The sequence below is a fragment of the Schistocerca gregaria genome, chromosome 3, assembly GCF_023897955.1.
Source record: "Schistocerca gregaria isolate iqSchGreg1 chromosome 3, iqSchGreg1.2, whole genome shotgun sequence".
In the NCBI taxonomy this organism is placed as follows: Eukaryota; Metazoa; Arthropoda; class Insecta; order Orthoptera; family Acrididae; genus Schistocerca; species Schistocerca gregaria.
In genome coordinates this window covers 192431339-192575517 of record NC_064922.1, presented here as the reverse complement: position 1 = coordinate 192575517, position 144179 = coordinate 192431339, and the positions used below count along the sequence as shown (strand labels likewise).

At 38.2% G+C, this 144179-nt stretch overlaps 2 protein-coding genes across 12 annotated transcripts in view; one reads left to right on the top strand and one right to left on the bottom strand.

Moving 5' to 3' along the window:
- LOC126356289 (actin-binding LIM protein 1) overlaps positions 1-43041 on the top strand; it is a 326791-nt gene extending 283750 nt beyond the window's left edge. For 4 of the 10 annotated variants that reach the window (XM_050007180.1, XM_050007178.1, XM_050007173.1 and 1 more), the window contains 6 exons: positions 4647-4763; positions 14643-14740; positions 20543-20612; positions 23606-23646; positions 30243-30437; positions 41301-43041. In XM_050007180.1, the coding sequence (XP_049863137.1) occupies positions 4647-4763; positions 14643-14740; positions 20543-20612; positions 23606-23646; positions 30243-30437; positions 41301-41414 (635 nt within the window). In that variant the 3' untranslated portion in view covers positions 41415-43041. Of the gene's footprint in view, positions 1-4646; positions 4764-10915; positions 11014-14642; positions 14741-20542; positions 20613-23605; positions 23647-30242; positions 30438-41300 lie in introns of those variants that run through there. The other 6 variants (XM_050007179.1, XM_050007177.1, XM_050007174.1 and 3 more) reach the window with 3 other exon arrangements.
- A 41633-nt stretch (positions 43042-84674) lies between these two features.
- On the bottom strand, positions 84675-141550 carry LOC126356288 (charged multivesicular body protein 3). Of its 2 annotated transcripts, XM_050007171.1 has the most exons (7): positions 141506-141550; positions 141193-141315; positions 141041-141101; positions 140784-140963; positions 126169-126290; positions 121189-121281; positions 84675-86212 (listed from the first exon to the last, which is right to left on the bottom strand). In XM_050007171.1, exons 2-7 carry the CDS (start codon positions 141235-141237, stop codon positions 86039-86041), a joined length of 675 nt encoding a protein of 224 aa, XP_049863128.1. In that variant the 5' UTR covers positions 141238-141315; positions 141506-141550; the 3' UTR covers positions 84675-86038. The 2 variants fall into 2 exon arrangements, with proteins under 2 accessions (XP_049863128.1, XP_049863127.1); XM_050007170.1 differs by having other exon boundaries at positions 141193-141537.
- Between the last annotated feature and the right edge of the window lie 2629 nt (positions 141551-144179).

Here is a 144179-nt window from a genome sequence, read left to right as displayed (position 1 = left end):
CATGTGGAACGTGACTGTCACCTTTCACACTTGACATCCTGAAAGCAATAAAGACATCTTTTAAAGCTCAAAATAATGAGTTTAAAATTTTTGTAGATCACCAGTAATAAAACCCCGAGTTTACTTGTGCTCTGGAATTCGAATAAGTATCCTGAAACTTGAGGTCTTTTTTAGTTTGTGTCACTGTGAAGTCTAATCATGTACTTTACAATGCTTTCCTGTGAATATAAATCTTGGAGGAGCTGGCTGGAGCTCAGTGAATGTATTTATCTCATACCATTGGCAAGCACTTGTCACTCAACTGACGAAATGCCATCACTTTCTGTCTCTAATGAAGTAACATCACTTTCTTCTTTTTCACTTTCTGAGTCACTAAATTCAATGTAAAACTCAGGATCACTTTAGTCATCCGGTTTTTTATTATTTATTTATTTATTTGTTTATTTTAGAAGATTCAGAATACAGAGTGGGCAGTTATCTTCATTCAGGTCATGAGATGGTTCAGATACGTGTAGCCTACATATGCGATAGAACAGACATTAACACTGCCTCGATCATCCTCAAAACTGGCTGTGTGAGATAAGTTAAAATGTACTTCTGCATAGGGCTTAACTTACCCACAACAGCAGCAACAGTAACTTCTTGTTAATGTGTATCTTGCTGTGCTATGGATGCCAACAGCAGTACATGTAGATGTACTTTTTGTAGGTACACTTGTTGTAGGTCAAAACTCTGCCCAATACACATCTTAAGAGGTAAAATTTATTGGACATGCATGTACAGATAATGCTGTCCACAGAAAACAGCTTCCGTATTTTTCCTTTGTATTCTACATCTTAACCGTCTCAACATGTTTATAGCATGAGCAGTAAATAGCAAAAATTAACTTAAAAAAAGTGACACTTAGAAAACATGCAGATAACTAAGGCTGTTTGCATGCAGTATCTTTCCAGTTGTTCCTCTTACTAAGAAACAAAACATTCTGCCTAATGCAGTGTACCAGATAAGTGTTCTACCTATAAAATTAGGATTCTTAACAAGGAAGAATGAACCTCTATTTAATGACAGTGTTGCATATAATGAATGTAGCCAGTAACCCCTGAACATTGTCCATTTAAAACCATAATTTACTGGTTGGAGAGTCCATATTTGCTCTCAGCAATCAAAAGTTCAAGGGTACTTATCAAGTCACTGTGTGGTCTGGCACAATTGATGTCCATAGGTGAAGTGGGTCATTGGCTTGCGGCATCTGCGTGGATACAGTGTTGACCCAGCTGTGGCTGCTGACTGCATGGCAGCAAAGAATAGATGTCCCCAGCATTGAAGCGAGCCAGAGCCCCTGTGCTGACCAAGTGGGCTCTGCAGACATATGAGTGGTAAATGGGCTGCACGGCCACAGGTGGCAGAAGATTGTGATGCCCAGGTTAGAAAGGCACGATGCTGTCATATGCAACTAGGTGGTAGCAGCTCGGCCTGTGGGCATGCAGCTTGAGTGTGAGGCTAGCCATATGGTCATTGATGAGACAATATCTGCAGGTGACTGTGTAATTTGCATGCCATTTGCGTGTGAACTGTGTTGACTACAATGCCCAGCATTGCAATGCGACAGATGGGCAGCAAGCCCAGCCATGTTAGTAGTAGATGGGTAACACTGGAATTCCACAGTGGCCATAGACAGCACGTTCAGATGCTTGGTGGGTCTGCAGGAGTGTCGCAAGCCAGTGGCCAGTTCCTGCAAGCAGGGCTAGTATTGTATGGCGTTAGCAGTTCACTGTGGCTGAAGTCTGGATCACAAGAGCACATCAGCCCTGACTGGAAACGAGGGAGATGCATCTACACTCTCCCATCAGACTCTCTCCAAAATGACACATGTGACTCACCAACCACATTACCTAATCGGTGGTGTGTCTATTCTAGTTAATTTAGCAGGGTGCTGGGTAAGATGGGGGGGGGGTAGGGGGTGGTTGCTAATTGCTAATTTTAGCAACAAACAGAAAATGTGGTGTGATGCTACTAGCTCTGTGATTCTCAGGCAAGTACACTCTGTATAAACTGACACTGCAGCAGTGTTTGAAACACGTAGAAAACAGACTTTGAAATAAATTTTTCTGAATAAAAATCCTAAATATTCCCAGACTAGCTAGCAGTCCTGTACAATATATTGAAAAGCGGCAGAGAGATAATTGATCCTTGGGGTAGCCCTGTGCTTGTCATTCTAGGCCTCATATAGCCATTTACATTTATTACCAGTTACCAGTGAGAAAGGAAGGGGATGAGTTCACTCACAAAGCTACCAGGAATATTCTGCCTCCACATCCAGTATTTGATAAGTTGACATTATTACACACATTGTTTATGTCAGTAAAAGGTATCTATTGCAGGTGAGACATGTTTAGATGTCACTTACTAATTTTATCAGTGTTTCATTCATGACCATTTCTTATCTGAAAACCAAAATTTGATTAGGGGAATAGGTTGTGGTCTCATACTACCATTCACGCCTATGTTCCAACTTCCTTTCCTGCACTACTTGTAAACAGTGTAGGAGCATTATTGCCCTACATGATGTTGCTTCATTAGGTTCTTTACCGTATTTTCCTAATGACACTGTTCGCGATGTCTCCCATTTGTGGATATCAGTTCTTTTGTGCCAAGTGTTATAAAAAATATTACAAAAGTAATTCCTCCCTTTCTGCATTTAGGCAGAGAGCTTGTGTTGTTGTGTATTGTTAGTCCCAGAAGCATTGTTTCTCCCAAATAACAGGGCTCTGTTGAGTTCCACAACATTAAAGTATTTTTTTTAGGAAATTGTCTCCTTGTTCATCAGTATATAGTTCAACAGAGTCTGATGGCAAATGTTTCATAAAGTAATCCACTTATTTGGTCAGAAGCACTATTGCACTTGTGTTGTCCCATGTTCTATGTACACACTTCATTTTTTGCTCCAGATGGTTGAAGTGCGTATGTCTTAGTAAGGTTGTTACGGAAGCTGATCCATGCAGTTTCTTATTATTTTTGAATAGTCACTTTACTTTTGAATGCAGTCTATTGCCGTTTATGTAATTTTGTGCTGAAATGTGCTTTCTGTACAGTTTTCGTGCTTTCCTTTGTTCCAGCAATGCATTATTGCATTCCTCATCTCCCCATACTGTGTCGTAGTTTTTGGAACAAAGTTTTATTATGTGGGATAGGTACCATTCATGATGCTTCAAAAGAGGCAGTGAAATTGTGTCTCTCTACATTCTGAAAATGTTTGCTCTTTCTAAAAGCATAGTAGTGTACTTGTTCCAGTCTGCTTTCTGAATGTTCCACTTGTAGCCTGCCCATATGACACCATGTATTGCCCATGTGTCACATCTGAGAAATCTGAGTAGTAGATCAGATCCAAGGGCTTCTGCAACTACCTCCTGTATGGAGTTTAACATAAAACTTGTTGACACTAAACGTACGTCTGCAGCACTCAGTCATTGGTTTGTTGCAGTTTTCCTTGTTGGGGAGCTGTCATTTAAAATGATTGAGTTATCTTCATCAACAATATCCACTATCATTTCGTAAACACTGTTTTCTTTGTCTGAGCCCCTAGCTATGTTGAGCACTAAAACTACCTAATATTAGCTAAGGATGCACTACCAAATTTTAAAAAAGACGGACTCGGTTTCATTTAACAATACATCTGCTAATTTGTAATTTGCGGAATAGCACCAGACTGACAACAAAAGATGGTCTTCAGTGTGAGAGAGCAATAGAAACTGACTGAGAAGAGTAGTATCTTGTCACAAAAGTACAAGCCTGGGAGGAACAGTAGAAATGTTAGCACATTGTGAGAATAATATTAAAACATTGTGAGGAAGAAAGTTTTTATCAAGGGAGATCTAACCTCTAATAATAGAACTTTCATCAAAGTAAAGCATGTAGAGAGGTTTAAGATAATTGATTAATATATTTTTGCATCCTCTGCCCATTTAGAGGCTTGGGAGCTGAGCCTGAACTGAAAACAATCCCAAAAAAGTGACAGTTTGAGGTAAAATGAAAAGAAATAATGTATAGAAGCTGATTCAGCTGTAAATACAAATCTCAGCTTTTACTTTAATGTGACATACAGTGTGTTACTACTTTTAATCAAAGCTTTATGAAGAAAAGTGGTGTTCCACCTGTGTGCTACTTAGCAAAGTAATGCACTGAATCTTCACTTGGAAAGGATTGGTTTCAAATCCTCATCTGGCCATCCAATTGAGATTTTCTGTGTTCTGTGTAAACTGATCAAATAGAATGCCGAGACAGTTTGTTTGTAAAGGCTATAAACAATCTCTCTCTCCCCATCTTGGCACTATCAGATCATGTGCTCCATCTCTAGTGACAGCATCATCAAAATGATGTTAGTCACTCAGTCTCCTTTCTTATTAATGGGGAGCTCGTTGTGTTTTTGAGGGGTGTGAAAGTTAAAAGATTTAGTTAAAAAACTAATGAAGATCGAAGGACATAACAAGTTCAGTAGGATTAATTTTGAAAGAACAGTGAAGGAAGTGATTATGTAAAAGATGTGTGTGTGTTCCTTATTTAAATAAAGGAAATAAGTCCTTTTGTCACATTAAGGTGCCACATGATCCAGTTAATTGAGCCATCTTTTCCCTTGTCATTCTTTGAAGCTCCATCAAGAAATGTGGACCATCCTAGACCATGGGAAGAAGACGAATATATGGACCGCAGTTCCAGCTATCGGTCATCTGTGGGGAGATCAGTAGGCACTATTCCCAGTTACAATGGTAAGTGCATGCATTGAACTTTGGTTGCTCATATGAAAATGTTTCATGTTTTATTAATTCTAACAGATTTTTTATACAAAAATTTGGCAAATGTTGTCCACTTCACAGAAATCAACATGTTTCTTGAATTATTACTTTTGGGATGCAGTGCAATTTGATGGTGCAGTAGTTTCCATTTATTCAGCAAAGGGGTGGGGGATGACTTGTTGAATGGATACAGTTTTAAAGACTTTCTCAGCCTTCAAAATCTAATCCTCTATTGATGTATTCCAACTAAGTTGCACTGTAGATATTTGAATTCTTTTATGATGTAGAAAATTGTAAGCAAGAAAGAAAGGGCATGGAGTTTGTCAAAGAATAACAAGTGACATTGATGAGAATGGGGAAGGAGGAGATAGATGAAGTAACAGCAGAAATGTATGGAGAGAGAAAAATGGATGTGTTTGAGAAAAGCACAGAAATAAGTTTAAGTGGAAAGTAAGAAAATTTCTCTTATAAGGTTTAAGAGGAAACATGGTGTAAAGCTGCATTAATTTAATTTAATTATCTAAATAAGAGAAGTAATATGTTGGTAATCTGTGGATAAGTCCCAGCTATATAAAAGGACAGCAGCAACAATTCAAATAAAATTACATGTGCATTTATAGGAACCTTTCAATGTGAATTATTTATTACATTTAAAGTTCATTGTTGTACACAGTACTGTATCAGTTTCATGAAAATTGTCAAGTTAGCTCTTGTTTTTCAAATATGCATAGCTGTCAATAACATAAGGGATTGTACTCATGCTTGTGATGTTTATTTAATATTTTGAAATGAATTGCATGGCTGTTTTAAAATAATTGATATCAAGAATCCAGAGCAATAGTTTTTGTATGGTTTTATTAAATTGAACTAATCTTGCATTCAGTTCGCCAGATGGCATGCATATCCATAGATTTCTTTAGAAAAGCACATCCTGGAGAAACGCGTCTTGGAGGTAAAGCCATTCTTTTTCTGCCATATGTGCAGTGAATTTAAACAGTGTACAGTTTCTCTTGCATGGCTGACTTTTAGGTTTACAGTTTATTTCTTTAGCTTGCTGTTTATTACTCTTGAAGCTTATTAGTAGATGTTATGTTGTTGTTCTTATTGTGAAATCTGTCTTCTAATTGAGCTGAGGTGGCTACTGGCCGTACTTGTCTACCCATGGTTCAGCACTGTTTCCATTTGAAGCTTAATCAGATGTATTTGACGAAAGTGCATAGCAGCCTGAACAACCATGGAAAAACGTAATACTCAAATATTATATGGCCAACTTTACAAATTCAGAATGAAAGATAACTAGCCTCAAAATATTAATTCAAGGATAATGATGTATACACAGGCATTAACTATGGTATTACCTGGTGGTGTCTTCAGACTAATGAAAATGGAGAAAAGGTTAAACCACTACTAGATGAGAGAAAAACATTTCTTAGAGGAATGGGACAGAGGTGTAGCACAACAGGCAAAGCAGTTAATACAGTTCAGAGAAAATACAGAAAAGGAAATTTTGGCACAGACACATGTATTGAGTTAAATGGCTTGTTTTACTGGAGAATGTGCATACCAGCTGTTATGTTGTAATCGTCTTTATTTCATGTTGTTCTTAAATGGCATGAACTTGTCTTCAGTGAAGCTTTCAATATATTGCAAATGAAAACTTACCTGTACATGATTTAAAACCAGTCTGAAAGACATTAGTGGCTAATAACTGGTATGTACATCATGTGGTAGTAATATTGCTATTGGAATAACAATGAAATGTAAAAGTGGGAGAAAGCTATTCTCATAGAAAAGCTGAAAAAATGGAATAAATTGGAAAAATAGTAAAGAAACTTAAAAGGAATGCAACAGAGAAAACAAACTAGAAAATAGATCGCGTAAAGAGGGAGTTTTTTTCACCAGGGAAATAGGGTGAACTATGAATGCATTTATGGAAGCTAGTAGACTCTTCTTGCTGCCTTACAGAAAGGCAGCAATTGTGGCTTTATACGTGATAATTCTAGCTAATATGTGATTACTAAAAGTATTTTTACATTTGAGTTTTGCAATGCTTTGTGTGAGTGTGGACATATATAAGTGTATCATTTCCTTTCCATACTTGTGGCAAATTTAAATTAATTTCAGATGTACTGGAACTTCAAAGCAATGCATGATGATTCTTGTTTGAGAAACAGAATACTGTTAAATCTTACTGGGTGTCTCTTCTAAGACTCGTTAGGCACATTTTCTCTAATGTTTTGTCAGATATTTGCAATTTCATTTTTACAATGTGTAGCTGGAGTCAGCCCAAATGGATACTGCTCATCACATCTTTCATGCAATGCCCAGTGTACATGGAAAGCACTGATTTGTTTCCTGTTGTGAAAAAAATGATTTTTAAAGTGGAATTTTATGCGCTCATTCGATAGAGCGGTCTCGGTTTAGTCTATTGTGATGTTCGTTTTACCGATATGTATTAACAGGGACAGTAAAAGAGGAAGAATAACTGGTACTCCAGCAACAACTTGCATGCCCGCCTGCCTCGCCCTGTTAATACATGCTGATAAAATGAATATTGCACTAGAGTAATTTGAGACCAGTCTAGTGCATGTGCACGTAAATTCCACTTTAAATATAATTTAGTTTGTGATGGGAAACAAACTGGTGCTTAAAACGTGATGAACAGTATTGGTTTCGGCAGACTCCATTTACACATTTCAAAAACGAAATTGCAAAAATCTGCCAAAACATTAAAGAAAATGCACCTGATTACTCTTAGGAGGGACACCTGCATGTTGTGGGTGCATAAGCAATGGTTTTAATCTCTCATGGCAACAGAACAATTCCCACTGATTGCTGTCATGAGTAGACACAAAATGCCTTACAATAACTCAACAATATCATTTAATCCATGCCACAAAGGCATAAAGCTTTGTCGGTCACTTGTTCTGTTCATATACTATTATGGTAAAATAGTTACATTTCTCTGTTCATATACTATTATGGTAAAATAGCTACATTTCTCCACTACTTCCTCAGCTAAGCACTCCAGGCATAAAATTAGTCACCCCCAGGAGACACCTTACTAGTACTGTGCAACACTACCTCCAACTTCAGTAATGGCCTCAGTTCAATGAGAATCCTAGTTTTCTCACGTGTGCCATATCCAACTAACATCATTCATCGATGATTAGATCCTGCAGAGATTCCAAATTGTGGGGATGTTGACTACTATATTTCACCTATTGTTCTAAACAGTTCCAGACATTTTCTGTGGGATTAAAATTGGGTGATTTATGAGCCAGTCAAGTTGTCAAGAGTTTTGGTCAAACGTAATTTATACATGAAGCTCTGTGAACATAGCTTTGTCATTTTGGAAGATGGTAGTGTCCACCATGTAGTCATCATGAAGATGTAGAAGAAAGGGTGACACTTGGTAACTGACAATAATGAAATAAACATCCTAGTTCTTGTTCACAGTAATGCAAATGAGTGGACCTAAATCAAGATACGAAAAGCATCCCCTAAATATCACAGAACCATCTCCAGCATGAACTACACCCTCCTTGCATTGTGCATTATACACCATTGGGCCATCTGAGCACTCGAAACTATGCATCATTTGAAAAGAGCCAAATTGGGACTTTTTATACCACACTACAATCTCTAGTCAACTACTTTCCAGTTTTTACATTGTTTGGCTCATTGAAGACATTTAGGTTGAGAGCAACACCCTGTTGCAAGATACCAGTCATCAAATGTCCATAGCATGTGGTTCTCTTCTCATTGTTTGTTCAGAAAGTGGTTGAGATGCGCCTGCATTCGCTTACACCAGCAATTCCTATTTTGTTTGAAATCGGTTGTGATTGAAAAGGCATGGTACTCATCTCTGGACCCAGTCTGCTTGGTCCTTTCATGACTATTGTTATTAAGCCAAGTAAATATTTTGAACAGTCTGTGAATGAAGTTGCCCAATTTGTTTGTGTATCCGATGCAATGAGGTCATAAGTAATTCCAACGAATACAGCTCCTTTCTGCCATTCTGTCATGTCTCTGAAAATTTTGTCTCCTTGCATGGAATAATTTGGATGAAAGGAAACTGTCTGGAACTTTATAAGTGTATAGACACTATCTGACACTACCATTAAGAGAACTAAAATTTTACTATCACATCATCAGAAATAATGATGATAGAGTAGCGAAAAGAGTTCTCAGTCATATTGGCTCAAAAAATGTTACGAATAATTGGTTGCTTGAAACTGAAAGAGATTTTCATAAAATAGATATGACAGGTGATCTGTGCAAGATAGATGTGCATTCAGAAGGTCTGTCCGAAAATAATGAATTGGCAAACAAAGGGAGCTGGAGCCAGTAGAACCTGGACAGAACAATAGAGAAACTTCAGCGAGAAGGAAAGACATACTGGGAAAAGAAGAAAGCAGATTCATCAGCTATGTAATTTGAGTCATTCTCCTCATTTGATCATGAGGATGAAAAAATCAAATGATGCAGATGATGATGAAGTATTGATTGTAGAGATATTTGTGAATCTTGTTGCATTTGGCAGTGTTACTTGTTGTTGTGTCCCTAAAAAATAAGTTTGGCTGCTCTCCCATTGTTTGTAGCATGAAAACACTTTATCTTCAGTTGCTTTGCTGTTCTTCTTGGTTTACTTTCAAGTTGGGGAACCATAATCATAATCATAAATTTCATTTCACTCTGAACAGTATATGGCATTTCCTCTGTAAATATTGCCAGATGGAATTCTTACATATCTTGTTTTGTTGTTTTACTGCTTGTGTAACGTAGTTAGCTGCTGTTATGTTTACTTATTAATAAAATTTTTACTATCACTTTGAACAGAAAGTACATGCAGTGCTATCAAAAGTGTGCAAAACTTGATATTAATAATACCTAACATACCAGTAGCTGTGCATTAGAGGCAAAAAAACAGTAACTGAGTGTACAGTAGTAACTTCATTGTGTGTGGTGCATCTCCTTCTTTGTGTCTAAAAAAGATTAAATGTAGTTCATGAAAATGCAGTTGTATTGTCTCTTAATTAATTTGGATAATCATAAGAGTTCCTACATATTACACTGTCACCGGTGGTGCATGTTTTTTGATGACAGCCATTCTTTTGTGTGTCTCACTTTGATGGTTTATCCTACACAGTTTATGAAGCTGAAATTCTGAAAACCTTGAAAAAATGTATTTACTTCTTTCATGTATTTTTTTTTCCATTGCTCTCTTCCTCTGTCTTTTCCTTCCCATCTTCAATACACCACCTACCCCACTAAAGTTCTTGCAAATATAGGATGGGAAAGAGTTTTGTGAAGAGGACAAAGTACACATATAGTAGTCTCCCTTTCTACCTTATGCAAAGGCATTCACTACAGCATAAAACAAATGCCAGGTTCCTGTAATTTTCATGATAGCCTTCGGAAACATTTCTAAAAGTGTGTAGAGTTAGTTAAAGTCAATATATCTCTCCAGATCCATCACAATATAACAATATTTGTTTAACAATTTAAATCTATGTTAGTTCATATGTCTTTTACTTTTATTACTGTACAATGCTGGTACCATAAATTCATCTGCAAATATTAGATTAGTTCTCAAGTGAAGTTTATACATTCCTTCTGCCATATACAGAGTTTACATTAGTCTCTGAATGTTACATTGCCTCTTCAGGTGATTCGTATGCAATTGAGGAACAAAATAGCAGATTGTATTCAGTTTATCATCACTTTATTCCCTCCTACAATTGTTCTATCTCTAATTTTCCTGTGGGTAGCAGCATTGGCAGAGATGATGTTATCTGTGATATTGAGTAGCAACTTCGAAGAGTCTGAGATCACATGTTTCTTTAGGTTTTCATTTATCATGCTATTAGCAAAAGATGTGACTTAGCTTCTCTGTGTGGGGTATGTTCTTATTAGCACTCGTGTAAAAATCTTAGTTCTGCATGTCTTTCATTACTCTGTTGAACAAATAGCACTTTTTCAACTTTTTGTGTGTAATGTGTATTAATAAAGACACAGGAACAGACTTAAAATTGTTTTCTCTTGAGCACGTGTGCTGTCATTTTGCATGGTTTAGTTGTGCTTGCTGTTGATGTTCGGCCATTCTCTTTCTTGCTGTATAGTGGTGTCAGCTCTGCGTCCTGTGCCCAAGCCTGGCTATGGACTGAAGTCATCAACTCTCCCAGCTGCTGGACGGAATGGGGGCCCCGCTGGCTATGCTGTGAGTACTCTCTCCTTTCCATCTTCTCCATTTGTGATTCTCTTCACAGCTTTAGGTGCACAGGTGAAGGTATTCTGGTGTGTACTCTTGTTGGAAGGAATGATGGTTGTTTTTTCCCTTGCCTAGAAGGGTGGACAAATTGTTTCTATAAAACCTGAAACTGACAGCGCTCCAGTCACCCATAATGCCGGTCGAGGGGAACAGGGATAAGATCACATGATATTTCAGTGGCTTCGAAACTACCTGAGATGGAAAATGACAACAAGTTAGAAGATACTTTGTACTACCAAGATTCGCAGGCCTTAAATTAGATGTATGCTGGTTTAAGTGGCAAGTTCCCCAATGACTATTTGTGATTAGCTACTCTGACGCAGTGGATTCCAAAACATTTTGCTTCTGTTACTGCTAGCTGGAAAATGCAGTAGAGTAATATAAAGCCCCCATGTTCACAAAACCAAGTTGCAGCTTTGCAGATGCTGCAATTCATTTTATTCCAGCAGACAACCTTCTAGATACGACAACCACAGCTATGAGTAGTAATCCTGGATATTAATAAACCACTTCAGCTGTATCTAGTCCTTTATTACTGGATCACTACTGGTTTCATGCCATTATATTTTTAGATTTTAAAAAAAATGTAAAAGCTGTTACAAGCTGAAGTGAATTATTAATCAATAAAATGGTTTTACTTCTGGTAGAAGATTCCATTCGTTGTTGACATAAATTGCCTCACCATAGGTGACTGCTAGATTGCTCATAGGGTAGACTAGTTCCACAGCAAGATTAACCCTATGGCAAGATTTTGGGATTGGGAATGGCACAGAAATGGACTAGGATGCTGTGGAGGTTGCGTGGGCAACAAAACATCACTTTAGGATGGTTGGGGAGGCTCTTGCGTACGATGTCTCTCATTTCAGATCATGACAAGAGATAATCAAAGCCCTGACAAAAGATGTGGTTCGGTTATATGAATGTGTGGTATCTGTTCTTTCAGACATGTCCTAAGGAACAGACATTCATACAATTGATCCACCTTGATGGGCAATAATACTACAGCCCTACATTTGACCTCCAGCAGGTATCTAAAATTAGGAAGCATGGAGGTTGTAGACAGGGACTTCAGATAGGTGATGCTAGGTGTGAATGTGAGTCAGCCAGGGAGCATACTGATGTAGTTCACACATTTGTGATAAACAATGTGTCCAGGTCATGCAGTGGTTAACACAACTACCTAGTAAGCATGAGACCCTGGGTTCGAGTCCCGGTCTGGCATGCATTTTCATTCATTGCTGCTGACTCCTTACTGAGTTTTCTTCCTAAGAACATCAGCATTTCATCAGAAGAAAGCACACCCATACCCAGATCAAAACAGAACCTCACCTAATGACTGTACCTGTGCAGACAAAGGTTCCACCATTGTTCTTATGAATTGCAGTGACTGCCTTTCAGAAAGCCTCTGCCAATTGTCTGACTGCTTCACCTATAAACTCTGCCAGAATGAACCCATCCTAGAAGTCCATCATAACGTCCAGTCCCTTCCCAGAAACTCCCCCCTGAATCCAATTCCCTCCCCGCCCTAATGACACCCTGCATAGCCATCTCCTGCATGCTCCCCAAAATCCACAAACCCAACAATCCTGGATGTCCCATTGTAGCTGGTTATTGTGTCCCCACTGAATTTTGGCCCTCATTGACCAACACTTCCAACCAATTAACCAAAGTCTAGCCTCCCATATCAAAAATACAAAGCACTACCTGCGTAGATTCTCCACAATCCCCATCCCTTCACCTGCTGGGTCACTAATGGTTACTGTTGATGCCACTTTCCTATACACTGACATCCTTGGTCTGATTCAGGTTCATTGAAGATATCTTCATGAATCTAGAGTCAGGGCCAAGACACCCTATCATTCTGTCACAAATTCAACACCTTCTCTCCCATTTGCTTCATCGTATTCTCATCAACCCAGCATGCCATCTTCCTGGACATTGACCACTTCCTCTTTGATGGTTCCATTTGTGTGCTCTGTCCACACTAAACCCACCAACTACCAACAGTATGTACAACTTGACAGCTGCCATCCCTTCCACAACCGAAAGTCCCTCCCTATAGCCTGGCTACCCAGTAACATGGTGTATCTGCAGTGACAAGAATTCCCTTGCTCAGTATGCAGCAGGTCTCACAAACACCTTCAGAGACTGGCAGTATCCCCCAGATGTAGTCCACAAACAGATTTCCCATGACATACCCCCACACACCCTCAGTCCTATAACAATCTCCACGAACCAGCTACAAAGGTGTGCTCCTTTTCACCCAATATGACACTGGACTGGAACAACTGAACCAGATTGCTCATCAGGGCTTTGATTATATGTCATTGTGCCCTGAAATAAGGGACATCACTACCCAAGGCCCTTTCCAATGCTTCTAAAGTGGTGTCCTGCCATCCACCCACTTCCACAACATCCTAGTCCAGTCTTACACCTCTCCCAATTCCAACCTCTTGCCACGTGGATCATACACTTGAGGAAGACCCAGTTGCAAGATCTACCCAATTCACCCACCCAGCACTTCATATCCTGGTCCTGTCACAGTCTTATTCAACCCCATCAGAGAGCATGCCACCTCTGAAAGCACTCATGTCATATACTACCCCTGTTGCAATAATTGCACAGCTTTTCATAGTAGTATGATCACCAACCAGAAGTCCACCAGGATGAATGGCTACTGCCAAATTGTGGCCAAGAGTGAAGTGAATTACCCTGTGGCACAACATGTGACTGAACATAATGTGCTTGATTTCAGTGGCTACAATCACAAACTGGGCAACCTGTCCTCCCCCCCCCCCCTCCCCTTTCCCCCACCTCTCACTCTCCACCACAAGATTATCTGAACTGCACAGATGGGAGTTATCCTTACAATCCATTCTTCACTCCCAAAATTAGCCTTGCCTTAATCTGCAATAATCTATTGTCCCCATGCATTCCACACAATAGTTTGCACACCATCAGTTGTATCACCTCCTTTCAATTCATATCCCCTCACCCACATTGGACTGCTCTCTGCCAATGCACCCACCACTCTCTTCCACATCATTGCTGCATTACCACCAGCATGAGTCATGGCAGTTCACAACAATTGAGATAAAAATTCACTAAATAACTGGTGCCCAGGACAAGCCTGAACTTGACCACCATTATTCGTGACTGCAACTATACTTTCAGCAGCCTAATACAGAGCAGTAGGAGGCCTAAAGAGGCAGCAGAACAAACATTTTGTGTTAGAAGATGTAGTTTTCTGAGCCAAAATCACTGAGAATTTAGTCATTGAAATATATGCATGTAGCATATGACAATTCTGTGGGCATGGATCCCATAAAGTTTAAATTTTTGAAGTTTTAGGTGTAGTCTCTCCACTCTTTCCATGTTGATGAAAATATGCTCACAGTTTTGTAAAATGAGAATTGATATTTCTAATTATATTATTTCCAACAAAAATACACATTCTGATACCAAAGCCTGCTCACTGAACTGGTGACAGCGGCAGCAGTAGCAGCTTTGTCGGCATCAAAAGTAATGAATATTTGTTGGTGCATTTGTGAAAGTGTCCAGTGTTTGTGTGGTTGTAGTTGTAAGTGCCCTGCGCCACGTGCCGAAGCCTGGCTACGGTCTTGCACCTCGGTCTCACACCTTCAGCAGCACAGGTGGCAGTGCGTCCAACATTGGAGTAAGTTAAACAGCTGTTATCTTAAGAGATCTGCTTCTTTTTAGCCTTGTACAGTATCTCTAGTTAAAACATTTTTCCTCTGGAGCAGTGTATAATCATTAATTCATTCTCATTCTGTGTACATTATGTGGAAAATTTCAGTATTATCGTAGTTTGATTTCACTAAAGGTTCTCCAGACTTTCTCATGTAAATCTAGAGATTTCAGAAGTGAGTTTAACAGGTGAAAAGAGCTACAATATGAATTTGCATGTGTAGTTTACCTATGTTAATGTAAATTCATTCTCTTGCTTTTTGCTGTGTAAGTTTGTTCAGAGACGTTGTAATAGTTGGCCTATTTAAGACATCGGAATAATTTGCAACTTTTGATCATAACATCTGTGGCTTCTTTGATGTACGTGCCATAGATAGTATGTTTTATGGTGTCCAGCTAGTTTGATAATTCCATCCATCATAATACAAATTGAACACACAAAAACATAGTGTGGATCAAACATTCTGAGGAACACTGTCAAAAGTCACATAATATATCATAATCATGGTTGACTGTAAACCAGTACATTCGTGCCAAATGAATGTCTTCTTACACTAAATCACATATTCTCAGTTATAATGACAGTATATTAGGATGCTTGGCTAAAATGACACAGGTTTCTATTCCAGATTATTTGTGCTGTTACTAAATCAGCTTTCCTGTGTGTGTAGGTGTTTCTTTTTTTATTGCCATTAATATGATGTTCTGTCATTGTTAATATCCATACACAGAATATTACTTGTGGGAATGTTGCCCAGTCCCATCATAACTAAGACTTCTAGAAGAACATTTGTTTGTGTCGACGTGTTCATCTCGCCATTAGGTTTCACATGCAAAGAATACTGTGTTTTGTGAACATGCTTTACCTGATGACAGTCCTTGTGACAGCTTTATGTTCTTCCTGACAAATATAGGTATGATTCCTGTAGAGAATATTTGTAATGAGTGAAATAATGTTGGCAGATTCTGTTAGTCAGAAAGCTTATGTTGCATGAATTCATAATGAAACTAAAAAAAAAAAGTGGTACATCCAAGTATCAGGTTGCAAAAAAAGCACAAGTAGGAAGCTTTTAAAGAGAAAAGAAAATACAGTTTCAAAGACAACATTCAAATTTTCTAAAAGTTCTTCATCACAGATGGGGAAAAGGATAATGATAAAACATGTTTGCAGGTATTGAAAACCAATTTCTCCAAATGGGGAGCAGGAGTTATAGAATACACATGAAATGATTAGTTCCTTCAATAAATGTAACACATCAACAGAAGTCAGTAGCCAGGGTAGAGCATACCTAGTTTTTTGGTGTACATATAGATGAGAATCTTAATTGGAAAATTCTTATTTTGGATCTTCTACAGTGACTAGGTTCAGCAACTTTTGCAAACTGAATAACTGCCAATTTTGAGGATATGGAGATTAGTAAGCTAACATACTTTGCATACTTTCACTCTCTGATGTCATACGGAATAATATTTTGGGATAACTCAAGACTTAGACAAAAAATATTCACTGCTCAAAAGAAATTGGTTAGAATAACGTGTGGGGTTCATAGACGCACATCTTGTAGGCATCTTTTTAAAAGATTGGGAATTCTTACAACCGCTTCACAGTACATTTACTCACTAATGAAATTTGTTCTCAACAACATGGGCCAGTTTAAAAACTACAGTAACATTCATGATTATTATACCAGAAAAAAGAATGACTTAAACTATCCTTACTCTACCTATCCTTGGCACAGAAAGGGGGTAAAATATGCTGCTATAAAATTTTTTGACAAATTACCAGATGAAATAAAATGTCTGACAGACAGCAGTAATAGCATCAAAAATAAATTGAAATTGTATTTCCTTGACAACTCCTTCTATACTATAGATGAATTCTTGAATAGAAATAAATAAATATATGCATTTCTTGTGCACTTTACACATTCCACATCATAACGGCTACCGTACTGTGCGATTAATCAATGGAACACGCAACCAACTAACTTACTAAGGAGACGTAAGTAGTGGAGTAGGTTAGGAAGAGAGGTAAACTTGGAGAGAGAAAATATATGCCCACAAACGAGTTCTTGAGTTGTAAGGAGAACTTCAAATAGGAACAGAGTTGTGGGGGCAAGGGTCTTAGGAAGTCTACAAATTTTCTTTGTTTTCAGTAACTCTGTATTTACTATTTCATTTTTGTTCCTCATCTGTATCCCAGTGAAGTAGTACTAGAAATTTTTTTGCATTCAACAGTATTTTTGAATTTGTTTACGTATCATCCCTGTTCCATTTTCCTCTTTTTAGCAGATATGAAATATTTCCAATTCAAAATTGATGCTATATCTCAGGAAGTGTTATGTCAGTTGTAATAAATGAAGGAACACCACCTGGATCACAATTTTGTTTATCTGCTCTGCAGATAATCTTATGATCTAAATTGGAAAAGGAAAAAGAGGTGACAATATACGAATTACAAAAGTTTAATACAAATAGTACCATCAAAGGTAACACAACTAACATCAAAACCTCATTAACATTCTGCCTAACCCATACCTGGTGCCACAAGGTTCAGTGTGTCAACAATAGTACAAATGACATAAAACGAACATAAGAATATAAAGGATGCATTGGGGAAAATTTTTTATGGTCAGTCACATGACATGTGCATAAGTAATTGGCCAGTACATTGATACAGCGTAAAGAAGATTCTTACATTATAAAATAAAAGAATTAAAAAAGCATGTTGAAAGTATATTTTGGTATTTGTGGTGTGTTACGAACTAAAAGATAAAATATAAATGTAAATGGAAATTGTACATAATACGTTTTTTGTTCTTCTTCATATATTTTGTAAGACAGTGCAAAACTCTCTCTCACACACACACACACACACACACACACACACACACACACAATTTTCATTATTTGAGTCCTCAATCTGTTGAAATACAAATAAACAAAACTACTGAGGTCTCTTACTGTAAGATAAAAATGGGAAAAAGGGATTTGGTTACAAAAACAATAATAGCTTGCAGCAAACAGTATTACTGCATGTTGACATTATATTAACATTTGATAATAGTGTGAGGAAATTTTGGCAGGGCCAGCTACCATACCCTGGGTGACGAATGATCGATTAGCATGTTTATGCATCTCACCGGCTTCAATCTGCACCAGACACCTTTGCTCTATGGCCAGCTAACATGATAATTAGCAGAATGAGAGATACCATCAAATATTGTACATTTATTACAATATGTTTAAACAAGAATGAAAAATGTGCAGTGTACAGTTTACTGTGATTGTTTCCTGCATTTGTATTTAATCTTTTATTTTGTAACTTATCATACACATTGAAATGTATTAAGTTTACATTTTTTTTAATTTTGTAAGTTATTGTTATTACACTGTATCATTGTACTATCTATTGATCTGCCCACAAGTCATGTGATTACATCCTTTTTTCAATACATCCTTTGTCAGTTTTGTCATTCGTAACATGACAAATGCATCTTGTGATGCCAGTAGATGGGTTTGTGATGGTTTGATGTTCCCTCTGGTGGAACTGTTTGTAATGTTAGAATTTTGTGATTTTCATTTCGTAGGTTCACCCCCCCCCCCCCCCCTCCCATTCCATTTTAGACTGATGAGGCAGATAAAAACTGATACGTGGTAATAACAGAAATTGTGATCCAGAGTGTGTTTTTAATTTATCTGTCTGTGTCATATTTTGAGTGGTATATTCACTAGTGTTGAGTTTGACTTTCATCTCATACCTCCTTGGACACTCTCTGTTTACTCAATTTATTCCAGTTTTCCAGGCATTCAAGAAATGTTTCTGTTTACACAAGAGCTAATCTTGACGTAAGCAAATACTGCTGCATCTACTACTCATTGTCCACTCTGTTGAATCGATTAAACATACGTAAATATCTTCAGCCACAGACTCACTTAATGCCATTTTTCAGAACTGATGCATTTCACTAATTTTATGGAAATACAGCTAATTGTAAAATAATCAGTAAACATCTGTTATATGATCTTGCGACAAAGTTGGTCACTGTCAGCTAATATTAATGAAATAACAGAAGTTTTGTCATTTGGATTTGGAAGCCAACCACAACTTTAATTCAAAGAACTGTCACTCAGAACTTAAAATTCTTGTACTATTTAGTGGAGTTAAATTGTGTATACATTAAGTTATTCATTCTTGATATTCCCAATGCATCAGTTCTTCAAGAATGAATAATTATAGCTTACACTGTTATTGCTCATGGGTTAAAGTCTTTTTGTTGCTTGTGGGTTGAATAACTCGTTCTTTGCCTCATCAGTCAGTCATTTCCTCATCTTGCTTATGAAGCAAAATTTGTGATCCCAAATTGCCAATGTGTCAGACACCTTACATAATACTCATTTTATGTCATGGCAATGTAACAACTTTGTAGACCAATACCTTTGTAAACAGTTGTTAAATGCTATTGTTTGTCTGAAAGAACTTTGCACTTCAGATTTAGCAGGTTATGCTGAAAACTCCCTTATTGACTGCCTCTTTCTCCTGTATTTTCATCAGTGATCACTGTTATCAGTATTAATCCCATGAAGTACTATCGATAGTTTAAAATCACTAACTGACATATCTCACAATATTTTCCTTTAATAATTGATACTATTGTCAACATTCAGTCTTTTTTTCTGTTCTGCTTCTACAGAAATAATAGAGTTTGGCCCAAGACAATTCAAGGAGTAGAGAAAGAATAACATAGCCTATGCCACTTGGAGGGTTGTGAGAGGGGGATGTTTACTTATTTCTTGCTTAGTACAGACACCCAACAGATGCTCTCACCTTGTACTATTTAGCAGCTACAGTATGAGTAGGGCGGAGAAGTAACAAGGACCTGCGAAAGCAGATTATGTTGACATTCAGGTTTAAACACACTTGTTACATTATTTACTTCTCAGCTTACTTGCACAAGCTTTCTGTGGACTATGTAAGTGTGACTTACATCGCTTATACGGATAATGTCGACTGCAACCAACTTTCAAAGCAACAAAACTTGTATGTGATGTGTTGGATGTAGGTACTGAAATGTCCATCTTGAAATATATGGACTTTTCTGTATCACCTATTTCAAGTAAATTTGAAGGAGTTATGCAGTTGAGATTTATTTCAATTAAATCTCCCTTAAACCTCCTTCCACATCATGGTTAGATGTCAGTAAAATCCCTTAAAATTGTGATCAAATTTTGGTCACCCAATAATATATGGACAGGGGCCACACAATTTTTTCCGTATATGTGACCTTTTGAGTACCATGTGTTATAATTATTTTTGTTTATTTGTGTTGTAGATTAATTCTGTGTCTAATAAGTAACTTTCATCATAAAATGGTGGACACCCCCACCCTTCTTTCTTTCCCAGTTCGGTAAACCCTGCAGATTTTCCTTCATTGAGTGTGTGTGTGTCTTCTAGTCCCACATTCGTCATTTCATTATCTGGATTAACCTCACTAGCCTTAGCATATGTCTTTATCTCCCCAGGCCTTCCCCCTTCACCTAGCCCACACATTTTTATTGTTTATTTTTCATTAATTTGTGTGCTTTTGTTAGTGAATTCAGTAGAGGTAGAACATCTGTTAACTTTTGGCAAGACTGTAGAAAAAAAGTTCACCATTTTATGGGTGATCAGTTGCATTTTTTTATGTAATTTGTTAATTTTATGTGAAAGGAGAGCAGCACCTATATTGCAACAATAATGTTAATTGATAGAATGCATCTTTCTTTGCAGGGTGATTTTTCTTTTAGTGGGCTTGGTGAAAAAACACACAGCACAGAATTTAGTAGTGGAAAATCTGATAGTAAGTACCTCCAGCTAAAATAATTGGCCATTATTATGTGTTTTTTTTCCTTGTGGTATTTGTCACAGTGATATTAGAGATTTTTCATTATCAATCACACAGATAATGATGGAGGAGATATGGTGTAATTTTACCTATTAGATAATGAATTTGAAGCTCATCTTTGTTGGAGACAGATATAAAATAAGATGGTGTGCAAATGCATGAATTTGAAAACATTTTAATTTTAACTAATATAATACAAGGCCCCAGCCATTTATTTATTTATTTATTTATTTCTATTCAGTCCAGTTTGTGCCTCATGAGAACAACTGCAGTATTTCTGTGATGGTGTTTTGTGATACTCAAGAATATTTTTTTTTTGGGGGGGGGGGGGTAGAGATAATGGAGTTTCTTCATGTCTGTCAGTGGCTGTTGTGGTTAAATAATAATAATAATAATAATAATAATAATCTGCAAAATATATGTGAGTAGTTGTCTATGAAAATCTTGTCCATTATCAGTATCAGAGCTGTCTACAAGGAAGGAAGTGGAGAAAAATAAAGTTAACACCAATTGCAATAATAATTAATTTTTAAGCATAACTGGCTTTGACACTAGAGTTATTTTGATGATACTGTTGTTTCATATTTTGTTGGGACATAATCGTAAGGCATAACTGCTTTCTGGTAGTATTAGCCCATTATTTCATCTGCTCATACAATACCCTTTTAAATCCTTTACTATGCTTGAAGTAGTGTAGGTAAACTAATCTGCTGTAATAATAATTTTAAATATCTATTGTACACACTTCTAATTAACTGTAAATACCCACCTGTTTTCTATTACTTTCAGCACTGTTTTCTGAGAGTTTATTTTAATGATCAAAGTAAAAAATTGCTGCTAGTGACATTTGCTATACTATTTCCTCTCCCATATCTTTAAATAATAAGCCTTTCAAGGATTACTTACCTCCATACTGGCAAGGTCTACAGTAAATTTTTTCTGTGATACACTGGTTGGCAATGAAATTATTTTTAAAGTTAAAAGATTTTCTGCTGTATTTTTTGTTTCTGATTTAAAGTAAAGTTCTTAAAATGTTCAACTACATTAAATCTTTATACAAATTGAAGGGATGCAACATTTAGCCATTCACTCAATTATAATAATGCCAATATTGTTTTGTGATATTTTGCAATGTAACCTACTAGAAAAATTCATTTTAGTTTATAGTCTACAATACAGCTACCTCTGTGAGACAACTGTGCAAAAGTAGACAGTCACTGAACTCAGAAAGTCAGGCCAAGTATAACACCCAAACCTATAGGGGGAAAACATACTGTTTGATTCTTTGGTAGACATTAAAAAAAAAATGCTTTCCTCCACTTCAAATAAATTGTGAAATCATCAAACAGTTTATTACAGAACTACCAAAAGATGGTGAAACATTAAAGTTGTTGCAAGATGACTTCAGAGGAGATCAGAAGTAAGACAAAAAGAAGGGGTTTTCATCAGCTCTGACATTCAGAAAATAACAAAAAACAAAATATTTGGTAGTAAAATGAAAGGCATTGAAAGATCAGCTTTGATTTTCTTGAAAGAAGTTTTCAACAAGTTCCTCAGCATCTACAAAGACCCCGATTATGAGAATACAGTAAGAAAAATAATGGATAACTTCAAAGTATTTGGTGCCTTGGTGAGCTTGAAGCTGCACTGCCTGGACTCGAATGCAGAAAATGTAAGTGCTGTGAGAGATGAACCGAGAGAAAGGTTTCACCAAGTGAATAAAGAAATGGAGTTGTGGTATCTGGGTCAATGGGATGTCAGCATGGTAGCTGATTATCCTGTATGCTGCACAGGAAGTGTCCTCAGGTAGTGCACCAAAGAAATAGTTCTAAACATCATTTTGAGGAGGAAAAGAAGAGACATTAATATTTATGCATTTGGATTAGTAGTGAGGGATACAGTACTTCAATATAATGTTAAGCATTACTTAGTTTAGCATGCATTTTTCTTTTCATGTGTGTGTTGAAGGGGGGGGGGGGTGGCTGTGTGTGTGTGGGGGGGGGGGGGGGGGCGGCGGGCACATGCGCACATATTTAAAATGAATGTTCTGTATCTTCACCATTTCTTTGTGAAAAAGCCTTATGTTAAGGGACAATACTCTTGGTATTCCTGAAGTTAGGTTATAAAGCAAAATTTGGATTACCTAAAATAGTTTTTAAAAAAAGGCAAACTATAAATTTGTTACTTGTGCTACTGACATTGTAAGTGGTTCATAGGATTTGCTGAAAGTGAGTCAGAAAGGTTGCCCACATCTGTGTGTTAAGCTGTGTGTCAGTTACAACAAGTTATATTATTGATGAGGAGACTTAATAATCATATAAAATACAGATTAGAATAAATTCACTTGATGTAGAGAATTTTATTTTGATTTATATACTTTAATCTTACAACAAATTGGTCATGATTTTAGTAATTTGCAAATGCTGTGCACTGTTGCTTGAAAGGACTATAATAAGATTGCATGTGGGTTACTTGCATAAGGTTTCAGAGTAGTCCCTTTCATTCAAAGCACACCATGGAGAATATATATTTCAAATTGTTCGAGTATTTATCTTCAATAGTGTAAAGACCTTGACATACAAGAACATCAGTTATGGAGTGTTCTGTGTCGTAACTTTCTGAGATTGCTTAAATCAAATTTATATGGAATGGTGATAAATGGAGAATTTAGGAAAGTTATTGTAGAGTAAGCCCTCTCTTTGTTCTCCTTAGGAGTGGCATTCCTTTTTTTAGTCTGAGTTGCAAATGGGTACACACCAGTAGCTATTTGTGATCATAATTTTGGAGCCTGAGGAAAGTAAATATTTACAGTACAAAGATTTTTGTAATTTTGACTTAGTAGTAGACTTGCATCTGTAGCTTCTTGTAATAGATTTGAGGTAACATAAGTAAAGTGCATTGCAATAGTAATGGCTGTTGGTTTGACAATTTGCATTTTCTCCTCCCAGTTTCAGCAGGCTCCATTTCTGAGGTGGACAGGCGGGCATTGGTATGTATCATCAGATATGTTGTTGTGGGTCTGTGTATCATTGGTGGCATGGCAAAAGAACCTGTAGTGTAGTGGCTGAGCTCTTGTGTTCTTACCTATGTCACAAACTTCTGTTTATTTCTGTTTGCCTTTAATGTAAATTTTCTGTGGATTTCTGGTTGGACTTGACCTCTCGCTTCTTCCAGAAGACACCAAACGCATTTTCTTCTAATGTGTGTTACCTGTAATGGGCAAGCCTGTGCATGTAGTGTAGCATTCCTGCAGATTTGATTAAAATTTCTGTATTTTAAGCTGTGTTTTATCAGTTCCTACTATTTAGCACATAAAATGATATCTTCCAGTGATTAAAAATAGATTAACCAAAGAGGATGATTTTAAATATAAATTGTTGGTATTCAGGAGGTAGTTTGACACAGCTAATTGGTCTCCAAAAGATCAGTCCACTTGAATCAAACAGTGCACTGATTTTTGTGGAATTTAAAAGAAAAAGAATATGGATTATGATTTGAAAGAGAGAACTTTATAAAAAGTTTTTGGTGGTGGAATGGTGAGGTATATTTGTACACTACTCAAATAGCAGTTCAAATTTTTTATATCAAGAGACTGTGCACTGCTGTTTCTATGTATCTCACAAGATCTTTGAACCAATGAAACCCAGCCCGTGGGGTGTAAGCAATGGGAAAAACTGTAAATTCAGATAATCAGATTTGAACAAAGGAGGGGGTAAAAAAAGGAAGATTGCAGTGTGAACGAAGACGAATGAGAAGTAACTAATGTGCTTGCATTTTTAGTGTCACAATTTCATATGTTGTTCACAGCATGTGTTGTGTTTGGTCATAATTTGGGTTTTAGATACCTAGTTCTTTCCCATGGTGCTTTTTTTCTGTGTCTAGTCTGAATACAACTGCAACTGTTGGGTCTTAAAGCTCAAAGCTCATTTTTTATTTCTAATTGCATGACTCAGTTTAAACCTGGTAGGCTTAGTTTGATCTTTCTATGTGAACAATATAAAAGCAGTATATTAAAATAATAAATTATTAAATTGCCTGACTTTTTTTCCAAAATTAATCTCCCCAGGGAAAATTGCATAATTTGTGATTAGTACAGTTGGTCATCTTCTCACCCCCCCCCCCCCCCCCAATTCATTGTAATTTTCGTTTTTGGCATGTTCAAAATTCTCTGAAATTATAGATAAATTTTCCAAATTTATCTGTAGATCGTATGATGATAGTGTGAACTAGGATGTACAAAAACCATCTTTATTTTTATTTTGTGTTCTTGTGCACGAGTTAATGTTTATTTGTATCTTCCTTCAAAATTGTGCATACTTTTCTATACTGCCTGTTTTGGTCATGGAGTGAATAGATCTGTGAGAGTGCTTGTTTTAACTTCTTATTTGTAACTATGATTATTGTAACGTATTTACCTTCTTCAATGACAAGCTGTTGAAATACCCGCTGTTTCCCTATATACAGCAGGAAAATGACCAGAAATTGAACACTTCCTTTGTGTAAAAATATTTGTAGAATTAGCTACTATCCTGTGAAATTTCACCTGGTGTATAGTGAATAAATGTATTGTAAGACAACACAGAGTGTAGCATGCATTTCTCTATGTATATTAAGGCTGTTGACAGTTGCCTGAAAAATGTTTGTGACAATGAAAAAGACTGTTAAAGTATTAAAGCTTTTGGACAAAGTCCTTTTTTTGATGTAAAAACCACACACATTCACGCTATCACAACTAGCACACACATGATCTCCGTCTCGGGGTGCTAAGAGCCTGACAGTCGGCACTAGTGCCCTGAGACATTGGCCATGTGTGTAAAAGTTATGCTAGTATGAATGTGTGTGTTTTCTCCTGCAGGAGGAGGACTTTGTCCGAAAGCTTTAGTAGTTTTATCAATTTTTGTGCCTGTCTGCAACTTAAAAAAATATATATATAATGTTTTGGTCTTTCACAGAATTAGTTACCAGTGTTTCTATTGGAACACTGTAGCGATTATTTCCAAATCCCATACTAGGCGTTTCTATCTGTTGCTAGCATTATTAGTCAGAGACGTTAAAGAATTAATGTAAATAAATTATGTTGAATTATTGTGTGTATTCAAACTTGATATTTATTGATTGTGTATGGTAGAGTTTTACAAGTAGATATGTAAAGATTTCAGATGTTTTCTAAAAATTAGAATGTTTCCAGCTCTTGAGATATAAAACAATATTTGTAATAAGCTCTGTATTATTCTATGATGTTGTTCTAAGTTATCTGTGCACCGTTCAATCTTTCGACCAAGTTTGTTGTATGGGAGCGAAAGCTGGGTGGATTCAGGTTACATTATCAACAAGGTTGAGGTTACGGATATGAAAGTAGCTAGTATGATTGCAGGTACTAGTAGATGGGAACAATGGAAGGAGGGTATCCACAATGAGGAAATTAAAGAAAAACTGGGAATGAATTCTATAGACGTAGCAGTCAGGGCAAACAGGCTTAGATGGTGGGGTCATGTTACACACATGGGAGAAGCATGGTTACCCAAGAGACTCGTGGGTTCAGCAGTAGAGGGTAGGAGGAGTCGGGGCAGACCGAGGAGAAGGTACCTGGATTCGGTTAAGAATGATTTTGAAGTAATAGGTTTAACATCAGAAGAGGCACCAATGTTAGCACTGAATAGGGTATCATGGAGGAATTTTATAAGTGGGGCTATGCTCCAGACTGAATGCTGAAAGGCATAATCAGTCTTAGATTTAGATGGTGATGGTGGTGATGGTGGTGGTGATGGTGATGATGATGATGATGATGACGATGATGATGATGTTGTTCATGAAAAAATACAATTTTGAACTTTGTATCAAGAGAATATTGGAACTTCATTATCAGCAATGTTCTAGTTCAAATAATGTAAATATGAGGTGGTAATTTAGCACTGTTTCAGTTATAGATTGAGGCTGATTGCACTGATGTTGAGCAACAGTTGGTACTTCCATTAGTAAGCAAATTGTATCAGTGTAATTGACTTCATAGCTGCTGGTCCAATTTCATCATTCAGTCTGTACATTTTAAAAGTGAAGCACCCTAGATGTGAATTTACTAGTTCTTGCTGGATGGTATCCCTTAGTTATTTAGATCTAAATTAAAATGTGCATAATTGCAGAATATCCGCGCAGTTACCTGCCCATCTCTGTAGGTTAGCATAACGTAAATTATGATTCCACCCATGTGCTTAGGGACTTCATCTTGAAAAGATTACCATCAATTCTCAAATAAATATTGATGAGATATTAAATTTCAATTTTCCTTCCTTCCTCAAACAATAGACTGTGCAGGAATTTTAAATGTAGTTGCATGTCTTAGGTTCTGAGTAGCAGCATAACAGAGAGATGTCTCGGAAAAAAGGCATTCACCAAAATGAAATAAAATTTTTGTTTTTGTAGTACCTTTCTCATTTCATTTTCTTAATCCTGCAGTGACACACATATTGCACAGTTCTTTTTCTTTCCACATAGAACTGTTTTATATTTGTGTCCTGTATCATGCTCTTCATTAATTTCCAAAATAACATTTCATTTGAAAATAAAGTGGCAATAAATTGTCTATTACACATTGATAATAAGTCACAACTCTTCTCCTTCATGTTCCAGAGGCATTGCATGAGGCAGGTGAAAATTCTGTATTTATTTAAAAAGAAATTAAAAAAAAGAAAAAGGTAATAAATAGATAATGTCAAAAGTCTTTCCATTTTCGATCAGCTAATTTTTTTTTTTTTTTTTTTTTTTTTTTTTTTTTTTTTTTTTTTTTTATATAGATCTTGTGTTTCTTGGGTAAAATGGTGGACCCGTATCTCTTTGAAAGTTGTGAAACGATAAACAAAATCAGCAGTAGAGGGATCATTGAGTAACAGACAGGCGTAATGAAAAGACTGTTCAGTGAGTATATGTGCCACAGGAAGGTAAAGAAAATAAAATGCGAGAGTGAAGAAGGAAGTGTGACCAATTTGAAGGTCTGGGGATAATTATATTGTCAGGAAGAAAGTGGGACAGAATATGCTGTATCAACAATCCATGTGGTCATGTAGCTATCCATGTGGCCATGTAACTATATGTTGAGCACGTATGGTTTGGAAGATGACAGTAAAACGTATCAAAGAAGAGAAAGGTAAGAAAGGGCACTAAGTAAATACATGAGTTAGAGATTAGCAACAGAGGAAAACAGCACTGGGCTGTGGGACAGAAGAAAAGCCGCTGGGAAAAATGAACACTGGAAAGGCCAGGATGGTATAACAACAGTTGTTGTTCCAAATACACAAAATCAGTTGTATATTTAAAACAGTCCAAACATTGTTGAGAAATTTGTTTCAGTTTTTTGTTTTCATCAGCATTTAACATATGTATCACCGAAAGCTCTCTCAAAGGAAAGTCTTCATGTAAAATATACTGTACAGTTTGTGTTAAAAAGCTTAGTGTGACAGCTCATTCTGACCTCAGTAATCACCAATTGGTCTATATCATATTGTACACATTCTCCATTATTTTTATTTGTGGTTGCAATTTTGAGAGTCCTTTTCACATGTACGATCTGCAAGAGAAGTAAGCCAGGCCCATTCCTAGTTTGCTAAAAATGAAGGAAGAAGATAACCAGGCTCTCAGACTTTCACAAACTCTAGATAAATTTGTGGTGCTAATAAAATCAGTAGCCAATTGAATGAAACATGTTCAGCGCTATTACTTGAAAAAGCATATAAAGAAATCTATTCCATAGATGTTTACTTTTATAAATTATTTCACCACATTTAGCAAAAGTACAAAAACAAAATGTCATTGATGTCAAAGCTAATTCTGCACCATTCAGCAAACTTTCCACCTTATGTAGGTTTGCACATGAATGGTTCTGAGGAATGTAGATCATAAGGACATGGATGCCATTGTACTTACATGGTGGAATTTTCCATCATCTCTTAATATGATTAGAGCATTTCAGAATTTCACTAGTCTGCAAATATCTGTTTTCTGTCTCAAAGAACATTGTTCAAGCACTGAAAGAGACCATACATGTTTGTAATGCCAGCACTAACACTTCAGTTCATTGTCAGACAAATGAACAAGAAATGGAACACTTACTTTTTGGTGTCTACGGAAGCACAAAAAACATAAAAACTTTCTGGAACAATGTGAAACCAATATGCACTGAGGAGCCAAAACATTATGAACCCATGTTTAATAGTGTGTTGGTCCATCTTTGGAACATAATACAGCAGTGATTCTTTGTGGCGTGGATTTGAAACGTCCTGGGTAGTTTTTAAGAAGGATGAGGCACCAGATGTCTATACACAGGTCACATAGTTCCTGTAAATGACAAACCAATTATATGTGAGTTCAGAGCTGGAGCTCAGTGGTGTACCAGGTTTTTTCCATTGGGTTCAGATCAGGTGAATTTGGTGGCTAAGATGACATTGAGTTCATTATCAAGCTCCTCAAACCATTGTATATTCTAACATCAGGTAGGCACGAAAGGATGCAGGCAGTCCACAATAATGTACCCGTAGTCCATGGCTATCATTGTACCATAGATTAGTACCACTGGTCCCATGGAATCCCAAGTGAATGCCCCGCCTCCTCCCCACTCTGCCACTGCTGCCGCTTAAATAATGTAATATTGCTCCCACCAGCTTGCATCCGTGGGTGCATGTCTCAAACTGCTGTTTGCCTATCATGCCATATCGGGTCACAACCATTGACCTGGTGTAACAAGAAGTGTAATTCACGTGACCAGGTGACATGTTTCCATAGATTGATGGCACAGTGTTTATGGTCTTATGCCCACTGCAATTGTAATTTATATAGCACGCCAACCTCCAACCTGAACATGCTGTGATGAGCTGTAGACTTTTAATTCAGATGCTCATTTCCAGGTGCCCTGCCATAACAATCTGCCCATTGTCAGAGTCCCTTATCTTGGTGGATTTTCCTGTTATCGGCATGTGTCATCACTAAAATGTTTCTCATTTTATCTCTGCTCCACTTATTTACTTTCTAAATGTGTCATGTGTCTGCAGTGCCATGAGACTGCATTCTGTCTTATGGCATATAAAGTCTTGGCTCATCAGTTTATAGTCTTATCTTTGATATTGTAGGGCATTAATGAGGGAACACAGAAACAGTAGAATACGATTGGCACGATGATAGCTAATGGGTGGAATGGAGGATGAGGTGATTGTGATGGCATTATTGACGGTATGCTGTGTTGCACAAAATACCCAGTTTTTCCAATAAAACTTGAGTGGAGACACTGCTTTTGGAATTCATTCAACTGAAATTCTAAATGCAGACACAAATTGTGTATGTCCTGTAGTGTGACCCAGTGCTTCAGTTTCCTGTAGTACGCTCCTTATCTTTTAGTTAATATTTATTATTAAGCAGTAAATGTTTAACTGTAGGAGGATGTGATAGAGTAAAAAGAAAGTTCAAAATTCAACACTAATAGGTTGCATTGTTACTGTAAATAATGTAAACTATAGTCTTGTTCAATAGAAATTATAATTTAATGAGAAATAATTGTTCTGGTGTGTCAGAGACTGAAGAAAACTGTGCAACTTTTTTCAGAATGCTGACCTTCCTGTTTCTACAACCTTCGCTGGGGGTCTTCGATATGCAGCTTCGTACAGTCCACACCTTCGTCGCTCATTACCAAATATGGCTCATCCAATGAGTACAGAGCCAGCCAAAATTTACCCATATCACTTGCTTCAAATTACAAATTACCGGCTTCCAGCAGATGTAGATAGACTCAACCTAGAGGTATGTGTGGTTTTTCACTCTTGTTCAAATACATTATATCTATAATAAAATAGCCTATTACATATTTCTTTATTGTCATTGGAGAGGTTATTTTTGTACAGTGTTTAACAAACGAAAGGAAAGGAACTCTGCAATTCAAAATAGTGAGAAAATATTTCTACTCAGAAAGTGGCACTAAACATATGTTTCTCATATGTTCCAACCATAACAGATTAGCATTTTCCCATATTTGTTGTCCTTGTCACAAAAATTTTTCACACATTTTAATTTTTCGTAGAATTATCATGTGAGCAAAACAGTCTGAACTGCAGTAATGTTGCCACATAGTAGAGACAGTGAAGTGACAGTAATCAGCAGCTAGCCACCAGATTTTTCCAATGCTGTCCAATAGGGCAGGGAAATCCCTGGGTGCCCATCAGGGCATCTTTCGGCAGGTGTAGTTAGTATAGGCTACACAACACACAGACCAATTGTATGCATTCTATTAAAGCATGAGCCTCTTGCCTATACCTGCCTGTGTGCACTTAGTCAGGGCTGAATGACTGCACAGCTATCGCCCAACTGCCTGACTTCTGTGCACCAGCAGTTTGGCCACCGCTGCCTGTGGGTGGGCATTTTAAGTGGAGAAATTTGTTATAGACATCAAAAAACTTTTGATTGCTGTTTCCAGCACAAGCACAGTTCAGTTTATTACAGTTAAAGTTTCACTGTTCTGATTATGTTGTTTGCATGGAAATCTCTCTTCATTCATGTATCTCCAGCACAAGTTTCCTGATGAAGAAGTATTACCCATTTTAGAGAATTCAGACACAAAATCATAAATTAATTAGTTTGATAATGGCAGTGATTAAGTGCCAGAAATAGTAATTTTGTGAATGAAGAGGACGTGATACAGAAGGGTGTGTTGCTGTAACTGAAGCAACCCATGTACTTAATGCCGTTCAGTGGATTGGCAGTTGTGTTATTGCTTTTTGATTTCCTAAACAATTTTACTGTAACTACAGATGCTGGAAAAAATAATTACATTTTTTATTTGCCCACAGTCAAAGTTTAGACACGTTAATCTAGTGAATGATGTGTGATTGCACATTTTGTGGATCACATTGTGAAATAAAAGAATGCTGCTGAGAACTTATCAGATCTCTTGTGTTAACAACTGGCTGACACCAGTTGAACTGTTAACCAGATGTCTGTCATTTAGTATATGGTGGTGTAACTTAGTAGCTCCTCCATTAAAAATGTTGCCTATGTTCATTTCATTGCTGTATCAGGCAATTTGTGACATGCTAATTACAAAAAGATCTACACGCTTCACAGAATTTAACTTCAAAATGTTCATTAAAAATTTCTATAGCATCATGTAACAGTACTGACACCACAAAATCTGCGACATCACTGACTCTCCCATGGCTACTGCCACTGGCACTTAGGTAAAGTTACAATCACAGAATTCATGTTATGTACTAGATCATTACAAATTACATTAAAATTTTACAATTCTGGATTGGTAAATAGTAAATTCACATGCATTTTTGTATGAACTATTGCGTGTGATAATAATTTAACAGAATTTCATAGGCTAACTTGCATAAACATAACACTGTACTTGCCTGAACAAGGCTGTACATAAAAATATTAATTACTTAAACATTATGTAAAAGTAGATACTCCTAGCATGTTTTTGTGGTAATTTTGGTACTTATTTGATACATTTGTTACTTATAGTACCAGTATATGAAATATCAGTAAGTGTGCTATTTACATTACATGGCAACTATGAAGATCTCTACAGTACAGTGTTCAGGCAAATATATCAGGGGGGGGGGGGAGGGGGGTGAGAGGAGAGGAGAGACTAGACAATGAGTGGCTTGGTTGATAAAATGCCGAACTGTCTTGTTTCATATGAAGAGCATTGGTACAAAACAGCAAAGTTATGTGGGTACTGCAGTTTGTGACAGAACTGCATCGATCTGTTTTTAATGTATCGTCCCATTCTGCTACATTACACAATATTGCACGATGGCCACTTCTTATTGCAAGCAGCTGTGGGGACAGATTCATCAGTATTGCAAGAAGTATGGAGTTGAGATTGCTTTATTATTATTATTATTATTATTATTATTATTATTATTATTTACCTGTCATACAGCACTTCTGTGGTTGTGATCCTGGTGCTGGTCGAGGGGGGTGGTGGTGGTGGTGGTGGTGGTGGTAGTAGTAGTAGGTGGTCACATCTGCTGAAATAGTGGAATGCTGGGGCAGCCCCATAGTGGCTATGGTATCAGTGCCGTACCTGACACAAGTCAGAAGTCAGCTGCGTAGCGAAGCGAGGGTTATGGCTCCATGGCACAAAGTAGCTAGTGAGAAGCGCACAGGCTGTCAGAGTCAAACTCGAGAGCATCGGAGACTGGCTGGGATGTCAGCCAACGGCAGGCACCGTGTTGTTTCACCTCAGACGATCCAGTTTGAAGCCTGGAACCAGTGTGACTGGCCGACAGCTCAGAGATAGGCAGTTTCGCCTATTGGTGTCACTGCTCATTGAGTCAGTAGCAGCTTACCTGCACATTTGGCTGATGACTGGGACAGATACTGTGCCAAAGGAATGTTGCTATAGGCTGTGCAGGGAGGATTTGTACTTGCTCACACTGTGTGTGTTACAGCAGTAGCCAGACACTCATAACATTGGAAATAGACATAGGCTATATGAGCTCAACCGAGATTAAGAAGGTCCTTAGGTCAAAATTCTCATTACTGCCACTCGGTGCTAGCATCCATTATGTTGGAACAACTGTTTGCGCTATGTTCCCATCCTTTTCTACTAACAGCTTGGCAAAGGAACCAAGTATGGTGGAATCGAAGTTAGCATTCAGATGGGTTTGGGTCTTCAATGGCAGGATTTCAAAAGGATTATCAGGTAGGTGCAGCAGAGGCTATGTAAAGTTCAGAAACACAGTCCCTGTTATTGTTGCTGGCAGCTGAAAAGTTGGTCTCAAGATGTCACTTTGAGTCCCATTCACTGTATGTCTGAAATAATCTGCATAAATATTGTCAGATCTAGATAAGATTTCAAAGTGGTGCAGAAATTGGAAACTTGCTTTAAATGTTCGTAATGTAATTGTGCAACTCACAAAATGAAAAAATGTAGTATCCTATGATTATAATATCAATGAGTCACTGTTGGAATACGCCAACTCATACAAATAATTGGGTGTAACACTTTGTAGGGGTATGAACTGGAGTGATGACGTAGGCTCAGTCACGGGTAAAACAGGTGATAGAATCTGGTTTATTGATAGAATGCTGGGGAAGTGCAATCAGTCTACAAAGGAGATTGCTTACAAATCACTTGTGTGACTGGCCTTAGTATGTTTAAGTGTGTGGGACCTGTACCAAATAGGACTCACTGAGGATATTGAATGTGTACAGAGAAGGGCAGCATGAGTGGTCGGGCACAGGTTTGTTTTATCCATGGGAGAGTGCCACGGAGATACTGAAGAGACTGAACTGGCAGATTATTGAAGACAGATGTAAACTATCCTGAGAAAAAGTCTACTAAGAAAGTTCCAAGAACCTACATTAAAAGATGACTGTAAAAATATACTACAACCTCTTATGTATCACTCACATAGGGATCGCGAGAATAAGATCAGAATAATTACAACATGCAGAGAGGCATTCCCTCTCATTCTTCCCTTGCTCTACACATGAATGGAACGGCTAGAAACCCCATGTTACAATGGAACCTACCTTCTGCCATGCACTTCAAGTGGCTTGCTTAATATAGATGTAAATGTAGGTATCCTGCTGTTCTGTAAATCCAATCTTGTTCCCCTTAAGTGTTTTTGCTCGTAGTGTGGTTATAGCTATGACTGAGTCACACACTGGTGTCACCCCGTGACAATATTTGTGTATTATAAGAATTGCAGAAAGCTCTGTGGGCACCCACCAGTGTTCCTGTGAGGAATGGTTCCATTTCAATTGTCCCCCAGGGTAGTTTGTAACACCGTGGAGGGGCATACTGTAATCCATTCTCTTTGGTATTGGTGTAGCTCTTCTGCTGTCATTAATGCATGAGTCTTGTTACCCAGTGTGACTAACAGAATTTATTTTATTTTGATGTGTACAAATTAACCTAAAGTCCCCCATTTTACTGAATATGGGTGTATTGCATAGAATTATTATTTGCCTTTAGTGCCAAATACTCTGGTTGCCCTGTAGTGTTAGTTTTGTTGGGCTATCTCATGATCTCACTGCATATGCAAGGTATGACAGAGTGCATGGATGTAGAGTGCTTCCTTTGTCATGCCATCTTCATTTCTTTTATTGTCGCCTTTTTCATGGCCAGTAATGTGAAGCCTCAAGTGTACCCTGATAGGTTCAAATACACTCCATGTGCATGACTTTTGTGTGAGTAGGGAGTTGTTACTTCATATTTACAAGTGAAGTCATCTTAACCATTTTGAACAGACCTCAATAATAAGCATTAATTTGATTTTTAACTTTCCCCTTTTGGGTGTAAAGGATTGTCAACATCACCCATTGTCCTACACATTATATAAGCAATTTGGTATTTCATTGTCCTATTTGTTCCTACTGTTATAGGGCCTTCGTGTTAACTCTCTGCACTTGGTGCACTGTTTGTAAAGTTTTTGTAAAATTCTGTACTGATGCACGTTTATTCTGCACCCTGGGTTTAACTCTCTCGATTGGTGATGGCATTTTCAGTCCATACGTTACCTAGTACGAGAATAGCCCCCCTACTCTCATGAATTTTTGAACTGTGTGTAGCATCTACATGAGGTAATAGTGCATCACAGTTACAATGGTGACCATTGACATAGTGACTCAACACCTTCTCCATTATCTTGTTAATCTGTTCTGTTTTGCCATTTGTTTGGAGTTATACCACACTTAGTCTTAATTTATAAATTTGTAACAAATGACAAAGGTGTGTTGTCAGTTCTGACACAAAGTTAGTACCATGGTCTATACAAAAAGACTCAGGAGGTCTGAAGATTAATAACCAATTGCTAAACTTTTCTTGCAAACGGCCTTGCCACAGTGGTAACACCAATTCCCATCAGTTCAGCGTAGTTAAGCGCTTTTGGGATGGGCTAGCACTTGGATGGGTGACCATCTGGTCTGCCAAGCACTGTTGGCAAGCGGGGTGCACTCAGCCCTTATGAGGCAAACTGAGGAGCTATTTGATTGAGAAGTAGCAGCTCCGGTCTTGTAAACTGACATATGGCTGTGAGAGCAGTGTGCTGACGTGCCCCTCCATATCCACATCTAGTGATGCGTGTGAGCTGAGGATGGCACGGCAGCCAGTTGGTACCGTTGGGCCTTCCAAGGCATATTCGGACAGGTTTTAGTTTTTTAACTTTGCCTTGCCCCACTGTGTTGGCTTACTGATTTAGGAAAGTAACATTTCTACAAAACTGATCTATTATTGTTCTCACACAATAATTTCTTGCCAGCATCTACCTGAAAGGTTTTAAGATGGCCAAACCAATCATCTCAGATGGTTTGGTGACCTCCAGTAACCTCTGCAGTGGAATAAGGTGATCACTTAATTCGGCATGCTGTGTACATGGTACACAGTTCTTTACATACTGAACTACACCTTGCTTATGTGTTCGTCACCAATATTTTTCAGCTAGATGTTGCTCTGTTGTTCTACAGTGGCAGTGTGCTGCTAATACATGATCATGAGCATGTTTCCACGTTTCGCTTCGCAACATAGGAGGTACCAGAATACGAGATCCGAGTTTTCTTTGTCTGCATAAAACTCTGTTATGTGAGATGAATTGTGCTTGCATTGCAAATAGCTTCCACTCTTCATCATCTGCTTGCACTTTCTATTAATCTGAAGAGGTAGAGCCAAACTGTTCTGTCACACAAACTTTCCCACTTAGGTCATGTGCATTTCTGTATGACTCACCAGGTTGATGGAGCACTTCCAAATCTAATTCACTGAATTTTAGTACCCAGTGCATTAAACAGCTCATTCGATCTTCAGAACCTAATAGCTATCTCAGCACTGTATGATCCATTTTGACCTTGAATTTTCTCCCCTACAAATAACATATAAAATATTTTATGCCATATATAAGATTTAACTTCTCTTTCTCCATTGTAGAATAGTTCTTTCCTGCCCTGTTCAACTATCTTGAGGTGCAGGCAACTGGATGTTCTGCCCTGTCCAGTTCCTGACGTAATGTATAGCTGAGCACGGTTTTCTGCATTGCATGACAGCACGAATTACTTCTCATAATATGGGAAACAAATATCGATCCAGATGTTGACAGTTCTTTCAACCAAATGAATGGATCCTTGTACACCACTGACCAATTAAACTTGCCGACCATGCTATTTCTGCAAATTGCTGTCCAGACTTCCAGTAATGATTCGCTAGGCCGAAGAAAGGCTGAAATTCCTTCCCTGTCCACAATGACAGAAAGTCCTGTATGGCTTTTATTATCCTTGTGTCTGTCAGGATTACTTTGCAGCTAATTACATGCCCCAAATACTGTATTTCTTCCAGTGTGTCTGTAACTTTCTTAATAATAATACCCTCTTGCAGCCTTAAGTTAAAAGAAATCTTCCAACACTAGTTGCAGTTGATGGAGCATATGGTGTGGCTTACACAACACAGGCTGTTTATTCTCAGTTGAGATTCTATGCTATGTCTCTGTGGTCACTAGCAGAGACTCAAGAGAATCCTTATTTTCTAAAAATAATTGCTCCATTGATATCCTCTCAGCTCCTTCCAAGTGCACTACCATCTCTCATAATGCAGCTAAAGTGGCAACCTCCAAGTTATGGTCCAAATTTGCTCTGTATATATTCTCCTTCTATGAGGTCTCCAAATAGGTGGCAATCATCCATTGGACAGTTCCACATCTGCCATCCCAGAACTACCTATCCCCGACAGGTGCAGCCTGCTCATCCCCAGACTCGTGTATGCAAACAACACTCCTGCATATAAAACACAGGTTTGTATCTAATTTCTCTGCTATGTACGGTATGTTTACCAGCAATTAGTTCGTACACTCAGCCACAGTAGTTTTCTCATACCTTGCGGTACTTTATCGCACAAATTGATCCTCAATGGCTGTGCATACAGTCTGTGTAGTTTGTCTTACACTAGGGATGAACCTTGTGGCAATATGGCACTATTGGCAGTTTCCCTCAGATGCAATGATGTCCCATTGAGTTCTTCTATACACTGATCAAGGTCAGTTCTAGTGTGATGTTCAAGTAAGAAATCTAACCCTAAGTCTATGCAGTAACCATCCATCACCGATATGAAATCCCCAGATTTTTTTTTTTTTCCAGGCCAAAACTCACCACCACTGAACCCAGCAAAAGCAGATCATTTCCACCAACTCCACTTAGCCTACATTGTGGTGGGCCCAATCTCCTATTCTCCATGATGCCCAAACTTTTCATGAACACCTGTGAAACCATGTTCAACAAAAAAATTATACTGTCTTCCATCCACGAAGCCTGTGAGCAAAATCCTGCCATTGCACACATTTTGCTTGTCCTTGTATTTACTGGGAGTGACACAGGGTAGCTCCAGAGCCCCAGTGTTGTTCAACAGCAACACATCATCACGGCTAGGCTTGAACCAGCAATCCATGAACTACACCAGATTCACAGTCTATGCTGCCAATTCCACTACATGTCTGTTGTGTATTTGTACATCAACTGTACAAAATACAGTCCCTTGGAATATTTTAAAGCTGATTTTTTTTCTGTAAGTCTATGAAAAACATAAGAAATACCTATTGCCTGACACTTCTTAACTGTGTTCCACACATGTATTTCACTGTGGAGCAGGAAGCAGCCTCAGCCATTTCCATACTGTGTATTAACAGTGCAACAATCAGAGCACAACAGTGCAGACTTACTGTACATGATTTTTTAAATAGAAAATACATAGCCAACGCATGATTAAATAAAATGTTGTTGGCTGTTAATACATTACAATACCTTAAAGTTTCATTTAACATAACATAATAACAACATATCTAATACATAAGTAGGATCTGCTTCCAAGAAAGTGACAAACATAAGTATACCTGTGTTATTTCTTCTGACAAATCATCATGTTTGTGTTTGTTTGCATCAGGTTTATTCTTATGATGAACAACACTGCTCAGTGAGGCTGCAGTAGGTTAGTTGCACATCTGACTTGTGACAGTGACGGAGATTGCGCCAGTCGAATTTGTGGCACAGAAGGAATGTTGCTACTGGCTGAGCTGGGAGCATTTATACTTGCTCCAGCTAGGTGCATCATAACAGAGTAGCTAGGTGCTCCTGTCACCTATCTGGCTGTGGAAATACCATGTTGTGCCACTACATGTAGCAATCAATCCTGCTGCCCCTCCCCCCCAAAACACACACACACACACACACACACACACACACACACACACACACACACCCACCCTTCCCCCCTGCCCAAGCAGCTGGCTGCAGATTTAAATCAGTGGTCCTCACATGCTTGATGGGTTACACAGGTCTACCTGAAATTGACACTGAAACATTCTGTATGTAGATAAAATTAATTATATAAATAAAGTAGAAAGAAACATTCCACATGGGAAAAATATATTAAAAACAAAGATTCCATGACTTACCAAACGGGAAAGTGCTGGTAGATAGGCATAATAAAAACACACACACACAAAATTTCGAGCTTTCGCAACCCATGGCTGCTTTGTCAGGAAAGAGGGAAGGAGAGGGAAAGATGAAAGGATGTGGATTTTAAGGGAGAGGGTAAGGAGTCATTCCAATTCCGGGAGCGGAAAGACTTACCTTAGAGGGAAAAAAAGGACAGGTATACACACACACACACACACAAGCAGACATATTTACAGGCAAAGAGTTTGGGTAGAGATGTCAGTCGATGTGGAAGTGCAGAGGCAAAGATGTTGTTGAATGACAGGTGAGGTATGAGTGGCAGCAACTTGAAATTAGCGGAGATTGAGGCCTGGTGGATAAAGGGAAGAGAGGATATATTGAAGGGCAAGTTCCCATCTCCGAAGTTCGGATAGGTTGGTGTTAGTGGGAAGTATCCAGATAACCCGGACAGTGTAACACTGTGCCAAGATGTGCTGGCCATGCATCAAGGCATGTTTAGCCACAGGGTAATCCTCATTACCAACAAACACTGTCTGCCTGTGTCCATTCATGCGAATGGACAGTTTGTTGCTGGTCATTCCCACATAGAAAGCGTCACAGTGTAGGCAGGTTAGTTGGTAAATCACATGGGTGCTTTCACACGTGGCTCTGCCTTTGATCGTGTACACCTTCCGGGTTACAGGACTGGAGTAGGTGGTGGTGGTGGGAGGGTGCATGGGACAGGTTTTACACCGGGGGCGGTTACAAGAGTAGGAGCCAGAGGGTAGGGAAGGTGGTTTGGGGATTTCATATGGATGAACCAAGAGGTTACGAACATTAGGTGGATGGCGGAAAGACACTCTTGGTGGAGTGGGGAGGATTTCATGAAGGATGGATCTCATTTCGGGGCAAGATTTGAGGAAGTCGTATCCCTCCTGGAGAGCCACATTCAGAGTCTGATCCAGTCCTGGGAAGTATCCTGTCACAAGTGGGGCACTTTTGGGGTTCTTCTGTGAGAGGTTCTGGGTTTGAGGGGATGAGGAAGTGGCTCTGGATATTTGCTTCTGTACCAGGTCGGGAGGGTAGTTGCGGGATGCGAAAGCACTTGATCCACATGTGTGCCAACTAGTTAAAGTTTTAGCTCAGTGGGAAAGATGTATACATTGATGAACAGTTACAGCAAAGAAAAACAAGACACAAATATCATCTCGACAACAGATAAAGCCCGTATTTTCATTTTGTATCAAGGAAGGAAAAACACACACTGCTCAGCTCTTTCATTATAAAGTGGCATGAACCAAAGAAGGAGGTGGAAACTGGAAACTGTGATCGCTATAAAGGAATTGATGAAATGATCCGTAAATCTAAAAGTTATGTGTAGGAAATCGCCATTGTGTCTTTTTGGACATAGGAAGTGACAAATAAACAAAAAATAAAATGGAGGGATAATGGACAGTACAGTAACAGACCAACACATGGAAACAAAAGTATTACTTCTGCAGCCTGCTAATGAATTGGAGGTAAAGAACAAAACAGGCAGTTTTAGGGAGAATAGAAAGGAAAAGAGGAAGTTATGAAGAAATGGAAGGAATCCTATATCAGTATCTGCAAAGGCAACAAGTGGAGTGACTTATGTTAATGTTGTAAATTTCTACAGAATATATGTAGAAGTTAATAGTGAATAGCACTATAATGACAGACTTTTAAATATATTTGTGAAATGGAAACAACAGTAAAATTGTCCTGTCCTGAAAAACCTGTTTCGAACAATTTCAGCTGTGGTGCAGTGTCAGCTAATGAAAAGAAAACTACATTTAAATGAACAAGCAGAAGTAATAACACAGTTATTTTGTTCTGATTATTGTACTTAGCTTGAATTTATATGATAAATACAAAGTTTCTATGCTGGAATCAAAGTGGCCTCTTACCACTTATACCTTCCTTCTGTTAATTTGTTGCGTAGTTGTAATGGCTGTAAAAGATAACTTGTACTCTCTTAAGATTAAGATGTTGTGTGTTGCAGTTTTTGTTATGAAAGATGTTGTGTATAACAGTTTTTGTTATGCAGTGTTCTTTCCCAATATGAGACACATATTTTACACCTTCTGTAGTACATAAGGAAATTCATAGCTTGTAACAAGGAAATTGTATCTAAAGTAAAAAATATAATGAGCTACCGTAGTAGGCATGATTGTCTGAATTTTGTTGTTAATCCATGCATTTAATTTACAGCGCCATCTTTCTGACGCTGAGTTTGAAGCTGTGTTCCAGATGTCAAGAGTGGAATTCTACCGCATGCCTCAGTGGCGAAGAAATGATTTAAAACGACGAGCCCGTCTTTTCTGAATTGTTGGCAAATTAAAATTTACTTTATATATTTATATGGTAGCTATTGTCATTACAACAGTTGTGACAATTAATGTAAAGAAAGCAAGATTTTACTCGGGCAGTTTATTGAGGACTCTTAGTGCTCCTTATTTGCTGTATCTGTTTCTGTTTTAATTTGCGGACATAATGTTTGCTTCAAAAGATGTTTGCATCTTAATTTTTGGTAACGATCATTTCATATAAGCATTTGTAAAAGCTGGCATTAATAGATTCTAATTTTATTTGTACTCATAATTTTCACTACCATCACCATTTTCATCAATTAGTAAGTATTACTGAAGACATCACATTTATCATGTTCATTCAGCTTGTTCTGCTACAACTAGTCAGGTATGTTGCTTTGTAGAATATTGAAGGATACAGGACATCACTCAGTGGAACATTTAAATACACATGCTTTATCTATATTGTACATTTAAGTGTAAATATTTTTATTGCTGGAACAGATCCATAATGGTGTCTTGTCAGTGGGAAATTCTTTCAAATATAAAGCTTAGTAAGTGAATTTGTGTGTGGCACAGGTGTGGTCTGTACGCAGCTTACATTGTATTTTAGTTCTCCATTTTATTATTATGTTATGTACCATGTATGCTGTAAAACCAGTTTAACCACTTGAAAATACATGCATTTGCCTTGAAAGTATCGTGTAAAATATGAAAGCACTATTAGCAGTTTGACATAAATAAATGCTGAAATTGGTGCATATCTTATACTAAATAGGTGCTGTCAATTTTGTTGTGCTACGTGAAATGAATCATTCCAGGCAGTCTCCTTTCTCTCTCACTCACTACCTAATGACATTGTCTGCTCTGGGTTATGTATGTTATTTCTGTACCTAATTAGAGTGAAATAACGCACCCTTAGTGAACATTTTATGTTACATTTGTTTCTGATTTGAATTTATGTAAATCTTCACAGGAATATCTCTGTCTTTGTGGTGAGATATCTTTTATTTCATGACACATTTCAGCATGATTCAAATCTGTTTATATCTTCTATATTCTGTTGCTTTTTTACACTGTGGCAGATGTAGCTCCCATAAATTGTAAATGGCTGGACAAATGACTAGATTTCAGGAATAAAAGACTGCATTTTTGTAGACAACTTGCGTCTTTGTACTAATTTTGAAGTACCATTTGAAGGACACTGTGATAGCAGTGAACTTCTGGTGTGTGATTGTTAGAATATGTCTCATTTTGCCTTTACTTTTTAATGATTAAAGTCTTACTAACCTTACCTTGGATTGAGAAACAAACAATAGTATTAATTGCTGTTAATTGGAAGAAAATACATTGTACTACCATTAAAATTGCTTATGTAGAGTGCCTGAATTTCAGTGCCACCCTTTTTTCCTATTTTTACAGTTGTGTAATGCATTATCAAAGGTGGGAATTGTCAGTTGTTTGCTTTGTGGTGCTAGGTGGCATTTTAAAACTGAAATAAAGTATCACTGCTGTATGTGTAAATAAAATAATAATGGTTAATAGTACACAAGAAAGAAATATAACTTAGCCAGTCTTCTGCACAATTCTGTATGGTCTGTGTATATGAAAATAGCAATTAAAATTTTAATTCCTAACTAAAACCTGTAGCTTTGAGAATTCCTCCAACGCAACCAACAGTATTATATGTTCTGTGTTAATAGATAAAGAAAATTGTGCTTATTTATTTAAAGATTTGCCTCCTTTTACTGTGACTTTTCCCATCTATTCATTACAGTATCCACATATAAATACTCAAAGAAACTCGACAACCAAACAGTATTAGATTTCAATTTCATCCATTCTGACTCGAAAAACTATTGTAGTTATGAGACAGATGATGAGGGTCTTTTGTCTTCATTTTGCATAAGAACTGAATCACTGCCAGATTTGAATCTCTGATGGTTATAGTTTTGTGTTGATATTTTCAAAATACTAGAGTGTGATAATACTTCCTGCAAGAAAGGCTTAATAAGATAAAAAAGTAGTCAACCTTTCTAAAAGCAGAAATTTATTACTCTGATTGCCATGCACGTGGAAAATTCTATGACAGGTGACTGATTACATCTAGCCTTGCTATGCTTCATATCGCATAATTCTCCCAGGCTGATTTTGAGGTGATCAGATTAAAATTATGGTGTCAGTCACATTTAACGTAGGACTGTGAAATATTGTATTTTGACCTAGTGTGTTGAAGGACTTCCCCCAGGGCTTTTTTCCAGTTCAGCCATTGTTCACAATTTTCAGTTTAGCAACAAGTTTTTTGTCAAACATGATTGTAATATACCTTGTGAAATGAATGTTGGTCAAAGAAGGGTTTTGAAAAATTCACAAAAGCAGGTGCTGAAATGAGTTAAGATAGGTTTTTATGTTAAAGTTTAGCATTTTATATTTCAGCACAAAAAGTTGACGTTTTCATAATACAGAGGGATTCAGGAAAATGCAAACATTCTTCGATAGTTAATATCTTTGGAACAAAATTATATATCATTGCAATTTCGTGCATTTTCCTGCAGATGGCAGTGCATCAGTGAATGAAATGCAAGGCTGTACTGAAAGTACGAAAACAATGGCAATGGTGTAATGTGTACAGAACTCATCCACCAACATGTACAATTATTTTGTATTCAGAATGAATTTGATGGTATTGTTCAGTATGTGCACAAGGAAAAGTTTGGCTGACCAAAAAGTCAACAAATCCAATTTCCAATCTTGCTGTGTTGCAACATTTTACTAGGTCACCTCAAAAATCTGCAAATTGGGGTGCACGTGAAAGTGGGGTTAGCCAATCAAGATCGGAAGGAAGGAGTACTGCGAGTGGTTTGAAGGCATGCTTCTTGAGGAAGAATGGTTTGCAGGGATGGTTATCTCATCTGACAAGGCACAGTTCACACTGAATAATACTGTAAACTGCCACAACTGTGTGTACTGGGCTCTTAAAAATCCTCATGTTCATGTGGGCAAACATGTTTATCTATCGGGTGTTCATGTGGGCAAACATGTTTATCTATTGGGTGTTCATGTGTGGTGTGGTCTGTCATTGCATGGTTTGATTGATCTGTTCTTGTTTTAAGGTATCGTAATTGGTGAAGTGTATCTTCATAGACAGCAAATATTGATTTTACCTGTCATCCAAAAGGTCCTTGGAAATGAAAGATGGCACTCTGCCTCACTACCACAGAGATGTCGGAGATTACTTGGATGAAAACCTACCTGAACAATGGATGTGTTGAAGAGGAGCTGTTGAGTACCCACCATGGTCTCCAGGCATTATACCTTTTGACTTCTACCTATAGGGGATCTTGAAAAGTTGAAGTTTATCAACAGTTTCCAGTTACACTGAATGAGCTCAGAGAAACCATCAAGGTGCCCTGTGCGGCTATCGCATCGGCAATACTGATAGCCATAGTTTGGTCAACAGTTCAGCGGCATCAGCATTGTTTAGCTACCAATGGAGATCACTTTGAAAATACAAAATAATTTTCCCTCTGTGCAAGAATTGTAACAGTATGTCATTTTGTTCCATTAATATTGAATATCAAAGAGTTTCTACATTTTTTCTAGACCTCTCTGTACACTTATTATTCTTTAGCCTTTTAAAATCGATGGAAAGGATAAATTTCTACTCACTGTAGAGAGGAGATATTGAGTCACAAAGAAGCACAATGAAAAGATTGCTATTCATTTAAGTATTTAGCTAAAAGGCCTCCTTCCAAAATAGTTAACACAGACCCATTCATGCGGGCACAATTCACATACGCATGACTACTGTCTCTGGCTGCTGACTTCAATTGATTTCTTCATATTTCATTCACAAAGTGCAGCACAGCTAAGAAGGTAACATCATTGCCACTAAACAATCAACAAATATGTACAGTCTCAAATTTTAGCTGTATGTGTAAATTTTTATGTTTTATCATAGTATACATTCAGCGTTACACTGATACATTTGCTATATAACAATGTGCTCACAGCATAACATGAGCACTTAACAGCACTAAACATGACTAGCTCTGTTACAGAACTGATACATGTCAAGTTTCTATCTGTCAAGTGTGTCTACAACAGGAAAAACTAAACTAAAATTGACCCATCAGCATTACAGATATATACGAAAAAGACACCAATAAATAGAATGTATTGTCATTATTGAAAGGTAACCACATATTGACTGGAGAGAAAAATGATTGCTAGGCTATACAACCAAAGGGACAAAGTCAAATGTTTCTGTGAAGATGATCACAGGATCAACTCCAGGCTTGCAGTTAATTTCCTATACTAGAGAAGATGATGAAATGGTTGTAAATCAAGGAGGATCACTGTGGTGGCAGGTATTCTAAAACTGATGGCAACCTAGAAATTCCAACAGCAGCAACTTGTGTTGTTAGCTCATTGATGTGGGATGGCTCTGACATCTGTAATAACAGTTGTAGTAGTAGTAGTAGTAGTAGTAGTAGTAGTAGTAGTAATTAATAATAATAATAATAATAATAATAATAATAATAATAATAATAACATACTAGTAATGAATTAATTGTGTCACAGTTAAACAGAAGGATGGCAATTATCAAAAGATAATTTTCAATCTTTGCAACAGCAGTAGGAATGCAGAGGTTTTACTTCAATTTTATTAACCACCTTCGTTCTGGTAATTTAGAGCTTGATTAAGAAATAAAAAACAACTTATTTTATATATACAGGCAAAGTAGTAAGATATGCATTGACTTTTATAGTGGCATTTGCACCAAGAGATGATGGCTGTATCACAAGATTAATGAGACACTGCTCTAGAGTATGCCCCCTTATTCATCTGTGATGGTTAAGGCAGACAGCTTGTATTGCAAACTGTAAGAGTAGTTGTAACTTAAGAACAAATGATCTTTTTAATGCATAAAAAAAATAAAACTTATAAACTGTCACATTTTATGCCTGAATTATTTATAATAATTCATAAGACTACACAAGTGAAAAATCTATTGCGTTTTGCTGGATAATTCAGCAACATATCAAGATATCTGTGGATGACAACAAAAGTTTAGAGGTCATGCCAAGTTCCAATTTCGCCAGAATCAGGCAGAATATGTTTCTGCAGCCAAAGTGTTTCCTGAGCCCATCAAAATGTTCTGCATTGCTAAGAATACCCAGTGTAGTCCTGCTTTCATCGAGAAGGCTTGACAGATGCTGAGCAGGAGGAGCACAAAGCCACCAGTAGGAACATGGGGGGGCTGAAGAATAGCATATGCAGTGAGGCAAGGTTCATCAAAAATTAAGATGTGGGGCTGTACCATGCTCATCTAGGCATGGAAATAGGCGTAGGCCGGTATTACACTATCAAATTTCTTTGTCAAAGATTTGATCAAAGATGTTATCAAATATTCTGTTAAATATATTTGACAAAGATCTTTGACGTAGGGCTAGAAGGGGTATTACACTGTCATCAAATTTTTCGTCAAAGTTCAAGATGGCTGACAACAACTTGTTATTAACCACAGCAGTTGCACATACCGCAATTGCATTGTGTGCACATGCAGAAAAGAAGTGGGGGGGAAGGGAACCATACATACGAGGTTGACAGTCTAAAATTCCTGGGATTACAACTTGATAATAAATTCAGTTGGTAGGAGCACACCACAGAACTGCAAAAACGCCTTAACAAATCTGTATTTGCAATTCGAGTGTTAGCAGAGAATCAGCATGTGTCCATGCTTTGACTGAAGTTTTGTCTCTGGGGTAGTAGTGCACCCAAGTTTCATCTGTGGTCACAAAAAATCTCGTTCGTTTCTCCTAAAACGGGCCAAACATAGTTCCGATATGTCCATTCTCATGCATTTTTGACCCAGTGTCAAGAGTCACAGCACCCATCTTGCAGATAATTTTTTAATTTCTAATTCTTCAGTTAAAATGTGATATACCCTTTCAGATGACATGTGGCAAGCGTGAGCAAATTCACACACTTTCAATCGGCAATCCTCCATGATAATTTTGTACATGTTTGCAAAGATTTCTGGAGTAGTGACACTTCTTGGCCGACCACTGCGTGGGTCATCATCTAAGCTCTCCCGACCAAATTTAAATTCATTTGTCCACTTGGCAATGGTTGAATGTGTACAAGCAGAGTCCCCAGTGTATTCTGGAAATTGTCATGAACGTCCTTTGTTTTCATTCCTTTGTTTACAAAGTACTTAATCACTGCTCAAATCTAATTCCCCCCCTCCATCTTCGCAAATCACTATTCGGCAACAACAACAGAGCCACGTCACTGCCACAGCTCTTTTCCAAGAGCACTGATGTAGCACATGTATACAGGCAAATACAGGCAACAGTCCAATGAATATCACTTGAACAACTTGTTGCGGTCACACTGACCTCTTGTGGTGATTCCGAGACCTTTTCAAATCACCCTCGTAATTAGAAATTGGAAAATACTTGTCAAAGGAAAGCTCTTGATGTAGCACTAATATTATCTGCAAGTTTTGGCCTATTGATCACAATGTTGGAACTAGGCAAAGAAAGATTTCAGCAGGATACAAGCAATAGAGATGCCCTTTCTAAAGGAGATTCCAGGTAAGATGAGAAGGGACAGGATAAGGAATGAAACAATATGCAACACCCTGCAGATCAAGTCCCTAAAAATAACTATGCTATGAAGAGTAATAGGCTTAAATGGTTTGGCCGCCTTAAAAGAGTGGGAGCAGAACAGAAATGGTTTCAGGAGGAGGAAGAGGAAGAGGAAGAAGAAGAAGAAGAAGAAGCTAGGTAATGGTTTTTACATTGCACCTTGTAGTGATTCGAGAATTTCTGTGTAAATTCTAGAACCACTCAGCCTTCTATCCCCTCGAACACATGATATTCTAGATACGAGTGTGGGATGGTAATATCCTACCTACCTTGTGTCACATGTTTAAAGTCAGTCATGAGAAGAAAGTAGAAGTGGCAGTTGAATGAAACCGACGAGTGTTTGTCAGGCAATCCATAGATGTTTTATAGGAAGAACCATGGAGTTTTTATGCATCTCTTTGCCTGTCATTGACTATTGTTATGTGAAAGAACAGTTGAGAAAGTAATCTTGATAACTCCTAATCCAGCCTTGCTAGAGGCAAGACCTTTTTTATGATTCATGTGAAGTAGTCATGGTTATTAAGCCAACTCTTTTATAAATGTAATTAAATTTGTTTCTGACATTGGACAGAGTGAGAGACTTACTGGAAGTCATATATGTATGTGAAAACTGAGAATTTTATTCTATATGGAGTTCAAATGTACCATTGGTTAACGAAATGTAAAGTTTGCATATCTACTTACTTGACAAGCAGAAAAAGAGGCTTAAATATTCCTGTAGCTAGCATCATTCTACAGAGGCGAAGTCAAGAGAGTTCTTCAGCAGCCAGCTAGCCAGCAAAGAAGATTGGCTGCGAATCTCAAGTAAGTCACCCCGTGTAAAAGAAGTGGGAAGTTGGTACATCTACTTCATGTTTTAAATCGTTGTCAAAAATGTTGAAACCTCATAGTTGGTGGAGTATGATGTAATTTAATTTCTAATTCTTCCACGCCATTGACATCTTTCAGCCAACCCAAACATTTCTATGGGATTTTTGAGACTTAATATGATAGAATAAGACTGTTATCCTAAATAGTGCTCTGTTTAAGGCTCAATATAACTTGGTGGGTAATAATAATACTAATTTCAATCTGCTTACATATTGGAGAATTCCTAACTGTTCTAAATGTTGACTGCTCTGTGAATTAGCCAAACATTTTTTCTAATTTTTTTATTTTTTTTATTAACTGTTGGAACCAAATGCAGGCAAAGACAATGCTCCATACAATTATAGGTTGAGGAATCTACTACTCTTATCTACATGTTATGTATAATACAATATAGATTTCTTGAACAAACGAGTGTTTGGAGAAAAGCACAGGTCATACCCATCTTCAAGAAGGATAGCAGATATGAGCCTCAAAACTACCATCCTATCTCATTGTTATCCATTTGTTGTAGAAAACTGATCTCAAACATAATTAGATATCTTGAAAAGAACGAGCTCCTTGCGAAACTGCATGGACTCCTAAAACCCTGATCATGTGAAATAATCTGCACTTTTATCATGAATCCTGAAGTTATGGATCAGGCTAATCAGGTAGTGCACTATTTATCGGCTTCCGAAGAGCATTTGACTCAGTAGTGCACAGTTAGTTATTAACAAAAATATGGTTATACAGGCTATCAAAGAAACTGTGACTGGGCTAAGGGTTTCTTAGGTAGTAGAACACATGTTATCTTTGCTGGAGAGTAGACAACAGAAATAATAACTTCAGTAGCACAGGGAATGATGTTGGGACACTTGTTGCTCATATTGCGCATTAATTACTTGGCAGACAATATGTATAGTAACCTGCCCACATAGCTGAGCGCGTTAATGTGCCACTTCAAGGATTTGGTGAGCTGCACAGCCTGCACATGCATTTTCAATAAATTGCCAGCAATCATTAAAAATTTGGTATCAGATAAAGTACAGTTTAAACAGAGTTTGAAAGACTTTTTGATAGGTAACTCCTCCTACTCTATAGATGAAATCAAACAATGGAAAATCCAGGACAGAAAGGATAGTCGCTACTCACCATATAGCAGAGACGCTGAGTCACAGAAAGGCACAACAAAAAGACTGCCATAAAGTTAGCTTCCAGTCAATAAGGCCATTGTCCAAAACAGGCAACATACACAAACGCACACGCTCATGCAAAAGCAACTCGCACACACATGACCAATCTGGCAGCTGGAGCCAGCCTGTGAGCAGCAAGGCATTATGGGAGAGGCCACCGGGTGGGGGTAAGGAGGAGGCTGGGGTGGAGAGGGGGAGGGATCACAGGATAGAGATGGGGGACTGTAAAGTGATGCTGGGGAGTGTGCAGGGACAAGTTGAAGATTGGGGCAGGTAGGTGCAGTTGGGAGGTTAGACGGAGGGCGAGGGAGAGATAGGGGGGTTAAAAGAAAAGGAGAGAAGTGAAAAGACCGGTGCATTGGCAGAATAGACGACTGTGTAGTGCTGGAATGAGAACAGGGAAGGAGCTAAATGGGTAAGGACAATGACGTAACATGACATTTCAATACCTCTCATCATGCCCTGAAATGAGAAATGTCCTACCCACTCCTCCCACAGTGATATTCCACCGCCCACCATACCTACACAATATCCTCACATCCATCCCTACACAACCCCTGCTTCTACCCTCTTGCCTCATGGCTCTGGTCCCTGTAATAGACCTAGATGTAAGACCTATCCCATACGTCGTCCCACCACCATCTACTGCAGTCCTGTCACAAACTTCAGCTATCCCATTAGAGGCAGGGCTATCTGTGGAACCACTCATGTGATCTACAAGTTAAACTGCAACCACTTTGCTGCGTTCTATGTGGGCATGACAACCACAAGTTGTCTGTCAGCATGAATGGCCATCGACAAACTATGTCCAAGAACCAACTGGACTACCCTGTTGCTGAGCACGTTATCCAATGTGATGTCCTTCATTTCAATGACTGCTTCACAGCCTGTGCCATCTAGATCCTGAATTGTGCATGTGGGAACTCTCCGTGCTATATATCCTATGTACCCATAATCCTCCTTGCATTAACCTTGATTAGTCATTGTCCTTTCCCATCTAGCCACCCCTTCCCTGTTCCCTTTCCATCACTACACAGCCCCCTATTCCACCAAAATGCCCAGTCTTTTTACTTTTCAACTTCTATCCTTTTCTACTACAGCCCCCCCCCCCCCTCCCCTCACACTGCCTGCGATCTAACCTCCCTACCGCTCCTATCTGCCCCAATCTCCACCTCATCCTTGCGTGCTCTATGCAGCACTTTACCCTGCTATACCTCCCACTCCTCACACCAGCCTCCTCCTTAACCCCACCCAGTGGCCTCACCGATAATATCCTGCTGCTTGCAGTCTGGATTCAGCTTCCAGAGATAGCGGTCATGTGTGTGTGAGTTGCGTTTGTGCGAGTGTGTGCCTGTGTGTAAGTTGTCTATTTTTGACAAATGCCTTATTGGCCAAAAGCTAACTTTCCAACAGTCCTTTCATTGTGCCTGTCTGCGACTCAACATTTCTGTTGTACGATGAGCAGCAACTATCCTTTCCGTTGTATTGTACTCTATAGATTGGTATCTTAACAGGGACTGTTAGACTTGCTTAAGTAAAAATGTCTGTTGAATTTCAGTTTTGACAGCACTTCGTCACAACAGTCAAGATTAGGTATTTTGTGTATGATAAATTCATTAAAAGTGCATAACTATTTTTCATTGTGACAGTGTACTAATTCCATAAATATTAGCAGTTCCGGTTTACTGTAATGTATTCACTTATTTTGGTAATCTCCTGACAGATGGTCAGGGTGGTGAGTATTGTATTCAAATGTTTTATGTTATGCTTTTGACATATTCCACATCCATGAGAATCATCTCATTTTTGGGTCTGTGGAATGAAAGCTGAATCTAATCTAATCTAACTCGCCCTTCAGTATATCCTCTCTTCTCGATATCCGCCAGGCCTCAACCTCCGCTAATTTCAAGTTGCCGCCGCTCATACCTCACCTGTCCTTCAACAACTTCTTTGCCTCTGTACTTCCGCCTCGACTGACATCTCTGCCCTTACTCTTTGCCTTTAAATATGTCTGCTTGTGTCTGTGTATGTGCGGATGGATATGTGTGTGTGTGTGCGAGTGTACACCTGTCCTTTTTTTCCCCTAAGGGAAGTCTTTCCGCTCCCGGGATTGGAATGACTCCTTACCCTCTCCCTTAAAACCCACATCCTTTCGTCTTTCCCTCTCCTTCCTGAAGAAGCAACCATCGGTTGCAAAAGCTAGTAATTCTGTGTGTGTGTTTGTGTGTTTTGTTCATGTGGCTGTCTGCCGGCGCTTTCCCGTTTGGTAAGTCTTGGAATCTTTGTTTTTAAAAACAGAAGGAAGTATTTACAAAAAGAAAGATGTTTTAAATACTGCACTTCTCATAGCTAACTATAGTGTAGATGATGCCTAACAAAAGAACAAACCTGTTACTATCTTTGATGCATCAAATAGGTCATTTTATATGAACTTGCAGATTCTACTTAAGAAAAACCACACACACAAATAAACCTCCAGGGTAAGAACATAAGAATGGTATATCACATAGGTCACTTTTTTGTGGATTTGAAGACTAATTTTGAAGGTGGTAAAGCATAAGGGACACAAGGACAAAAATGTTACTACATTTGGTATATCAAATAGGCGGTTTCTATCATACTTTTAAAAAGATGAAACAGAAGGTAGTATTCAAAAAAGATAGAAGATGTATTAAATTTTATAATCTCATAGTTAACTATGGTCCAGGTGATATCTCATTTGTATTAAAAATTATGTCATTGGGAGAATAAATATTTGCAAGCACACACCAAAATCAACCTGTTGGGTAAGAACATGAGAACAAACCTGTTACTATCTATCTGGGCTTTATATGAACTTACAGAAACCAATTATTTAAACAATAAAAGAGAAAGAAGAACTCACCAAATGACAAAAGATATATTAAGTACTACACTTCTCATAGTTAACCATAATGCAGATGATGTCTCACTGGCAGCATAATCACAGGTATTGAGAAAATAAATGTTCACATGTCCTCAGTGAAATCAGCCATCTTGGTAAGAATACAATAGCAAACCAGTTACTTCATTTCATATGTCAAATAGGTTTTAAAACAAAGAACAGAAAGATATTGGAGAATAAATATTAGGAAACACATACCCAATTCAACCTACTGCACCCCATGGGGCAGCTGAGTGGTTCTAACGATTTGGACGACAATTTAAGTGTGAAATAGATAAACAAAAGTTCCACTTCTCTTATGAGATGACTTACTTGAGATGCTTGGCGACCTCCTTTGCTGGCTAGCCTGCTGCTGCAAATTCTCTTTCTCTTCTTCTTCAAAGTATGCTGCTAGGTACAGGAATTTCTTAAGCCTCTTTCTACTTACAAAAATAAGTGGACATACTAATTTTCATTTGCTTCAATTATTGACATATATTTAAACTTCAGACATGTGCAAATCCCACTCTTCACATAAATACATACTGTTTAGTAAGTCTCTTGTGTCTCCAAATATCAGAAACAAACTAATTTACATATACGAGAAAGATGGCTTAAACACCATGTCCACTCTCAACATGAATCAGGATACACATCTTCCTCTCAACAAGGCTAAGACAAGAGTTTTTCTCAAGAGTACCTTCTAAACTGAACTTGTTCTTATAACTATAGATCAATTAGCATAGAATAACATAGAAGCTCCATGGTTCTTCTGTTCACTTACACTAAAATTTCCATGGATCGCCCGCCAAGTACTTGCCATTGCCATTTGAGTGCCGCATCTACATTCTACTCGTGACTGAATTTCAAACCTGCATGCACAAACATGTGATGCACAGTAGGTAGGATTCTATTACCCCTCCTCCCCCCCCCCCCCCCCCCCACCCCCCCGCTAACTTCTAAAATATTGTGTGTTCAAGATGGTAGAAGGCTGATGGTTCTAGAATTTACACCAAACTTCTCAATCACTACATAAACCCCCCTCAGATCAGACACATGATCTCTCTCTTTAGTGTTCAACCCTGAGGTTGGTTTGCAGCAGAGCGCCATTCCTCTCTTCTGTCTGCTTTCCTCTTCATTTCCACATATGTGTTACATCCAATGTCATTCATGATCTGTTGCATGTATGATATCCTTGGTCGCCCCCGCCGATTCCTTCCCTCAATAACTCCTTCTGCTATTGTTCCAATGATATTGTTGTGTCGTAGGATGTGCCCTACAAGTTTGTCTCTTCTTGTTTGGATGTGCCTCCACAGAGAGCTGGTTTCCTGTACTCTTCTAAGCACCTCTTCATTTGTTACTTTGTCTGTCCAGCTGATCTTCATCATCCTTCTATAGCACCACATCTCCAGGGCCTCTAGCCGTCTTCTCTCTGCTCTTCCAACTGTCCAAGTTTCACATCCATATAGGGCCACACTCCAAACGAAACCTTTCATGATGCGTTTCCTTATTTTCAGACTGATGTTGTTGCTGGTGAGTAAGTTCCTTCTCCGATTAAATGCAATTTTGGCCTTTTGTATTCTGGTCGCAATTTCTTTCCGGCTTCTACCATCCCTTGTGATTTTGCTTCCCAGGTAAGTAAATTCCTGTATCACTTCCAGCTCCTCTCTTCCAATTCTAATTCTCGGAGGTTCATATTCTGCTCCTGTACTGCATACCATCACTTTAGTCTTTTTCTTGTTTATTCTCATTCCATACTGATTGTATAGAATTTTTTCCGTTGTTCTGAGGACTTCCTCTAGATCTTCTTCTGTCTCCGTGACTATAGCAATATCATCTGCATAACGTACCATGTCTATCTTCTGCCCATTAATTTTGATCCCCACCTCAGTAGTTTCAGAACTTGGTCTATAGCTTCCTGGATGTAAGCATTGAATATAAGAGGAGAGAGAGCACATCCTTGTCTTACCCCTTTTCTAATATTTGCTTGTTGTTCCTGGTGACAGTTCCTAATCACTGCCACCTCATTCTTATAGAAACTGAGTATCACGCGGATGTCTTTGTACTTTATTCCAATTTTCCTCAGCACTCTAAACATCTCTTGCCAGATAACGTTATCAAATGCCTTTTCCATGTCTATAAAGGCAATATAAGTTGGTTTATTTTTCTGTAATTGCTTTTCGATAATGAGTCTTAGTGCCAGAATCGCCTCTCTTGTTCCCAATCCCCTTCTGAAACCAAACTGATCTTCACTCAGCATATCCTCCACCTTCTCTTCAATTCTCTTCAGAACTATTTTTATGAGAATTTTTGATGCATGTGATATTAGGCTAAGAGTTCGGTGCTGTTCACATTTTGTAGCTGCTGCCTTCTTTGGTATAGGAACAATGATACATTTCTGGAAGTCTGTCGGTATCTCTCCTGTGTTATAGATGGACCTAATAAGTTTAAGCAGCATCATTTTCATGCCGTCACCAGCATTCTTTATTAGTTCTGCAGGGATGTCATCAATACCCGTTGCTTTGTTGTCCTGTAGTTCTTTTAGAGCTCTGTCAAATTCTTCTTGCAGAATGTCATCTCCCTTGTCATCTTCGTCTACTTCCTCTTCTCTTCCTATTACTTCCTCCGAAAGAGGTGTTCCAGCATACAACTCCTCTATGTATTCTTTCCATCTCTTCAGCATGTCTTCACCAAACAGCATTTTCCCCTCTTTATTTTCTATTGTGCCTGAGAGTACTGTTTTACGTTTGTTAAAAAAAAATTGATTTGCTGTTCTGTAGGCTAAATCAGTTCTTCCGTTTTGCATATTTTCTTCTACTTTCCTGCACATTTCTCCAAGAAAATTTTCTTTTGCTTTCCTAGCTTCTCTATTAACTAAATTCCTTAGTCTTCTGTACTCAGCTTTTCCTTGTTCCTCAGTTGCATTTTTGTATAATCTTCTGTTTTCTATAAGCTCAATAATATCTGCTGTAATCCATTTCCTCTTGTTTTTGGGTTCAGTTCTTCCAACTATCTTTTCTGCTGCTTTGTATATACCAGATTTAATCTGATTCCAGTCTTCATTTACTCCACCATGTTGAAAAATTTTAATTAGGTTGTCTGTTTCATGAGCATAGTGCTTTGCCAGTCCATCAGTTTTCAGTTTTTCTAGTTCCCATTTAAGTTTTACTGGCCTCTTCTTCAAACGTTTGAATCTCAGTGAACTTTTCATAAAGAAATGGCACCCAGCGTACTTGCAATAAGGTATGTAAACAAACAACTGATGTGGATAGATTTGACAGTGTCTAGCAAGAAAATTAGGATTGTGTCCATATATTCACATTGTGAAGAGACAGATCAAGATAAGATGGATAGTTTTTATGAGGCACTCAGTAATGTAGTTGTTAGACTAAAGGGCAAGGACAGTGTTCTGCTCATGGGTGATTTTAACGCCAGGATTGGAAATCGAACAGAAGGGTATGAAAAGGTTATGGGTAAATTTGGAGAGGATATGTAGGCCAACAGGAACGGGAAACAACTCTTGGATTTCTGTGCCAGTATGGGCTTAGTAATCACAAACTCCTTTTTTTAAACATAAGAACATTCACTGGTATACTTGGGAAAGCAGGGCAACTAGATCTGTCATTGACTATATAATAACAGATCAGGAATTCAGGAAGACTGTGAGGGACATGCGTGTATTCAGGGCATTCTTTGATGACACTGATCATTATTTAATCTGCAGTGAAATTGGAATTATGAGGCCGAAAGTGCAGGAGGTCAGGTCCATATGTAGGAGGATAATAGTGGAGAAACTCTAGAATAAGGAAATCAGGCACAAGTTCATAACAGCGATCTCAGAAAGGTACCAATTAGTTGAATGTAGTCAATTTTAGTCATTGGAAAAAGAATGGACAAGGTACATGGACACAGTACTAGAAGTAGCTAAAGAATGTCTTGGAACAGTAGTGTGTAAAGGTAGGATGAAGCAAACAGCTTGGTGGAATATCACAGTCAAGGCAGCCTGTAAAAGGAAAAAGAAGGCATATAAAAAATGGCTACATACTAGAACTCAGGTAGACAGAGAAAGTTATGTTGAAGAAAGAAACAAAGCCAAACAGATAATTGCAGTGTCCAAGAAGAAATCTTGGGAAGACTTTGGAAATGTGTTGGAGACTATGGGTCAAGCTGCTGGAAAACCATTCTGGAGTGTAAGTAGCAGTCTTCGAAAGGGAGGTAAGAAGGAAATGACAAGTATTTTGGACAGGTCAGGAAAACTGCTGGTGAATCCTGTGGATGCCTTGGGCAGATGGAGGGAATATTTTGAAGAGTTGCTCAATGTAGGTGAAAATGCGATCAGTAATGTTTCAGATTTCGATGTACAATGGGATAGGAATGAGGATGGAAATAGGATCACATTTGAGGAAGTGGAGAAAATGGTCAATAGATTGCAGTGCAATAAAGCAGCTGGGGTGGATGAAATTAAGTTGGAACTCATCAAATACAGTGGAATATCAGGTCTTAAATGGCTACACAGGATAATTGAAATGGCCTGGGAGTCAGGACAGGTTCCATCAGACTGGACAAAAGCAGTAATCACACTAATCTTTAAACATGGAAACAGAAAAGATTGTAACAACTACAGAGGTATCTCTTTAATCAGCGTTGTGGATAAAATCTTCTCAGGTATTGTTGAAAGGAAAGAGCGAGTATTAGTTGAGGACCAACTGGATGAAAATCAGTGTGGGTTTAGGCTTCTTAGAGGTTGTCAGGACCAGATCTTTAGCTTACAGCAAATAATGGAGACATTTTATGAGTGGAACAGGGAATTGTATCTATGCTATATAGATCTAGAAAAGGCATATGACAAGGTTCCTAAGAGGAAATTATAGTCTGTTGTACGAGATTATGGAATAAGAGGGAAACTTTTGCAAGCAATTGAAGGTCTTTACATGGATAGTCAGGCAGCAATTAGAGTTGACGGTAAATTGTTGTTCATATTATTTATGGATCATATGTTGAAAACAATAGACTGGCTGGGTGAGATTAAGATATGTGAACACAAAATAAGCAGTCTTGCATATGTGATTGACTTAGTTGTGATGGCAGATTCTATTGAAAGTTTGCAAAGTAATATTTCAGAGCTAGATCAGAAATGTAAGGACTATGGTATGAAGATTAGCATCTCCAAAACGAAACTAATGTCAGTGGGAAAGAAATATACACCTGTTGAGTGCCAAAATAGGAGGAACAAAGTTAGAGCAGGTGGACAGTTTCAAGTACTTAGGATGCATATTCCAACAGGATGGCAACATACTGAAAGAACTGGAAGCGAGGTGTAGCAAAGCTAATGCAGTGAGCGCTCAGATACAATCTACTCTCTTCTGCAAGAAGGAGGTCAGTACCAAGTTATCTGTGCACCGTTCAATCTTTTGACCAACTTTGTTTTATGGGAGCAAAAGCTGGGTGGATTCAGGTTACCTTATCAAAAAGGTTGAGACACAAGCAGACATTTCTGTGTCTGTGTATGTGCGAATGGATATGTGTGTATATGTGAGTGTAGACCTGTCCTTTTTTCCCCCTAGGGTAAGTCTTTCCACTCCCAGGATTGGAATGACTCCTTACCCTCTCCCTTAAAACCCACATCCTTTCGTCTTTCCCTCTCCTTCCCTCTTTCCTGAAGAAGCAACCGTTGGTTGCAAAAGCTAGAATGTTGTGTGTATGTTTGTGTTAAACGTCTGCTTGTGTCTGTGTATGTGCGGATGGATATGTGTGTGTGTGTGTGCGAGTGTATACTTGTCCTTTTTTCCCCTTAAGGTAAGTCTTTCCGATCCCGGGATTGGAATGACTCCTTACCCTCTCCCTTAAAACCCACAGCCTTTCGTCTTTCCCTCTCCTTCCCTCTTTCCTGAAGAAGCAACCCTTCCCACCCCCCTTCCCAGGATCCCTACCCCCTTAAGTACTTGAGTGAGATGCTGGAGGAGGTTTGGTGTTAAATTGTCTCCTTCAGAATTAACATTCCCACCTTCAGCCTTGAGCTCTCCGAAGGAAATCTTAGCAACTCTATGCAAACGGCAAATGGTGAAGAATCAGGCACACTTGTTTGCAAGGGTTGTCTGAAAGATGTGATGTGTGTTTTGTGTTAGCCATGATTTATTTGCTCTTGTAAACTATTCTTTTATTTACAATATCCACCCCTTTTGAAACCTATACAAACCCTTCCATTTACATCACATCTCATAAAAGGTAAAAAATACTCTATACAAAATAGAAAATTTATACACTAAGGTATCACAGTTGTTTAATTATTCACCTCATATTATATTATCCATAAATATAATAATCTATTCATTTTATTTTATGTTGAAATCACTTTCTTTCTTATTCTGTGAGTTTCGTAATTTTTCTTTATCTTGTAGTTGTACCCAGTTTTCTAAGCACTATGATTACAGGATAGTTTAAGACGTTATGAATAGATGACAGAATAGTGTAAGATTTTAAAGGAATTTGCTGCAGGAAAACTATTTTGGAAAAAATGCTGAAAACACCTCGGGATCCGATGGTTGTCACTCTGCCTGTTAACTCAGAATGTTAACATCCCTGTGGGACAGATGACAGAACAGTTTAAGATTTTAAAGGAATTAGGTGCAGGAAACTATTTTGAAGAAGCAACTCAGGATCCAACAGTCATCACTCTGCCTGTTAACTAAGAATGTTAACATCCCTGGGGCAATATATGACTGATATTAACTTTTCTTGTGCACTGGCAGACCAGTATTTCTCTTTAAATTTCTTTTGGAAGTCTCCCCAAGAAGAAAAATTCTCAATATTCATGGTTCCCTATTCTAACGCCTCCCCCAGAAGGTACACCACAGCAAACTCGATCTTTTTAGAATCTTCACAACTCTTTGGCAAAGCTTGGTTGAATCTTTCCAAAAAGTGGGTCGTATGTACATCCCCTCTGGCTTAAATTTAGGGAATTGCCTGGATAATCCTGAATTAGCACTCATTGCAGATCAGTCATCACTTCACTAGTTGATATCACATTAGGTGAAGTTAACCTTTTGTCTACTTTATCCAGGATAAGCTTGAATTCTTTCCAAAGGTCATCTATACCTTTCCTGGTATCATTAAGGTCAGAAGATTGAATAGGAGATACATTTTCGGATGTTACTCTCTCAGTAACTTTTTGATCTATAATTTCTTCAACCTGTTCCTCCAAACTATTTATATTTATATCAGAGTTTGATAATTTCTCTTTGAAGTTCCTTTCAACATTATCTACTCATGTATTAACACCTGTAGTTTGCGATTGAATCATTGGCATTAAATTATCCTGCTTATTGATACTCTCTTTCAAAGTACTCAACACTTGCTTTACAGCATTAAATTTAACATTACACACATTTTCAAAGGATCCTAATTTTTCATTAAGCTCTGATTCTAAACTATTATATTTGTCTTCAGTATTCAATTCTTACCTTTTTGTCAAATCCTGAAAATTATCATTCTGTTTCCGACTAAAGTCAATGAACATTTGATTTACATGAATGGTCAAGGAACTAGCCAATTCATTCTTTAAATCTAATTTTAAATTCTCTACCTTGCTATTTAAGGCATCAAATTGTCTTTAGAGCACTCATGACTTCGCATAAATTGTAACAGACCTAGATTTGTCACCTGATTATTTAAAGTTTCATTCTAGGCATTTAATTGAGAATGTACTGAGTCTAGTTTTTCAATTAAAGTCACATTTTGAGCATTTAATTGAATACTCAGAGTCACATTTTAAGTTTTGATTAAATTTACTAACTCAGACCAGTCAGGCACTTGTTTACTAACTTTCGTAGCCATAGCTGGTTCTTGAGTTTCCTCTACTTATCATATGTTGTCCATATTCTTGCAAGCTTTAGATCTTGTAAGTACCTAACTAACTTTAAGTATGATATCTACGCTAATAAAGTTCACTCAACAGTTTGTACCACTTTGTACTAAAACAATAAAATTCTGTTTTACGCTCACCCGGTGGAGAATTTGTGCTGTGTTGGTGAGCAGATGTGGAGGCAGGTCAGCACCGGTGAACCGCAGCTGCTGCTGGTGGCGTTGGATGTTGGTTTCCGCATCTGGGTCCTCGCAATGTGTGTGTGAGAACTCTACAGTTCCCACAATGGATCTTCTTAATCAAAGTGTTCTAGGTGTATTTTTTCTTAGAGAAACACACTGGAATCTTCTTCTCTATTTCCCAGTTCAGAATTTGACTCCTTTAAATACTTTATTATGTTCCATTGTCTCAGAATAAATTCGTTGTCATCTTTGGTTTAGTTGCTATGGCAACATACAACAGCTTCTTTCCCCATTTTTTGGTCTTAGAATTCCGGTTTTTTCAATCCTTTTTCACTTGTCGCCACGTTCTAATGTTTTGTGATGACTTTTTTAATAGGCCTTCTCTTCTAAAACTGTGCTCTTTCGTCATCACCGTCGGTACATCTGGACTCCATGCGTACTAACAAATTCCCTCTTTCAATATAAATATTTATTGTTTAATAAGTCTCTTGTGTCTCCAAATGTCAGAAACAAACTAATTTACATATACAAGAAAGTTGGCTTGAACATCATGTCCATTCTCAACATGAAACAGGATACTCGTCTTTCCCTAAATGAGTTTTTCTCCAGAATACCTTCTCAACTGTACTCATTATTATAACAATAGAACAATTTACACAGAATAACATAGAAGCTCCATAGTTCTTCTGTACTCTTACGTTAAAATTTCCATGGATCGCCCAACAAGTATTTGCCGTCGCCGTTCGAGTGCCGCGTCTACATTCTTCTCGTGACTGAATTTCAAACCTGCACACACAAACATGTGATGTGCAGTAGGTAGGATTCTATTATCCCACACTCACTTCTAAAATATCATGTGTTCGAGATTGTAGAAGGCTAGGTGGTTCTAGAACTTACACCAAAATTCTTGAATCACTACTCGGTCTGAGACACCTTGCCATAGTTTGACAGTTCGTGCCACTTCCCGCATTGGAGGTTCGAATCCTCCCTCAGGCATGGGTGTGTGCGTTGTATTTAGTTTGAGTTAGTTTAAGTAGTGTGTAAGCCTAGGAACCAATGACCTCAGCTGTTTGGTCCCATAGGAACGTACCACAAATTTCCAAAATTTCCAACCTGTTACCAATTATGGTACATGAGAAGGGACGCTTTTAAGTGAATCAGAATGTAATTTTTAAATTGATAAAAGGGAGGAAGAACGCGCCATATTAAGTGTTAAATTCTGCACCTCTCACTATTAACTATGGTGCAAATGTCGTCTTATGTGCAGCAGAAACATAGTTGGTAGAAGGATAAATATTCCCAAGCACACACCCAAATCATCCTTCTAAGAAATAATAGAGGGTGAAACTGTTACCAATTTTACTATATCAAAAAGGCCATTTTTAAGTGAATTCAGAATGTAATTTTTAAAACAATAAAACAAATTGAAGTCCTCTCCAAAAGAAAGAAGATGTATTAAGTTCTGCACCTGTGATAGTTAACTATAGTTTAGGTGATATCGTATTTGCAGCAGAAATGCAGTTGATGAGAGACTAAATGTTCCCAAGCACACACTCAAATGAACCCTCTAGGAAATAATACAAGAATGAACCTGTTACTAAATTTGGTATATCAAGTAGGTCATTTTTTATTGAAGTTGCAGAATTTGATTTTTAATATAATGCAAGAGCAAGAAGTACTCACCAGAAGAAAGAAGTTGTATTAAGTTGTACTTCTCTCATAGATTACTATGGTGAGGGTAATGTCTGATTTGCAGCAAAAATGCACTCAACTGGGAAATAAGAAAATATTGATAGAGAAGAAAGTACTCACCAAGAGAAAGAAGATGTATTAATTCTGCTGGCAAAGGACTGAAGGATGAAACTGTCATTACATTTGAGACATCAAATAGGTAACTTTTTATGTGAGCTTGCAGAATCTATTTTTTAAAACAATAAATCAGAAGTAAGTCCTCACCTCTCATAGTCAACAGTGGTGTAAGTGATGTCTCATTTTTCAGCTATAGCTCAGTTGACTGGAGAATAAATGCTTGAAAGCATTCACTGAGAACACCCTTCTGGGAAAGAACACAGGAACGAACCTGTTATTGCATTTGGTATATCAAGTAGGTGTTTTTATGTGAACTTACAGAATCAAATGTTTGGAACAATAAAACAGTAGAAATTACTCAGCAAAGAAAAGAAACTGTGTTAAGTTCTTCACTTCCAATAGTTAACTATGGAGTAGGTGATGTCTCATTTGCAGCAAAAACGCAGTTGATGTAAGAATGAATGTTTGCAAGAACACACTTAAATCAACTTGCTGGGTAATAACACAAGAACAAACATGTTACTTCATTTGGTATATCAAATTTGTGTTTTTACATACGCTTTCATAGTCTAAATTTTTATAGATAAAGCAGAAGTAAGTACTCACCAAAATGAAGAAGGTGTATTACATTTGGCACCCCCTTACTGATGACTGTGGTGTAGGTGACATCTCAATTGCAGTAAAAATGCAGTCAGTGGAAGAATGAATGTTTGCAAGAACACACTCAAATCTATTTGCTGGATAAGAACACAAGAATAAACATGTACTATACTTGGTACATCAAATGGGTGTTTAAGTGAACTTTCAGAATAAAATTTTTAAAACAATAAAAAAGAAGTAAGTACTCACCAAAAAAAGAAGATTTACTCTTTGCCTTTAAATATGTCTGCTTGTGTCTGTGTATGTGCGGATGGATATGTGTGTGTGTGTGCGAGTGTACACCTGTCCTTTTTTTCCCCTAAGGGAAGTCTTTCCGCTCCCGGGATTGGAATGACTCCTTACCCTCTCCCTTAAAACCCACATCCTTTCGTCTTTCCCTCTCCTTCCTGAAGAAGCAACCATCGGTTGCAAAAGCTAGTAATTCTGTGTGTGTGTTTGTGTGTTTTGTTCATGTGCCTGTCTGCCGGCGCTTTCCCGCTTGGTAAGTCTTGGAATCTTTGTTTTTAATATATTTTTCCCATGTGGAAGTTTCTTTCTATTTTATATATATATATATATATATATATATATATATATATATATATATATATATATATATATATATATATATATATAAGCCAATGGTAAAGTAAGTTTGTCTCTATAATTAGTAGTGGGTGGTTGTATAATGAGTTCCATGGTGCCACTAGTGTTCAAAAATGTGTATTTCAACTGTACATCAAAAAAGTGTTATAAAATCTAATCAATCTAATTTTCTGCTGCAAAAAGTACAGTTCCTTCAATAAATATAACACATCAACAGAAGTTAGTAGACAGGTAGAGCATACTAAGTTTTTGTGTGTACATATAGATGAGAATCTTAATTGGAAAATTCATATTTTGGGTGTCCTAAAGTGACTATGTTTAGCAACTTTTGCAATAGGAATAATTGACAATTTCAAGGATATAGAAATTAGTAAGTTAACATACTTTGCATACTTTCACTCTCTGATGTCATACAGAATAATATTTTGGGGTAACACAATATTTAGACAAAAAGTATTCATTGCTCAAAAGAAAGTGGTTAGAATAATGTGTGGGGTTCATAGTCACACATCCTGTAAGCATCTTTTTAAAAGATTGGGAATTCTTACAACAGCCTCACAATACATCTACTCACTAATGAAATTTGTTCCCAACAACATGGACCTGTTTAAAAACAACAGTGATATTCATGATTATAGTACCAGAAAAAAGAAAGACTTACACTAATCTTTGCTATGTGCATTTCTTGTGCACCTGACATGTTCCACATCATAACAGCTACCATACCGTGTGATTGGCAACCAACTAACTAACTAAAAGTTATTAGGGAGACCAAGTTTACATATAGATATTTATGTAAATAACCCCATCTGTTCATCATTTTGCCTGTGCCGAGAATCCTGCATCAAGAGGATCAAAGTAGACAAGAGGAATTTGTCATAACCAGCTCTATGCACAGTGGAGATAACGAGAAGTAGTACATAAATTTAAATGATGAATGTCGATCTTGAATGTATTGAATTTGAAGGCCTGTGCCAGTTAAAGTTCACCCGTGGTATGTGTACCTTCCAATTTCTTTGAATTATTCTTTCCAATTAAGTTCTACTTAATTATTCAAGCAGCAGTTACTAATCATTTTCCATTACATTATTTTGTCTGCGCCCCCCCCCCCCCCCCCTGCATATGCCATTATTCAGTGATGACTGTTTGAAGGATGGCACTGAGTGGAATATGAACAGACCTTTCAATTGTTGAGATAAAAAAAATGAGATAAATGATCCATTTTATAGTCGCAAGAAACTAATGAGACTTTTGTCATATTTGTTGCATGTCTGTGAGATTAGAAATAAGAAAAATATTGAAGGAGCAAATGAAAATTAAATTCTGCCTACAAAAGAGACGTGCCAGGTATGCTGGTCACACTGGTAAAAGTAGGAAGCTGCTACACTGTATGCTTATATGGCCATGCTTGGTGTCATCTATCTGGCAGTAGATAATCACTTTTCCTTTCAATTAATATCCTTTCTATAGAAAATATGAAAATTTGTATAAAGTCAACATTAAAGTGCAACCTAAATCATCAAATTCCATAAGACCATGTCAGAGAATAATCAGGTTCATTAGTGAATATACAGATAAATCTACTTTAATTGAAAAGTAGCAAAACAGACAAAATTTCAGTTTTGAAAAACTTGTTTTCATAATTTTGTTAAACACTATGCACAATGGAATCAAAGTAAACGGCCATTATTGAAAAATTCATTACAAAATGCAATATGCCAAGACGTTGGAAATCCAAGCTTGGCAACAGTTGAAAGTAACGTGCCAACTCGTGAACTGGCTGATGGCTACTGAAACAGTGAGGCTGTCATCCCACTATCAAAAAATGATGACACTGGTAATATAACTAATCATGATGTTGCTTTTATGATGCTCGATGAGATTATTTCTCAGTTCTCAGCAGCAAACATTTTTTCAAATAGTGAAACTGAAGTGCGCAACAGTGAAAATTCCTTTGATTATTTGCTCACGGCGTCATGAATGCAAGAACAGGAGGCAGTTCATAAAAGCAATGTAAATACTAGTGAGACTCACAATTTGGCACAAGTCATGCAAATAATAATGCAACAATTTCAACAGCAGTTCACAAAACATCAGGAAAATATTGGACAACAGCTTACACAGCAAAATCAGGCCTTTAACAATTTCAAGAATAGTATTAGTCAACAGTTCAGTGAGGTGAGCAAAACTATATGCATTGAATTATCTGATGAACTATCCAGGAAGTTGACAGAACTCAGTAAACAACTAAAACAAGAAATAATTACCGATATGTCCTGCAACATAAATACGTTAATGGAAAAAGTAACATCCATAGACTATAAAGAGGAACAACTTGCAGGTGAGTTACAAAACGTTAGTGAAGCATATTCTCAAATTCAGTGTCAGTAAAAAATGTGATGAATGCAGTCATTCAGCTGCAAGGCGTGAGAAAAAACCTACCTACAGAAATACACAAGTTGAGTCTAAGAGTTGACCAGTTAAGTTTAGAGTCAGAATTTGCCAAAAAACAGAGAGATAAGTTACGTGCAAATGTAAAGGAAATAACTAAAAAAGCTGAAGTCAGGATGTTGTATAAGGGCAGCACCCTTTCTGAAAAGGTAGTGCCAGAATACAAAATTTATGTAGATGCTAGAGAAGAAGTTCTAAAAGGGAAATAAAGTCATCTACTAGATAAAACAGATTCAGGTTTAGAGGAAGCAGAGGAAAGGTTATAAGGCAGTCTTGCTGAAACTACTGACATTCCAAAACAACAATTGACAGAAAACAAACCCATGTTTTTAGGGAAGTTAGATACTGTCACTGGTTACCCACAACACAGGGCTAGCCTGTTGAAAGAAAATAGCAAAGGTTGCACAATGCAACACCACTTGCCAGCAGTTGCACCTTTCGAGCAAGGACAGTTGCCATGTGATACACCACAAGCAAACACAAACACGCCTGTCACTGACAGCGCGGCATATTTGCCAAAATTACTTGCAGATGAGGGATTACTTAGGCATTGAAAATTTATGATATTTACCTCTGAAGGGAAGTGGTCTTTATCAGAGCATTTTGAAATATTTTACTTCGTACCTGAACCAAAGCCCACAAAATAAGATTTGTTGTTGGATATACACAGGGTGATGTTCTGCTATGGGTTTGGACATGGCGGAACATTCCCACTACTATGGACAGTTTGAGAGAGCCTTTCTGGATAAATATTGGTCTGAGGCCATAGAAGAGAGGCTCAGACGTGAAGTATTCAACCCAGCTCCATTCAGTAGCAAACATGGAAGCTTAAGGGGTGATATTGAAAAATATTTGAATAAAACCAGATACTGGATGAGCCATTCTGAAAATTTTAAGGAGCCATCCTCCTGCCCACATTAGAGAAAACCTCATTACCATTCTGGATCATGATGCCAAATACTTTCTGTCTGTTCTGGAATCAATCAATCAATCAATCAATCAATCAAATTTTTTTATCACGTAACATGCCTTATACAATCAAGGATTGCGACATAGGTGACTTGTCAGTTTTTATACTACATACAGACTAATAAACTTAATTTTAGGTTATAATACATGTGTTGCTATACAGGTATTTTACACATTTGTCATAATAAAGTATTTTACACATTTGTCATAATACATATTGTGGTGATCCATACAATTATTTTTACATGGTTATCATTCAAGAATTCTTCTACCGTATAGTAGCATTTATTTTTTAGATATGTTTCCAAGTCTCCTTCAGTATATTTTAGAGGTGGGTCACATTTCCCCTTCCAGATAGTATTTGTAAATTTCATGCCCATATAATGTGGAGTTTTTTCATATAGTGTTAGTCTATGGGTAGGTAACATGTAACTTGCTCTATGCCTGGTCTCATACTGATGCAAGAAGCAGTTGCCTTCAAAAAGTTGTGGGTTTCTTTTTGTGAATATGAGAAGCTCATATATATATAAGCTAGGTATGGACATTAGATCTAGTTTCTCAAATATAGGTTTGCAGTGTTGTCTCCTTTTTGCTCCTACCATGGCTCGGATTATCTTTTTTTGTAGCCTAAAGGCTTTGAGCAGATTTGTTTTCTCAGACCCCCAAAAAATTATACTATACCTTATGACTGATACAAAATATGCATAATATACAGTTTTCTTTACAGCTAAATCAGTAATGCTATATAGGACATTCATGGCATATACAAGACTGTTCAGTCGACTTAGTATGCTGTCTACATGGTAACCCCACAGCATATTCTTATACACTAGTACCCCAAGGAATTTGACACAGTTTGCAGTGTCCAATTTTTTGTCTTTGTATGTTATTTCATTTATACATTGAGCCGATTGTTTTGTGGTGAAATGAACAATTTCTGTTTTTGTAAGATTTAATTTGAAGCTGTTATTTTTGACCCATTTCTCCACTTCCCCAAGTGTTTGCTCAATACGATGGATTAAGTCTTTATCAGTTTTGCAGCATACTATTGCTGTTGAGTCATCTGCGTAGAGGATGGTATCGGACTGAACCTGGCATGGCATATCATTAATATAATACAAAAATAGTAGAGGCCCTAATATAGAACCTTGCGGTACGCCTAACTGAGTGTGTTTCCAGCCAGAGACTAATTTTTTGTTACTGTTGTTTACAAGTACTCTTTGTTTCCTGTTTGCCAAGTATGACGACATCCAATTAAGAGATTTTCCTTGAAAACCATAGTTTGTCAGTTTTTGGAGAAGCAGGTCATGATTTACCGTATCAAAAGCTTTGGTAAGATCACAGAAGATGCCCGATACACACAGTCTATCGTCAAGACATCTGCTAACTTTTGTGACCAGTTCGTTTATTGCCCGAGTTGTGCTGCAGCCTTTCCTGAAACCATACTGATTGCGTAAAATAATGCTGTGGGATGAATTGTAATTTTGCATCTGATCACATGCTGCTCTTTCAAATATTTTTGAAAAAATTGGTAATAGTGAGATAGGCCTATAGTTTCCCATTTCATCTTGTTTGCCTTTTTTATGAATTGGCCTTACTTCTGTATATTTTAATCGGTCTGGGAAACATCCTTCATCAAAAGACTGGTTGATTAAGAGGGAGAGTGGATGCGCAATACTATGACAGGCTATTTTTATTATTTTAGTGGGGACCTCATCCCAACCCACAGAGTTTAAATTTTTTAGGGACATTATGATTTTTATAACATCAGAGCTGGAAACATGGGAAAATTTAAAACCCGTGCAATTTTGCTCTGCAGCACTACCCTTTGTACTTGGTGGTGGATAATCACTAGTTTTATTACAATTTATGAAGAAGTCATTGAAGGATTCACAAATGGTACTGGGATCTGTAACAGCTCTACCATTTATCATTAGTTTTGAGGGGCATTTTTTCTCCATTTCATTGCCAACCTCACTTCTTATAACAGACCAAACAGCTTTTGATTTGTTTTTAGCATTTGAGATATAGCTATTATTTGCAATATGCTTTGCTAATTTAACTACTTTGTCAAATATTTTTTTGTATGTGCTTACGTATTTAAGAAATTCAGGACTTCGATTTACTTTTGCCTCCATATGCAGTTTCCTCTTTGTAGCACTAGACACTTTTATTCCTTTTGTTATCCATGATCTATTTTTAAGAGTCCTAGTCTGTACTGTTATAACAGGGAAACATTCATTGAATACACTCATGAATTCAGTTAAAAAGTTATTGTAGTTTTCATTTGTGGAAGTGTCTTTGCTGACTGACCACACAGTGGAGTTTAGTTTTTTAATAAATTCCTCTACATATCCTTCACTAAAGCTCCTACATCTTTTTGTTGGGCAGGCTGGGTTTAGTTTTGATAGTGATACAAATAGTGCTGAATGGTCTGAGACTCCTAGATCTAGAATAAATTTTTCTTTTACACTGTAATTATAACAGCTAACAACATTATCTATACAAGTTGAAGAGGTTGCTGTAATTCTTGTGCATTGATCAAAATTTAGATTTAGCCCATATGTAGCTACCAGGTTCTTTAAATGTAAAGAAAATTTGTCATCAGTTCTTACAGCACATATACTATTTTCTTATGCATTTTTCCTGTTTTTAATTTATATAACAATGTCTCAATTTTTCTAGGAATACAGAACTTATGTGGTACCCAGGGGTGCGATATATACTGATGATTAGCATGTTATACTCTCTAAGTTCAATGCAACAACTCTCAAATGTATGTTCTTCATTTAAATAGCTAAAATTCTGTCTTATTTCATAGCCTATTGTGGAATGCACTAGTATGCAAGAGCCACCATACCCATTAGTCCTACAGAAGTAGGTAGCTAGTTTGTAACCTGTAAGTTTATTGAGGAGTTTGATATTTTCAGGTTCAAGCCAATGCTCATTTAGACATATTACCTTTACAGATTGTTTCATACTTTCTAACAAAATTTCTATATCATAAAGCTTGCTGATCATTCCTTCAGATAGACCTCTAATGTTCAAATGCATAATGAAATTACTACTGCAAACATTACCAGCTAAAGCATCTTTAAAACTAACTTTTTTACTACGTAATGGCACTTCCACATGCGTTTTCAGTACTTGCACTGAGTTTTTAATGTTGGGCCAAAGTCGGTTGGAATTGGCCCATTTCGCTAGTTTCCCTGCATGCTATCATTTAGGGCGATAACGTGTTTGTTTTCACAACTCCTTTCGCGCAATATTTCATCAACAGCTTTGTTTATATCTGATGCGAGTCTCATCTTACCAGATCGATTTAGGTGCTGTCCATGCTTTGTGAAGTAAGTTTTTTCATATATGCTGACGTCAACAATTTGTTATATGAAAAGAGACCAGTACAACCCAAGCTTTTTAATGTGCAGATAGCGCCACAGAGATTTACAGACCAAGTAAATAATGGATTCATACCACAACATGGATGGCAACCTTACCCCACAAATACCTATGTTAATGGTAACAGTAATCACAATGGCAATGGAGAAAGCTGTAAATTCAAAGGTGGCTATAAAAGAAATGGGCAAAAATTTAGCAAAAACAACTACAATGGGCAAGTAGTGTATGGCCAAGCTGTACAATATGTAAAAACACAAGCTACCGGCAATAATCAACTGATCACTTGGAAAACACAAAACAATACGAGACAGCTGAATAACCCACAGACAGTGAGATTCGGACAGCAAAATAATGCACATATGCTGAATAACGTGAAAGGCAACCTAAGAGCCTCACAGGATATTAATTGACGCAATCAAACACCAGTGGTCCACATAGTGGAACTAATTCCTGAACCAGAGACTGATGACACCACGACACTGGAAGACTTGAACCTGTCACAGTAGACCTTTACCTCCACAGGAAAGGGAAGGGAAAACTGTTTGGGCTAATAGCAAATAATTTGAGGGGATGTGGGTGGAGAGTGAGTGAGGAGGTGGGGGGTGGGGAGCACTAACGCAAGTGGTAAAGTACCAGTGTTTATAGAGAACAGAACAGCAGTTTTTTTTAGGGTAGGGTGGGCAGAAACAAAAGATGTTCACAGACAAGCTGAAAATGACTTTCACATTGATAAAACAGGCAGCCAGAAAGCAAATTTTAGTGTACACAATTCTTGCAGACAGCCTCTGATTGAAACTAGAGATGCTCAAAAACTGTCATGATATTTAGGTTCATCCAGTTTTATATCAGCCAGTGCACACAATAAGTTATTCTTATTGCATCAGAATATCCCAGGACTAAGGGGCAAGCTTAATGAGTTGCTCATTTGTGTTGAAGAATTAAGATGTGAAACAAATACTAACAAAGAGATAGAGGGCTGGCCAGTACTTACCTCAGCTAAGTACAGCCGATAGATACACAAAAAACAGAGCTGAAAAGTTACGTTCCTAGCTTTTGGAACAAATGTTCCTTCATCAGGGAGGAGAGAGGGGAAAGAAAGGGAAGAAGGAAAAGTGGATTCAGTTACTCACAACCCAGGTTATGAAGCAACAGGGAAAGGAAAACAGGGAGGGGGAGCCAAAGATATTCTACTGTAAGTACTGTGCCAGCTTCAAACCAAAGAGGATGCATATAGAAGTGAAGAGGTATATAGTATAAAGATAAACACAACTATGTAGGATGAAAAGATGCATTAATGGCTAAAGAGGAAAGGGGAAGAGGAGAAGACTGAAGAGTAAATGGGAGTGAGATTGTTTAACGTAGGTTCAGTCCAGGGGGATGGCGGGATGAAAGGATCTGTTGGAGTGCAAGTTCCCATCTCCGCAGTTCAGAGGGACTGGTGTTGGGTGGGAGAAGCCAAATGGCACTTACGGTCTAGCAGGTTCCTAGGTCCCTAGAATTATGCTGGAAGGCATGCTCCGCTACTGGGTATTGGACATCTCCTAGGCGGACAGTTCGTCTGTGTCCGTTCATGCGCTCAGCCAGTTTAGTTGTTGGCATACCGATGTAAAAGGCTGTGCAGTGCAGGCATGTCAGCTGATAAATGACATGTGTAGTTTCACACGTGGCCCTGCCTTGAATTGTGTATGTTTTACCAGTAGCGGGGCTGGAGTAGGTGGTTGTGGGGGGATGCATGGGGCAGGTTTTGCAGTGGGGTCGTTTACAGGGGTAGGAACCGCTGGGTAGAGAAGGTAGTCTGGGAATATTGTAGGGTTTAACAAGGATGTTATGGAGGTTAGGGGGGCGACAAAAGGTAACTCTGGGTGGTGTGGGGAGAATTTTGTCAAGGGATGATCTCATTTCAGGGGTTGACTTGAGAAAGTCATGTCCCTGGCGGAGTAATTTGTTGATGTATTAAAGGCCAAGATAATATTGGGTGACAAGGGGGATGCTTCTGTGTGGTCTGGGGGTACGAACATTGTTGTTGGATGGGGAGGAATGTATTGCTCGGGAGATCTGTTTGTGGACAAGGTCTGCAGGATAGTTGCGGGAGAGGAAAGCACTGGTCAGGTTATTGGTGTAATTGTTGAGGGATTCGTCACTGGAGCAGATACGTTTGCCACGAATAGCTAAGCTGTAGGGAAGGGAGCGTTTGATGTGGAATGGATGGCAGCTATCAAACTGAAGGTACTGTTGTTTGTTTTTGGGTTTGATATGGACAGAGGTGTGGATGTGAGCTTCAACTAGATGAAGGTCAACATCCAGGAAGGTGGCTTGGGTTTTGGAGAAGGACCAGATGAAATTCAGATTCGTAAAGGAGTTGAGGTTATGGAGGAAATTAAGGAGTGTTTCTTCACCATGACTCCAGACCACAAAGATGTCATCTATAAACCTATACCAGGCCAGGGAAAGCAGCTGTTGGGTCTTCAGGAAAGCCTCCTCCATGCGGCCCATGAAGAGGTTGGCATAGGACGGAGCCATCCTGTTTCCCATGGCAGTTCCCCTGATTTGTTTGTAGGTCTGGCCTTCAAAAGTGAAGTAATTATGGGTGAGAATGAAGTTGGTAAGTGTGATAAGGAACGAGGTTTTTGGAAGATCTTCAGGTGGGCGTTGGGAGAGGTAGTGCTCAAGGGCAGAGAGACCATGGTTATGTAGGATGTTTGTGTAAAGGGATGTAGCATCTATGCTGACAAGAGAGGTTTCAGGTGGGAGAGGAGTGGGAATGGATTTGAGGCATTCTAGGAAGTGGTTTGTGTCTTTGATGTAGGATGGGAGTCTGCGGGTGATAGGTTGGAGGTGTTGGTCTACCAGAGCTGAGATACATTCTGTTGGGGCTTTGAAGCCTGCTACAATGGGATGGCCACGATGGTTCTCTTTGTGGATTTTGGGTTATAGGTAGAAGGTAGGGGTACGTGGCTCAGGTGGAGTGAGTAAGTCTATGGAAGCCATTGTGAGGCCTTGTGAGGGACCTTGGATTTTTAGGATGTTCTGCAGCTCAGTCTTGATGGAGAGAATGGGATCCTGGGTAACAGCTTTGTAGGTTGAGGTGTCGGAGAGTTGACGCAGTCCTTCTGCCACATACTCCACACAATCAAGTACCACAGTTGTGGACACTTTATCCGCCGGGAGGATGACAATAGAGCGGTCTGTTTTCAGCTCCTTAATGGCACGGGATCCAGCTGGTGTGATGTTGGGGGTTGTTGGGATGTTCTTCAAGAAGGACTGGGATGCACCACTGGATGTGAGGAATTCCTGAAATGTCTGCAAGGGATGGTTTTGGGGGAGGGGAGGAGGATCCCTTTGAGAAGGCGGTCGGAACTGTTCTAGACAGGGTTCAACACTGGGTCTAGTATTTGGGGACTGTGGTTGGGTAGTGAAGTGATATTTCCAGTTGAGGTTCTGGGTGAATGAGAGGAGATCTTTAACCAGGGCAGTGTGGTTGAATTTAGGCGTGGGGCTAAAGGTTAAGCCTTTTGATAGAACAGATGTCTCTGGAGGAGAGACGGATCTGGACGAGAGGTTTAGAACTGAATTGGGACTGGTGATATGTGGCATTTGACTGTGGTTATAGTTGAGATTTGGTCTGTGTGGGGTATGTACTGGGATGGGGAGATTGAGTAGGGTGGCTAGGCCAGGTATGTTGGCTATGAGGGGGGTTTGTTGATGGTTCTGTTGTGGTTGGTGTTTGTGAGGGATAGGGAGATGGACCCCACTTGTTAGGTGTTGCACTAGCACTATGGATAGTTTTTTCAGGTGGTGTGTGTCATGGAACTCAAGTTTGCAGCTGGCTTCTAGGATGATGTTCCTGAGTGTGTTCTCCAAGCAAGAGTTTGAGAGGTGAAGGACTTTGAAGAGAGATAGGAGCTGTTGGGAGTGGTGTTTACATGAAGTAGTGTAGAGATTCAGGACAAGTTGGGTAAGGGCTAAGGATTGAAGGTTCTGGAAGTCCAGGAGAGACTGGTGGAAGGAGGAATTGCACCCAGAGATGGGAACTTTTAAGATAAGTTCTTTAGGAGTAATTCCAAAGGTTAAGCAGGACCGGAGGAAAAGTATGTGGGATTGCAGTTTGGCTACGGTGAATGCATGTTTCCGGAATGAATGTAAATAATGTGGTATAGGATTAGGGTACATAGTGGGTAACTGGTGGGTAGGGAAATTAAATAACTGAAGTTAAAATAGTAATCATAAGAAGGAATAAAACACGGAGAGAAGGACGAGAAAGAAAGAAATTGTGTTGGTAATGTTCAATATCACTAAATAAGAAAAATACGGAAAAAGTTGACCAGACCAAGCAAGAATGTCCAGATCAGGAAAATAACACACGTTGCTCAAAAACAGAGATAACGAGTGGCGAAAAAAAAGATCGCGCGTGCCGCAAAAAAGATCAAAAGATCGCGCGTGCCGCAAAAAAGATCGCACGTGCTGCAAAAAGCATTGCGCGTGGCGCCGAAATGTCCCAAAAAAAATTTCCTGTGGCGGAGAAAGATAGCCAATGGCACAAAAATATCGCCAGCAACACGAAATCGACAGAAATGGATGATACTGGTAGCTGTGGAACAGATTGTTGGCTGGAAAACAGCGAATAACAAACGTTAAAACTATGGAATGTTGAATAAATAAATCGATAAATAAAAAAAGAGAAGTGGACTATAAATGGAACAAGATAATAGGAGGAAAATGAAACTAGCCCAGTTGGTGACGAAAATATTTATTTATGTATATATAAAACACTGAAGAAGAGAAAGTGTTTAGATGACTCATGTAAGTGATAGCTAACAAAAGCAAAAAAACAATGAAGGATGTGGACCATATAGGTGATCTAAATGATTAATGGAAAATCTCATATAAAGATGTGAAACAAATACTAACAAAGAGATAGAGGGGCTGGTCAGTACTTACCTCAGCTAAGTACAGCCGATAGATACACAAAAAACAGAGCTGAAAAGTTACGTTCCTAGCTTTTGGAACAAATGTTCCTTCATCAGGGAGGAGAGAGGGGAAAGAAAGGGAAGAAGGAAAAGTGGATTCAGTTACTCACAACCCAGGTTATGAAGCAACAGGGAAAGGAAAACAGGGAGGGGGAGCCAAAGATATTCTACTGTAAGTACTGTGCCAGCTTCAAACCAAAGAGGATGCATATAGAAGTGAAGAGGTATATAGTATAAAGATAAACACGACTATGTAGGATGAAAAGATGCGTTAATGGCTAAAGAGGAAAGGGAAAGAGGAGAAGACTGAAGAGTAAATGGGAGTGAGGTTGTTTAACGTAGGTTCAGTCCAGGGGATGGCGGGATGAAAGGATGTGTTGGAGTGCAAGTTCCCATCTCCACAGTTCAGAGGGACTGGTGTTGGGTGGGAGAAACCAAATGGCACATACGGTGTAGCAGGTTCCTAATTCTCTAGAATTATGCTGGAGGGCATGCTCCACTACTGGGTATTGGACATCTCCTATGCGGACAGTTCGTCTGTGTCTGTCCATGCGCTCAGCCAGTTTAGTTGTTGGCATACCAATGTAAAAGGCTGTGCAGTGCAGGCATGTCAGCTGATAAATGACATGTGTAGTTTCACACGTGGTCCTGCCTTGAATTGTGTATGTTTTACTAGTAGCGGGGCTGGAGTAGGTGGTTGTGGGGGGATGCATGGGGCAGGTTTTGCAGCGGGGTCGTTTACAGGGGTAGGAACCGCTGGGTAGAGAAGGTAGTCTGGGAATATTGTAGGGTTTAACGAGGATGTTACGGATGTTAGGGGGGCGACAAAAGGCAACTCTGGGTGGTGTGGGGAGAATTTTGTCAAGGGATGATCTCATTTTAGGGGTTGACTTGAGAAAGTCATATTCCTGGTGGAGTAATTTGTTGATGTATTCGAGGCCAGGATAATATTGGGTGACAAGGGGGATGCTTCTGTGTGGTCTGGGGGTACGAACATTGTTGTTGGATGGGGAGGAATGTATTGCTCGGGAGATCTGTTTGTGGACAAGGTCTGCAGGATAGTTGCGGGAGAGGAAAGCACTGGTCAGGTTATTGGTGTAATTGTTGAGGGATTCGTCACTGGAGCAGATACGTTTGCCACGAATAGCTAGGCTGTAGGGAAGGGAGCGTTTTATATGGAATGGATGGCAGCTATCAAACTGAAGGTACTGTTGTTTGTTTGTGGGTTTGATATGGACAGAGGTGTGGATGTGAGCCTCAACAAGATGAAGGTCAACATCCAGGAAGGTGGCTTGGGTTTTGGAGAAGGACCAGATGAAATTCAGATTCGAAAAGGAATTGAGGTTATGGAGGAAATCAAGGAGTGTTTCTTCACCAAGGGACCAGACCATAAAGATGTCATCTATAAACCTGGAATTAATAGTTGAGCAAACCAGTTGATATAATCTGCCCTCTGAACATCACGTGACCTCTGGCATAGATATGTTAAATGTTACAGGATTCAAGTTAGCTTCTTACTTCGGTAGGCAAAATATGGGGAAAGAAGGAATTTCCACATTTGTCAGAAACTGCTTTGATTTCAAGAATACTGATATTAATAAATTTTGCTCCAAGCAGCGCTCAGGGACTTGTGCAACAGATTAAGTCCTTTAATAGTAAGTATATACAGATTACCTTCAGGAAATTTTAACGTCTCCATAAAAATCTGGAAGCTCTGTTGTTCCACATAACAGTAAAAAAACAAGAAAATAATGGTTGCTGGTGATCTTAATGTGGATTTATTGAAAAGCTCTGTCACTGACTAATTATTGCGATCAGTAGCACTGTCATTCAATTTAGTTCCTATTGCAAAGTTTACAACTAGGATATGTAAATCCTCTGAACTGCTACTGATAATATCATTGTAGACAAATCTATGGAAAAAAGTCTCATCACAAAACAGGTAGTAAATTGGCTATCTGATCATGACATGCAGCATCTTGTGTTAAATGTTGAAACTTGTCAGGATAAAAAAAAATCTGAGTACAGGCGGATAATAAATCAATCAAAAATTGATTATTCAGGAAACTACTCAAAGATAGATGCTCACAATACTTCTGACTCAAATGAAAAATACATAGAATTCATTAGTAAAGTTACTTCCACTTTTGAAAATTGACTCCTATAAGTAACTCAAATCACACAGAAGTCAAAAAATAAGCCATGGATTACTCAATGAATAAACATATTATGCAGGAAAAGGAAACTATCTACTATCTAGGAAGAGCTCTGATGTTAGTGTTGTAATGCATTACAAAGAATACTGCAAGGTATAGAAACAAGTAATCCAGAAATTGAAGCAGCTTTATTATGGGAAAAAGGTAATTACATCAGGCAACAAAATAAAAACTGCATGGGACATAATGAACGCAGAGACAGGTGGGGCCAAAAAGGAAGAAGAACAGAAGCTCCAAAACTAAATGAGACATTGGTAACAAGTGCACATAGTGTTGCAAACCTCTTAAACAAGTACTTTATTTCTGTTACTGACAGTCTTAACGGTTTCAGTGACAAGAGAAGCGGTGCAAAACTGGATTGCAAACTTCACACTTCCCTTACTACAATTGACTTACTTGAAATGTTTAGCTGATCTTCTTCTCTGAATATGTGGCTGTGTCAATCTCCACAACTTCTTCTCTGAAGAAATAATGCTGGTTAGAGGAACTAACAAATACTCTCTCTCTCACTAGAAATAACTCAGTACCCTCATACTTTCAGTTAAGTTCAGGTATATTTTCATCTCCACAAGTTTCACATAAACATACAAATTCTTGCACGTCAACTACGGCGATACCCGTTAAATACTATTACATGTAATTACATCATGGTGGATTTCATAACCACAAGAAATTCAAACACAGGTCTTGCTTCTCGCAAGTCTAACACCAAGATTAGGAAAAAGTCTCTAGACAAAACATGTTTCAATTGTTCATAACAATTACAATCATCACATGGTCAAAGAATAATGCATGCGTGCTCCTTGTACGTCACATACAGCTTCCATGGCGCAAGCAGCAAACACTTGTCAGCGTTGCTCGTCTGACGCAGCTCCTGTCCTCCCAGACACAGAGGCATGTGTTGTGCAGTAAATAGGCTCTCTCTCACACTTATCTTTAAAATATCGTGTGTTTGAGGTGGCAGAAGGTCGAGTGGTTCCAGAATGTATGTGCAAATTCTTGAAGCACTACATATCCCCCCCCCCCTCCTCAGATCGAACACGTGGTATTTTATACATAACCATTATGTACATTAATATCGTACTAGTAACACTCCACATTTCAAAAGTAATCATTTACTACATAAATTTATATACACAATTTCTTTTTTTCTTTTCTTTTTTTTCATAAATCCTTGTACTCTATAGAACTGGCTTCTGATTGTTGCCTTTCCACTAATTCTTTACTCTACTTTGTTTTTAGAACATAATCTTCTATTTATGATTTCATTCCCCATTACTCTTACTTATGAATGGTGAGGACTTTGCTTTCTGCTACAACCATAAATTCCAGGTGTCATGGACATTTAAATATTTCATTCTGTATTCTAAATTTTTGTACTATTTTTCCTCAGTACCGACTAGTATCATTATTCATAGTAGTTTGTATTCTGAAGGATCGCTGGGCAAATGAAAGTGTTCTTTCAGACACTCATAAAACAAAATAATTCTAGTGGTATATAGAATTCAAACTTACCATAATAATCCCTATAAAATGTCTGACTTCTGTCATGATACTGTCCATTTCCCCTTTTGGAAGTGTACCTATACCTTACATATGGGTTGACCCTATGAGTGCATTCCCACCTTTCATTTTTATAGATACACCCCTCTCAGTAAATTAGATGTGTGTCACGTCTTGGATGCAGTATTTTGCCCTAAAAGTATGATTTATTCTTGAAATTTAATGTTTTAGTGACAAAAAGTGTTGTTGTTATATCTGAGTTAGGTCCAAACTGCACTTTATCCATGACCAAGAGTCAAAATGAGCCTACTCCAAAATTTGTTCTCCTTAAATTCTTGAGTATATCAACCATATCTGTTTTATTGATTGATAATGTAATCTGCAGGTTCAAACTTTAATACGCGTGTATCAATTTCTATGTATTGTCTTTGAGTTCAGCTGGAAATAGTTTTTCGTCTCTACTGAAAAATAATGTTTCTGTATAAAGTGTGATTTGTTTCCAGGATACTCATTTTATCAATTACATATACTTAAGAGATTTGCTAATATAGTGCATAAGTTATCACACTCTATTGCATGTCATGGCATTATTTTTCATTACAATGGAATGACTGAACAAGGCATAAGTGAAAATAAAGCAGACTAAATTTTTTAATCCACCAGTCAATATCTGGATCACATTTACATATCGTAATGAGCGGCATAGCCGTCACTGCTTCTAGAATTAGTTTTGAAACAGTCCATTTTGTTGTTCTCCAGAAATCTGGACATTTAATGTAAGAGACAATGTGTAAATAGAATTTGAAAGTATTTTCTTTTGTGTGGCCACTTTGTTGTTAGGCAAGAAACAAAATACAAGAATCTTTGGTCAACAAACACTGAGAGCTGTAGTTCAACATCTAGTTTAGATAGAGGTCATTGCATCTCAGAATTTTATACTTCCAAGCAGTATTGCAGGCCTTCTCATGATAAAAAAGAGACCTATCAATTTTTGTTTGTTAATTAAAGCTTTCTGTATAGCTACCTCAGCAGTGTCCAGTGTTCATTATAGAATGTCTTCCTGAACGCAACTCGAAGTGACTAATGAGCTGTCTGGATGCAAGAATCCGGATGATGGTTAAGGATATACTGCCAGGTTTTTCCCATCCACCTAGTGATTGAAATACTATGACAGCCACTTAGATATGTTTTGTCAGTTTCTGCTTTCATTAGATAAATTAGGATCTCATTCCTCTAGTAGTTTAGAAAGTTTCCTGTCCACCAAACGAAGTAGTATGGAGAATTTTTTTATTTATTTTTTGCACCTTCTGTGAGATGCCTCAACAAGGTGTGACATATCTTACTGTGGTGAGGTATTGTAATGAGCCACAGACAATACACAATCCAGCTCTCACATGGAAAAGGCCCAACTATCCCTCTCAGTAACAGTTCTGAAATGGCAACAGGCTGATTTCTGCATGGCAATAGCTGTCACTTCTGCAAATTGTTCTACCATTGTCTAGGCTACATCACGTGGACTGATGTAGAGAATGTCATTGTGCATTACAACTGTATCCGGGAACTTATCACCTCTCTCAAAAATCCTCCTGATGATCTCTCATTCGTAAGGTGGATTCTGTGGAACAATGCATGGGGTTCATAAATCCAGTTCATGATATTTTATTGCTTTTATCAACAATTTTTGGCATTTCACCTATGCTAATCAAGTGGCTACAAGGTTCTCTACAATGGCTGGCATTCGGACTTTCGTTGAGCTGTATTCCAGCCCCTGGCTTCAGAGTAGCACTACTCACTCAAACAGGGAATGTGTGTCTTCACTGACAGATTCTGGAATGTATGCATCAACTTGGGTCACATTTGTAATATGATCTCCCTGTGCCTGGTCACTTATAAGTGTTCAGCCACAGCTGTGCAGTGTATAATTAGTCCTGCAAGCATCCACTTCAGCAATTTCCTTTCAGACAATGTTTAGTTTTCTAAGTGATCTAGTTTGCATCTAGTTTGGTAAGTGGTTTTTTATTTGCAAATCAGCAACCACTTTTGTTGATTTAATTTTTAGTTTGGTGGCAGATGTAGGGTGAACATATGCAGCTATAATACCAAAACGACTGCTTGTATGTTAGCTTCTAGATGGACAGAAGTGGAGTAGTAATTGTCAGTGACAAATATGCTCAATCCGCACTTAGTTCCTTCCTCACCAGGAATGGTCTTCCCTGTGAGCCTCTCTGCACAATCATGTCAGTCTCTTTACTGTGTGTTTATTGCAGACATAGATGATGTCTCCTCTTTGCCAGGAGTTTTTGTTACTTCACATGAGTTCTGAATTCATTTACTTTCCACTGGAGTTAGGGAGCCATTTTACTGATGAGTTTTTCCTTGCTTTGTCTTCTATTTGTCAAGGTGGGAACACTGTGACTTGTGGATCAACTGAAAGACCAGTAGATTACTTTCAGCAAACATCAATTTGCATATTGCTCATGGATTCTAACTCATCAAATATCACCAAAGAAGTGTGGTCTGATGATGTGCATTTTTGAAAAATCTAGTATTCTGCTTTCTGTACAGCTTCTCTTTCAGTGTGGAGCACATGCCTTTGTAAGTGGTGTAGTATTTTTTGTTTTATTCACGGGAAGTTTGTGGCTGTGAGAAACTACACGCTTTCAGGTGCAAATGTTTGAGCAGAATTCAGCTGAACATGTCTGGGTTGAGGAGTCCTTTTTCTGCACCGCTGGTCTGACTACATAAGGAAGATGTACAAACACTGACAATTTTTGGGCTTAGTAAAATTTTCTGGCAGTGTATGATATTTACTTGTGACCTTTATTTCTTGTACCTCTGTTTCTAAACAGAATTTGAAGTTGTACTCAAGAGCCAACAAGGGCTAATAAATAAATCTTTTGTTAACTACTTAGTTGGTAGCTCCTGGCAGTTTTGAAATACATTATTTATAAAATTATTATGAGCTGTGTGGAGACCATCTGCACAAAATGTATCCAAACAGCATAGTTCCAAGGACAGGTTACACACATTGATGATAATGAGTCAGAAGTTCTTGGATCATGTGCAACTTTTTCCCATTTACAGCAAGTAACCTGGATATTGCATAACATGGTAGTAAGGACATTATGCTCACAGTCACCTCATGGAATTTGCGGTGTAAGATTTCAGTTCAGAGCAGGCAACATTTAACTTACTTACTCTGGTAGCACCACAGTGTTGCATATGAGTAGAAAAGCAGCCGTTTCTTCTAACTCATCATTTACTTGACTTCATCAATGCCTTTTACTTTCGTCTGCTTTAAGCTCCTGAATGTATTGTATTTATTAAATCACACTAGCACACAATATTCTTATTAAAATTAAGGATGTTGTTTAGCTCAGTAGCAATTATTAACCTCCAAATAGTTTTACTTCTGAGTTGTAACTTGATGGAAGGTAGATGTCATCCACAAAAATGTCTCGTTTTGAAATCATTTCACAGAAATAAGAGTTCCTGTAGTAGTCTATAGGTTTTTCAGAATGCAGAGAGGAGACAACTTTTGAAACAGTCACCTTCCATATTTACAATAACACCATTATCTGAGGCATTAAGAATTCTGTTACAATTTATAATTCTCTTGCTATCCATAGCTCATGAGGGTCTAACTAATGACTTTATTTCAGAATGGCTGTTATTGCTTCTAATAAATAACCACATCTTGTTCAGGATGTTTTTTGATAAACTGAATACCATCATGTTCCCACAAGCAGACTAATTAATTCATGCTGAGACCTGCATTACCTGCACAACCTTAATTCAACAAGGAAGTAGATATATATCACACTTTGATGTTGACAGTTTTTTCCCTAGAGAATTGTACCATTCTCTCAACTCAGGAAGTTAAACTAAGATACTCACACCCTATGATACACACAGTCCCACTTAATGTGATGGAAATGTTGCCATAGCATATATGGAGCTTATTTGCTGAACTTGTACCAAGCCAATGTGGAGAGAATTCTGTGAGGTTCTCATCATTTGGCACAACCCATATGACACATGTTGCTCATCAAACGCCAAATGTGCCATATTATACTCCCCACTCCCCTCCATGTTGAAGGAAGACAATGGTGTGTATTATTAAAAAGTGACATGAAATGGACTGACCATGTAAGGTTGATTGTGGGGAAGGTGAATGTCGACTTCAGCGTATCGTCAGTTCATCTATAATGGAGACTTTGTAGAGAACACTTGTGCAAACTACTAGAGTACTGTTCATTTGGGATACCCACCAGGTTGAGTTAAATGAAGTCAATGCAATTCAGAGGCATGTAGCTAGATCTGTTACCAGTACATTCACTTACAGAAATGCTCCACAAACTCAAATGACAATCAGGGAATAGAAGTGGATGTTCTTTTCACGAAACATTACTGAGAAAGTTTATAAAGAACCAGCATTTGTGAAAGACTGCAGAATGACCCTACTACCACCAAGATTTCGACGTGCAGGTCGCCGAAGTGGCGTCAACTCGAAAGACCTGCACCAGGCGAATGGTCTATCCGACGGGAGGCCCTAGCCACACGGCATTTCATTTTTAAACCACCAAGATATATATCTTGCATAAGGATCACGGAGACAAGATAAAAAAAATCAGAGCTTGTACGGAAGCACACAGACAATTGTTTTTCAGACACTCCATTGGCAAGCATAATGGAAAAAGGAATGACTAGTAGTGGTACAAGCTACTCTTCACCACGCTTGGTGTGGTGGCTTGTGGAGTATGTACATAGATTGAGTTGAAGATGTGTGTCCCCTCCAACAGTAGAATGTCTAACAAAGCAGTGCAATGTTGAAAGCAATATTCGAGATGACAGCTCTCTGTGAACCTGCTAACTGCACTAAATAAAAATTACATTTTAATGTAACAGCACATATGAAACAGCAAATAGTATATTAAAAATGAGATTACCATATACTTCTCTGATGAATATGAGTCCAGCATTTAAAAGTATAGTGGTTGAAAGTACCTGGGTTGTGAATACTGAAAAGCATTTGTCGTAGAAATGCATTTTATATATGTAAAAAATGAAACATTTAAGTGAACAAATGTGCTTTATTCAACAAGGAAAATAAACTATAAAAAGCACAATAGAGTGGTTTATTTTTAAGTACAAGCGATTAATGCTTTTTATTTAGGAATTAAATCAAAAAATTATTTACATCATCAAAACTTTTAAAGCTGCATATAAATAGGTTCTAAGCTCACTATTATGTACATAGTGTCAGGCTTTCTCCGAACTGTGAAAGAATAATTTCATAAATAACACACACTCTCTCTCTCACTCACACACACACACACACACACACACACACACACACACACACACACACACACACACACTTATTCTGCAATTACGAAGCACAATTACAATATGTGGATTGTTAAAGAAGTAGGTTTCCTGTATGTTTGAAGGCACTCCACCAGGCAGAACGACATAATGAAAAGAACAAATTTAAAGTTCTTTGCAATGGTGTTTTACAAAACACATCTGTTTGATGTACACATAATACATTCAGCTCATTTGTCATAATTACACTCTTCTTTCAGATCCTTGATTACAAATTGAATGTTTCACCAGTAAATACTGCTTACCTATTGTAAACAAAGTGAAGTCTTGCAGCTGCTGGTTTGACTGTTGAATGTACAATGAGCCACTTTAAGATCGACTTCTTATTTCTGGACTATGTGCCCCTAATTTACACAACTAGAGAGTCAGGGGCTATTAGACGTTGAATTTTATGGCTCAATTACAGTGACAATCTTCCATTTGCATACAATAAAATCTGACAAAAGGTATCACTTTCCTTTCACAGATGCATTAATGTTCTTTCCAAATAAGATTAACTGGTTCAAACAGCATTCAGAATATCATTTTGTTAGATACCTGGATAATGAACACATTTAACTGATCTAAATTGGATGTTATGAGCATACCACCACAGAGAGGTGGCACATAATTAATGCAGAGTAAAACTTCATTGGACTAAACATACTCATATTTTCATCCTTAAGTTTTGTGTAGAACAGAAAAATATTCAGGGCTTTGGATTAATACTCCAAAGAGCTGTATTTACTTTTTTGCCAGTTAACATGATTGATCCTTCACAAGTTGTACAGACTGCATTACATACCAAATAAATCAAAATGTGTTCCCTTTTATTGTCTCTACTTTGTTCAAAAATACTGTTGACAAATCTACGAAATGAGGTACAAAATCATTAAATACTATTGCAATATTAAAAATATTTTTGTACATTAGTAGAACAGTATTCTTGGCCTTCTTGTTAATTCAGCAAATTACATAAACTAATACTTTGTGGCAGCTGTCTCCAGATATGTCAGTAAAACAGAATTGCTAGAAATATCTCACAGGAATACAAACAGTGCAGCTTCACATTAACTTCGGAGAGCCTGCAGCCTGCTCTGCATGTCCTCGAGTTCATCCTCATCTTCCAGTGGCAGACCAGCATCTGCTGAGGCTTCAGCAACAACGGACGCTGCTGGAGGAAGGGAGTCCGTGACGGCAGCTGGGGCTTTGCCCAGAGTGCCTGCTGTCAGCTCCCACAGAACCTGTAAATTTTAAACAATTACAATGTACTAAACAGAAATGCAAGATATGCCAAACTACAGCAACGATGGGGGAAGAAACTTGCAGAACAGGCTATAGTTTCAGTAGGTCAGCTCCCTAGAACACTTGAGACCTACAGGATTTGGAAAAATGAAAGGTCGTGGGCACTTTATGAATAAGGCAAAGCAGTTTCAGCAATCATAGTAACTAACAGCTCATGTAAGAATAGGGAAAATTGTACAGGAGAGGCCTTGGGAAAACAGTCTGCATACCAGAATGAGATTTTCACTCTGCAGTGGAGTGTGTGCTGATATGAAACTTCCTGGCAGATTAAAACTGTGTGCCAGACCGAGACTCGAACTCGGGTCCTTTGCCTTTCGCGGGCAAGCGGTCTACCAACTGAGCTACCCAAGCACAACTCACGCCCCGTCCTCACAGCTTTACTTCTGCCAGTGCCTTGTCTCCTACCTTCCAAACTTTACAGAATCTCTCCTGCGAACCTTGCAGAACTAGCACTTCTGAAAGAAAGGATATTGCGGAAACATAGCTTAGCCACAGCCGGAGGAGGTTTCCAGAATGATAATTTCACTCTGCAGTAGAGTGTGCGCTGATATGAAACTTCCTGGCAGATTAAAACTGTGTGCCGGACCGAGACTCGAACTCGGAATCTTTGCCATGGCTAAGCCACGTAGGAGACGAGGTACTGGCAGAAGTAAAGCTGTGAGGACGGGGTGTGAGTCGTGCTTGGGTAGCTCAGTTGGTAGAGCGCTTGCCCGCGAAAGGCAAAGGTCCCGAGTTTGAGTCTCGGTCCGGCACACAGTTTTAATCTGCCAGGAAGTTTGAGTCTGCATACCCTTTAATCAGCCAATCAGCCATACCTCCATCTATTTTCACCATCATTATGTCATTGTCGTCATTGTGATCATCATCGTCATCACCAATAAGTTATTAGCAAGTAAATGTAAATTGAAGCTTCATGCAACCAGATAATAATATGAACATTTTGTGAGTCTGCTGCTACACTGATATACTTTTAGCTGAACTTTTTAATAACTGTAAGCTAAACTTAAGAAATGATAGGAATGGAAGTCTGAGCATGAGTACATGCGGAATCCCTTACCTATATCAAGCTAAATATTATTCATAAACAGTGCAACAGCTACGGCTTTTTAGAATGAAATGAACTGAGAAAAGTACCTCTTTAAAAGTATCATGGTTGACAAAATCATTTTCACTTAATATAAAAAGCATGGAGATGAAGTCACAATGAATTATCGGACAATGATTTTGACTGTTAACCTCAACAGTTATCAATGAATGTTGTGAATAGCATTTATTTTCAGTTTAAATGACTTGTCTAGAACCTGTTATCAGCAAGCAAGTCTAAGCATTAGCTGTTGAAAAGATCATTTGAATAGAGTATTAATAGCTCAAAATTGTTAATGGGCACTAAGGCAGTTAAAAAGTATATAAATAAATAGAAATTAGTATCGGATATTGTTTCTGAACAACTGAATGAGTAGACTGTGTATACATCTTTCCAAAACACTGTATATTACTCTCATACTGGCTTGAAAAAGGCATCTCTGTAAAAATATTGTACAATAATTTCATATTTACTTTATCAACTGCACCAAAAAGAAAATTCACTTGAGAAAAATGTAAAATTACTACAAGACAGAATGGCTGGGCACTGATTATCTTCAAGGGGTGAAATTCCTGTGGTGTCAATACACAAATTAAAAAATCATTACTGTTTTACTATCTTTCGAAACTTTTAGTCCCTTCCTCATGGGAAGTAAGAGGGTTAGGTTTGGCTTGGGGAAGGAGGGACATGAAACTCAAATTCTAGGAAGAAGAGAGGGAGGGGGGAAGGCACTCCTCACCTTACAACAGGGTTTCCCACTTTCCCAAATCTATCCCCCTTCCCTTCTAGAGGAAGAGGCTACCATAACTGAAAGCTAAAGTTTTTTCATATTTAAATGCTAGCATTAAAAGAACTGATATTTCATCTTGTGAGGTCTGCACTTGTCTGCCATTCTGTCTTTTGCAATTTTAAAAATTGTTATGCTCTTTGGAACTTTTATTCTTAAAATATACAAGAATATTAAATCCTTTTATTATTATTATTATTATTATTATTATTATTATTATTATTATTATTATTATTATTGACACACATGTGAACACAACATGCTTCATATTCACATTTCAACAAACTCCCTTCCAGTTTTTAAATACAGATTTAAGGCATTTCGTGAAAAATAAATAAATAATTTCTCAAAATAAACTACACTCGGTTACATGTTACACGCTAATTCTTGCAAATTTCATTCATGAAGTGTCTACCTTGGTATAGGTTGTCAGACTTGCGATTCTGACAACATCTGCCAATAAGAAATAACTCATGAAACAAGGTGGAGTTAACTTTACAATGTTGGTAGCTTCATCATTAGCTTAATTCCTGGCATGTATCATTTAATGTGAGATAGTTTAACCCTTTGTGTATGCCATTTTGTAGCAACTCAGCGAAGATAAGGTTTTTGCTATCCTGTGAAAAATATGATCAACTGACAATTTTTCGATGATTTTATTTTTGTCATTTAGGACCAAAAACTATGGTGGTATATGTACCACCACAGCACCTTATTGAGGTATTTCAACTGCTGGTAACTAAATTTCCCACTTCCCTTTTGTATGCTGTTACATGCTGCCATTACATTAAAAAAAAAAAAAAAAAAACAGTGTTTTCAGTTTTTATTTTCTGTTTTCTTTTACTATAGTTAAAAAATATTTGCTATCAATATTAAAGTTTACTTACTACAATGTGAAAATGACCCTTGAAACTTTATCATGCAATAAAGGGTTGGGTTCTTTTGGGGGGAAGAGACCAAACTGCGAGGTCATTGGTCTCATCGGTTTTAGGGAAGGACGGGGAAGGAAGTCGGCCGTGCCCTTTCAAGGGAACCATCCCGGCATTTGCCTGGAGCGATTTAGGGAAATCATGGAAAACATAAGTCAGGATGGCTGGATGTGGGATTGAACCATCGTCCTCCCGAGTGCGAGTCCAGTGTGCTAACCACTGCTCCACCTCGCTCGGTCGCAATAAAGGTATGAGCCGATACAGGTCACAATAATGTACACTGCAGAAGCAAAGCAATGTGTTCTGTCAACAGTAGTGATCCCACGACAAACAGTAACTGACTGTTGTAGCTGCTTTCATACATTTGGTGCAGTTTACTACCACAAGATGTAAGGTATAGACAGAGGTGGTAAAATGTACTCTCAATAGCTTTGGGATACCCCTAAGTTGGTGGTAAGTGTACTTCCAAAGCTCCTTCCAGAAACTACATTGGTAGTAACCATACTTCCCAATAACCATTAAAACACGGTTGTTTGGTGGGATATATACTTCCCACAGTCCTGAAGGCTATATTTCACAACAAACAGAAACTACAGCAGGTGCAGCAGACTGCTACTAGATGCCAGGAGAGTACTGAAGTGGTAACATATATTCATTTGATCACTGTAAAGAAATACATTTAGTGGGAAGTATATCCCCACAGCCCACGAAAGGGTTAAAAAGAGAGAAATTAGCATCTAGTAACAGAAATGAATTGGTAGTACTAAAAAAGGGGAGTATATTATCTGTGGCAAGAGGCACACCTCTTGCACCTGTCATGCAAAGACTTCAGCACATAAAATACTTTACGAGCAAGCTTAAAATCACAGCATAATATTATGCCAAAAGGATGAAAAATCTTGAATGTATGTGGACAGGTAGATATGTTAAGTATAAAAAATTTGTTGTATGCATAAAACCAATGTCAGAGAAATGCCTCTCAAGGTCAGGTTTGCAGAGAAAGTTATTCCCTCCACACTTCCCCGAAGCTGGTACAGAACGGTACAGCATTATATGGTGTTATAACGTCTACTGACATGTAATAATGTGAAGAACACTCGGCAGATACTGTTTTGTCCTCTGGCAGTATAGGTAAAAAGATATCTAGTTTTAGTCAACCCTGCAGACAGGTCAGTGAAATGCATTCATCAAAGGTATCTAATACTACCATAGGTACTCCACACACACACTGGAGAGTGTCCTCTTGCTACAGGATGAGCTCATAGGTGAGTTTAGTGTGGTTAATACATAAGCAGCATATAATGAGGATTTCTTTTTGAGATATCTGGAGTAATTTTTACCATTCCTTATAGTTTCTTTGATAACATATTTTGTTAGGAGATACAGTAATTTGCCATTCTGTTCCCCCAAGGCCTTCTGAATGTGGTGTAGCAAATGCGACAGAGTAGTGCCTGGGGATCCTAGTTATAACATGTCCACTGTAGTGCACTGAATGAGGCAGTGCAGTGGTTAACACACTGGAGTTATGTTCAAGGTGATAATGGTTCTAATCTGCATCTGGCTGTCCAGATTTGTTTTCTGTGATTTTATCAGTTCTTCTTCAATTCCCTACAATATACTTTTGAGAAAAGGGATTCTCAGCATATGCGGCTACGAAGACAAAATACTATAGCAGACTGGATGCTGAACCTGAGATGCATCTTCACAGCTCTCTTCTAAAATGCCTTACACGAACAGTTGGGCCAAAATGAAAATACATATTCATACGTCCCATAAAATGGAAACAATTTTATCAATTTACAGTGGAATCAATACACTGTTATTTTACGTACTTTATTATTGAGAGTTTTTTGGTTACTGTTGTAGAAGTCAGTAGTGTATAACGTATCTATTTTTGGGTAACTTTCATTAAATTATTGTCATTTAAGGGTGAACATAAGACCAGGTTTTGCTTCTTTTAGGTCTGCATAAAATATTTAGTATTTCAAAAGGAATCCGTTTGAGAACTGCTGGTGTCAAGGACAATCACTCCCTCCAAACAAACTGATCCATCTAAAGACAGATCTCTTCCCGAGTAATACACTTGACACAGTCTATTGTTAAAATAATTTACCTGATGTAGAATTTTGTCTAATCTCATCTACTTTTGTCTCTCCTAGCCTGAGAATTCAAGCTAAATGTAAAAAGCGTAAGATGATCATACATCTGTCTCAGCCCACGCTCATCGCTATTCCTCTATTTTGAAAGAGAGGATCTCCCATCCAGTAGTCTTGTAATTGGACGGATTTCACTTTCCCCATATGTAATGAAGTACCCAAGATGCCAAGTCTTTCATCTACACTAACATGTTTCCACCTACAAATCAGAAAACTGATCCACATATTATCACTCAGAAATACCTTCACAGCGTTGTTTTACATTTAGTCAACTATACACTGGAGTACATTACCTGTAAATAATAGCCTAAACAAATCCACTGTATAATGCTAGTAAGATGAACAAGCAAACATTATCATTTGTAAACAGATGGCACAGCATGTCATGAAGTTCATCATGGCAAGTTTCGCCCGATTTATTAACTTTGTCAGTGCCACTTCTTCATTATTGACAATTGCATCACCATTATTGGCTGTATCTTTTGATTCCGCACTTTCACAAAACATTTGAGAGTTTTGCTTTCATACTATCATGATTTTGCCAAGTTTCTGCATCCTCAAGATTCCAGCTATCCTCCTACAATTCTTTGACACTGAACACAAAATCACTATCTTTCAATACATTCAACACACTTTTTAGTGTTAGAAGCTCCCAGTGTTGGTTAATTGGTCGCCATTTCAAATAATGTATGTCACTAACAATTAAACTCAAGAAAACAAAACTGTGAGCAGAAAAAAGCTCCTGAAGACTTTATTGCTTGTTCCAACATATTTACAGCTGATAAACTAACTGAATAATAAACCCACTGATGAACAATTATACACACCAGTCACAATTTTTCGACAGTCTCAGAAAAGGTTGTAAGTTTTAGCAGCAATGGACTAGAGGTTTGTGCTGACTCTTAAGCATCCGCTGCAGAGAATTATTAAACCACATGGTGTGAGTGACATCATACATGACATATTGCTCCCAACATTCCTTTTTATATGTATTTACTTTTTATTAAGAGTTGTATCTTGCCAGAATCATTCATGCCTAATTAAATTAGACTCCGAGAGATATGTTCTTATGCTCTTGTAAGCTCTCTAATTGCCTCTGCTAATAGTCTGAACTATGAGGCATCGGCTGCCATTGGTGAAGGCATAAAGAACAATGTATTGTTGCACCTGCAGTACATATGATCACACCAGTAGCAGCTTTTAGCACACTACCAATTTCTTTATCCTGGTTGAATTTTAACAGTGTTTTTGAAGTGTAGTCTTGCTAGCTCTATTGTCTAATAGACTAGCATGGTAAAAATTTGTCAAGTTCTTCAGCTCTGTAAGGATAGCATGATTGGGAAGTGGTCACTAACACAAAGGACTCCATGAATGCTCCACTGGGTTGTAGGTACTATAGGCAGTGACCTAAAATGTTGAAGCTCAGCTTGTTAGTAAGCAGAGTTCAAATACTGAAGGAAATGATTCTATTAACTGTTCTCTAGACAACTGGGAACTTGTAGCTCCTGTTTCTAATGTGGTGATACAAGGCACTTGCTTGCTACAGGTATTTTGTATTAAGATGCCACATCAGTATGAGGGGCGTTTGAAAAGTCCGTGCAAAAATAAAATACTCTCCATTTCTACTCATTCACTTCGTCCAGTGCTATTCTAGTTTGTTGATCCCTTCCGAATAATAGGAATTGTCCAAGTCTGCAAAATAGCTATTGCTGCAATCACCACCTCATTTGAATAAAATCTTTGTCCCACTAGCCATTTCTTCAAATTGGGGAACAATCTTTGTCCCACTAGCCATTTATTCAAATTGGGGAACAATAGTAGTCCGAGGGAGCCACGTCTGGAGAATAAGGGGAGATGTGAAATGAGCTGGAATGCTATTTCCATTAAATCTGTGACCACAACTGCTAAGGTGTGTGCTGGTGCAGGGTTGTGATGGAGAGAGACTTTTTTGTGGTCCAATCGCCAGATTTTCTTGCAGCTCGGTTTTCAAAAGGTCCAATAACGATGAATAATATGCACCTGTAATAGTTGTTTTACCCTTTTCCAGATAATTGATGAGGATTATCCCTTGTGAATCCCGAAAGACAGTCGCCATAACCTTTCCTCCTGAAGGAATGGTCTTTGCCTTTTTTGGTGCAGATTCTCGCTTGGTAACCCATTGTTTAGACTGTTCTTTGGTCTCAGGAGTATAGTTATGTACCCATGTTTGATCCACAGTGATGAAACGACACTTAAAGTCCTGCGGATTCTTCCTGAACAGCTGCAAACCATCCCTGCAACACTTCACACAATTCCAAGCACGAGCAATCGCAGAACCCATCTTGCGGATAGCTTTCTCATGTCCAAATGTTTATGCAAAATATTATGTACCCATTCATTTGAGATGCCCACAGCACTAGCAATCTCCCACACCTTAACTCTGTACTGGATCAATGTACTGAAAGTGATCAATTTAAGGGTTAACACCTGTGTACTATGCGTCTGAGGTAGAATGTCTTCTTCAGCAGCTCAGAAGTGTGATGTGAATGATACAGATGAAATATATCCTGTGTTACACTGAGATAAAATAGGGAGTAAAAGTGGTTGGTATTGCTTGCAGTTTATCAAATTGTGACTATGCAGCAGTTCATTTTTTTTAATAACAGACACGCATTTATCATATTTAATGCAGCTTCTACCCCCAAAGTGATACTTAACATGTTCGACAAGAATAAATGTTTTCTTGCAATAAATCTCCATCAGTTCTAGAGCATACCAGATACTGAGTATTTTCTCTTGGTGTGTTTCTCCATCCTTGGTTGTAGCCCCCATGGTATGGTCAGACAGAGTTGGGGATGCTATGGCAACACAATTTTCTGTTTTGAAATTATTACCTATATCTACTGAGACAGCCAAGTCAGTATGGTCATTGGTTTCTATAAGTGCCATTAGCGATCAACCATTGCCGGCATAGAGGTTGCAAACAAGGCCAAAGTTCCAAGGAATGCTGACCAGAATGACAGTTGTGGCGGATCGCAGTTCTGTAGAGCCATGCAGGTGTCTCAAGGGCCCCATCTGGCCTCCCAACTGTGGTGCCACAGTGACATTGCAGTCTGCAGAGGAAGAAGAGATGGATGTGTCTGATGCTGTGCCCACATGCCAAGCTGCAGCCAACTCCAGGTGATGCAGCCTAAACACCTTAGAAGACTTGGCATCCCAGCACAGTTACATGTGTGAAACCCCAAATATGGGAGAAGGTGGTCCTCTCCTATGACAGTAGCCATGGATACCTCTGAAAATTGGAAGTTTTACGGACTCACACTGGTGACAAAGACAGCAATCAGCATGTAGAATTTGAAGTTGAGCTGAGGTCCAGATCACTGTTTCAATAGTTACTACATTGGGCATGTGACATACCACTGCTCAATGCCCGATATCTGTGTGCAGTGCGCTGGCAGCCATACATGCCAGTACTGTTCACTACTAAGGGAGACTGAGATGATGTGAGAAAACTTTGGCAGTAAACACATGATGAGTTATTGTGGCTGTGAGAAATTTAAAGCTGTGTTAGCTCGTGAACATGGATTACCCTACAGGGCATCCAAAAAGCAGAGGGTGGTCCACCCCAACCACCGTCTGCACCATCCAGAGGTGTGATATCAGCAATACAAAGTAGCATTCCTACTGACGTACTCACTGATGCATCAGTGAGCGAGAGCCAGGAGAGAGAGATGTGGCAGCCACAGCTGCTCCAAACCATAGAAGATAGCGCGCACACCAGAATGCACACCCTGCAGGTGCAGTTTGGCTGCCTGCATGAGACTAAAATTTGAGGCGGCCCACATGCACCAATGTTGGTGGAACAGGAGACCACAATCGCTGCTCAAAACCTACATGGGGAGCTTTCTAGTTTAAGGCAAGTGTAAGGCGACCACACACTGTGGATAAGTTGAGTACCATATAAATTTAGAAAAAATATGGTGGGAGGGAAATCTAACCAAAATGGAGGAAAAATTAAGCAAACAATTATCTCTTGGGTAAGAATTAAAATGGAAAGAAATTATTGAAATCAAAAGAAATTATTAAAATGAGGACTTGCAAAGTTTGCAGTCCTTTCAGTTGTCTCTTACAATAGGTAGGAGTTGCAGTAGGTCTATTAAAAACTCGGTATTGCATGGGACATATATGATGATCACTTGGAAGGGAGTATAGCTCATCATATACATACATACAAAAGAATCATGAGCCACCCTGGGGCAATTAAATCATATGTCCTTTACAGTTCCCAAGACCTGGAGGAAAAGAAAGCATCATGCAACAAACTCATAGTATTTTTGCCCACATTAATAAATGACATCTAAGAAAATTAGAAAAGAATATTGTACCATATGTAAATTTACCACCTACACTATGTCACTGTAAGGAACCGGTGGTACGAGTGACTCCTGAGAATGTGTCAGTGAGTGACCATGAATGCATTACATACCCAAAATTCTAAGTCACCCTGTAAACCAAATGTACAACAGTTTTCTGTTTCAAGAGGGTTTCAACAATCTTGTTTGAGATTTTAACTTGTCAAAGCAACAGAATGAATTTTTACCTTTCAGATTACAAGATTAAAAGTTCTCTTGACGTATTAAAGTGTTTATCATGACTGCCATGTTGTTTTTACTGGTTCTTTGTCCCAGGTAGGTGACATGGTCTTCTGGAGTGATATTTAATCTGTTATAAAAGACTCTTGACCATGATTTCAGTATAAATGAATAGTTGAAATAGTGCATTGCAAACCACCAGCTGTACCAACACAACTTTATTCCTTTAGCAATTTCAGCTCGCAAAACCATTGTTACTGAAGGGAAGGCTGGATATTAGTGATTTACACTTACATATCAGTATATTGGCACCTCACTGATGGTTGGCTGGTTAACTGATTGGAGGAGGGGACCAAACAATGACATCATTGGTCTCATGATCTAAGGTGACAGAAACCGATGGAGGAAATACACAAACAGCACAGTCCGGTTAAGCGGAATGGAAAATGCGTTGGTGGACCAGCACCACTGTTCACCCTTCCCAATCCTCGTACCGTGGCATGATCGTGACACAATGTGTTCAACACCAGGGGAAGAGGACTCAAGAAAATGGGAGACAAAATGACACAAAAGACCAGACAAATCATAGGGAAAATGGGGGAAGAATGTGGTTGGTGTGGAGGCAAGGTCAAGGGCTCCATAACCAACACCAAAGCTAACCATGGGACTTCAATCCCAGAGGGAAATTCAGGTACTTAAACCTGGGAGAACAAACCACTTGCACTAAGAAAATCAAGGACAGACGTGACCATGCAAGGGCTGCCTACTAACACCTGGGACAAGAAAGGTGGGAGGGCTCATTTAGTGTGGCACCTCACTGATATGTATGTGTAAATCACACATGTTCAGCATTCCCTTCAGTGATCATGGTTTCGTGAACCAACACTGGTAGAGGCATAAAGTTGTGGTTTAGAATTCATTATTTGAAGTACTAGGGTGTTGTAGACTGTTGCTTCAAGAAAATTACATGAGTAGTACCCAACCATAATTTATTGCAAAGACAATCTGAAAGTCAAATTTATCCAAAATAGGGAAATTTCCTGTTTTCCTTGGTTGTTCATGCAATTAATCAGATGGAGACTTGTGTGAACTATTACCCCATAGTGTATATTTCTCATATTTGACAAAATGAGAAATACAACATTTACAGATATCAAGGCAATTGCAGTTATGTTCAGTAGTTGACCCTGACAGATAAAACACTGGTGAATTCTGTGCGAGTGGGTTAACAATGCTTTTGGATAAAAGCCATTTAGATTCAACAATGGCCTGAACAGAAGACTGTAGAGAAGATCATTCTTCTGAACCTATAATTTGTATACCTCTATGGCACTGTAACTACATTTTGTCAAAATCTTTGTGAAGCTGTAGACAAATCATCACACAGATTTTTGTTCTTTTGATATGTTTCCAAGAATCAGTGAAGCTAAAGTACTTATAAAGACCACAAATCAGACTAACAATGCGGGTTGAAAATTTAGTTAATTTGTTGATTGATGTTACAAAATTACATGGTTGTCTTTCACAAGTAATTACAGAGAACTGTTGTGACATTAACCACTGAAAGCACACATATAGAATGTAACGTGTAAATAATTACATTTCATGTTCAACCATTTCCAGTTTGTAAAGTTTCATCAAGCCAAATGGATGCTGAAAGTTGTCTGATGGCTGCAGAACCACACAAAAAACTATTTCTAGGCTGAAATATCACAGGAAATTGGGAGCAAAACATTTTACAACACATTACTTCATTTTTCTTTATTCTTACATTAGTGTTTGTGTCCACGTGCTGGTATAGATTTCTTTGCTATTTAGTTCTGGAACTTTTGTTGCAAGAGATTGTCATCTTGTCAGATATGTATAATACGTAGAATGATGTACGCATTTTCATAAATGATAATCACAAGACAACGGTGGCCTGACTCAGAAATTCGGGCAGAATAATCTTTCAAAGAAAATGTGTTTTGTTTTTGGAACCATTGTTATTAACAGCAATAAACTAGCAAAAAAGGAATGGAAATAACTCTTATCTTCAACATGATTAGCTCTCCACCAGGAACAGCAGAGGAAAACTTTAAAACCGCTAATGTTGAAATCTTTTCAGGAGAGGCTGGTGGCAGGAACATATTTAGAACTATACCTTCACAAAAATCATGTATATTATGCCACAGTTTCATCTAGATTAGAGAAACTCCTATTTGAAATTAAATTAGAATCTCATTTCATATACTGCGAAACAATACAATTTATTGTGAACTGATAGGCCCCTAGTTATTACTGTAGAATATCCAACAAAATGCACATTAATTCAGCTACAATTTAAACGCACAGAATTATGTAAAGCAAAATGTAGAGGGTAGGCAATGTCGCTTTATAAAAAGACTGAACAAGACCAAGTATGAATTGTAATGTAAATTAACTGCACAAATCTTACAGCACTAACTACAAATTTCCACTCAATAATTCCACAGTCTTTTGCCCAAAAGTGCTTAGCTCACTTGTAGCATTGTTTGAAGATCATTAAACTTGTCTGTTCTTACCGTTTCTTTAACTTTGTGTGTTAACATTTTACAAACAGCAAAATTTTTTAGACTTTGATGTATACAGTTTTATACTGCAGATAATACGATGGAGCACTTGTTCTAGAAATAAATATGCCACCAGTATTACGTAACATAAAACCAATGGCAAAATTTGTCAATGCAAATTCTATACATTAAGTGTGACAAGTTAATTTTAAAGCACCATAATATTCTCCTTTACAAATACAAAAGTATCAGTGTGAATCTGTAAAATGTAAAATCATAAGTGAGCAGTTTCTTAAAAAACTACTTGAAAAAGTATTAGTTCCTCAGTAGATATGAATATGTGCACCAACATGTTATCTGGTAGTTGCATAGTGAAAAATGTGGAGGGACAGGTGGATGCTACACCCCTTCAGCACTGACTATCATCTGCTTAAGACTGAGCTGCATCATTAGATACTATATATCGGATGAGATAGAGATGGTTTTGTTTACCAAATTATCATTATGCAGTTTGTAGCATACTGATGTGATGAACACTACACTGAAACAATATTCAATTCCTGAATACATCTATACCAATGCAATGATTAAAATTTGTGATGTTACTATCTTATTTGTTACAGTATCTATCGAGAAATAAGTCCAGCGATTACATGTAATTATGTTCACATTACCAAATTTATTGTCTAAGTATGGAAAGTCCAGGTTGGAATATTAACAATATTCCGGAACGGATAGATTGCTGCTCATTGCAAAGATGACACACTGAGTTTCACACAGGCACAATAAAAAGTGTATTTCACATCAAGCTTCAGCCAAAATCATCTTCAGAGAAGAAAATGCACACACTTTCACACAAATAGATAACCATCCCACACACATAACCTTTACCTTTATCTCCAGCTGCTGCAGCCAGAAAGCAACTCTTGCACTGAATGCAAGCAGCAATCTAGAGTCGTGTGGGGAAGGGGGAGAATAGCATGGTATGGGTAGGTGGGGGGAGAGGGGGAGAAGTACTGTCTGCCAGAGCATGGGGGACTAGATGACAGCAGGACAAGGCAGCCAGGTGCAGCATTTGGAGGATGTGGAGGGAGGGGGGGGGGGGGGAATTGGCAGCAGAAAAAGAGAGGAGCAGAGGGAGGGGGGGGGCGGGGGTGGAAGAAAATTCCACAATTTCGGCACCAATGTAACATGTATGAAAAATTAAGAAAAGGCAACAGCTCACATATACCTGACTGGCAACAACTCACGTATACCAGACTGATGTCTGGTGCATAGAAACATGCAACAGAAAATCATATTTACACTAGCTTTCAGACTATCGCTATTTCTTGAGTAGCAATACACACTTTGACAATGTTATGATAAGGATAGGTGCTTCTCACTATATAGTGGAGATACTGAGTTGCAGGTGAGTGCGTGCGTGCACCCATACACATACACACCACAGTCTCTGGCTGCCAATGCCATGTCTGGCCTAGGCAGAAAGAGATTGTGGTTGTGTGCGTGTGTGTTTGTGTGTATGTACATTCTGTTCGCATGCTGTAGAGGTTCCACTCACTTTTTTTTCCTTCGTTGATCATTTGTTTTCCTCAGCGTCGATGTACTGTGTTGTGATACTGGCCGAAAAATGGGATGTGGAAGTACAACTATTACTACTTTAAATGATGTAGCCGACAGGTGCATATTTGTGATTCACAGTTGTTTACTTTCACTTTTCACAACACCCCGCCTCTCAATAATACACGGTTATATGACCAGTGCACTATTGTTTAAATTTTCCATATGACTCATTAATAGTTTGCAGGCGAACCTGCATGTACTGCTACAATAGTTTACTGTTGAACATCTACGAGCAGTAAAACCTAACCACTAAGTTCACAGTTCTTTAATAATAATCTGGTACGTATGGAGCTGACACTGTCATTGTTTTTACACATGGCCTAATTGTTTAACACTTATTCCACAGTTAAGTTGAAGCATTATTATTGTTCTAAGTAACACAGGTTCTTCATCTGAAACTCTGCCATAGACTGACTGTCTCGTGACCAAAAATTGGCAAAATAATAGGTACTGAAGCTACACATTGTTTGAAGTTAAAATTACAATTAAAACTTAACTCATTCAATTAAGTGAATACATCGAAAAATTGCATCTTTTTAACAGTTTTCTCTTCTGCAAGAGTTAGGCCGAATTATTTCCTTAAATCATGAAATTAACAAACATAAGAAAGGAAACAATACTTTGGACAAAACTGTTAATTATTTTGGAATTAATTAAGGGCTGGCTTTGCTAACATATTATCAAATAGATACAAATATATATTGGATGGAATGAAACAATACGAGAGAAGGAAAGTTGCTACTTACCATATTGCGGAGATGCTGAGCCGCGATAGGCACAATAAAAAGATTCACACAATCATAGCTTTCGGTCATTAAGGCCTTTGTCAGCAGTAGACACACATACACACATGCACGCACGCGCGCGCGCACACACACACACACACACACACACACACACACACACACACACACACACACACACACACACACACACACAAGCGTAACTTGCACACACATCTGCAGTCTCAGAGAGTGTAGTTTCAGCTCTCTGAGACTGCAGATGTGTGTGCAGCATCTCCGCAATATGGTGAGTAGCAACTTTCCTTCTTTCGTTTTGTTACATTCCAAATAGATACTTTAAGATTACTATCATTTCACCTCCCACTGATTTCATCCTGTAGTGAAAGATACTATCCAGTAATAGTTGAAATAATCTAGAAAATCAATTACATACCTAAAACGAAGCACAAAATGAGATCTGGTGTTATAGTCTTTAAAACTGAGGGCCGATCTTTCTCTTTTATGAAAATGCAGATTATATTCATGTGTGCTAATGTACATACTTAATCATAAAAAAATGAATTTAAGGATGCAGATGGCAAACAAGAGGAGAATTAAAACTATTCCAGCTTGGTTCATCACAGAGTGTAAGTGATGCCTATTTCTGATGAAAGCCTGTTTGGCCTAAGGCTTTGTTTGACAGTCTTTTAGTTGTGCCTATCTGTGACTAAGCATCTCCGATATATGGTAGAGCATGGTAGCTTCTGAAGCACTGAAATCAAGATTAAGATGCATTTTTGTTGGCCAATCACAGCTCATGTTACATGGTCCCATCAGCCAATAGCAACATCATTATTAAGCATAAACACACAATGGAAAAGTTAATGCTTTAAATTAATATATGTGCAGTATAGCTACAGGACAATCTAAGCTTTCAAATCTAATATTGGTCATATTCCCTTTCTGTTTGCACAGTTTTAATTGTCTTTTTCATGACTTTCCCTATCAATTTTTTCTTTTTCAATCATTTTTTGTATCATATTGGCCGCTTTACTGGCAAGAAATTCTCACCCACTCATTTCCTCTCATTAATCACTGCTTGCTCTCAATATTTTTATATGTATTTTTCCAATTATAGCAAATTTTTTCCTTACTTTTCTTCCACTTTCTATTTTTTCCCGCCCTCAGCTTCTCTCTCTCTCTCTCTTTTTTTTTTTTTTTTTTTTTTTTTTTTTGCCACTCCCACCATTTCTAACATTCCAAACCGTCTCCTCTTGTCATGATGAAGCCCATCAAAAATTACATGTTCTTTTTGAAAAGATGCTTTTGCACAATCAAAACTATGGTCCCACATTCTGTTTCTTGAAACTTGGTTTTCCCTTGGAGTTATTCCCAAAGGCCTAACACTGAAAGTCCCTGTTTGAGGATATTATCCTACTCCACACTAGGCTCTTTTACAGTTTCAAATACAGCAATCTTTTGGACTTATCCAGGAAATCTGTGACCTGTATGCCTACGCTGTCCATTTCCAGTTCACCAGACTTCTCTCCATCCGCAAAATCCTGCCGTTTTCTGCCCCTCATGTTTGCTTGGATGGTATGATCCACCAAGCCAACATCAAACTGCAACAACATGACAGACTTCAACTCAAAAAGCTATCCCAACTTATCCTGAGCTACCTCAACAGTGCAGTTTCCCTCCCTGTCTCTCTGCAGCTCCTTAAACAGCCAAACCATCAACTACCACTCCTCTCCCACAAACCAAGCTTGGCCAAAATCCTTAATATGTCCCAGGTTTCACCACTGCCTTCCACGCCAATGGTCTCAAGAACCAGTCCCAACAATACCATGTTCTCAATCTCTTGTCTGAAGCACTCTCCTCTTCTGAATTATCTTTATTGTCTAAGGGTCTCATTTTCAGCTCTAAGCCTGCATTTAATCATGTTGCTTTGGTGTAAGATCTACTTTGCTTCACAAGTAATGTCAACTGAAAATATCACTTTGAAACCCAATCTCAAAACATTTCCAACAGCAAACATGACATTGAATCCTGCCTTGAACAGTTCCGACCATGATCCCAACTTGATCCACCACAAGTGCCTCAAAATCATCCCTTACAAGCCTTTCAAGAATCCTACAATATGACCCTAACCTGTCCTCTGTAGAACTCTAGGCTCCCGACAGATAAAGAATCTACCAATGTGGTACTTAACTAACAGTACTTTAGCGACAGTCTACGCTAGATGTCTGACACCTCTACCTAAAGCACCTGCCATCAAGATCCCATCCCTGTGATTCAAAATGACCTGCAGTTCCTCCTTAAAACCTTAGGCCCATCACAAGGACTAACACCTCTATCCCCAGAACTTCTTACAGCACTCAACCCATGCACCCCCACCCTCCACCTTCTTAAGATCCAAAAACCCAATCATCCTGGCTGTCCTATAGCTGCTGATTTCAAAGTACCAATCAAGCATATATCTGCCTTAGTTGATCAACATCTGCAACCCACTGTACAAAGACTTCTCTCCTGTACTAAAGGCAACAACTCAGATCATCTGAAATCCATGCCCTATCAACTCCCACCACACACCTTGCTTGTCACCACTGATACCATCTCCCTCTACATCTACACCCCCATGGATATGACCTGCCTGCTGTTGAACAATTCCTCAGTCAGCACCCACCTGATTCCAAACCTACGACATCCTTCCTATTCACATTAATCAACTTTATACTTACCAACAACTAATTAGCCTTTGAGGGGCAGACACGCAAACATATTGTGGCGTCGCAACTAGTGCGAGCGCACAGTTTTCTATCAAATATTTACTGTGAAATGTAGACAGACTGTAAAGTAGCCATCAGATTAGCATATGTGCTGTAGCGGGCAGATTACCGGTGTCCGTTCGTCTGACGTCACGACCATATGGCATGTCTGTACCGTGAGAATGTAAGACCTGTGCGCTAACTAGCCGCGTGTATAATGTGGAACTTTCATCTTTAATAACTTCTAACTGAGGAACCTGAGGAAATTAAAAGTTAATATACTAGTTTCTGTTATGAATAAAAATAAGTCATCCAAATTTGAGCTTTGAAACCTGCATATTTTGGAAATTAGAAAAATCTTACAGAAAACGCAAATTTCTACAATTTTCGAGTCTAAATAAATACCATTATGTATAGATCACCTTCAGTGACCATCCAACTATGAAACAAAATCACCTTCCGTGCTTTTGTATTTATTTTGAGAATTTTACTTTTAGAAATTCACCTATAACTTTGTTAAAACCATAAATGTTTTGAATTTTTGTGAACAGTTATTTTATATGAGTAGGTGAGAGTGAATGAGTGTGCCTGAGTGAATGAAAGAGGGACATTCGCCATTCTTTGCAAGTGTATAAAATCTAGGTTGGAACTCGCAAGTGTTCAGACGATGTAACCGTGGGAACAGAGTCGCCAGTGGTTCCCCATCTTAGTGAATGTCGGATGTCCAAGAGTGTATGGTATTGTACAAGCAGCCAGAACGTTCGCGAGTATTTAAATAATTTCTGGAAATAAAGTAAAGTCTAGTTTTCCTTTCGGTTTGTTAAATTATACAGTAAATTTTGTGTAACAAGAAATCATGACGTAAATGATTCAGAAGTCATGACTGGTGCGTGCTAGATTTTGGCGCGAGGCGCACCCAAAGAGTTAATTCTGATTGGCTGTGTGATGTGTGAGCCAATGAGATGCGAGGACGGTTAGCAGACTAGGAGAGTGAGTCGCGAGTGGAGGAGGAGTCGCGAAGGAACTGTGATCGAGAAGAGACATGCTTGATGTGTCCTCGCGAATAATGTGTAAAATGAAGTCATAAAACGGCTTCATCGGTTCGGTACTGTGCGATTTGAGACTGGAAGAGTCCAGTAACGCGTAGTGTGAGTTTGAGCGAGTTGTGACTTTTCGTTCCGCGAAAGACGCGAGTAACTTTAATAATTAAAAGCGTGGCGGTACTTCGTAAACTTTTACTAAGTGCTTATGGCGAGCATTAACGTTAAAAAACGAACTATTATTGAACATCGACTGCAAACGTGTATGTTAGAAAATCGTCTGTGTTGCAGTTAAGTAAATTCCGTAACTTTGAAAGCTAATTCTGGCGGGGTTTGAGTGTGGATAGAATTGTGAACTGAACTTTCTTCAAACGTAGATTAGTGGGCTGATGATCAGGCTTAAAGACAATAAAGAGCTTAAATAGAATTACCAACTTGCTCATAGATTGTATTTCAGCAAACATGTATCGCGGCCTCCGGTGAGCGGCTATTAAATTGCAGTTTCTTCAACACTGCTTTTCTGCAATTTTTCCAGTAGCTGCTATCAGGAGAGGCGAGTGCAGCAACTACCTAAGAAACGAGGTAGGTGGATTTTCTTTCAGGGAAAGGAAACTGCGCGATAAGAGCCTGACCCGTCGCAAGTGGTGCATCGGCCGGGAAATAAAAATAGTAAATTCCAGTGAATTTCAAAAAAAAAAAGCAGTAGTGACAATTACCGGACAATACAGAAGTGCTCGCTATGTGTAGGAACTGTGTAGCGTACAAATTGATATCGCCACGTGAATAGGAAGGACAGTGAAAGTGTCCGTGAACTGTAATGTGTTGTACGGAACGGAAGAATTTTTCGGTGACTACGCGCCGATTGGAATAGCAGTCTACGACGGCGTCTGGCAGACGACGAGCTACGGAGACTACGCAGAGGCGACGACAGCAGTGGCAGTTGGCAGCGCTGATTCGAGCGGGGGCCCGGAAACTGGTACAGCATTGCAGTGTATGGTGAACGGACCCGCAGTTTCATCTAGCAGCAACGCAGCACGCCGAAGCACAAAGTTAAGTACAGTGCTTTTGAAAACTTTGTGTGTTTGTGGAGTCAAACTGAGAAAAATGGCTGAGTTTCAACCAAGTGACAAAAAGGCGGAACTAAGTTGCGATAGTGGGATGGAGACAGGGGAAAATGACCCCATGAATTTTAGTTTAGACGTGTCTCAACCCAATTTCAGTAGTAGTTTGACTGATTCATCCTATGTTAATTATAGTTTGGAGTCAGATCCAAATATGTCAGTGCCCAGTGAGTTACAGTTACCCATGCCGGTAGTTAATGTTAATAGGGACATTGTATCAGCAAATGAGGGGGCGAAGGATAATGTCGCCAGTATGCTGATGAATCTATTAACTAAGATGAACGTGTTGGATTCCAATATGTCAAGTAAGATGGATTCCAGTATATCAAAATTGGAAACTAATATGTCACAAATGGAAACTAATATGTCAAGTAAAATGGATTCAAAAATGTCTAAATTAGGATCTGATTTAAGTAATGAGATGACTAAAATGGGCGCTGATTTAGATTCCAAAATATCCGATCTCAGAGACTGTTGGAAGCAAGATTTAGCAGTGCTCAGTAGTAAAGTAAATGTTGAAATACAGCAGGTTAAACTAGAATGTACAGAAAATATTGTTCAAGTGCAAAGTGAATTGACGACACGAATCGAACAGGTTACTGAGGATCAACAGCAATTTAAATCCCATGTTGATGCAGAATTAGATAAAGTATGTGAGCACATAAAAGTGGTAGAGAATTCCAATGAAATTAATCATGCCGCCTTAGAATGTAAAGTAAATGATACCAAAATTCGGTGTGAGAAACTTGGAGAGCAAGTTGTAAATAAGGTCAATAATTTAGAGACTCACATAAGCCATTTCAGTGAAAGTGTGAATGAGCAACTTTGTGGGCATGAATGCAGACTAACCAAAGTAGAACAGTGTGTTTCTAACCATAGTGGTAGTATAATTTCCAGTGGAATAATTGAATCTACCGAGGTTGCGTATGTTACCCACAGACAGTTTTTAAAATTTGACCCAAGTAAGAACATGCACCCCAGAGAATTTTGGAACGATTTTGAAGACGTTTTGCCGAAAGTATGGAGCGATAAACAAAAGATAGGCTTTATCACTTCAAATTTGATGGGAGAGGCCAGAGTATGGGGGAATTTAGCCTCTGAAAAATACGCGAAATTGTCAGAATTTAAATTAGCGTTCTTTGAGGAATACTGGGGAAAGAGAAAGCAGATGGATGTTCTTAATCGGTTCTGGTCGGGAGAGAAGTATGACCCCAAGAGAGAGGGCATCAAACGATTTGTTCAAAGGTGGGTAACAACTCTGTCCTACCTTAGTAATAAGTTAGAAACAGAACAGATCATATTAGGGGTAGAAAATAAGCTACCGTGGAACTGGAAAACTAAGATCATATCTGCGCCCCGAGATAACATTGACAAGTTCGTACAGTATTTAGAAAGGGTTGAATCCGTCCAAAAAGAAGAAGAAAACATGAGGAGGGAGCATCGCCCGCCTGCTAGGCAGAATGACAATCGCGCGGATGTAAACATTAATAGGATGGGTGTTCAGAGAGGCGGCGGATACCGTGGCAGTTCACGTGGTAGAGGAAGAACATATGTTAACAGGTTCAATGAACGCGAGCAGTATGACAGCGGCCGACAGATGTCAGGAGGTGAGGCGGTCAGCTGGAGGCATAGTGATGACGCACCGCGCTCGGAAAACCATTAATTGTCTACGAGTGTGCTGGCGATCGTAGGCAACAGCGTTTAAAGTTAAATCTGCTGGCAAAACCATTCATAAGAAAGCAGCCTGAACGACCACCTAACATAAATGTTGTTGCTACAAAATTTAGGGAGGATAACGTAAAACAGACAGAGATAGTAGCTTTAAGTCAAGTGGAGGTTAATGAACCAATTAACTGTAAGAATAATCATAAGAAGCCACTTATTGAAGAACTAAGTACTAGTTATAAGGGTAATAATCAGAAAGACATTATGCACAGTAAAACTAATGAAGAGCTGTCGGATAGGGGTGAGAACAGTAATAATGGCAGGGTTGTGACTGTGCTTGATAAGATAATTGATGTTGTAGATAGTTACGAAGAAGAGGATAGATTAGAGGAGGAGGTAGAGGTTAATGACGACGCCTTGGATAGGGTCGTAGAAAAGGAGGTTAATGAGAAAGAGGGGGAAACATTGGAAAAATGTTTTGACTTAGCAATAGTGGATAGGCTAATAGGAGCTGCCACTAGAATTGAGGGTGATAATAAGCATGAAATAAACCCTGTAAGTGTGAATGTGATTGCCACCCAAAAGACAGGCTTCGAAAGGAGAGAAATTGTGCAAGATTTATTGGAGGAAGCAGAACCCAAAATAAATAAAGAGTACTTAGGGCAACCGATAGTAGAGCTAAGAGTATTAAATGAACCAATTAAATGTTTGATAGATACTGGATCGGAAGTCTGTGCAGTATCCCAGAACTTGGTAAATGAACTCCCTAACAGTAAACAGATTGTTAAGATGCCAGTAAGTGGCTTGAACATTGTAGTAGCAACCGGTAAGACTAAGAAGACAGTAAAACAGGAAGTGTTTCTACCCATAGCATTTAAGGAAGTAGAAATAAGACAGAACTTCTTAGTTATAAATGGACTGAGTGTAGACATATTGGTGGGGGCTGACTTTTTGAATAAATATGAAGGATGGGTGAATTTTTCTACCAATGATGTTATGGTAAAAATTAAGGGTAAACTAATTACTATACCTTTCATCGGTAAGCAGCTATGTGAGGATCCTGAGCAGAATGATTTTCCTATATGTATTTGTAAAACAGAGAAATTCTTGGAGGGCTATAATGAGTACGGTGGCAAAAAAAGTAGAGGATCCGTCTGAGCTTGTGAGTGTCAGAAATAGGATCGAGGAGAAATTACTAGAATTAATTGATATTGATGAAGCAAGGAAAAACGATTTAAGACAAATACTAGTCAAACATGCCGAGGTTTTCTCAGATCAACCAGGGCTAGTAAAGGATTATGAGTGTTTTTTGACAGTGCAGAAAGACGCTCATTTCTTCAAAAAACACTCCGCTTGGGCCAATTATATTGAATACTTCGAAGAAGTAATAAACCATCTGAAGCATGAAGCCACAGGATATGCACCAGTAGAGCTAATGTGTGACATTAGGCCGAATAATATTTTATTCGACCTGGTCGAGTTTCCAAATCTCACAGACATAGCCATCGAAGAGAAGGAGAGACTGGCACGTATTAATATAAGAAAGAAGGCCCTGGAAAGAAAGAGAAGGCATGACGCAAGAGCTGATCCCACTAGTTTTCAGGTAGGGGATCTAGTGCTAGTGAAAACTAGGGAAAGATCTAAGAAACTTACGTCAGAAACAAAGAAGTTTACCGATGAGTACGTGGGCCCATTTAGAATCGTAGAGAAGCCTCACCCAAATGCTTATAGACTGGAGTTTGTGAAATCACATAAGGTGTTAGGGCTTAGGAACATTGTGGATTTGAAAAGATATGTTCAAAAGAGAGACGTGGCCAGGAGTGAGTAGATACCTCAGAGAGCTTTGCACTCTTTGCAGAGCTAAGTGCGTGACGAGCACTAGGTCTCGAGTCGTTTGACAATATTTCTTCCACTTTCTTTTCTGTATTGTCAACCTACCTCTTCTTTCATTCAGAACTAAAATTCTATCGTCTTTCCTTCTTCTCTATCGTAGTTTTTAAGTGATAAAGTGTTTAAGTAATGAGTAGGAAAGAACCTCAGTGCAGTATAGGTTAAGCGTAAGGAATGAGTGTAAGAGAAAATCAAAAAGGATTAAGGTACCTCAGATAAGTAATAAGTCTCAGTAAAGTAAATGTTTGGCCTAAGGTGTGAGTAATGCCCTTAGAAAGGTAAAATAACTAAGAAATGTAAGAGCCTCAGAAAATATGGTGACGAACATTGAAGCTGTTTGTTAAGTAACAGAACGATATGTTAAGACGTAGCATTAAGCTAATGTTTAGGAAAGGAAATGGAGCAGTACAGCAAAACTGTCTGTTCAATGAAGTCAGAGCCTCAGGAGGTGATTTAGTGGTAAAATGAGTAAAGGTACAGTGCAACAAGGTTGACTGTCAAAGGGGTAAAGGAAGTTAAGTTAAAGGGACAGTGCAGCAGGACTGACTGTCAAATGAAGAGAAATATGTGAGAAAAGGAGAAAGAATGAGCATAGTGTTTGGCTAGCTCGATATTAGGAAAAAGTGAGGCTACGAAGGTGAGTAAATAAAAAGCTTAATGTTGGTAACCAGAGGTGGCGTTTGTTGGTAAACAGAGGAGATGTTTGTAAACAAAAGGAAGTGAGGCTACGAATGTAAACAGAGCTGAGGCGACGTTGGTAACTCAGGAGGTGGATGTATGTTAGAAAGTATGGGTAACGAGGTTTCGCAGATTAGTAGGAAACGCTTTAACAAATACTAACCTGAGTGTGTGAAGTATGAGTATGAGAGTTGTAAATTAAACCCGAATGTGACTAGAGAAAACCTGATGTTGACAAGAAATTGAAGTAACTCCAGATATGTGAGATGAGGAAAGTACCCATGACATCGATTCCATTTTTGACCAGAGACACACAAAGCTCCCCAAGTTTGTCGTAGAGATTAGTATAAGGATTGTAGTGTTGATAAATGAATAAGTAAATATGTATTTTTCAGTGTTTAATTTATGATACAGGACTACAGGAGATTGCCTGGAGACAGAATTGTAATATTGATAATTTTGTGTATATTTTATATTGTTGTGTATTGTACAGGAACTGGAGAGTCACCAGTGCTGGCGGAGATTTATTATGTATTTGTGAACTATTTGTAGGAATTGTTTTTCTTAGTATTTCTTATGTAACCATAACTTGTTTGATTATGAGATGAAGAAGTAATTAAAGAGTAAATGTGCCACTTCGGTACTGCATTAGGAAAGTCAATTCACTTTTCACTTAAATAAAAAAAATTTTGAAAATTGTACATACTGTAAAGTAAATTTTATCAAAAATATGAGACTTTAGAGTCAAGCAGATAGCGCCATTTATCGCTGCTGTAGGTTAAGACGTAGCAGTTAGAAAGGGAACTGAGGCCAGCTGATGTTTCAGGTGCACCGAAGTAAACAGAGGTGGTAGCACGAGACTTGAAATGGACCTCCCAAGCAGGACCCGGTCGAACTACGAGTGCTATCAAAATCTTAAGTGTAAGTGGTAAAAAAGTGACGCTCACCATAGCGATAGTAGTGTTAGTGTGCGTGTGACGTACATCAAGATAGTATTTAGGTTTGTTTTCTCTTTCAGGAATTTGTAAATAGAATTTTGTAATCTGAAAAATTTTTTTTTGAATGATGATAAAAGTGCATGTTTAGATATAAGATGTTTTGTAGGTCGTCAGCCCTAGGTATAAGTGGATGATTGATGTACAGGAACTATAAATGTTAAATAGCTGTTTGAGTAAATCTTTAATAGAAATTTTTTTAGAAAACTAAAAGTTTGTCATGAATGAAAAAATTTAGTTTCCTCAGGAGGTGTGTGGCGTCGCAACTAGTGCGAGCGCACAGTTTTCTATCAAATATTTACTGTGAAATGTAGACAGACTGTAAAGTAGCCATCAGATTAGCATATGTGCTGTAGCGGGCAGATTACCGGTGTCCGTTCGTCTGACGTCACGACCATATGGCATGTCTGTACCGTGAGAATGTAAGACCTGTGCGCTAACTAGCCGCGTGTATAACGTGGAACTTTCATCTTTAATAACTTCTAACTGAGGAACCTGAGGAAATTAAAAGTTAATATACTAGTTTCTGTTATGAATAAAAATAAGTCATCCAAATTTGAGCTTTGAAACCTGCATATTTTGGAAATTAGAAAAATCTTACAGAAAACGCAAATTTCTACAATTTTCGAGTCTAAATAAATACCATTATGTATAGATCACCTTCAGTGACCATCCAACTATGAAACAAAATCACCTTCCGTGCTTTTGTATTTATTTTGAGAATTTTACTTTTAGAAATTCACCTATAACTTTGTTAAAACCATAAATGTTTTGAATTTTTGTGAACAGTTATTTTATATGAGTAGGTGAGAGTGAATGAGTGTGCCTGAGTGAATGAAAGAGGGACATTCGCCATTCTTTGCAAGTGTATAAAATCTAGGTTGGAACTCGCAAGTGTTCAGACGATGTAACCGTGGGAACAGAGTCGCCAGTGGTTCCCCATCTTAGTGAATGTCGGATGTCCAAGAGTGTATGGTATTGTACAAGCAGCCAGAACGTTCGCGAGTATTTAAATAATTTCTGGAAATAAAGTAAAGTCTAGTTTTCCTTTCGGTTTGTTAAATTATACAGTAAATTTTGTGTAACAAGAAATCATGACGTAAATGATTCAGAAGTCATGACTGGTGCGTGCTAGATTTTGGCGCGAGGCGCACCCAAAGAGTTAATTCTGATTGGCTGTGTGATGTGTGAGCCAATGAGATGCGAGGACGGTTAGCAGACTAGGAGAGTGAGTCGCGAGTGGAGGAGGAGTCGCGAAGGAACTGTGATCGAGAAGAGACATGCTTGATGTGTCCTCGCGAATAATGTGTAAAATGAAGTCATAAAACGGCTTCATCGGTTCGGTACTGTGCGATTTGAGACTGGAAGAGTCCAGTAACGCGTAGTGTGAGTTTGAGCGAGTTGTGACTTTTCGTTCCGCGAAAGACGCGAGTAACTTTAATAATTAAAAGCGTGGCGGTACTTCGTAAACTTTTACTAAGTGCTTATGGCGAGCATTAACGTTAAAAAACGAACTATTATTGAACATCGACTGCAAACGTGTATGTTAGAAAATCGTCTGTGTTGCAGTTAAGTAAATTCCGTAACTTTGAAAGCTAATTCTGGCGGGGTTTGAGTGTGGATAGAATTGTGAACTGAACTTTCTTCAAACGTAGATTAGCGGGCTGATGATCAGGCTTAAAGACAATAAAGAGCTTAAATAGAATTACCAACTTCGCGTTCTCGTTTGAGTAAACAATTACTACCATTCCAATAACTCAATTTATTTAGGAAGATTGCTCATAGATTGTATTTCAGCAAACATGTATCGCGGCCTCCGGTGAGCGGCTATTAAATTGCAGTTTCTTCAACACTGCTTTTCTGCAATTTTTCCAGTAGCTGCTATCAGGAGAGGCGAGTGCAGCAACTACCTAAGAAACGAGGTAGGTGGATTTTCTTTCAGGGAAAGGAAACTGCGCGATAAGAGCCTGACCCGTCGCAATATCACGGGTATGGCCTTGAGAACCAGGATGGTTCCTTCCTATGACAACCTTTTCATGGGTCGCTTGGAGGGGGCTTTCCTGGAATCCATAAGCCTTCAGCCCCTGATTTGGTTTAGACATGTTGATGCCATATGGAATTCATGGTGAGGCTCATGTGTTAAAATTCCTGGAACCTTTAAATACCTTCTCCCAATTAAATTTCACATGATTCTAGTCTGAATCCCATGCCACTTCCCTTGATGTTGATCTTGTCCTCACTGAAGCCCAGCTACACACTTCTGTCCACATTAAAGCTACTAACAAATGAAAATACTTACATTTTGACAGTTGTCATCCTTTCCATGTTAAATGTGCCCTCCCATACAGTCTTGGAATTTGAGACAGACATATTTGTTCAGATGCATACTCTTTACAGCAGTATACCACCAGTCTCACCTCAGTCTTCAATGGATGTAATTACCACACCAGCTTAGTTCAAAGGCAGATTTCCTGGGCCATCACATTCAATCCTGAAACTACTGATTGCCTGCCGCCCCCCCCCCTCCCCCCAACAAAAACCTCCACAGCACACCACTTGTCACTTATCATCCTACTCTTGAATGTATTAATCAGCTACTTTGACAAGGCCGTGACTTACTGAAATCAAGCCCTGAAATGAGGTCCATTCTGTCTGAGATTTTGCCAACCACACCTAGAACACCTTTCTGTCACCCTCCCAATCTCTGCAATATCCTCGTCAAGCCCTATGCTGCTCCTGCACCCATCTCCCTACCCTATGGCGCCTACTCCTGTGACCATCCTGCCGCAAGACTTGACCTATGCACCTTCCTACCACCACCTATGCCAGCCCTGTAACTAGAAAAACATATACCATCAAACAGAGAGTCACCTGTGAAATGACACGTCATACCAGCTGATATAAAACACTTTCGGCCTTTACATCAGCATAACCATTAAGTTAACATTTAGGATGAATGGGCATAGGCAGAGGGTGTATACCAGCAACAAACAATATCCTTCTGCAGCTCATGCTCTATGTGATGGTCGTGACCTCGGTGCCTGTTTCAGCACACACGCCACCAGGATTCTTTCCCCAGACACCAGTTTCTCATAACTCTGCAGGTGGGAACTAGTGCTACAAGATGTTCTTGGTTCTCACAGCCCACCTAGCCTCAATTTACATTAAATTCTTCTGTCTCAGAATTCCTTCAGAGTAACTACTCCTTTCCACTCCGTTTTAGTTTCTACATCTTTCATTTTCTGACCTGTATTTCTCACCATCCCCCTCTCATCTCTGTTGGGTAAAATGCAATCAGCTTTTTAGTCTTGTTAACTTGTGTATAACTTCTGCCTTGCGTATTACCCTGTCTTCCATCTCTGACCTAGGTTTCTGAGGGAGACTTTTCTGAACTCTACACCTTTCCTTAAACTTCTCCAGTCCTTTTCCTTTGCCTCTCTTCCTTCCCCTTTAATCCTCCTGCTAGAATGGGGTGCCACTGGCTCCAAAATCTTGCTCATATAAAACGTTTTTTTATGTATGTATTGTTCTGCCGCCACTTGGTGAGTAGATGTCTTTGTCTATCCAATTACATCATAACCTTGAAGCTTCACATTTTTCGTGTGTTGCCAGCTAAGATAAATCAAAGACAACTGTGCCAGTAAAAGTTTAAAAAATGGCATAAATGGCTGGTCTTCTGATCTAGAAATTTTGGTAAGCAGCTGATGCTCAAAGTGTTAAGTTTTAAATGAGAGTCTAACACACTGTGATTTAATAAATTCATCACACCTTTTCACACAAAACATAATCCATCTCGCTTAAAAAGAAATTTACTTTGAAAGTAACGCTTCCCAAATCCATGTTCGCAATATTTTCTCATAACCTGTGTGACTTCATGCTGATTGAAAGCAGTTTCTTGTTACGAAGTACCATATAGTTTTTGATACATTCGGCTGTCAGCAGATGATTGTGGGTGCACTGCATTTTGTTATTGTAAATGGTGCACTTTATTTCCAATTAAGTTTGAGTTTGGTGTTCTGTCATATATGTTTTACTGCAGCAGTATTGTTCTGCAGTAGTGGACCAAAGTAAAATTCTTTGTAAGAGTATCAATGCTTACCAGTCAAAATTACAAACATTTAATTGAAAATTAACACAATGAAAAATTGCTGGAATTCTAAAAAATTTCCAGGCTTTTTCCAGATTTACCAGTTGCCCTGGGTAAAACACCCTGCTCCACTTAAACATTTGAATAAAGAGAATACTTGCCACTCCTGTGTACAGAAACAGTAACAGGATCTATGCACAAAATTACAGATCAGCATCTTAGAGCACATTTTTAAGTTTGGACTTTACGAGACTCCTTGAGCAGATGAAGCTCCTTCCAAAGGGTCAGCAAATGTTCAAGAAAAACCACTTGTCTGATAAACAACTTGCTTTATTCATATTCTTGAAACCACAGTTGCAAGTTAACAAATAAATTCTACCTTCATAAGTTTCTAAAAGGCGTTTGACTTTGCACATCAATGTTGCCTACTAATCAAGATACGATCATATGGAGTGCCTTTGCAAGTATAAAATTATTAGTGACCTGAAATACTAGCAGCTCCTTTTGGTGAAATTAAAATTATATTTTTAAAGTGATTAGGTATATAAATGTAAACAGGTGTCATGTCACCCGCTCTAGGTCAAAGTTGATCAGAAGAAAAAAAAGTGGCGACTGAAAGATAAAATAATAATAAAGAGAATAGTTTTTATTCTCCACTATAAGAGTTGTTTTAGATAGAATGTTTGCTTTTGCAAAAATGTAGACAACTTTTTACAAAATGGTCTTTGCTTGTTTTCTTCCTGTGGCTCTATTTAAGCTATCGACAAATAAATGTTTCTGTTGAGAAGCAGCACTATTTTCTGCTCAGTGTGGTTAGAAATACATTTTCTGGTCGCTCTAGTGCAGACACTATAACATAATAGTAGGCCATGACAAACAAGGACTTTGGCTACCCAGGGGATGAGGGGCAGTTTGGGGGAAGAAATCACTCTCTCACAAGGCACCCATCCCACATCCATGTTGTTAGTTTCTGGGAAATCGTAACTCGTATAGTCATAGGGGCTGCCGAGTCTTTCTGTAAGAGTTGTACCCCCTGATGGACCGGAATTAGTCCCCTCATTCATTTCAAAATAAGAAAATGAGAAAGGCACAATCCAAAGCAAAGAGTGCACAAAGCATTTGATGAGAGATACTGCACACAACTGCTTGCTGAGATTGGCAGCATTGTAAATGAGATAGTTTGGACCTGACCTTTAATTGTATCTTATCCAACAACAGTTCAAAATACCCACCACCTAAAACTGTCACATTAAAGTGTCTGCATAAAACCAACTTTAGCTAGCAAACAATGTATGAATTTCTTTGTTCTAAGATGCTAGGTTCTACAGACAAGTTCTGCTATGCCAAACACAGTGAGTACCTTATAGAGATTATTCAACCATCTGCAGCTGGTGTGACTCTGGAGAGAAACTTACAGGCATACTTGTAAATCATTGTGTTTGTTCATAGATATGCTCTTTATTTTGCAAACTCATTCTTGGACTTGGAAGAGCAGTTGAACGGAATGGATAGTGTCATGAAAGGAGGATACGAGATGAACATCAACCAAAGCAAAACGAGGATAATGGAATGTAGTCGAATTAAGTCAGGTGATGCTGAGGGAATTAGATTAGGAAATGAGACACTTAAAGTAGTAAAGGAATTGTGCTATTTGGGGAGAAAAATAACTGATGATGGTCAAAATAGAGAAGATATAAAATGTAGACTGGCAATGGCAAGGAAATCGTTTCTGAAGAAGAGAAATTTGTTAACATCGAGTATAGATTTAAGTGTCAGTAAGTCTTTTCTGAAAGTATTTGTATGGAGTGTAGCCATGTATGGAAGTGAAACATGAATGATAAATAGTTTGGACAAGAAGAGAATAGAAGCTTTCGAAATGTGGTGCTACGGAAGAATGCTGAAGATTAGATAGGTAGATCACATGATCACATAACTAACGAGGAGGTATTGAATAGGATTGGGGAGAATAGAAGTTTGTGGCACAACTTGACTGGAAGAAGGGTTCGGTTGGTAAGACATGTTCTGAGGCGTCAAGGGTGGAGGCGTGGAGGGTAAAAATCGTAGAGGGAGACCAAGAGATGAATACACTAAGCAGATTCAAAAGGATGTAGGTTGCAGTAGGTGCTGGGAGATGATGAAGCTTGCACAGGATAGAGTAACATGGAGAGCTGCATCAAACCAGTCTAAGGACTGAAGACCACAACAACAACATTCTTATTCTCTTTCCAAATTGGGCTTTACTAGCTGTTAAGCAACATTAGCATGTGAAAATTTACTACTTTTTCAATATTTATACACAAAAAATATAGGTATTTTAAACAATCTTTGATAAATAATTCATTTGGATACATTTTGCTATGTAACAGCATTTATTAGGTAACTTCACATTTTCACATTACACGACAGAACTCCTATGTATAGTTGCATTTATAACAAATGCAAATTTTTCAGTTCAAGGCTTTAAGAGTTTTTGATTAATAAAACCCTGTAAGAAAAACCTAACAGTGAATGTTCAGCACAAATGAAAGTAACACGGAGTGTACCAAAAGGAAGCATAAATGGACCATTAATGTTCTCAAAATACAATAACAATTTATTAGACGTTGTATAAATATAATTTCTAATGTGACCGGCCTCGAGGTCTAGGTATTCTCAAACATTTAGTTAACACAAAAACACACTTGTTAAGTTAAAAACCTCTCGAACATTTGAGAGTGGTCTAGTGACCAAAATGTTTTGTCGTGGAAAATGCATTTAAATAAATGGAGCTTTGATTTATTCAAATTACTAGTAACAGCAGTGGATACCATGTGCCCATAATATGGGGCAAAACAATACTCTTGACTGCTGATGGGATTACTTGAAAAATATTGTTGGATGATTGTAAGGAAGAGGAGAATATCTATCAGTTTCCATTGCTGTAATGTGTGGCAGGTCTTTTTGGATCTGGATAAATGCAAGATGATGTCCACAACAACAAAAAAACCCAATAGCCACTGATCCCAAGTCTAGCTGCAAACTTCCTGAGAAAATTACATTGTTTAAATATTTAGGGGTAATACTAAGGAGCAATGGAGATTTGTTGGATAGGCACAGTGTATCTGTAAAAAATCTCATACAAGATGAAATGCAGACCACTGAGAGTACCGTTCCCATGTATTGAGACCTTACGTAGGAACAGTAACAGACATCAAACAAATTTACAGCTGTATTGCTGTACTCTTAACAGGCTGCTATGGCCCATATGAACGTATAACAGGTATGCTCAGAGGACTTAAAGGGGAACCTTGAAAAGCAGGTGATTTTTTTCCACAAAGCCACGTTGGTTTCAATTTCTTCTTGCTCAGTACATATGTACACGCAAGACAAAAATTAATATGCTACACGACAACTAAAATTATCAGCTCACTTATATAGATAACACTGAAACAGATGCACAAAAATTAACTGTGAAGATGTATTCTATAATTAAAAAGCAGTCAATGGCTGAACAGTTAATGAACTACCATGATGAGAACTGTGTGAGATTTAAAATCAAAAACTGTTGTATGCACTACATCTGGAGAACAATGAATCGAGGACACTGAATACTTCCTGATGTTAAAAAACAACTGCAACAATGCTACTGAGAAAGTGAGTTGTTAAGGCATATATCATAACTCGCAGCCACTGAGAACATTGGAACTACCCACTAAATGCAATCAATTTCTAAGGTGCCTTTCTGTTAACATTCAACATTACAAAAATAGGCTGCTAAAAGATTTGTACCAACCAATTTCATTACCAACACCAACACAACAGAACTTTATACAAATAAAGATTTAGTTTTCCATCAAAGTTAAATTTAATCTTTAATTGTGACTAGTATTTAATATTTGCATTAATTTCTAAATCATTACCTGCCTCTCTTATATTTGAATGTAACATAATACCAATGGGATCTTTAAAGACTTTCATAAACCAAGTCAACATTACAACCTTGTACACAAACAAGTCTTATGAATGTTCCCTTGGAATTATGTTAGTCAAATATCAGTGGTGTAGGCAATGGTTTGAAAACGAATATAAGAATTCAAAACTGAACACCTGTAAGGGGGTAAACCACATTAGGAGGTTCAAAAATCTGATTTTTTTATTGCATAAATCATTAGCTTAACTATCACGCTGTCAAAATTTCAATGCGAAACTCGCATCTGTTTACATTTTATGAGCACAGAACCGAGTGCACATTGGGTACAGGCTCAAAATTCTTCCAAAACAAGAAGATTTATCAAAGGATGAATTACTGGAGAGATGTCTACGTGGCCACACAAAAATGCGAATGGAAGTTTTAATCCCACTATTTGGCGATAAGTTACTAAACACTTGCATTCCGGACTAAAAGTCGCTGAATTGGCATTATCTTTAGCAGTGTGCTTACTCAATGAAGGAAATTCATCCCTTCTGATGGTCATAAATGAGGCAGGAATTGTAGTAGGCGTGCAAAGCTTGAATAATGCCGAACAAATGCATAACCAGCATGTGAGCCAGCAAAATCGACCTAGTTGACTGTAATTGAAGGAAGATCAGAGAGCCCGGAAAGCACTGCTACAAGCACAAAACAAAGCCTGTGAGGAAGAAGGATTACCATAAGGTGCTGGAATCACAGATTGAGCGGTAACCATTTTACATTATTGTTAACTTCTTCGAATATTCAGTTTCCAAGAATTTATTTTTCAAACACGTTAATCGCTAAATGACTTTTTTCACATTTGTAGTATAGAACCGATCATTATGAAAATTGATAGTATGATTCTTTATAAAATTACGAATTGTATGAGCCAACTTGTCAGATGATATCATGATTTTAAGGATATTTATCTTTGCAAAATTCAAGGAAAAAAAATCAAAGTAAATTGTTCCAACACCTGCAATATTTTTAATTTTCAGTATTTTTGCCCGCATCGTCGTTTATATTCTCAGAAAATCAGTTATTAATGTAAACTCTGCCACACTGCACACAATTGTAGAACTAAACTCGCCACCTTCAGTGGCCATCATAGCGTAACTTTGTTATTTTTGGCTGAAATTATATTAAAAAAAAATCTGTTCGAAATATGAATGAACTGGTGTCAAAATTTGATTACATTCTAATTAATTCAATCACCCATTCCCCCCCCCCCCCCCCCAAAAAAAAAGAAACAACCCGTGTCAAAAAGCCTTCAAATGTGGTTTCCCCCTTTAAAAGACCATGTGCAACACTGACAAAAAAATGAAATAAAAAGTAAGTCAAACAACCCGTGTCAAAAAGCCTTCAAATGTGGTTTCCCCCTTTAAAAGACCATGTGCAACACTGACAAAAAAATGAAATAAAAAATAAGTCAACCATATTGTTTGTTCTATATTGCAAGACAATGTATAAACTGCACCAAATACACGATGCTTATTAACTAAGCAGCACATAAACCAGGGAGTTTTCTTTGCTACAAATATTACCCTTCATAGATTAAAATGCAACATACAGAAAGCTTATAATAGGACTCCATACCAAATGACTTATGATAATTGTGAGTTTTTGAAAAAGCTTTCTGAATATATAAAAAAAGAAAACCTGCCGAAGTGAGGAATAAGAAGTTGACAGCCATGAACCATAAGCTTGTATATGGATTGTGGGGGATTTAACAAAATTGTGCAAATGAAGAACAGTATGTTCTGACTATATGTCTAATCTAACCTTACAGAACATATCAATATTATGAAAAGGTTAGCTGCTAGTCACCATATAGTGGAGATGTTGAGTCGCAGATAGGCAACATTAAGAAGACTGACAAAATAAGCTTTCAGCCAAGGCCTTTGTCAAAAATAGAGGGGGCACGGGGGGCGCGCGTGTGCGCACACGCACGCACTCACACACACACACACACACACACACACACACACACACACACACACGTATGTTGTCTATTTTTGACAAAGGCCTTGTTGGCCGAAAGCTTATTTTGTGACCGTCTTTTTGTTATTTCCTATTGGTGACTCAGCATCTCTGCTGTATGGTTAATAGCAGCCATCCTTTTCATAATATTCTTACTGAACATGTGTAATGTTTCAGCTTGTAAAAGTGAAATTAAATTACAAGCTGTGCTTCTCACATAACAAGTAGCGCCACAAAACCGTTTAGCGGTAGCCATGATGAAACCCTACAAGTTACTGTGAATTTTAAGTTTGGTACACAAATTCCTTGCAAAAATACTATCTTTAATTTATGTCACATAAAATGGCTAATTTTTACCTTATCAACCTCTTCTTGGGCTTCTTCTTCAAGCTCTTCCTCATCTTCAAGTCCTTCCATTGTCTCTTCCAACATCTCTTCAATAATTCCAGCCTGTGCGATGAAGAAAGACAGAAAAAAAAACTTCTAATCTTCCATGTATTCTCATGAAATAGCAAGATAGTGCAAATCTTAAAATATAACCAAAGACTGAAAAATGAATCCAGAAATGGAAATTGACAGGACACATTCTTGTTCCATAAAAAGCAGTTTCTCTGTAAGAGGGTTAGAACAAGACGTAAAGGATGGTAAATAAGCAACAGCATGTTGATTCTGATCTGTTGGGTAAAGTGGAAAGAATTGACTCTTAAAGAACTGTAAGACAATACAGAAGCTTGCTACTTATACTTCTTGGTCACTTTCTCGAAGTACATTCAGAGCACATATAATTACCTGTTTGACCACATTCTCAGGTCCACTCTCCACCATGAGTTTGGATTCTTGGATCCCTTTCTCTCTTGAGTCATCCTGCATATTGTACAAGCTTTTCTATCTTTTAGCTGTTCTCACAATGTTTGGTCTGCCATAATGATGTAATGCACTATCTATCTCATTTATGGTCTAAGATCAGAATGTAAGGATTTCAATTTCACCCAAATTTGCATGCTGGCATGTTATGCAGGTAATGTGTGTAAGTCCACTAACATATCAATTTAAATAACAATGGAATATCCAGGACATAGCATCAACAATTGTGCCTTCCTGTTAGCAACTCAATGTCTCCTCTGTATTGCTGAAATATGAGATTTTTTTGTTTCATACAGTATAAAATGGCTGTTGAAACTTGCAGGTGTCAAAACAGTGGTTTCAGTTTCTAAATCAAGAGATTTGCTGATGCCCGCCATATTTTTTATTTAATCTAGCTTGAGTTCAACATGTTTCAAGAGTTAATTCTCATTTTAAATATGTTTCTTATTACATTATGATGAATTAAGTTTAACTCTTTGTATATGTGAACAGGTACCGTATTTACTCGAATCTAAGGTGCACTTTTCTTCGGGTTTTTGTAATCCAAAAAACCGCCTGCGGCTTAGAATCGAGTGCAAAGCAAGTGGAAGTTCTTAAAAATGTCGGTGGGTGCCGCCACAACTTAGTTCTGCCGTCGAATATATATAGCGCTACACAGGCATGCTTTGTAGGCACAAAGATAAATACTGGCGCCAAAACCTCTGCTGCGTCGGGTAGGGGCGTGGAGGGGGGGGGGGGGGGGGGGGGGGGGGGAGAAGGTGGAAGACAAGCTTTTTTCCTCCGCGCCGAGTTTCGACCACTGCATTTTTATACATTATCCAACGAAGTAAATACAAATTCCGTATTGTTCATCTTCGAATGTAGCAGCATTTCAATGTACTACGAAAACCCGACTGGCAAGAATGTTTAGGATGTTTGTCAATATGGCCAATTTTTTTCCTATCTGTGAGAAGAGATGGTTGCTAATAGGAACTTTTATAAATTGTGAATCACATGCAGTATTCTCGTCACCATAAGAATAATACGAATATAAACATTTTGTCATGTATTGTTTCGTGTTTGGTGCTATCTCATTTAAATCCTATCTGCGTAATAAACCACAAAACTAGAGTGAGACAACAGCAAACGTGGAAGAATATACATATCATGTCATGTTTATATTCGTATTATTCTTATGCTAAACTGTGATACAGTCAGAAATGAAGCGAGGCAATTGACTAGATTTTTAAATCTAAGATGACTCTAATTTCTGTGCAGAATGTAATGTACTAAAGAGGCGCTTGCAAACATTTTCAAACAGAGAAAATTGTAGCAGTATCTTGCCATTGTTTTGTTAATGAGACGATCTCTCTCTCTCTCTCTCTCTCTTTTATTTTAAATTTGTAAGTGATTGTAGCGCGCACAAAAGCAAGCCATGCCTCGAGGGGCGAGAGGCCGTAAACACACGCTATCAGAATGCAACAAACAATGCATGACACAGTACAGTAATGCATTTTCAGCGTAGAGTGATGTAAATACCTATAACAAAGAAAACTGCTTATTTTTCTTTGATCTGGTAAGTGCAATCAATTCAAACCAGACGAGGCACATGAAAAAGGAAGGATACCCGTATAAATACGGACGGAGCGCCTGACTCATAGCAATGGCTACCTGGTAAAGCTTAACTGCTAAGCTTACGACTCGAACCAAACTACTGTAGCTGTATCGTCATTCATTTGACCTAAATTGTGTCTCATATTACAATGGACTAACTTTGTTTCGATTTGGAGGTGCGGCCTAAAACTTTTCTCCCCCCTTGAATTTCGAGTCTCAGATATCAGGTGCGGCTTCGATTCGGGACATTTTTTTTTCCCTTGATTTCGAGTCTCATTTTTCAGGTGCGGCTTAGATTCAAGTGCGGCTTAGACTCGAGTAAATACGGTACACTGTTCTGGAAATTTAACATGGAATACAAAAGAGTGAAAATTTATATTTACTGACAATCAACATGCACTCACAAGTAACATTTCTTAAACATTTCATAGTACTGGTAAGGCCAGAATACCAGAAAAGATAAATTTTTGCATTACTGCCCTACAAGTGGGGCTGCTATCTGTCCTGATATATCAGGATCATTACTGTTAGGGACCTTCTTGTCCTGACACCCCGACAAGACAATTTTGTTCCAATATTGCAAAATACTATTAAGAACTTGGCTCAAGTACTGAAGTAAACCTATCTGTTAGTGCAACATGAACATTCAGCCTCAGTTAGTTTTATTTATGTCAACAAGTGAATATTGACAAGGTTGTCTCACAGACGGCATTGCATGTTGCATATCCTGTATCAATGATGCAAGTACCTTCCAGATCTCGCACCATCATTCAAGAAAATAATTGACTTATCCAGTAGGAAGGGGCTGGAACGATTACAGCAGCACCATGCAGAAAAATCGGGCAATTCCTAATTGAATAGCGATCAGATAGGACCATTCTCTCTAAAGGCAAGTTAGTAACATCTGAAGTGTTTACCTCGGGTATATAGGGCGTGAACTGTATAGGGACGTGTTATTTGATGACTAAAGAGTTAATGTCAACTGTTTTGCATTTAATAAACTTATTTTATTGTAGCTTACGAAAATGTCTAAGGATGGGAAGAGGAAGAGTCACTTTATGGATGATTACACAAAAAAAGAGGTCTTCTGTCAAGAAAATATGTACAGACCACAAAGAATTTACATTAAATAAATTTGTTACTTCATTTCTACTCTCCCATCTCAGACTGTCCCGTTGAGGTCCCAGCTAGGTCTGGCAACTGTAACTACAACAAAATTTCTGAAATGATGCAGAAGCTCACACAGAGCGCATAGCACATTAAACCTGACATACTTTAATGGAAAAAACACACTATTTCTCAAAACTATGAAAAATTAATGAAAACCAACAAACCATTTAATGTTAAAAACAAACCCATCATTAAGTACTATATATTCAGGTGTAGAATTGTGTGCCCATTATAATCTTGTGCAATTATGATTAATAAATGAATTTATTTACTACTCAACTAAAAAATCTGAAGGAAAATTAGGTTCATCCAGTTGTAATTCAGCGAGTGCAAAAAATCAGTTATCGTTATTGCATCAGAATATCTGAGGACTAAGGGGTAAGCTTAAGGCGATGCTTATTTGTGTTGAAGAATCAGAGTTGAGCACACCAGTTTATATAATCTGCCTCTCTGAACATCATTTGACCACTGGTATAGATATGTTAAATGTTAAAGGATTCAAATTAGCTTCTTATTTCTGTAGAGAAAATATGGAGTAAGGAGGAGTTGCCATATTTGTCAGAAACAGTTTTGATTTCAAGAATATTGATATTAATAAATTTTGCTCAGTGCAGCACTTACAAGCTTGTGCAACAGTAGCAGTATTTCATAATAAGTCCTTTATAATAGTAGGTACATACACATTACCTTCAGCAATTTTAACCTCTTCATAAAAAATCTGGAAGCTCTCCTGTCCCATCTCATGGTAAAAAACAAGGAAATAGTGGTTGCTGGTGATTTTAATGTGGATTTATTGAAAAGTTCTGCAGTCAGTAACACTATCATTCAATTTAGTTCCTTCTGTGAACTTTGCAACTAGGATATGTAAATGCTCAGACTGCTATTGACACTATCATTGTATACAAATCTAGGGAAAAAGGTCATATCACTAAACCAATAGTAAATGGGCTATCTGATCATGAGATGCAGTATCTTGTGTTAACCCTTAAGCGGTCGCGCAGGGTGTTAAGAACACCCTAGTCACCCTTATCGATGGATTACTACATAATGGATATGAGTATAACGTCACGTTCTTTAGTACCTTTCTAGGATGTAATATGAAAGCTTTGAGTAACAATGGAATCTACAATGGAAGTGCAAGTTCCAAGAAAACATGCAACAATTATGTTGCAGTGCTGCGAGAAAGTGCACAGTTGTGTTCCGTAGCAGATGCTTGTATTTCATCGCTCTGTGCAGTTAAAACAGCTATGGATTGTTACAAAATAGAACAAGGAAGAGTGCAGAAGCTTCTGGAATAGGTCTTAGATGAAACTTTTGAAGGGGGAGGAAACAGACAGTTGTGAAGTTCTCTTTCATCACAGTGACGATCAAAAGGATAATGGCAGTTCCATGCAGCAATGCCTTTGTGGAAAGAATCTTCAGTCACATGTATCGTTTACAGTCCTGACACTAGAAACAAATTGAATGTTGAAATGGTAATAGCAGAGTAAGACCAAAATTTTTTGAAAGCTGTAACCAGCAATAATAAAAATAATTTTTAATGCGTACAAAGTGTTTTACTGTGTTTACCCTCAGCCCAGCAAATTCTTTCACAAGCCAATGTTTGGTACTTGTATCAATTTAATCTGGCAAACCTGATCTCAACTTCTGAAAACCCACAACATTATACTAGTTCATAAACTGCTAGTACAATAGAAATAATTATCTTACCTTCATCATTTCTCTTGACAGTTCCCTCATTGTTGCTGCTACTTCTGGCACCCGCACTAATGACTGTATAGCCTGCATGACTTCTGTTGACTTCTGCAGTGAACCAGCAACTCTGAGTGTGGCTGTAAGAGGTATTTGTACATCATAAGTGCACACAAAATTTATCAGGCAATATAAATGCTGCTGTAAGTATCCTTTGTTACTGCTAGAAAGAAAGCAGGAAGGAAGGAACACACACACACACACACACACACACACACACACACACACACACACACACACACACAGAGAGAGAGAGAGAGAGAGAGAGAGAGAGAGAGAGAAAGAGAGAGAGAGAGAGAGAGAGAGAGAGAGAGAGAGAACCAAACACTTCACACTGAATTTGTTATTTGGAAATGTCTCTAAGAGGCTATAATTATTGCCTATTGAATTTGGTGGCCCCTAACAATATATAGTGAATGTGCAACTGCCGACCAAAAGACTCTGATGGAGTGAGTCATAAATACTGTTTAAAGTATTCACTAGAGCAACAACAAAAGATGAATATTTACTAATTTATAAATAACTACAAATTAAATAGTTACTTTACTTGCTTGACTCTTCAGCCAAGTCTTGTTCATGCACTATGCCTCGTGTTGTATAAGCTGTCAGTAGCAATCCTTTTTCTTTTCCCCCATAACCTGGATATATTCTTGCTATGTCTGTCAGACATATCAAGAGCGTATCAGGAGCCTAAATTTTTTCCACACAACCTCAAGTTGTGGAAATATAAGTACTGGAAGCAGTAGTGTGTGTCCCTATCTCTTGGACATCCCTCTCTCTCTTTTTATTAACGATTTGACAGATTTCCACAAGCATTCAATGTTCTGTGTGTGGACAGACGGATTGTCTGATGACACAAATTCAACAGAATGATACACAAATTCATGTTGAAATCCTCCTTTCTTTATGGTATCTTGTGACTTAAAGCTGTCATATCACTTTTGTGCCTGTCAATATAAAATGCATTATCAGATAAGAGTACAGTTTTCTTGTCCTTGAATAGATTAACTATAAAGCACTCGCAGGATTCTCTTTTGATGTCACCAAATACGCAAATATATTCAACTTCCTCTTTAAATGGTCAGCTTCTTTGGTATTTCCCCAGAAGCTATATACAGTTTGTCCTTTTTAACAACCTTGGCAGTCACACTTTATGTTCATGGACAATTGTGTTTCAGAAGCTGTCGCTTGCAACATACTGTCTCTTATTGAACAAGAAACTAAAATGATGCTGAAACTTCCTGGCAGATTAAAACTGTGTGCCCGACTGAGACTCGAACTCGGGACCTCTGCCTTTCGCGGGCAAGTGCTCTACCAACTGAGGTACCGAAGCACGACTCACACTCGGTACTCACAGCTTCACTTCTGCCAGTATCTCGTCTCCTACCTTCCAAACTTTACAGAAGCTCTCCTGCGAACCTTGCAGAACTAGCACTCCTTCTATCCTCATGTGAAAGCAATCCGAAGTCCCAATAAAATCTCAAACATCCACCTACACCACATAACCGAGGAATTAGGTTTCACCATGTGAGACTATCAGCACTCAAAACAGCAACACTTTCACTCACTGCTATTCACAACTGAAAACAATAAATTACGTTCCCCTGGCAATGCACTAAACATTTACCATAATTTGCACCACCAATGTAATGTGGTCTACATCGAGTTGCACATTCGATATACATCGTAAAGGGCCCATGTGTTCAATAGGCAATCATTCTAGGAAATTACCAAGAAGACATTCACAGTTTGCTATGAGAAGATATGGAAAACACTAAGAGGATGAAAAAAAAGCTAAAAAACAATTCACCTTGAGGAGACACTATTCATCAGTAAGGTGGTAGATAGTACAGCAACTAGCTACAGAGAGATTAATTTATGGGAATCCAATGATTTCTTTACATGTTTGTATATTTCAAGAGAGAGGTCAGAGACAGATAGGTACTAATAAAAAGAATTTCAATACAGAAGTAATGTCAAATGAGGTGTACAATGTCACTGAGGTATGAATAAAGGAAAGCTGCCAGGAGGAGATTGTGTTTGAACAGAAATGATTATAAAGATGGAGAGAATGTAATGTGAATGAATTTGCAAATTGTTTATGGAATGTCCGGAGAGAAAGACAAATTCCAAAATCTGGAATAGTAATGTAATTATTATGGGTCACAAGAAAGTATACCACAGTTCGCCAAGACAAAATCTAGTACTAGCAATACCTATCCAAGCGTGAAGGGTGGCAAGGTTGGGAGAAGACCTATTTCGATGGTAACACAATGCACCATTTGAAAGTTGTGCATGAAATTTATTTCTGAAGAACGACTTTGTCTGAAAGCTGAAATATATGTCTAGTTTCCTTTTTTATTTTGCCTGTCGGTAACTTAATGTCTCCTCTGTGTGGTGAGTAACAATTTATCCTTTCCATATCGTTCTTAGTACAATGGAAGAATACAGCAGTCACTGATAAAGCTTTCATTTAACTCCATCAGACTAGAGAGACACTAAGGATTTTTTTGAAAGACAGATCAAGCTACTAGATGCCATATTATCAAACTGTTCCCAGCAGTTTAAAGGTAAGTTTTCACATACCTAAACAGAATAAAAAGGACTGTTGTTTGAAATATGAGTCTTTGGTACTGACAGCTCAGAGGCATTGTGCCACTGCCTAGCAACCTCAAGTAGCCAGTCAATGATGATCTGCACTTGAGCAGGTGAAACAAGGTATGGTGATATGCTGCGAACCTGATGGGTACTTGTCTCAAATGTACAAGTGATTGTCTCATGTGTAACTAATGCTGTTTTAAGTTGCTCACCTACATAGAAGTTCAGTTCACAGTTTATTTCATTTTTGTTGTTTTCAGTGTTTATTTGCTTCTGTTTCATTTCAAACCATGTCCAGTGTGAAGAGCAGTGCCAGTCCAACACATGAAAGGAGACAAAGAAAGAAAAATTCATCAGACTCATGAATTAGTGTGTTCATTAAGGGATTACCCTGAGAAAGAAAAGGAAAAAGATGAGCCCCTCATTTTCTGTTGCTAAGGTTGTTAAGAGGACTGCAACAGCACTGAAAGTAAGCAAGAACACTGTTGTAATGATAGACAAAGAACAGTGAAGTATACACTGTGGCAAAATGGCACAAGATGGCTGAACACGCCAGGAAAGAAGTACTAAGGAGGAAGCAAGCAATAGCTTTGGATTATTTTGAAAAAAGGCGCTACTCGTCATCATATATGAAGCCATCATAAAAGAACGGCACATCCTACACTATCTAAATTACTCACATAGCTTCAGAAAGATGATAGCTTGTAAAGGAAGCAAATTTTCATTGCATACAGTGCTGAAAGACTTCAGTGTTTAACAGAGGCAAAATATTAATGGAAAAGAGAGATGGTGTTCCATGGAAGTGCAGAGTTCTGCACAGGCTCATGGGAGTAGATTCAAAAGTACAATGTGGCTAAACACAGCATTCATAACACAGAAGCTGAAGTGCGAGAATGCCTAAAGAAACAATGGCAACGCATGCTGGGAAAGGACGGTGAATTATTATTTTACATGCAGGTACATTGGATGGTTTTGTGTCAGACTGCCTGTTAGTGTTTAATTTGGAAAGGGCAGGTGATTACCATAAAGAGATGGACAGTGTAGTCACTCACGACAAACCCTACAAGTCCATCTGTATGGTTATGGATAATGCCCCATATCATTCTATTGTTCACGAAAAGTCACCAACTTTGGCAAATACAGAGAGACAATATTATTCATTGGCTGAAATGATGGAAAAGTGGCTTTCAAAGCTGATTTTAATAACACTGAATTGCTCAAAATCCCAGAATGAAAGAAACCACAATTTCCAACATATTCAATTGACAATATTCTTTAAAGGCCCACTTTAATGCCACTGAAGGCATATGGGCAAATATAAGAAAATTACATTGCTGCAAACAAAAAAAATTCACTATCTCTGAAGTCAAAAATCTCCTTGTGGCAGCTGCCAGTCAGTGAAAAGCAAGTCCTAGATGAACATAGTGAACAATACAGCAAGCGTCATCAGAGAGGCAGCCAAAAATGAAGGAGTTGTAGAAGAATGCAATGAAAATTTAATATTACACCTGTGAGAGAGCAGTGATAATTTGAGCAGTGCTAAGGAAAACTATTCTAAATTAGTTTCTGTCAGTGATGTGAGTGCCATTTTCACATTAGCATAACTACTACACATTCTGGAATGCAAGAAAGGAACATGCCATTGACCTATCACCACATGGCAATTATTTTCTTCAGATTATAACTATTAACATACTCATAAATGGTTCTGATACTCTTTGTAGAACTAATTAATAATGCCGACATTTAATAATGTAAACAAAAACAGTGAATGCTCGAAGGATTGCAAAAATAGTTTCCATGTCTATTGTGAAGTATAACAAATAACTTCATGATGTTTCGGCATATTAGATGCTAAATACCTCCTTCCAATTTTTTGTGCATATATAGCAAATGTAAATAAATTCATGCATACAAATATGACCTACATGTTGTCAACGCTTTTGTTTGTGACGCTCAGTTCTTTGCAAAAGCAATATACTAATCCACAGTTCCTAAATTTCTCTCATTAAACAAGGGCAAAGTGCTTGTGGCAACAAAAAGTAAGAAGAGCGACAATGATTGTAAGTATTATAGAGCAAATACTAAAGAAATTTAAGTTTCAATTATCTAAGGACATAATAGAAGACAGGAGGAATGTTGAAGCGATTTGTAGATGGGGAAAGCAAGTCAAAGGATTCCTGCAGAATGTAATAAGCCCAGCTGGAGCAGTGATCTAGTACTAAAATGCAATACAGCTCCAGTGTGTACAATGGAAATGTGGGTGGTGAACAAATGGCAAGTGAGCAGGAGACATGGTGCTCGCATATGGCCAAGTGGACTGCAGTGGGAGAGCTGCTGCAAGACTGTATGCAGAGTTTTTTCAGACAGACATACATACATCACATCATTGCAGTTTGTGGCCATCGAGAGACACCTCAGAGACACTGAAAAGTTGCACATAGGTATTTTCTTTCTGAGTTGTAGTCATTGTACAGTAAAGCAGAAGCACATTGTGCTTGGTACTTGCAAATACTATCTGCAGTCTACTGTTTGTTCTCTGGTAGGTGCCAAAATGTGATGTGGTTTGCTCACTCTCAGCTCAAACACTCTAACACAGGCTCCATCAATAACGGCAGCAGAAAGTCTAGGCATTATGGGAGGAAGATTACCCATGATGGGTACCCTTTTGCGCAGTGTTATTTACAGCAGTGCATACTCCAGCCACAATTCCCGAGCTCTGTGCTATTTATGAATGAATGTACATTTATTGGAGAAGCAAATTAAACTCGTACAACATGCACCTTCGAGCATACGAAAGCCTGCATGTGCAACAACACTGGGTCAGTATTAACATCTGGGCCGGGATAATTGGTGAACCATTGGGCCATATCTATTGCCAAACAGACTAACCGGTCCGCTCTACCTCACATTTACTAGAGATGTTTTGCCTAATCTACTGGATGTAGTGTCACTAAAGGGTTGGGTGGACATGTGGCTGGAATGCAATGAAGCTCCAGCACATTATGACGCCAATGTGAACAATCAAAATCTCAATGTTGCATATCCCAGACGATGGATTGGTGGAGGTGGACCAGTTCCATGGCCCGCACAGTCACCAGATCAGACACCTCTCAACTATTTTCTGTGGGTAATATGAATAGTATGTTGTATGACACACGTGCGATGTCAGCAGAGGACCTTATTGCTTGAGTCCAGAGAGCGGCTGAAATACATCACAAATAATCAGATATACTGGCTCATGTGCACGAGGCTCAGCACTGATGTAGAAGATATGCAGTGCAAAGCCCGTTTACAATGTAGATAATATGATGTGCTATTTATATAGTGTTTAATGAGGTAATGTGGACAGCATACTCATCTTGCACTTTGATACTCTGCCATCCAAGCTGTGCTTTTCCAGATATGGGTTCCTTCTTGAAAACCAATCAGTGTGCCTTCCCATACAATGTACTAAGCATTCTCATTCTTTTTTTTGTGGGGGGGGGGGGGGGGGGCACATATTTCCTTTAGTGTTTCATCAGATCTTTGCAATTTTGTTTTTGCATTGTATAACTGGAGTCAGACCAAACATTTACTGCTCCTCACATCTTTCACATGATGACCATTGTCCACACAAAAGTAGATTTGTTTTCTGTTATAAACAAAATTATTTTCAACTCCACATTTTACATGCCCATTTGCTTGAGATTTTGATTGTTCACATTGGCGTCATAATGTGCTGGAGCTTCATTGCATTGTTGTACATGCCTATTTGATAAAGCAGTTCCAGATATATGTATTAACAGGTACAGTACAAGAGAAAGAATAAACAGCAATCCAGCTGCACGCATGGCTGCAGCAGCCCAGCGCAGGCGATGGCCGTGTTGTTGCTGCTGCTGTTGGAGTACTGGTTATTCATTGAGTTTTACTGTACCTGGCAATACATATTGATAAAAATGAGTATCACACTAGACTAATCTGGGACCGCTCTATTGAACGGTCACAAAAAATTCCACTTTAATAATAATTTTGTTTGTAATGGGAAACAAACTAATGTTTCCATACACTGGGTGTCACATGAAAGACTTTAAGAGCACTACTTCCTTGGGCGGACTCCAGCTATATAATGCAAAAACAAAACTGCAGATATCTAATAAAACACCAAAGGGCAAAGCTGTTACCAAAAATTTTGAAATGTTCTTGATTGCTTGACTCCGGCCATCCTGATTTAGTTTTTCCGTGATTTCCCTAAATCGCTTCAGGCAAATGAGGGGATGGTCCCTCCGAAAGGGCACGGCCGACTTCCTTCCCCGTCCTTCCATAATCCGATGACACCAATGACCTCGTTATCTGGTCTCCTCCTCCAAAACAACCCAACCCAACTGCTTGACTTCAAATTTATATATGACACTCTAATGAAATTCAGAGAGAAATGGTCTACACAACTTTTAAAACAAGTAAATATAAATGCATTTGTAATGTATAAAGGAGAGAGACATTGTTTTGCTTTCAGCCGTTCACGGTACCAGCACAGCAAGACCGTTTAGGTTAGTGTTACTGAAAAGGCTGCTGCCCCTCTTCAGGAACCACGTTTGTCTGGCCTCTCAACAGATACACCTCCGTTGTGGTTGCACGTACGGTACGGCTACCTGTATTGCTGAGGAACGGAAGCCTGCCCATCAACGGCAAGGTCCATGGTTCATGGGGGCTAGGGGGTGTTTGTGGGGGGGGGGGACAATTGCAAAAATTCTTTACAAAGTTATTTCAAATTTTTATGTGATACTTACTGAAGATTTGGACAGACAGGGGCTATATCCTTCTTTTAAATGCGTACAGTGTTATAGATAAATCAACCACAGCTATTAGTAATCATATTGGGTATTAATAAACCACTTCAGCTGTACTGAGTTCTTTATTATGTCAGTTTCACCTTCAAGTGAATATCTGCATAACAATGAATCAAGAAGGTATAATAAACCCTGAGACACCCATTGATATCAAAAATTATTTTAAAATTTGTTAAAAACACTTAACAATTTTTACATAACAATATTACAATAATTGCATTCACAGAACTAAAACGTTAGAGCTAAAAAGCTCCAAAATTTGTACACAACATTCGTCGTCCGTCAGGATAAAGAACTAGTAAAAGGCCGTATGTCTTTGAATGAAACAGTGGGAGCCATGTATTCCAGTCCAATATGGTGGAAGAGGCCTAAATGAATTATACCATAGTAATCCACTGTAGGTGAAATACATGAAAATCTATGGAGGCCTAATTTGCAGCCTGCATGAAGAAAACAGGAAGTGGTTGCAGTAAAATGAAGGGCTATTCTACATAATCTGGACTAAATGTTTCACAAGCTGGGACATTGTTGCGAATAAAACAGTGACCTGAATATGGAATAAATTTCCCTTAGTTTACGTCTATGGTCACAAATTTTTTGTCGTCAGACTACTGGTTCTGGTCTCTAATGACCATCTTCAGATCAGTTTTATAAAGGACACATTTTTTTATAAAACAGATCTCAAGATGGTCATTATACATTGAAACCAGTACTCCGATGACAAAAATTTTGTGACCATAGACATAAGGTAAAGGAAATTTATTGCACTAAATATGTCAAGTAAATAACTACTGATGGAAAAGTAGAATCTGAAAAACACATTTACCACTTCTCCAGTCCATAAGGAATCACGGAAAAATGACCAACAAACAAAGGGCTAAGTACAGCTGAAGCAGTTCATTAATGCACAAGATGACTGTTCTATTATTATTATTACTGTTGTTATTGTTACAAAGTTTTGCCCTCAACAATGAATGTTGCATGATCATTAATTCTTTTCTTGTTTCTGGTTCTTACTCTTCCCAAAACCTCTACATTCTTCGGTTGTGTTCCAGTTTCCTTTGCTCTGTAAATATTCTTTCTGTTTTCTTCTTAATTCTATTTCAAATTTCGTGTTCATTATTTTGTTTATGAATTTGTCTCATTTATCATATCCATTTTTAAATATATTTAATATATAAATTTATGTGTAATATGTGAAGGGGAAATTATGAAAATTCTTAAAAAGTTCTTGACTGATTTGCTTTAAATCTTTGTATGGGGTAAACATTTTTACCAAAAGTCTTGAAATAATAATATATACAAACATATATAAAAACATTCATAAAAAAAAGATGTACAGGATGTTACTGCTTGATGCGAAAAATCATTTTATGATAAAATATGGTTCTCAGGCAAGAGATCTGATGTCATCATGAAATTTCCACAATATTTATTGAACAACTCTGCATATCACCTTCTAAACAAGGGCCTCATCACAAAAATACAATGAAGAACTTTAGAATTTCTCAAAACCAGCATGATCTCTGATGACGTGGCCAAGACACTTCCAATGCAGGCACCTATTCCTCCTAAACTGTACAGATTGCCTGACAGTCATAAGGACACCATCTCAATTATTAGTAATATTGGGGCACCAACATCCAATCTGGCTAAACATCTAGCAGTGCTATTGAGCTCTTTAGTGGGAAAATGTGAGCACCTTATTTGCAACTCAGAAGATTTCATATGTCGGCTCAATAATTTGTGACTTGCACCATCAGACGTTCTTTTTAGTTTCAATGCACTCTCACTTTTCACTTGAGTGTCATTGCAGGAATCATTGTAGCTCATGGTCTGGGAGGGAAACTTGTTGATTTGTTTAAGCACCTGCTCACTCAACTTTCTTTTTATTGAATTACCAAAACTTTGAACAGACTGATGGTGTCGCAATGGGTCTTGTCACTCATTGTAGCCAATCTTTTTACGGAAGATTACAAGAAGAGAGCACTCAAGTCGGCAGAGTTTAAACCTATGTGCTTTTGGCGATATGTAGACGACACCTTTGTAATCTGGCCCCAAGGCACTGCATCGCTGGATTCATTTTGCGACGAAATTTCTTCATTTGAACATCAAGTTTACGATGGAGAAAAACAGCACACTACCGTTCCTGGACGTGGTGATTTCAAGAAAAAGAGGATGGCACCTTGGATCATGCTGCATACCGTAAACCTACACACACACACTAACTTAGACTTACAAGTCACCACCCTGTCACCATTCTGCACAACAAAGTGGAGTGGTGTGCTTAGGATGTTGATCCACAGAGCATGAGCTATATTGAATACAGATCGCTTATCTGATGAGCTACATCACCCCCATTCTGTATTTACATAGAATGGATATTCTGAACAGGAGATTCACCGTGCCTTGCGCCTGGCATGTGTTACACTAAGTGAGGAGCTGGAGGAGAGAGAACAACAAAGATAAATAGTCGTCTTGGCAGTTTTTCTTCAACAATAGGAAAATTACTGAAGAAACAAATTTAAATGTGTCTTTTGTCTGCCAACAAAACTCACGAGCTCTTCTATGCTCAGTCAAAGAAAATCTTCGTTTAAGCTGGCCTTGTCTACACAAGATTCCCTGTAGCTGTGGGACGTCATACACTGGACAAATTTGTACTGTGGAGGACAGGTGTGCCAAATATCAATGACACACACATCCGAACCAGCCAAAGAAAACTGCACAGCCAAAGAAATCTGCAGTGTCCAAGCATCGTCTCAGTACAGAGCACAGTACAGAATAGAAAAACACAACAAACCTCTCACGTTGACATCTTCGTGCTGGGACAGCATTATTAAAGAAGCAGTTGAAATTTACAGCTTGACTAATCTGCTGAAGAGGGAACAGGACACCAACTTATCACAGAATCAGATGCAGTGCTCACCATGTTAAAATCACAGCAACAATAAAATAGAATTGTTGGTCATACAAGGGATGACACGTGGTGGTGACATATTTGGATGCCGACAGTGAGAACGTACACACACCATTGCAAACAAGTATATCAGCAGGGTGCTGGGGCACCTGACATCAGGGAATAGTATGACTGACAGCCTTGTGCTTGCATTGAAACTGCTGGTTCATCGTCCAAAAGGTGAAGTAGTTGTCTGTCTCGCTGCCGATCAGAATATCTGCGATATTGGTCACCAGATTTGGCTTGTTCACACTTGTCGCTATTTCTTATCACACTGTCATAAATAGGAGGCTTTGGTCACGAGCTCAGCAATGTGTTCACCACACCTGAAGATGCTGGTCAGCTGCACCAGTGAAATATTGTGGAAATTTCATGACATCTGATGTTTCATCCATGAACCATATTTACATTCCTAGCATTATTTTCCATTGTGTTTGTCTGTGAATCGATGCCTATTTCTTCTTTTTCCTGGCCTGTATCCCATACCTTTGGCAAGTTGATTATTGAATTTGTAAGTGTTAGTGATAGTGGGTGGCTGGACACCCCTCCTGTCACCAGCCCCATCTCCCCAGGACAGTTTATATACATCATTATCTGTTCTAGTGTCATGCCACGTGAAAGTGTGTAAATGTTTTCTAAACATTTGTAAATCAAGTAACATAGGTAGGATATGGGTATGAGCCTGGTATTCGCCTAGTGGAGATGGAAAACAGCCAAAAAAACCACATTCAGGTTGACCAGCCCTTGTCATTAATCTGTGTGGTGGATTTAAAAAACTGCAGTAAGCGAGTACATTTGCCAATCTGTTATGTGTATTAGCAAAAACTTTAGTTAAATATTTCACTAACAGTTGTATACAAAGTCATGGAACAAGAACCAGTATGTGCTTGGCTTTACCTAGAAAAAGTGAACGAAACACTCCATACAGCATTTCTGATCAGGGAATAAAATTGTATAATAAACTGTTCAAGGAGATGAAAATGACTACAAAAATACAGCTGTTCAAAATGGCAGCTGGAACATACTTCATGCTTAGAAGTGGTTTATAATGAAAGGGGGCAGCTACAATACCCTGTCACATTGTAATGCATGATCACAATATAACTATAGTGTTTGATACACAACATTTTGTTGTCCCTCCAATCTCAAAATCTCACTCATCAGGGAGTTGCAAAGTCAGTTTTCGAGACAAGACTGATGGAAGGCCATGGAGATGTTCATGTTCCTGATATTCATTTTCATGGTCCTGGAGTCACCAGCTTATGTATATAGTGTGCACAACACAAAATTCCATTTTATATTGTAAGTTATTTGCTGTGAATTCCTTATGATCAAAACAACACTGTACAATATGAATGAAGCAATGTAGTTGTTATGACAATAACTTCATGTTTTGGGAGGGTGGAGTCTGCTCTGTCCAGCCATCCTGATTTAGGTTTTTCATGATTTTCCTAAATAATTTTAAGCAAATGCTGTAACATTCCCTTCAGCAAAGGCACTGCCAGCCAGTGTCCTATGCTCTTAAAACACATTCACGTATTCTGTGTGTACCTATGTGAGTACTATTACAATAAAATGATGACAAATCCTACATCACTGTGAGATTATCCCTGGAGGGAGAAATAAATAAATATGACAGTTTAATGGAAGGTGGGTAGATAACATTTAAAACATATGGGTTCATTGGTGAACACTGTAGTGGCTGATGACGATGATGAATGTCACACTAACGTAGCAATCAACAGCCGAGTACAAATACAATACCACAAAGATTCAAAAATATATTACAGAAAATTATTTATGATGCTTCTAACTTTGAAATATTGTCCTCGACCTACATAATTGTGCACTGTGTATGGATATGTATACTTACACTCTCAGACTGTTCAGCCTTTCTCACAAGTCACAAAATTTAAACTCTCAAATCACACTGACATACCAAAGTCGTCAAGAAATGTGTACACCCTCCCCCCCCCCCCATTCCTAAGCACAAATATGGTAAATTAAGAGTTAAAAATATCGACATATTTTCAAATCAGAATGTTGAAATCTGGTCTGTTTACCCAGTCTAAAAGTATCTCAGACATCATCTGCAGCTGATGTTTGCTTTGCTGCAATGTCAATGGGTATTTTAGTTCGCTGTTGTTTGATCCAGGTGCAAGTTTTCAAATACCAAGTAGGCCCCTAGTTAACAAGACAATGGACAAGTCGTTCATTCTGACCCATTGTATATTGCTCCCTTGTTTTACACAGAAGCAATAAAAAGGCTCCATAAAATTGTAATAAGATGAATGTGCCTGCCTATGTGTTTTTTCTTCCACTGAGCAGTTACATTTGCATACTATGAAGTCGTCTTGTTACATTGTATTTACAGTCTCTCAAACCTGTGAATTTTCCATTCGACATGACACCAATTTCAGTTATGTATCACCGAGGATACAATAATAAGCACATTGTTAATATGCATATTAATAGATAGAAATCTTCAGCCATAGCACTTTTTATATGGTTTTCTAGTATTACAACTGGCATTACAGAAGTGTCCGATTCCACCTGATTTCTTTCACCCACGACATCATCATCAATATGGTGGAAACAGCTACTTCCACCATATACAAAATGACAATGACATCACTACACACACATTCCAACAAATGGGAACAAAAATAAAAGTGACACAATAATGCCTCATTCCAAAAATAAAATGAAACTAACAGGACAACTGTGGAAAATTGAGGGTTTAGCAATGCAACAAGGTAAAAAACACCGTACCATCCCAAAACACACAAAAAAATTAAATTACAGCATTCCGCTGTAACAACAAAACCATAGGACTCAGACATTTCCCTTCACCTATATAGCTCAACTATCAATACCGAAAACCCAACACCTACCATACCAAAAAGTGGAACCAAAACACCAATAACTAAACCAAAACACCCCATATTCACTGCATCAATTAAAACACAACCAACTTACTACAAATATACAATAGACGAAACATCATCACAAGTAGTATAAAACAAAACTTCTGGCAGTAGCCCTCCCCCCCCCCCCCCCCCAACCAGGCTCACACGTGCACATGCACACAACAATGCCACAATGTCCCTGGTCCAAGCCAAGGGAACTCTTCTTAACCTCATGTTGTTGCCACAAATGTGACACCTTATACATCCAACAATAAGAATGAACATCTGCAGAAACTGTATAACAGACATCATATCATCAAGCTCAGGACTTCTTTCCAAACAACAAACACAAAAACATTAGACCAATGGGAAGAAAAAGAAAGGATCCTAATAACTCACTGAAAACATTTTCACAACCTGTATTACTGCACCAACTAACTAAACTCGAAACCACAATAGCATGATGACAACCAAAATTCAAATGAACCCAATACACGTTAAAACTCGGAACATCCACATCTACAACCAGACAGCACCATCAAATACAACACGGCATCTACAAACAACCAACTCCAAAATTCCTTGCCTTAATAACATTGCACATGACAACCACATAATATCATGGGTCAAGTCAGATGGGTGGACTCTCACACTTCCATTGACTCATACAACTTCCAGCAAGAAAATTTGGCAATATTTAAGTTCCTGTTCACTATATCTATAAAACTTGATCAGAACATTTTTATTAAATTATTTAAAGAAGGGTACAAGTTGAGAGGGTTTGTTACAGACGTGATTGGAGAGGGACTTTATCACCCAGAAAATTTAACACGGACCTGACAGTAAGAGACAGCACTGCTATGGATAAAATCCAGTCAACACGTGCATAGCACAGTAGTCAACCAACATAAAGGAGGAGGAGTGACAATATCCTCTACTAATCAGTAAGGTGAACTACTGCAACATTTGGTTACAAGTCCGGTGGGAGTTATGTGCAGAAAAAAAGTTAGAATTTTTTGCAAAACACTAATTTCTAGAATAGTTTAAAACAATCATACCATCACATACAAACACAAATTGGTCCTTATCATTGAACTAACACCTAATATAAGCAACACTATAAAACAAAAGGTAGTACTGATAATATCTATCACTAAGGGAAATAATTTTTTGCGAATGAATTAAAGTATAAAACATTGCGAAGTTTTATGAACCCGTTTACCATACTGGATGAGACAGTAGTAAGTGAGGAAAATTTAATTACATTCTGCATTACTTTACCTAATTGATTTTTCATTTGCATCTGTATAGAATTGAGATGAGCCTTCGATGTATGTATTTTGTTCACTGCTTTACGTGCTCTGATAATTTCTTTCGCTAAAATCGTGCAAACACTCTTGTCTCCCTTCTTTGCTGCTTCTTTCAGCGATCTCTTCACTTTCTCTTCTTCCCTCTGTATCGCTATCAAGGAATAATGACAGTTATGAAATTCATGGGTAAAACAGGACAAATCTGACAAAGAAGATAATTTTATGCACCTCTTATTTGACGGTCCAGTTGATAACCTTCTTTTCTTATTTTGTGGGACCATTCATTAACCTGAAAATCACAAGTGCATTGCAACTGCGTATTACTTCACTACGTCTTACTAAATTAAATATTCGCGTGTAATAATACATATAAGTTATACCAATTCCTTTGGATTTTTTTCTGGTGTCTTCCCGAACAATCCCATTTTCAATCAGAATGACAGCCCTCAAACTTTTTATGACAACCACTCCCCCATCACACGGAACATCTGATGTTGGCTGTCCTGGAACAATTGGATGCTAGATATCTCTCTCCTGAATGATTCATAAAATTGTAGCTGTATTGACTGATTAAAATTGGCACGATACGCGGTAAAAAAGCGAAAACTACTTAAAATCGCTGCAAAATGTTAGTTTACAATCACTGCAAAGATATTTAGTGACTGGCAGTGAGAGTTGTGTGAAAGCACTTACACGACACTCTCTGTTCTAGTTCTACTACAGTGATCGCTCCTTTTGATGTCGACACAGAACGCTGATGGTGAGAGTCTCTGACGCTTTACCGCGGGTAAATTCAAATAATTCGATCCAGGTATCAGGAACATCACACTCACAGGATCAACAATGAAATGTCCGTATCTTAAATTGCATACATGTGAAAATTTGTTCTGCTTCAATTAGTTGCAGATGACTGCCAGCTTGACAATATCAGCTCTTATTGTCGTTCCTATGATATTAAAGATTGACGCAATTATTTGCTATACTGACACGGCTAGAAGGAAATGAAAAAAAAAAAAAAATTGCCAGTGATTCCTTTATTTCTTACGACGTACTATGCGCTTTTGTCATCGGACAGAAATGGATGAACTGGAAGTAGTTTTTTATCTTGCTGAAGTAAAAGGAAAACTTTTGTGGTTATTGCAGACTTACAAACCACCATTTAAAGAATAAAACATCAATGCTTTTCGCTGCAAGGGGCATAAAAACATCGTGTGTTCATGAACAGCTTTCACAAGTTTCGAGCAGGCAAGTAATTTCTTTCACATTATATACAAAATTAGTTTTATTTAGCGATGGTATCAACGGTTTACAGCCGGCCGCGGTGGTCCCGCGGTTCAAGGCGCTCAGTCCATCGCCAATTCACAACCAGATTGTATCTTTCAGCCGAACCTAGACCTCAGGATGCAGTAGGCCTACAGGTCAGTCTGTGACAACAACCAAGATTTCAGATGAGAGGGGAGGAGAATTTCAGTATACATTTTAACTCATTATCTACATAGAATATATTTCTGTAATTAGCTACTCTTATATACTGCGTAAGTACTAACTGGTGCTGGATATAATAAGTTAGCCTACTTTAAAAGTGCACAGGCTGTAGAAACAGTATATTTCACAATAGATTTAAGACGCTACATGTGTAATTGTGGAAAGACTTTTAAAGTACCAGTATCAGTTATAGGCGATTCTCACAGAGCCAGAAGCTGTCATATTTGCTGTGTAGAGTCTTCTCACAGCCACACACACCTCATCAAATAAAAGAAGCAGCTGCTGCTTTTAAAGTAGCGCCTTTCCTACTTGCCTTGCTGTGTTCATTTTAACCTAAGTAAGTCAAATAATGTGTAACAATTTAGTGTATGGCCTAGTTAATAATGATGCAGTGCACAATGTTAACTTCTACCATTTGCTTCTCTTTGTACAAACAAACTTCTTTTACTTACTGCAGCCTCTCCTGAATGGGTGCATGACTTAATGAACTGCAACACTGAAACTTTATTCATTGACTCTAGGAAATGATGCAAGAGATGACCTTCCATTTTATCATGATGATCATCAACTGGTGCAACAGAATATATGTGTGCATGTACACAAAGTATTTACAAATTAACATTTCAATTTGATAACCAGACTGTAGCTCTTGGTATCACTTCATGCAAGACTTCCAGCCCCAAAAAAGTGTGAAATGGGCAGTTCTCAACAGTGTGCCTTATTGCCCATTACCTTGTGCACTACAATTGCCTTCAGCACATTCACAGCAACTCCACTTCTGCAAGATGTGAACACATCTCCCTTGTCCCGTTTGGATGCTGTTGAGCCTTGACCAGTTGCTGGTAGATTCTGGAAAACACTACTTAGACATTAATTCTATTATGACCCAATTTTTTAAAGAATTTGCACCTTGACAGCTGTTCTGATGAAATCTGCGAGTCAAAATGGAGTAGAACAGACAACTGCGGAATGTGAGTAGATCTGATGATGCCAGTAATGGTTCTTGTGGCCTTATTCACACGCGTATTTACCATAGTCATTGTTTTCCCATGCAGGGGCACAATATTGAGCAGCTGAATACACCAGTGGGATTGCAGTACTGTACAGTGTATGTGCATTTTCTCCTCAACAGTTCCTAGAAATTTGTGGTGTAGATTTGTTCTTTGACTGGTCCGTGCAGTGCTGTTTAAGGTTGACACCTAGATATTTAGGGGTGTAATTATGGGAAACTTCGACCATTTCAAATAACATGTAACTTCCTTTGAGCCTATTTTGCTTGGGTTTCTTTGGTGTCTCAATTTGCAGTAGTACGCATTCAGTATAGCAAAGTCACTTATGAGCATACTTTCACAATGCTTGATATCTTTATGCAGGCATATTAATTCCAGGTCATCTGCATACTGATTTTCTTGAAGTTAGTAACTGGAATGTTGCAGAGATATAAATTAAACAGAGTAATATAGCAATGAAAACAACCAATTTTTGAAAATATAAGTAATCTGACAGATAAAAAATCTACTTGCCATTTGGCAACAAGAGAATACACATATAAAAGGTATTACAGTTTGCAAAGCTTTCAGTGCCAGGGGCTCCTCCTTCGGGCAGAAAGTTTAAAGGGGAATTAAGAAGGGTGAAGGAAAAGGATTGGTGGGATTTAGGAAATGGGGTAGAGTTCAGGAGAGGTGCCCAGAACACTGGGTCAGGGGAGAGACAATGGTTGGGATGAGAAGCAAAGACTGATTGTTAGAGACTGTACCAGATGAGTTTTGAAAACCTGAGAGCTCAAAGGTGGAAGATAGGGTAATAGGGAAGACAGAGATTACAGTTAAAACATCAGTCATGAGTTACCTAAGGACAAAAGTTAAGTGGAATGTGTGTGATA

Coding starts and splice junctions, on each gene's coding strand:
- LOC126356288 (XM_050007171.1), bottom strand. CDS start 141,237: ATGGGATTGTTCGGGAAGACACCAGAAAAAAATCCAAAGGAATTG. Junction 141,102..141,192: donor AAAAAAATCCAAAGGAATTG/GTATAACTTATA, acceptor TGTGATTTTCAG/GTTAATGAATGGTCCCACAA. Junction 126,291..140,783: donor GCAAATGAAAAATCAATTAG/GTAAAGTAATGC, acceptor TACCTCTTACAG/CCACACTCAGAGTTGCTGGT.